Source organism: Eleutherodactylus coqui, chromosome 7, assembly GCF_035609145.1.
Source record: "Eleutherodactylus coqui strain aEleCoq1 chromosome 7, aEleCoq1.hap1, whole genome shotgun sequence".
Lineage (NCBI taxonomy): Eukaryota > Metazoa > Chordata > Amphibia > Anura > Eleutherodactylidae > Eleutherodactylus > Eleutherodactylus coqui.
Window position 1 is genome coordinate 89449147 of NC_089843.1, and position 144179 is coordinate 89593325.

Here is a 144179-nt window from a genome sequence, read left to right on the forward strand (position 1 = left end):
CTGTCGGGTCGGGAGCATGAGGCTCTTAAATCCTATATTTCAGAGGCTTTACCCAAGGAACATATCAGACCATCAAAGTCACCAGCTGGAGCAGGCCTATTTTTTGTTGAAAAGAAAGATGGGTCTTTGCGGCCTTGTGTTGACTATCGGGCTTTAAACAAGATCACCGTAAAAAATTAGTGTTCGCTCCCTCTGATCCCTGATCTGTTGAATCAGGTGGTGGGAGCACACTGCTTCTCTAAGCTTGACCTTCGGGGGGGCTTATAATCTTATACGTATTAAGTCAGGTGATGAGTGGAAGACCGCATTCAACACTCCGTTGGGGCACTTGGAGTGTCTGGTTATGCCCTTCGGGGTATGCAACGCCCCTGTGGTTTTTCAGGGTTATCTATTTGGACGACATTTTGGTGTACTCATCGGATTGGGACACGCATGTCAGACATCTCTATTTAGTGCTAGAGCAGCTACAGGAGTACCAATTGTATGTTAAATTGGAGAAGTGCTCATTTGGGGTCAAATGCGTGTCATTCCTTGGGTATATCGTTACTCCAACGGATGTATGTATGGAGTCAGACAAGGTTGCGGCAATCGCACAATGGGCTAAACCAGATAATTCTTCAGCGCTTTCTTGGGTTTGCCAACTTTTACAGAAAATGTATGAAAAATTTTTCAGTGATTGCACAACCACTGACTGATCTCATGAAAAAAGGAGCGGACATGACGTTGTGGTCTTCGGAAGCTTCAGAGGCGTTTGAGCAACTTAAGAGGGCTTTTTCGCCACACCAGTACTTGCTCAGCCAGACCCTCAGAAGCCCTTTTTCATGGAGGTAGACGCTTCGGAGGTTGGGGTGGGGGCAGTCCTCTCCCAGGAATTGGTTGGCCATTCAGTGTATAGTCCGTGTGCCTTCTTTTCCCATAAATTCAGTAGTGCCGAGCACAACTACGATATTGGGAACAGGCAATTGTTGGCAATAAAATGGGCATTTGAGGAATGGCATCATCTTCTGGAGAGGGCTCGACACCAGGTGACAGTCTTCATCGATTACAAGAACTTAGTGTATCTTGAGAGTGCTAAGCGTCTCAATGCGCGGCAAGCCAGGTGGGGCGCTTTTCTTCTCGAGATTCAATTTTACAGTCACGTACCTGCCGGGAGATAAAAATGTGAAAGCTGATGCCCTATCCCTCAGTTTCTGGACTCCAGAGGTTAATAACTCTTCTCCGGAAGGCATCCTCCCAACCGGTGTCGTGGTGGCAGCCCTGACACGGAACCTTCCAGCTCCGCTTCAGGAATATCAACAAGAGCTTCGGAGGCGGTTCCGGGAGGGAAGTTATTTGTCCTGATGTCTCTGCGGTTGTTGGTTCTGGAAGAGTCTCATTCCTCCATTTTTACAGGGCATTCGGGGGTCCAGGGGACTCTTGAGCTATGTTTCCGATTCTACTGGTGGCCTGGCATGGCACGGGAGGCTCGGGAGTTCGTTAATCGGCGTCTGGCTGGTGCACGTGGTAAGAGTCACAGTAAGAGCCCTGGGACCTGTTTCCAGTACCTGGTAGGCCATGGTCGCACGTGTCCATGGATTTTGTCACTGACCTGCCTCTGTCACAAGGTTGTTCCACCATTTTGATAGTTGTTGACAGCTTCTCGAAAATGGCCCTTTTTGTTGCTTTGGAAAAATTACCATCTGTCGCTGAATTAGTGCAGATTTTCACTAGAGAGATTATAAGATTGCACAGAATACCGGTCAATATAGTTTCGGATCAGGGGGTGCAATTCGTGACCCAATTTTGGAGGGCCTTCTGTAAAAACCTGGAACATCTCTGTCTTTCTCATCAGCGTTTCATCCGCAGATGAATGGGCAAATGGAAAGTAAAAATCAAGACCTAGTACAACACTTGTGTCTTTTTGTGCGCAAGAGGGTCAGTCGGTGGGTAGAGTTCTTACCTTTGTCCGAATTTGCCATAAATAATCGTATCAGTTCTGCGACGGGGGTGTCACCTTTCTTCTGTGTGTTCGGTCGGCATCCCCGGTTCCTGACTTCTATTCCTGTACCTACAGCTTGTCCTGCTGCTGATGTTGTTACTAGTGAGGGAGGTCTGGAATGGTGTGCACAAGAATCTGGAGGAAGCAAGTGGTCGTATGCAACTACGTAATTGTAAAAGATCCACTGTGTCAGAGCCACTTGAGGTCGGTCAGAAGGTCTATCTGTCCACGAAGAATTTAAAATTGAAGCTCCCCTCGGTAAAGCTTGCGCCGCGTTTTATCGGTCCTTGAGCCATAATGCGAGTCATTAATCCTCTTGCTTATGAGTTGGATTTACTGAGTTCTTGGAGGATGCATAGGTTGTTTCATAAATCCCTTTTGAAGTTGTTTATCCCTCCATAGTTAGGGTAAAGTTTGGTATCATAACAGTTTATTTGTGTTCATACTGTTTTCTAAAATGCATAACAATGTTTCTGTGCAGTTCGTTAGTTGTAATAAAAGATTCCATTTTTATAACTCTCTTATTTGCCTCGTATACTAGAGTGTTGCACAACATCACCTGTGACAGGCATATTCTATGGGCAACATATGCCAACATATACCCCTGCACTCCATGCTAGTGTTGCTCCTGATTGGATTCAAATCCAAGATCCCAATGGTGGAAGGTGACAGTAGTTACCACTGAGCCACCGTACTGTCTGCCCCCGTTATTTTCTCTTGTACTTTAAGTGAGATAAAATATGAATACCACAACAGTTTTATTAGTTTATCATAGTTTATTAGGTTACAGTTGATAAATCAATTTCTTTTTGTAGTTTGAGATGCATGAACAGAACAACATGTGTAAAATCTGGAATGAACGGCCTGCGATTTGTTTTTATTTCAATCTGATGAACGTAGTTTTATGATGATTGACAAACAATCAAGCAGATAGAAAATACAATATTGTCAGTAATCCAAATGATTCCAGTTAGGCCGCCCGCAGACGGCCGGGTCAGATCCAGCAGCGAGAATTCTCGCCGCGGGACCCGACCCGAGCGCCTGCAGAGAGCAGCGCGTACTCACCCGCGCCCCCGGCTGTTTCATGTGCGGGCTGCCGGGCAGCCGGCGCATGCACAGACCGGAGCCGGCGGCGGGTGAGTGACATTTCTGTGCGGGGCTCGAATAGAGCATGCCGCGGTTTGTTTGTTTACTATTTATGATAGTGTCAAAAGTACTACAAATTGAAAGCTTACAAATTCAAAAATTGACTTGCAGTCGGTCCCTTCTGTTATCCATTGTAATATTATATAGTTACCTAAAAAAAATTATAATTTCCGCATCTTTATTTTAAACCTCCGGAAGGGAAAAACTATCACTTATCATTTTTTTTTGGCATAATTCTGTTATTGATCCACTCAACATAGTTAGATACTTTTGTATATACTCCGGGCTTGTTGAGCCGGCCGCATCCTTCACCCCAGCTGATAATCCCATACAGGTAAGAGATCTTATCCTTCTGACAAGCCAGCGGCCCTCCTGAGTCACCCTAAAATACAGATACAGAGTTTCTCAAAATTCAATGCAAAATTGTATTATTAGTAGATAGCATACAACTTCAATGAACTGCTTAGTTTAGAAATGTCATTTCAATCTAACCTATTAGGGTATTCTGAGTTAATAGAGGGAGGGTCCTGTGTTCAGGAGGTTCATCTTTTGTCCTGAGCGGAGAGTATTTATAAAGAGTGTCTCTTGCTCTGAAGGACCTGTCCTGCATAAGGGCCCTTTACACAGACCGACAATCGGACATATCCGTTCATATACCCGTGTGTCTGCTCCGCCTGGTGGGCCAGGTAAGGCTGCACCCGATCAGCTAATAAATGTATTCATCTAATTCTGTGCAGAAATTTTTCACTCCGAGTGATAAAGAATTTTTAAAAATGGAACAATGCCTCTACAGCGCCACCCATTAGAAGGTATCATTCCTGCAAGTCAATGCCTTACCTTCTAACAAGCCATGTAACAATGACTGGGAACATAGGCCAAAGCCAGAATCTTCTCCAGAGGGAAAACATAACCATGTACAGGCAGCTGTTTCGGAGCTTTTGCTCCTCATCGGTGTACAGTAGGTTTCTGATTTTGGCTTATATTTCCAGTCTTCTTACAAAGCCTGTTAAAAGGTTAGACATTGTACGAAAGCTACCTAGGTGGCGCTGTAGAGGCATTCTCCTATCTAACCATTTGTATATAAATTTCCCAGAGAACTATGCAGGACCTTATAAGTCTCTTCACACCTTTAAGTACTCTCCCTAAGGAGAAACTTTACCCCTCCTGATGGACGCTGTGTAATGCTTCAATGTCTCTGTGGTAGAGCTGCAGCAAAATTAATACTTAATGCCAAGTTTCCCCACAGATTACAGCTGATTGATTGAGAGGTCACAACAGATAGAAACTTGTGATTGGATTATTTTGCTAAAATAGGATTTGAGATCCCCTTTAGGAAGCAAGATTTCTTTGTGTTGTCCTATTTGTCAATGCACTGTGCAGCTAGAACATATAAGTAGCTCCACCCCTTTAATGGCAGATTACTATTGAAGGGACATTTTTTCAGCCCACCACCCAAAGTAAGCCCTAATTCCAGCTAAGGACAGGAAATACACTACAATAAAATGTTAAATTTTGTTTTTCGTATTGCAATGACGATGTAGGTTAAAGAGGTTCACCAGAATTAAAAGTAAATTGATGGCCTACCCCCAGAATAAGTTGTCAATGTTTAATTAATAAGTCAGCGATTCAGCATCATGATGGGGCCACAGCAAACAATCATGGGTATGTCAAATGTCCCCTTTTTCCCCAACAAAAGTTTATGACCTCACCTGACAGGCATCGATGTCACAGTCAAAATAGCCGGCACAAAACATGTTTTCGCTGAGGTCAGCTCCATAAACTTCAGGACTGCTGCATTTATTGTAGGACGCTATCGGCACAATGGCTTCTTGTAGAACAGTTGCATACTTATTGTCATCTAAAAGAATTAAATTCTGTAAATGAGACTTAGGTTGGGTTAAAAGAAAGTCTGCAACCAAATGTATTGAAGGGTTGCATTACAGAGCTAGGTAAGATAATGAAAATTGAAAATGATTACTTATGAGCAGGTTAGATGTTGTGATGGCACAGCTGTGGATAGATGGAGCTGACACAAATCTATGCAGCAAATTTAAAAAAAAACAACTTTACTGTACTCGTATATCCTCTCGCTCCATAGAAGGGCACTAACACTTTAAAGCATTGCAAAACACATTACATTACAGTGCCAAATATTAACCCTCACTAGCATGTGGGCATTACGCCCAACACATGGACAGTCACTTATAACATGGACTTTCTGCCTAAAAAGATACATTATGTCTCTGTCCTAGTCCCAAGGGAGACCTCCCCGATACAGGGGCGATGGTCTCCCGATCATTTCTGGTTTGCAATGGTGGTGGTGACCATTCAGGTTTTCTCTTATCCAACTACGGTAGCTTAGGAGGGTACGGATACTTAAACTTTGAGCAATAACTTGTCATAAAACCACGTATTTACCTTTGCAGTGGCGAGTTTCACTTGATGATGGAAGCATACATTTTCTCCCACCTTCTCCTAGTTGGCCGCAGCATAGCACATGTCTCATTGGCCTTCAATGGTGAAAACCAGGCGGCTAGCAGAGACGGTCTGGCATGCTCACTGGACCGCTCTGCTTCATTTACATTCGGCCCGGGGAATTGTCAAAGTGCTTTTATCCAGGTAAACTTTGATCCACAGTTATTACAAAAGCAGTGTGGAAAAGACAGATAATTCATAATTGTTGTGCTTCTATTCGTTTCATTGCTAAATACTGGTGACAGGTTCTCTTTAAAAAAAAAAAATCATGCTCCCCATGTATTAAATTCTAATCGTATACTCATCTCTCCTGGCTCCACTGCAGCTCCAGCACTGCATTCTCAGGTTTCCACTATAGTAACATAGTAACATAGTTCATTAGGCCGAATGAAGACAAGTCCATCTAGTCCAGCCTGTCTATCCTCCTGTGTTGATCCAGAGGAAGGCAAAAAACCCCAAGAGCAGAAGCCAATTAGCCCTTTTGGGGAAACAATTCCTTTCCGACTCCCTAATGGCAATCAGACTGTCCCCTGGATCAACCCCTAATAGATCCTACCTGCTGTATACCCGGATTAACAATTAGCCTAAGATTTATAACCTATAATATCCTTGCTCTCCAGAAAGACATCTAGTTCCCTCTTAAACTCCTCTATGGATTTTGCCATCACCACATCCTCAGGCAGAGAGTTCCACAGTTTAACTGCTCTTACAGTAAAGAACCCCTTTCTATGTTGGTGATGAAACCTGCTTTCCTCTAAACGTAACGGATGCCCTCTTGTTACCGTCGTAGTCCTGGGTATAAACAGATCCTGGGAGAGATCCTTGTATTGTCCCCTCATGTATTTATACATAGTTATTTGATCACCCCTTAGCCTTCTTTTTTCTAGAGTAAGTAATCCCAATTTGGATAGCCTCTCTGGGTATTCCAGTCCCGTAATTCCATGTATTAGTTTAGTTGCTCTTCTTTGAACCGCCTCCAGTACTGTAACATCTTTCCTGAGCACCGGTGACCAGAACTAGTGCCTTATGATGCTCTTATTGACAGACTGCAGCAGCCTGTGTGCGGAATGCCACAGGCTGCTGCAGCCAATCATGGATCGGAGTTTTCAAATGCTGACAACTGTGACAACTGTGATTGGCTGCTGCAACCTGTGACGTCTCATAAATAGGCTGACTGTAAACTGTCAACATAGACCCCGTGTAGAAAATGGAGCTACAACGCTGGATCTTTTTATACATGGACAGTGGGAATTGAAAGGTTTGTCCAAGTTATTTTTTTAAGGGGCACAAAGGGATCACTGTTGCACTGTGAGTATTGAGGGGTATTTTTACTTGTCTGGGGCACAAAGTTTGCATTATTACTTTGTAGGGGTACAGATAGGAACTATTTCTATGTGTGGACACAAAGCAGGCACTATGTTTTGTGTTGATGGTGTGTGAGCAGCATTACTTTGTTGGACACTTTTAGTGTGGGAGACACCGTGAGAGGCATTGGAGACAGAAGCAAGATGGTAAGAGTCTCAGAAACAAGTTGCAGCTTTACGAACTCTTTATGGCCAGATAGACATGAAAAGAGAAAGTGGACAACACAGTCAAAGAAGATGTCACCTGTGATCATTGGAGGTAACTGCACTGTGATCACTATCACTGTGTAGAACTGGTATCTAACTATTGTATGGCGACTGCATTATATAGAGGGTAATAGAGCTGATCCGCTGTATTTAAGCTGTCACATTCTGAAGGTTTTCTTATATATATGATGTCTGAGTATATATAATGTGTTTATGTATATTTTGGAATGAATCATAGCCAGTAGCCATGCAAAGTTGCTGTGTGTTGGGTGGGAGGGTGTGCAGGGGGGGGGGGGTGGAAGGGTGTGCAGGGGAGGGGGGGCCCCAAGCTAAACTTTTGCACCCTGACCCATGAGTATGTAGCCACATCCATGCTCGCAGTCCTGCTATCTGGCAGTGATATAATCTGTGGACAGAGTCAAATGTCCTTTCAGTCCACAGCCACAAAATCACATGGAATAAAATCATGTGACTTCTCTCTGAAGGCCCTCAAACATACACAAGTCCACCCATGTACAAACATGCACATCAAAGAGGTCCAACCCCTACATGCCAAGTTACAAGGCTTTCACTTACCTGTAGGAGGTCCTTGATGGGGAAAGTCATCTGAAGCCATTCGCTCTGAAACTTTTATTGAACAATTTCTAGCAACCAGTGTAATGAAAAATCTCTAACCCGCAGGAAAGGCAGGTACCGCTCAGGTGTCAGCTGTGTGGCTCTGATTTGAACTCTGAAAATTGTGAACTCAGTCTCACACTCAGCACTGTTTCACAGGGGTTTTCACTAACTGGGCACTTCGTGTGGTGCTCGCCTGGTTTGATAGAGTACGCTTACGGACCTACGTGCCCACATTCTTCCCTTGTGACTGTTTAAAGCAAATAAACATTAAATAACCATGAACAGTATAATAGGACTATGCAATTACAGTACTTGGACACAGTGTCCGGCGCACATTATAAAACCAAATAGTTGCATCGAACCCATTAACATTTGACGATGTACGGGAACCATGGGGGTAGCCCACTACAGGTCATCTGTGGCCAACATCTGCTACCGACTGCAGTCTCCCATAGGGTGACCCCGGACACATGTTATATGCTGAGGAGCTGGGAGGGCAACATGCTGGCTTGTCATAGCGGCTCTTACCATGCTCCCTCCCAGAGGGACGCAGGCAGCCAAGGCTAGGGCAGCGCTGGGCCTCTTACGGACACCCCTAGGATAGGGATGCCCAATAGATGGTAGAACAGGGATTGCGGTTGTTACAGGTGATGCCACCGTTCCACTATCCACCGGCATGAACATAATCAGAGAATAAATGAGCCGCACACAGGAATAGAGTACCTCAGGTCCCTGGGAACGGTCAGGGCCTGGAATAACTTTACTAGGTAACAACTCCAGCAATACAAGGCAAAAATAGACACTACTCCAAGTGCAGGTAGAATTATAGATATATACAGACAGACTTGAAGATGAGTACCTCCACACAGCAATCCTAGACTTCAGGACGCCTATGTGTGTGACAATTGAAGACAGAAAGAGTACCTCTGCACTGGGACTTGAGTAAGAAAACTTTGGACTCGCTCACGCTCTCTCTGGGGTGGGCTCACTCACTGCTCATGCTTATCCTTGCGCTCGGGAAATCTATCCTCCTTTTCCCATCTTCAACACATGAGGGGTGAAGGTGCCTCTGTGCTTTACTTTCTCTCAGCTCCGGATGATGGAAGATCCGGACCCCTTTCCCTCTTTCAGTCACTCACATTTATAGCCTCTCTCATACCACGTGACAAGACATAAATTGATACATTTACAGACAGTCAGCTCACACTTTGCAGACATTAACCTCTCATTTGCTGCAGCTGTGAAATACACATAACAGAATGACAAGACAGTTTTGCACAGGGCATCTGCATAAGACATACATGAATGACATTATGGAGGGGGCCAGGAAAACATGTACTGGGCCACTACACCGACCTTCAATTGTGCAACAACCACTGCACACGCTTTTTGCATCTGGCCTTGATAGTTTTTATTGGGTCAACTCAGCAGGCCTTTACATAGGGACCCACACTCATTAGGCAGTTTCTACTCGGCTTGAAGGCATTGATCCATTCTCTCTTCTTAGGTCCCCCTATTTGGCAGACAGATGAGTCCGATTCACACTTCCAGCAGTTGATGCTGCTTCACATGTGGCACACGCCACACTTCTCCTAAGAATAGCCTCCACCACTTCTCTCTGTGATTTTAGCTAACTCAGGCTAATTTTACACAGGCAAGTGCAATGCGATGCGGGACAAAAACGCTCATGTGTATGACCCTATTCAACAGAATGGGGTTAATATTCGTGCGAATCTCTGCCGAGTGAAACAGCCCTGACTGACCATGCGGTGCTCTCAGCTTCCTGTTTTATATGGTCTTTCACAACTAGTGACTTTTAGGAAGTTAGCTTAGTAATGTGATCCAGGCCTTGGAGACACAGCACAACACTGTACAATATAGCAGTGAAGTTTGGTCACTAGGTGGCAGCAAAGCACTTAAAGTATTTTGGCAGTCATCATTACTAAAGGCTATGGACACTTTTGCCCCGAAAGCTTTTTTTTTTAACTTACAGTTAATGCATGTATTTTGTGTTGACAATCATCTATTATAAAAAATCCTACAGTCTTTTTCTTGCACCACACATTGACCGCTTTGTGTTACCTTTGATCGATGGTTTTGGTATCATTAGATTTTTTACATCCTCCCCACCGCCGTAACATCATACAATGTGAGTTTGATACATTGAGTGACTGTCAGGCAAGGTCAAAGTCCCTATGTTAAGTCTAGCGGCGCTGTTGTGCTTCAGCCAGCAGCGCCACTAGGGAGAGTCAAGCGTAGCTGAGTGACGTTCATATCAAGTGCTGACCAATTTGATGGTTGCCATGTCCCAAAAACGTGAAGGCCAAGCCATGGACGGCGAACAGTTCAAGCCAAATCCTCAGCTCGACAGTTCTTAAAGCATTTACAACTATATTTCCAACAATTTTATGTTCGCGTAGCGAGCAGCGGGCCAATCTAGTTATTGAAATAGGGCATCATTTAAAGTTTTACACCAGTCTGTAGCTTCTACGTATCACTGTGTATACTGTAGAAACTGCACCCTAAGGGCTTGTTCACATGAGCACATTTGCGCAGTGAATAGATCCCACTAATTTGAGTGGGTTTTGTCACGTGTGTTTTTGCATGTGCATTTCGGTCATAAAAAAAATGGCAGCATGCCCTATTTTGGTCCGTATTATGCACCAATTAGCCCATAATAAACCTAACTGGCCACTGAAATTAAAGGGAGCATGCTTGCGTGCTCTTATGCGCTCGGAAATACGCAGGGTGTGTGCAAAAAATACTATAAAATATTCACAGATGTGAGCAAAAATGTAACGCCCTTCCTGCAAATACGCAACGCAAATACGTGTGTAAATATATTTATGCCCTCGTGAAAAAAAAACACCAGAAAAATTGTGTATTTTTTATGACATCTGTTTTTTTCCCAAGCATCGTTTCTTTCTCTGTGTATTTGTTTGACCCAGGTCACAATAAGACATCTGTCAGTGTAGTGGACCAAAGATTTAATGTGGTTTACATTTCTCTGAATGTGTAAAAGGACCAATGATTGGCCGAAACAAACGAGCATACACTTGTTCGTCAGTTGATCATTCAATTTTAGCAAACATAAAAAAATGCACTCTGATCGGCGGTATATCTCCCTAGGCAGGCAATGGGGACAAATAATCGTAGTATTGACCATTCATCCACGTAAGACATTTCTCGGCCCTTATAAAAGCAAAGGACACAAGCCCGATCAACATGCATGTAAAAAGGACCATGAAATCACAGGTGGAATTATTTAGGGACTGTTTCCTACCAAGAGGGTTCCTCAATGGGGAAAATTGTTCTTGTATTGTATCAGCCCAATCAATGGCTGAATTCAATGAATGGGTGAGTGCTGCCTCTGATTGGCTGAGCACAGGGACCAATCAGAGGCAGCTCTCAGCTGTCATTCAATAGCTGAGAGCTTCTCTGATTGGTCACAGTGCTCAGCCAATCAGAGGCAGCCCTTTTAGCTGGCGGGGAAATCCCCGCCGGCTGAAAGCACTTCAGAGCAGTGCAGGAGAAGACCCGGCTGGATGAGCCTGAGCCCCGGCAGCTGCGGAGAGATGAGTATATATATATTCTTTGTTTTTACACATTTTAGGGATGATTTTCAGGGAAGGGCTTATATTTAAAGTACTTCCCCGAAAATTACTGCAGGGATTGCCGTAGCGCCGACTTCATTGAATTCAATAGGAGAATATTGCGCTCCTCTGCCACAGCTGTGACATCTTCACTGTATGTTCTCAATGAGGTCTGTGCTGCTGTCACCAGCCCCATTGAGCACAAGATGAAACCCCTGAATGCGACAGCATCCAGGGGTTTCACATTCAATAAAAATTCTGATGCCACAGCTAGCCGCGTTTTAGAAACCGATGTCCTATAATTTTCGCCACAGATGTTTTTGCGCATGTAAAATTTGTACATGTGACCGTTGCCAGTGGAAAGCATTGGTTCTATATAGTGCAATCTTTTTTAACACGCGAATAATCGGACGTTAAAACACCCGTATGACTGAGCCCACATACAGAACTCCTGAGCTATAGTTCAGTAGCTGATCAGTGGATTACAAATATTTTACAGTTGTTTTAGCCAGATCAATGAATCAGACTTCCCCCTACAGCATTCTTCTCATTCCATCTATAAAGTCTTGTAACCATGAAAGAAAATACATGTAACATTCATGCTGTGCAAGAAAAAAGTCAACTCTCTAGCTACTGGCAGTTAGAAACCAAGCATGTCTAATGAGAAATCTTCACACTGGTTGAGACTTCTAGTGTAAATCCTTATATACCGTCTCATTATCAAATATGCAATACTTGGAAAATGCCTCTTCAGTGGAGCACTGAAGATCACGGAGTGTTTCGTACTCGCATGCACCTAGCGAGCAGTGCAGTTCTTTGCCAGCCCCATTGAAATCAATGGACGATGAGAGGGCATGCCCAAAGATAGGACATGTTGCAATTTTTTCCCGCATCACACCGCAATGCAGGAAAAGAAGTCACTCATGCGTATAACCCCATGCAAAAGAATGGGGTCCATATTCGTGCGTTTCGCAACGCATAGATCTTGCGCAAGATCCTCGGCCGTGTGAAACCAGCCGTAGTCTACTGTTTTTTTTGATTGCTCCTACTAGCCAGAAGCCGCTATATTTGCCATTCTGCTTAACAGGAAAGCAGGCCTAACCCCATGCTGTGCTGGCTTTACATACGTTTATTCAGCTGCAAACGCTAGACGTTCAATGTGGCTCAGAAAACGTACAAAAGGGTGGGGAGCTATGCTCTATGTGCTCTCAAGATATAACATGGTAGGAACTCGCTACAGTAGAGGATACTCAGAGTAATGTACCTTCCTTCATACGACCCCATCCAGATAGATCACACCGGTATCCTTCCTCAAATGTAATACCATCTTGCGGTAAACAGATCGGCTGGACAAATTGAGTCCTCTTTGCACAATGGTTATTTATTCTTTTCAGTTTGATTAGCACTAGAAAAAAATGGAAGCCAAGAGGAACATAAAATGAGCCATTGAACATTTTAGAAGCATAATCACAAAATACACAGATTCAGGGCTCAGTCACACGGGCGCCGATCCACCCGTGTTTCTGCAGGATAAGACGGCCACACCTCATTCTCTGCATGACCGGCTCCATTGCCGGCCATGTGTTCTTTCTGCCGGCCGGTGCGGAGAGTCATCCGCACCCGCAGTGCAGCGGTCTTATCCTGTAGAAACACAGGCAGATCGGCGCCCGTGTGACTGAGCCCTCAAAGCATCCCTCAAGTCAAAAAGTGAAACTCAACTGTGTCCGAAGTGTGTGCCAAAGAGAAATACCATTCAAAATACTGACTACAACTATATATAAGGGCAGTTTATGCCAACATACAAGGTTATTGTGCAAAGTATATAAAGATGGTCACTAATAGTGTACCGAGCCTGGATCGAGGTAGGGTGGCAGGGGGGATGTCACAATCAGGGCATTTGAATCATGGAGCTGTACTGGGCCCAGGAGATACAAAACCGATTGACCCGGTCAAAAGTCCAATTGCAGGAATTTCATATATATGGCACATACAGGGGTGAAGTTATGTTCTGCGACCATATTCTCACCCAGTCCATTAAAGATGCTTCAACGTTTTAACAAATAATTGGATTGTAACACAGAATGTAACACAGTGTTTCTCTCAGATTGTCCTCTATGTGTTCAGCATCTTTCCACTGAGGCTGGACTCATAGGAGGGAACCGGATTCCATATGGGGGAATCCTGCAGCGTACCTTATTTTCTTGTATTGTGTTTTTTGTTTTGACTGTTTGTATTTCTTGCGCCGTCGCTTAGTGATCAGGTGGGTACCCACGGCTCATATGCAATGTTAATTACGTATGGGCTGCGGGTTGGACGGCCTGCATCGTCTTCAATGGAGGCTGTCCAAACATAATCGGCGACAAAACAGAGCGTGCTGCAATTATTCCTCCGTTCTCAGAATACGCAATTCATGCTAGTGAATGTGAGTGAAAAAGTGATTTTATATGCTTTTATATGTTTTGCCGTGGATTCCGCAATTGGAATCCGTCCGTGTGAGCCCGGCCTGAGTGTTGCTCCCTCGTATAAGGTCCGATTTCCCGTGTATGCATGCGAGACTCCAAGATCTGATTCTGCGGGCCGAAGACCGGTGTGAATTATCTGCAGTGTGAACTGAAGAGACTTGCTTCTTTCAGCTCGTATCTTAACAGTTTCCTCTCCGTCACATACTACCTCACAGGCCATAGGCTAACTTCTTTTTTTTTCTCCTCTAGACTCTACTCTCAGAAAAGAAACACTCAAATCTCCAACGCACATTTTTCTCTTAAAGGAACAGCACAACTTCCTGTTTTACACAGACAAGGAAATAAACAGGGCACTCAAAAAGTCCTGCAGGGAATAGAGATGCAGGGGTACCCTTCTAGTAGTACACACTAGAGATGAGCGAGCGTACTCGCTAAGGCAAACTACTCGAGCAAGTAGTGCCTTATGCGAGTACCTGTCCACTCGTCTCAAAAGATTCGGGTGTTAGCGGGAGGCGGGGAGGAACAGGGGGAGAGCGGGGAGGAACGGGGGGGGGTAGATCTCTCTCTCTCACTCTCTCCCCCCTGCTCGCTCCCGCAACTCACCGCTCTCCCCTGCCGGCACCCGAATCTTTTGGGACGAGCAGGCACGTACTCGCATAAGGCACTACTTGCTCGAGTAGTTTGCCTTAGCGAGTACGCGCGCTCATCTCTAGTACACACCAAAAAATTTGTACAAAATCTTTGACCAACATGGTCCCTTCCATTTTCTGCTGGAAGGATCTCGGCATACTCTGCATATCTTCGGGGAAGAAGCTAAAGCTTCTATGATCATTGGTCTTTGTGAGTAAATCACATCCTTCCTAACATTCGACTTCTTCTAGGCAGTAAATTCTCACATTTCTACTTGATATAACCTAATGTAGAAATAGAGGCATAATATGATGTTCTTGGGCCCCAATGCAAAAAGGGCCCCAATCGATCATTTGCCATTCATAATACCAGTGTCTTATATAGCACAAGGGCCTTTGGGTCCCCATAAGCACCGGGGCCCAAGTGTAACTGCTACCTCTACTGCCATAACAAAAAGTGTTACCTTGGTTAGTTATGTACGATATTGGTACTCACCAATGTCATGTTCATTAGGTTTGAACACTGAATATTCAGGATGAAAAATATATCTGTCAATTTCAAACGTCTGAGTGACATCCGTTGTTTGGTTGAAGAGTTGCTGCCCCAGAACCACTCTGATGCTGGATATCTTGGGGCTGAAAATTAAACATAAAGGCCTTGGAAAATTTTCTTAGAAGGAAATGAATGTCTACCTAGCAGGCTTAGATTTTGGTTATACAGATGATTAATATAGACACCCAAGATTTTGTGAGGAAGGGGGGAACAAATTACTTCATTATTACTCATAACAACCATATGAGTTTTGGATATCCCTTTATATTCAGGCATTTCTCAAAGACATGCTAGAATGTAGCTAAAAATATATATTCCCTTTAAAGTATTGTCACTGGTGATGGATCACAACACAGGTTACAGAATACGATGCAGACAATGGAGTTACAAAAAACATTTTTTTTAAAACAAGTACTGTATATACTCAAGTATTGGCCAACCCGAGTATAAGCCGAGACAATACGTTTCACCACAAAAAAATGGAAAAACTTATTGACTCGAGTATAAGCCGTGCTATACTCGAGTATATACTAGGTTAAAAAAACCTTCATACTCACCATCCAGCCGGTGTGTGTGTCTGTGCAACAAGCTGCTGTTATCCCCCGCCGTCCTCTCTGCTTGGCTCTGTCAGTGCTGTGTAAGTACGCACTGTGATTGGATTGAGCGCCAGCCAATTACAGCTGGCGCTCGATCCAATCACAGCGCTTACTTACACAGCACTGACGGCAGGGGATTTGAAAGCTGAGCAGGGAGATGACAGTGGGGAAAATTCTAAAGCAGCTTGATTGGCTGTGAATGATCGAGCACCGACTGTGATTGGCTGATGCTTGATCCAATCACATCTCTTACTTACACAGCGCTGATGGGGGGGTGACAGAACCTAGCAAAGAGTACGGCGGGGGATGACAGCAGAGAGAATTCAAGCAGCCTGCCGCACCGCCGCCGGAGACACAGACGCTGGCTGGGAGGTGAGTATGGAGGGTTTTTTTTTAAAGCATTTACTGACTCGAGTATAAGTCGAGGGGGGCTTTTTCAGCACAAAAAATGTGCAGAAAAACTAGGCTTATACTCAAGTATATATAGTAACTAAAAAACCCAATATGATGCAGTTCAGGAAACAAATAACTGTCATGGAACCGTCATGTATTCCTGTCTACAACTAACTAAGGCCTACAATTCATATGCTATGCATATATGGAAGTTACAGTATTTCACAGTTTGTGTGAGAAAATTATAATATTTATAACACACGATAGATAATATAAATTGAACTTTAACACAGAATATAGCAACAATAACAGCAGCTTACAGTGTACAGTTAGGCCGGCTTCACACGGCCGTGACAGGCTCAGCCGCGGAATTCCGTGGCAGAGCCCATCACGGCGCCCCCCTAGAGACCCCGATACCTACCTCCGGATCCGGCGTCCTACGTCCCGCATGTTGCTTTGGCGCGCATGCACAATAGAGCGCGTGACGCGCCGGCTGTGTCATATGACACGCCTACAGCATCACATGACGCGGCTGATGGTAGGCGGGGAAGCGGTTTCACGCTATCTTCCGCTGTGCTACAGCGGAAGATTGCGTGACGGACGGCTTCCATTGACTGCAATGGAAGCTGTCCGCGCGTACACCCGCGACAAATAGAGCATGTCGCGGGTGAGGACGGGTGATTTTACGGTGCGGAATTCCACGGTGGAATTCCGCACCGTAAGCATTGTGCTATTAAGTTCAATAGAACCTAATAGCTGCGGGCAACGCAGTGGATTTCCGCCGCGTATTATGCGGCGGAAATCCGTCCGTGGGAAGGAGCCCTTAGGCTGAGTGTCCACAAGCGGGACGGAATTTAGTGTCCACTAAATAATAGTGCCCAGCTGTGGTTGATAATAGTTATAGCGCCCTCACTGTGGTCGCTCTAAGTAATAGTGTTTCAGCTCTGGCCACAGTTTATAAAAGGACACCCCTGTAGCCCCTGTTAGTAATAGGACTCCCTTATGTGGCTACTTCCACTTTGAATAGGACCCCCTCTGTGGCCCCAGGCCATGCACATAGGACCCCCTCTCTGACTCAGGAACTGCAGCCAATGAGAGGCTGCAGCATCACCGCTTGTTCTCCTGGTATTGGCGCTCAAATCTTGAGCACCATGATGCTGGGAGTTCAAGAACATGGCGCTGTAGCATCCGATTGGCTACAGCACTCACCTGAGTTCCTATGATGTCACCTATCACAAACATCGGGACCACATTGGGGCAGCAGGACTGGATCCAGGCGGCCGCGGAAGGGTAAATCTGTTTTAGTTTATTATTTCAACTCATAGAGCCTTAATGAAGCAGGGTTGTTTGGTAATAATACAATAAGTAATATGATGTGATGATGTTATAATATGATGTGATGTAACAGGAAATGGAACTTGCAGTCTTGGAAGTTTTACTAGTAGATTATCCTAGATGCAAATAAACCGCATTATCTGCCAGTTTATTGAGGAAATGGCTTTTTCTGGAGTCTGAATCAGTGCAGATAACAAAGACATTACCCATTCCAGCTCTACTCATTCCTGTTGCAGTTTTATCTACACAGCTGGTCTCGCACAGTCACTTTCAATTATGTTAAAAACTATAAAGAGCTGAGTACCAGGCAGTATTATAGCAAGAAAAAGGGGCAAAGTTACCGGGGTTATTTAGTCCATTGGTTAATGTTACAGCGACTCCGTAAAGTAGAACAGTGACCCCATGTACTCATCAGAGCTGCCAGCCTATTAGAGCATTTTACAAAAAATATATAACGGCCATCAGCATTTTATACAGAATGTTAACTGAAGCCAGTGTGTAGAGCAAGTGATCATCAGATTTGTGTCCAAATACAAGGAACTTTCTATGTTCCATGTTCCTATAAAGGCAACTGTATCATACAGGGAACAATAGCCGTCATTTGAGAGCCACATGAAGGAAACTCATTCTTAAGGCTCATTCACACAAGTGTAAAAGCTCAGTGAATAGAACCCATAGTTTTCAATGGGTTTGTTCACTGGAGTGTATTTGTTTAACGCGATGTGCAATTGCGTAATAAAATACACAGCATGTCCTATCTTGATGCATAGTACGCACCAAAGAAGCCCATTGAAATCAATAGGTGTGCATAAATACACACAAAATACTCATACCCATGTGAATGCATCCTATATTTCTTCTCTATATGGCCAGTTTCAGAGAAGCGTATACGTGGCACATTTTACAGATGAGTGTTCCAAAATATCGGTGGTCAACTGACTCGAACTCACAGCATGATAGGAATCTATGAAGTGAGTGAAGCAGGGTGTACGAAGAACTCATAGTACCCCATAGCAAAACATAGAATTTTGTCTCTCCCACCCCGAAAAATAAGAATTATATAGATATACAACTTTTATAACGTGGCAGACTTAGGCTCAACAGTTCACCTCTAGTGTAACTTTCAATATTACAGTTATCAAATACTGTGCTTAAATGCCCACTCTACACAGTGATAGTGATTACAGTTCAGTTACCTCCAGTGATCATAGATGATGTCCTCTCTGTTTGGAGTTGTCTGTATTTGTTTTTTCTCTCTTTAGGTCCAGACTACCAATGAGTTTTCTTCCAGCCATAATTCACTTTTGCACACTCTCCCCATCCTGCCGCTGCAACCTCTAACAAACTGCTAAGTGCACTTATCGTAATAATGTGCTTGCTGTGGTCCCACTATGTAATAATGCACCTGCTGCCTTTTAAAACACTTTAAAAAAAATACATAACGGCCAGTTTTCATCAGGATTTTAATGGGAACACCCTGGTAGACAAGGGGCATAGGTATAGGGAAGAAGGGTATTAGTGTATCTTGACGCCACCAGGAAGCTAGGGGTTTGAGAGGACTTGGATGCAGGCAAGCCCCTGTCATACCCCTAGCTCCCGATCGGCTAGTTCTCAAAGGTCCTAGCAGCACAGTGTTTAATACATGCTAGGCGTACAAGATACAGTAATACCTACATCCAACGCCGCTGTTCATCCATTATGTTAAAACTGGAGCCAGCAGGGACAGTTCCACGGGCCCCGGTAAGGGGAGGGCAGCGGTCAGTGCAGCGGTGCTGCAGGGAGCCACGGTGCCGACGTAGGGGACAGTCACAGCGGGAAGAGTGACAGGGAAGTAGTCAGAGGAAGAAGCCGCCGGGGGTAAGCCAGCGACACTGCCAGTGCAGTGCTGCTGGGTGGAGGCCGCTGCCGCCTACAGTCACAGTGGGGTCAGCAGCACATGCGGTATACTCACTTGAGAAGACCGCTGTGCATTTCTGACTTCCAGGACCTGCTGTGAGGGTGACTAATAACAGCCTATCAGGAACAGGGGGCGTCAACCCCCTGTTAAGCAGCTAGTATCTTGACACCACCCACACTTCAGGTGGCGTCAAGATACACTAATACCGGGAAGAAGTATGTGCCCCACTGCTGGGTGCCCTGGAAAGTGCCAACAAACCACTCTACAGCCACTCTTCCTGGCTGCAGGAAAGCCTGGCTGTGACACTAGGTAGACTTTTGCACAAACAATTGGGTTATTCTTAAGTCAGTCAATCAGTTCACAAGACCTGCAGAAGAAGACAAAATGTTACAATGTACCTTTCAGCAAAGCAGTGGGCAGCGGAGACAACCCAGCAGGACATTATGAGGCTGCCAGCACAGAATCCATTTCCGATGTATATTGCTGCCAACCAGGGGTGAGAACCTGGAAGAGCTGACAGACCACCCAGGATTCGTCCTCTTGCGATAACACGCTTCTCATGTTTCTTTCCACATTTTGGTCTTGAGACAGCGAATAAGACAGCATCCTCAGGCACTGTGACAGGATCCTCGTTTGCATTTACTATCCTTCTGCTTTTGTCAGCTATAAAGTACAAAGCAATAAAGTTTTTAGTTTTTTTTCCTAGACTGATATCCATACCTTCTATGAAACCGAATGTTTAACCATTACATTATTAGATCCAATATTCTATTTTGATATAATTCATTAAATATCTTTGAGATACATTTTTCTAATGAAGAAATGCAAATGCCTAGTCATTAGTGATGAGCGAGCATACTCGCTAAGGGCAATTGCTCGAGCGAGCATTGCCCTTAGCGAGTACCTGCCCCCTCAAGCGAAAAGGTTTGGTTGCCGGCGGAGGGCAGGGAGCTGCGGGGGAGAGCTGGGAGGAAAGGAGGGGAGATCTTTCTCTCCCTTTCTCCCCCCTCCCCCCCCCCCCCCCCCGCTCCACCTGCTCACTGCCGCAACTCACCTGTCACCCGCACCGGCAGCCGAACCTTTTCTCTCGAGCGGGCAGGTACTCGCTCGAGCAATTGCCCTTAGCGACTATGCTCGCTCATCACTACTAGTCATACAACTGAAATGATCAAATTCTGTCTGCCTGCAGCCACCTCTAGAGGGAGCTACTGCATACAATGGGAGCTATATGCAGTGAACTTTATATCTGTATTAACGCAATTAAGGGATTTGGAGCTATGAAGCATAAAAATGGTATTCTGGGCCTATGTGGTTTCCTAGCAATAACTTAATTGCCTTTTATATGGAGCTGCGAGACTAAATCTGTCTTGCAATCAAACGCTAATTTATTATTTGATTGCATCTTATGCTGCCATAAAAATTATCCTCTGTTGGTGGAACATTCCCATATTTATACGAGGGGTATACCGCTGACAGAAATGTAAATTGGTTCAAACTCAACAATACATGAAAACGTTCAGCGTGCAAATAGAAAATCTAATGAGCGCTGGACGTCTTGTTATATCGGCAATCATCGCTCAATATATGCAATAATCTGCCTGTGTAAGGCCTCATGTCCACGGGGAAAATCAGATGCGCTGCAGATTCTCCATGGAGAATCTGCAGCGGGTCCCTCCTGCCCCGCGGACATGAGGGCTGAAAATAAGAATAAATCAGAATAAACTGACCTCCCGCACGCTCCCGATTCTTCCTTCGCTGCAGCGTCATCTTCTCTGCGTCGCGGCCGGATCTTCTTTCTTCGGCTCGGCGGATGCGCAGGATGACGTCGGTGACGTGCCCCGTGCATGCGCGGCCCGAAGCAAAATGATCCGGCCGTGACTGAGAGAAGATGGCGCCGCGGCGAAGAGAAGAAACGGAGCGGGTGAGTAAAATCTGATTTTTGTCTCCCGCGGATCCGGACGGCTTCCATAGGCTTCAATAGAAGCCCGCGGGAGCCGTCCCCGCGGGAGACTCGCACGAAAATGGAGCATGGTCCAGATTTTTTCATGCTCCATTTTTTTTTTATTCACTTTTATTGACCATCCGCGGGTATTTATCTACCTGCGGGTGGTCAATGCATCCCTATGGGGCGCGGAGTTAAAATCTGCTGCGGATTTTAATTCTTATTTTGCCCGTGGACATGAGCCCTAAAAGGACATTTAGGGGGTTACCACCCTTCGAGTACATGTATCCACATGTCCAAAATTGGTCACATGAAATTCTCTTTACTGTATATATTATCCATGAATGCTAGACAGGCTTATTGTTAGCCGGTTCCCCCACTTGGCCAACTGGAGGTTTAATATGTAGCATGCAAAGGATGGGGACTGCAGGAACAAGAACAAATTGCAAGGTTGCAATTAATAAATAAGCAAGTATTAAATAAGTACTGGTCAAATGGCTTTCAATGGGGTTAATGAGTTGAGTAAGGCCATGAGAACCCAGTCTTAGGGTGCACACGACTGTATATCGGCTGGGTTTTCACGCCGAGCCGATATACGTTGTCCTCGTGTGCAGGGGGGGAGGATGGAAGAGCCAGGAGCAGGAACTGTGCTCTTGCCCCCTCTCTGCCTCCTCTCCGCCCCTCTGCACTATTTGCAATGGGGAGAGGCGGGGTGGGGCTAATTTGCGGCACTTAGCCCCGCCCCTGCCTCACCTCCTTTCATTGCAAATAGTGCAGAGGGGTGGAGAGGAGAGGAGGCAGAGAGGGGGCGGGAACTCAGTTCCTGCTCCTAGCTCTTCCATCCCCCCCTCCCCTGCACATGAGGACGACGTATATCGGCTCGGCGTGAAAACTGAGTTCGTGGGAATCCAGCCTTAACTCCGGCCTTGTAGTGAGATACCAGTGAGAAACTAATGCCATAACTGATCCCATAGATTTCTATCGGATAGTTTATGGTACCTGGCACATCAGCTTTGAAGATGGATGGCTAACTGTGCTGGACAGAAACCGTTGTATCTAGTGTATTTCCTGTCCGGCTATGGGCATCAGAGCATTGCATAAAGAGCACCAAAATGGCATCAATTGTGCCAAGCTCTGGTATGAAACCACTGGCAAGATACACGTGATAGATGGGACCCTGCCTAATAGGGTGGTCTCAGTGGAAACAATCTAACAGGCCAAATCTAATTAGCAGCTCACCTGTTTTAACCCATTAGTGACGAAGCCCGTTTGCGCCTTAATGACCAAATAATTTTTCAGATATTTTCATGGTTGCATTATAGGAACCATAACTTGTTAATTTTTCTGTCGACATAGCCATATGGGGGCTTATTTTTTAATCGTATTTTCTAGTGGCAGTTTTGAGTACATATAATGTATTGTATACATTTTTTCAGAGGGATAGGGGGGAAAAAAAGAAATTTCGCCATTTGTTTTTTGAATTTCATTTTTACGGCAGTCAGTGCGCAAAATAAATCATGTGATAACATTATTCTCTGGGTCAGCACGATTTTGGCCATACCACGTTTATAAATTTTTTAGTAATGTTTTGCTATTTTTGTAGATAAAACACTTATTTTTTTTTAAGATTTCTTTTTGTGTCGCAGCATTCCTAGAGCCAGAACATTTTTATTTTTCCTTTGACGGAGCTCTATGGGGGCTTGTTTTTTTGTGGGAGGAACTCTTGTCTTCATTTATCCAATTTTGGGGAACATATAACATTTTGATTGCTTTTATTCCATTTTTTCTAGAGGAAAGATTAACAAAACTGTAATTCTGGCATGTTTTTTATTGTTATTTTAACGGTGTTCACAGTGCAGTATAAATTATATGTTAAATTAATTTTGCAGGCCAGTGCAATTATGTCAATACCCAATTTATATAGGTTTTCTTTTTTTGCAACCTTTTGACCTTTTTTTTTTGTTTATCGCAGTATTCAAAGACCCCTAACATTTATCCTTTTTTTGTCAACGGTGTTATGTGAGGTTTGATTTTTGCAGGATAAGTAGCACTTTTTAAATAGCGCCATTTGCTGATCCATGCAACATATTGTTCATTTTTTATTCTGTTTTTTGTAAGGCGAGATAGGCAAAACTAGCTATTTTCGCCATGTTTTTTTTTTTTCATGGCATGCACTGTGAGGGTTAAATAATGTGAACATTTATTTTCTCTGGGTTATTATGAACGCAGCAATACTCACTTGGATATCACCATATTTTATCATTCTTCTAATACACTACTATACTTCAGTATAGTAGTGCATTAGAAAGCCCATGAGGTCAGCCGGAGGCTGAGCCTCATAGGTCACTGTAGCTGGCAAACCCGGAGGCTATTTTCAAGCCTCCAAGTGTCATAGCAACCCATCGGGACCTCACGATCACATTGCAGGGGTCTGATAGGTGACAGAGGGAGCCCCCTCCCTCTGTCAGCCCTTTACATGCTGTCGTCAAAAGACATACGGGCGGTTATTAAGGGGTTAAGCATGTCCCAGACTATCCCCAAAGTCTGCTTTCAGCGGACACCAAAGGATTTTATACATTAGGATTTGCCAGGCAGGGTCTGATTGTTCATGACTTACTGCATACGGATACGGCACAGTCCTCCCACGACACATGGTTCTGCTTCATAACATAACACCATGGAGCAGCGTCATTATCTGGGCTCCTAGAAATAGTAATATATCAGTTATTAATATAAAACCTTTTACTGCTAGCGATGTGTAAGGAGCGGTCTGACTTGAACACCTGACAGGTATAACAGCCTGTGTGGATACTTATTTGTGGAATGACAGTTCCTCCAGACTGAGTCACAGTTCTCTTGCAGAATGCAGCAGGTTTTCCTCCAGATTTTCCCAATGTTCAGTTTAGGGCTCCTTTGGGGCTTATCCAGAGACCGAATTTGCGCAGGCATTTCCAAACGTTAAAAAGTTGTACATAAAACACAACCGTGCAATGCATTGGATTTCGATGGCTTCATTCAGACGAACGTTTTTCCACGCAAAATATTCCTGCGTGACAAAATAGGACCTGCTCTATCTTTCTTGGTCGTATATCTTATACGGGGCGTGAAGAGATAGGTCTAGCCCTATCTTTTGCCGTATTAGCTCCCATTAACTTCTATGCCAACAGAAGAAAAGCGAGGGGGAGGGAGTTACTCTGCGTGCAACGATCGGAAAAAAGACAGCTGGCCATAATTAGGCAATTTATTGCCATTCCGAGGGTTTATTCCGATCGTTGCTTGCCATCGCTTCAGTGTGTGTTTTTATATCCGCACTGCAGCGCCCGGTGGGAATGACTTTAAAAATGCCAATTACATTCGGGAATCAGGCTTCTTAAAAATCCATTCATGCGAATATACGTTGCGTATGGGTGAACGTATATATGCATACATTCGTGTGAAGGAGCCCTCAGACGGAAGTGCTTCAATATATACACGTGCAATACACAGGACAGAACCTGTTGTTGTCAATGGATTCTGTCACATGAAGGATTTTTCGTGCACATTGTAATCGCGCCCAAAAAGTAGGACCTGCTCTATTTCCCTGCATATTTGCGCACCAAGGGTCCCCATAAAAGTCTATGGGAGGCGTGCAAATGTGCACGCAATACACAAGGGATGCATGAAACACTGCACTGGACCTCATTAGGCTAAATAGCCTTTTAAGTCAGGGGAGGCGTCACAAATGTATATGAACATGGCCTGCGTGCACTAAAACATACAGTACTATGCGCCGACACGTACGCAAATTACCCTAGTTCAGTGCACTGAGGCGAGCGTATTTGTGCATAGGCTCATTAAAGACGCCCTTTCTCTCTACCTTCAGAAAAGCCTGCAACCAGCAATAAACCTGCTGCAACCACTATGTGAGCAGCTTCTACCCGTACCTACTGTTTCTTAAATCATCCCCTTGTAGATTGTAAGCCTGTACAAGCAGGGGTGTAACTATAGGGGATGCAGAGGATGCGGTTGCACTCAGGCCCAGGAGACTTAGGAGCCTATAAGGCCTCTCTTCTCCATATAGGGAGCCCAGTACTATGAATAAAGCATTATAGTTGGAGGCCCTGTTGCAGATTTTGCATGGGGGCCCAGAAGCTTCAAGTTATGCCTCTGCGCACGAGCAGTGCCCCCTCTCTCTGCACCAGTCTGTCACTCATTTACTGTAGTTCATGTTTACTGTACTCATATTTTGGTTTATGTATCATTTTTGCATATATATCCTGAAATGAATGCCACTCTAAAATAAACAAGAACATTATATTATCATTGTTGTTTTTAAGCAATTTTTGAGTCATATTTTCCATTTTTACTGATTGACCTAATTGTACTCTGACATTCATTGACTTTTACACCCATTGCCTGACTGATACTTTTCTTGCATGCATGCCATGACTGTACCTTTTGCAATAACTTTGTAATAACTGGTTTGAAGTTGTCACTCTCTTTCAGATACAGACGTATTGATGCTACTATCAGAAATATATCGAAGCTATATCTTAGTTTCTGGCCTCAATGGAACACAAGCACTTTATTAGAAACTAAGTAATGAGCATTAGAAAACAAAAGCATGCATTCCAAAATATAGTTTATGTATTACAGTCTGTGCACTAATTAAAACAAACTTAAGCACGTGATTATCTAGTTTCCATAAAATCCTGGCATAAAAGCTTCTGAAGAAACCTTTGACACTTTTGTTCACTGGCTCACGGGGTAACACTATGGGGAAGACCTGCAATGCTTAAATTAACATTATTAACAGCGGACTGAATTAATTCATGCAAATAATTATGTAGCAACCATGCCCTGTATGAAGGATTTACATGTCATATTTAATATGCCTGCAAGCCTTGCAAAAGTTATAACTTATGTGGATTGCATCATACTGCCACCTTCTGGCCACTTCTAGAAAGCTGTAACAAGGAAAGACAGCAATTCAAATGTAGTAGTAAGCAAACCATATCAGACCCTCCTCAAAAAGGAGTTCACTGTCTTGACAGCCAAGGTTTTAACAAAAAAATCAGTTTATTAGCGATGACGACAATATACAATTATGTTTAGCTTCCTTATTAGTACAGTTCCTCATAGATTTAGAAAATGTCGTTTCCAAAGAGAAGCTGCAGAAAGCTACCCTAAGTAAAGCCTAGTGCAACCATAAAAAGTGTATGCCTGGGACTGAGACTCACACATTTTTGTGGCATTAAACACCACATTATTGAACATTGTAGCACTGAATTGTCTATGGTCAGGAACATAGACATGGTTCAGCTGCGTTTGGCAGTGTAGTAGAGTATCATGTTCTTCCCTGTACTGTCTCAATGGGAGAATCTCTTTGTTTCTATGTCATACAATATATGTACAGCATAATAATTAATCCATTCCATTCATTAAAAGTCACAGAGTGCAATGTGCAACAAAATCTGTAGTTAACACATGCACAATTCGTTGCAGACTTTAAGTGTACCTATCTTCTCACATCAGTTTTCAGAATAAGCTGCCGTGTATGTGTATATAAGGAATAAGACTATTTCTGGCTGTAACATAACTTATATATAGTATTTTCCCCCTTTGCAGGGTGTATCATTGATTCTCAATCCTCTCAGGGCTGGTGGGTGAAGCCTGGCTACTGTGCTGTGTTCTGTAAAATATTCTGCTAAATATTACGTACACAGAGAGATATAGCATTATCATGTAAGTATGTACAACATTACTGAGCAGTATAGATGTGAATAAACAGCTACATATAGCTTTCTATTTTGTTTCTGCAGAGCATATCTGTGTGTGTGCTTCTCCTTCTTCCCCTCTGCTCTCTATGCAGTTCAAAGAGCACAATGACACATGGATGGTGTCCTGGATTTTCTATGATTTAGCAGCTCAGTTCAGATAAATTAAAGAATGTCAAACAAAGTGCTATCAAGATTATTGGCAGTATAGACTACAGAAAGCAGGGGTCAGTGTTGTGGCAGTGGAAGGGATAAATACAATTGAACAATGCAGGAGAATCTACCCAATTCTAACATGGTGATTAGACATCTATTGGATTAGCCAATTGATATTTGCATGCCAGGGAAGGGAGATCACTATGACATCCCTCTCATGTCCCCGAGAATCACAAAATCATAGTGTGATATGCATATTGTTTTACAGGTGCCTAAGGGAGCCAAAAAGCCTTTCTGCCACATAAAAAACACATAATAGGTGGAGAGACCTTGTTACATATTTTGCAGGCCTCCCAACCTTCCTGGATTCTGCGGGACAGTCCCAGTTTTGGGATGCTGTCCCGCAGTCCTGGGCAGCCAGAAGCATGTCACATTCCCCTCCCCACATACTCAGTGCAGTTAACAGGATACAGTGAATGAAGGCCCTGCTATGATATCACTGTCACATGATCATCGCAGGTCCTTCATCATGTGACTCACCATCAGTCTGCAGTGGAGGTAAAAGAGGAGACTCCAACAGTCTGAGGCAAGTGAAGGTGGGTAAGGCCAATGGAGAAGGGATTATTAGGGCATAATATGGTGCTGCTGGTTGGGGAGTTCAATCTACTACAACTCCCAGCATACCATTGGTCTGAAACTGTCAGGTCATGCTGGGAGTTGTAGTTCTACCAAACTGTAAGCCCTCCATCTGTTGATATTTTAATAGAACTACAACTCTCAATTGAAGACATGCTGGGAGTTGTTGTTTCACCATAATCTTGTGAGACGATAAGGTCAGTGACCTACAGTCAGCTCAGAACGCACTTCCGTATTATGGGCACAAGACCACACTGTACAGCTGGTTCATGCGGCCAAGCCATACCCACCTCTGCAACCATTTACTGGCAAAATCATGTGGCTTTTGGCCACTGTGGTGGCTGTGGGTCGAGTTGTAGTTTCCGTTTGTACCATTTTAGGCTACATGTGACTTTTTGATCACCTTTACTGCAATTTTGGGAGGTGGATGAATAGCAATTCTAGCATTTTTTTACAGACATTTTTATAGTGCTGGTCTTTATAGATGTGGGGTTACCTAATATGTTGTATTTTTTTTAGAGATGAGCGAGCACCAAAATGCTCGGGTGCTCGTTACTCGAGACGAAATTATCGCGATGCTCGAGGGTTCGTTTCGAGTAACGAACCCCATTGAAGTCAATGGGCGACTCGAGCATTTTTGCATATTGCCGATGCTCGCTAAGGTTTCCATTTGTAAAAATCTGGGCAATTCAAGAAAGTGATGGGAACGACACAGCAACGGATAGGGCAGGCGAGGGGCTACATGTTGGGCTGCATCTCAAGTTCCCAGGTCCCACTATTAAGCCACAATAGCGGCAAGAGTGCCCCCCCCCCCAACAACTTTTACTTCTGAAAAGCCCTCATTAGCAATGCATACCTTAGCTAATCACCACACTACCTCCAACAAAGCACAATCACTGCCTGCATGACACTCCGCTGCCACTTCTCCTGGGTTGCATGCTGCCCAACCCCCCCCCCGCACGACCCAGTGTCCAAAGCGCACACCAAAGTGTCCCTGCGCAGCCTTCAGCTGCACTCATGCCACACCACCCTCATGTCTATTTATAAGTGCGTCTGCCATGAGGAGGAACCGCAGGCACACACTGCAGAGGGTTGGCACGGCTAGGCAGCGACCCTCTTTAAAAGCCCACAATGCTGTACAGAAGCAATGAGAAATATAATCCTGTGCCACCACGATCAGGAGCTGCACACGTGGGCATAGCAATGGGGAACCTATGTGCCACACACTATTCATTCTGTCAAGGTGTCTGCATGCCCCAGTCAGACCGCGGTTTTTTATAAATAGTCACAGGCAGGTACAACTCCGCAATGGGAATTCCGTGTGCACCCACAGCATGGGTGGCTCCCTGGAACCCACCGGCTGTACATTAATGTATCCCATTGCAGTGCCCATCACAGCTGAGGTAACGTCCGATTAAATGCAGGTGGGCTTCGGCCCACACTGCATGCCCCAACCTGACCAGGGTTTTTAATTCATAGACACAGGCAGGTACAACTCCCTATTGTGAAGTCCGTGTGGACCCACAGCATGGGTAGGTGCCAGGAAGCCACCGGCGGTACATAAATGTATCCCATTGCAGTGCCCATCACAGCTGAGGTAACGTCCAATTAAATGCAGGTGGGCTTCGGCCCACACTGCATGCCCCAGTCAGACTGGAGTTCTTTAGAAGTGGACACATTCAGTTACAACTCCCTGTAGACCCACAGCATGGGTGGCTCCCTGGAACCCACCGCCGGTACATAAATATATCCCATTGCAGTGCCCAGCGCAGCTGATGTAACGTCAGTTTTAATGCAGGTGGGCAAAAAATTAATTGGATTACACTGTAGGCGAGGGCCCACAAAAAATTGGTGTACCAACAGTACTAATGTACCGCAGAAAAATTGCCCATGCCCAACCAAGAGGGCAGGTAAAACCCATTAATCGCTTTGGTTAATGTGGCTTAATTTGTAACTAGGCCTGGAGGCAGCCCAGTTAAAATAAAAATTGGTTCAGGTGAAAGTTTCAACGCTTTAATGAGCATTGAAACGTATAAAAATTGTTTACAAAAATTATATGACTGAGCCTTGTGGGCCTAAGAAAAATTGCCCGTTCGGCGTGATTACGTCAGGTTTCAGGAGGAGGAGCAGGAGGAGGAGGAGGAATATTATACACAGATTGATGAAGCTAAAAGGTCCACGTTTTTGATGGTGATAGAGAACAATGCTTCCATCCGCGGGTGCAGCCTATGTATTGTTTAGGTATCGCTGCTGTCCGCTGGTGGAGAAGAGAAGTCTGGGGAAATCCAGGCTTTGTTCATCTTGATGAGTGTAAGCCTGTCGGCACTGTCGGTTGACAGGCAGGTACGCTTATCTGTGATGATTCCCCCAGCCGCACTAAACACCCTCTCTGACAAGGCGCTAGCCGCAGGACAAGCAAGTACCTCCAGGGCATACAGCGCGAGTTCAGGCCACGTGTCCAGCTTCGACACCCAGTAGTTGTAGGGGCAGAGGCGTCACGGAGGATGGTCATGCGATCGGCTACGTACTCCCTCACCATCCTTTTACAGTGCTCCCGCCGACTCAGCCTTGACTGGGGAGCGGTGACACAGTCTTGCTGGGGAGCCAGAAAGCTGTCAAAGGCCTTAGAGAGTGTTCCCCTGCCTGTGCTGTACATGCTGCCTGATCTCTGCGCCTCCCCTGCTACCTGGCCCTCGGAACTGCGCCTTTGGCCACTAGCGCTGTCGGATGGGAATTTTACCATCAGTTTGTCCGCCAGGGTCCTGTGGTATAGCATCACTCTCGAACCCCTTTCCTCTTCGGGTATGAGAGTGGAAAGGTTCTCCTTATACCGTGGGTCGAGCAATGTGTACACCTAGTAATCCGTAGTGGCCAGAATGCGTGTAACGCGAGGGTCACGAGAAAGGCATCCTAACATGAAGTCAGCCATGTGTGTCAGGGTACCTGTACGCAACACATGGCTGTCCTCACTAGGAAGATCACTTTCAGGATCCTCCTCCTCCTCCTCAGGCCATACACGCTGAAAGGCTGACAGGCAAGCAGCATGGGTACCCTCAGCAGTGGGCCAAGCTGTCTCTTCCCCCTCCTCCTCATCCTCCTCATGCTCCTCCTCCTCCTCCTCCTCCTCAACGCGCTGAGATATAGACAGGAGGGTGCTCTGACTATCCAGCGACATACTGTCTTCCCCCGCCTCCGTTTCCGAGCGCAAAGCGTCTGCCTTTATGCTTTGCAGGGAACTTCTCAAGAGGCATAGCAGAGGAATGGTGACGCTAATGATTGCAGCATCGCCGCTCACCATCTGGGTAGACTCCTCAAAGTTTCCAAGGACCTGGCAGATGTCTGCCAACCAGGCCCACTCTTCTGTAAAGAATTGAGGAGGCTGACTCCCACTGCGCCGCCCATGTTGGAGTTGGTATTCCACTATAGCTCTACGCTGCTTATAGAGCCTGGCCAACATGTGGAGCGTAGAGTTCCACCGTGTAGGCACGTCGCACAGCAGTCGGTGCACTGGCAGATGAAACCGATGTTGCAGGGTGCGCAGGGTGGCAGCGTCCGTGTGGGACTTGCGGAAATGTGCGCAGAGCCGGCGCACCTTTCCGAGCAGGTCTGACAAGCGTGGGTAGCTTTTCAGAAAGCGCTGAACCACCAAATTAAAGACGTGGGCCAGGCATGGCATGTGCGTGAGGCTGCCGAGCTGCCGAGCCGCCACCAGGTTACGGCCGTTGTCAAACACGACCATGCCCGGTTGGAGGCTCAGTGGCGCAAGCCAGCGGTCGGTCTGCTCTGTCAGACCCTGCAGCAGTTCGTGGGCCGTGTGCCTCTTCTCTCCTAAGCTGAGTAGTTTCAGCACGGCCTGCTGACGCTTGCCCACCGCTGTGCTGCCACGCCGCGCGACACCGACTGCTGGCGACGTGCTGCTGCTGACACATCTTGATTGCGAGACAGAGGTTGCGTAGGAGGAGGAGGGTGGTTTAGTGGAGGAAGCATACACCGCCGCAGATACCACCACCGAGCTGGGGCCCGCAATTCTGGGGGTGGGTAGGACGTGAGCGGTCCCAGGCTCTGACTCTGTCCCAGCCTCCAATAAATTCACCCAATGTGCCGTCAGGGAGATATAGTGGCCCTGCCCGCCTGTGCTTGTCCACGTGTCCATTGTTAAGTGGACCTTGGCAGTAACCGCGTTGGTGAGGGCGCGTACAATGTTGCGGGAGACGTGGTCGTGCAGGGCTGGGACGGCACATCGGGAAAAGTAGTGGCGACTGGGAACTGAGTAGCGCGGGGCCGCCGCCGCCATCATACCTTTGAAAGCCTCCGTTTCCACAACCCTATACGGCAGCATCTCCAGGCTGATAAATTTGGCTATGTGCACGTTTAACACTTGAGCGTGCGGGTGCGTGGCGGCGTACTTGCGCTTGCGCTCCAACACTTGCGCTAGCGACGGCTGGACGGTGCGCTGAGAGACATTGGTGGGTGGGGCCGAGCACAGCGGAGCTGAGGGTGTGGGTGCAGGCCAGGAGACGGTAGTGCCTGTGTCCTGAGAGGGCGGTTGGATCTCAGTGGCAGGTTGGGGCACAGGGGGAGAGGCAGCGGTGCAAACCGGAGGCGGTGAACGGCCTTCGTCCCACCTTGAGGGTGCTTGGCTATCATATGTCTGCACATGCTGGTGGTGGTGAGGCTGGTGGTGGTGGCTCCCCGGGTGATCTTGGCGCGACACAGGTTACACACCACTGTTCGTCGGTCATCTGCACTCTCAGTGAAAAACTGCCAGACCTTTGAGCACCTCGGCCTCTGCAGGGTGGCATGGCGCGAGGGGGCGCTTTGGGAAACAGTTGGTGGATTATTCGGTCTGGCCCTGCCTCTACCCCTGGCCACCACACTGCCTCTTCCAACCTACCCTGCTGCTGCCCTTGCCTCCCCCTCTGAAGACCTGTCCTCAGTAGGCGTAGCAAACCAGGTGGGGTCAGTCACCTCATCGTCCTGCTGCTCTTCCTCCGAATCCTCTGTGCGCTCCTCCCGCGTACTTACTCCAATTACTACTACCTGAGTGATAGACAACTGTGTCTCATCGTCATCGTCCTCCTCACCCACTGAAAGCTCTTGAGACAGTTGCCGGAAGTCCCCAGCCTCATCCCCCGGACCCCGGGAACTTTCCAAAGGTTGGGCATCGGTCGCGACAAACTCCTCCAGTGGGAGAGGATTCGGAACCATTGCTGCCCATTCTGGGCAGGGGCCCGAGAACAGTTCCTGGGAGTCTGCCTGCTCCTCAGAATGTGTCATTGTAATGGAGTGAGGAGGCTGGGAGGAAGGAGGAGCAGCAGCCAGAGGATTCAGAGTTGCAGCAGTGGACGGCGTAGAACTCTGGGTGGTCGATAGATTGCTGGATGCACTTTCTGCCATCCACGACAGGACCTGCTCACACTGCTCATTTTCTAATAAAGGTCTACCGCGTGGACCTATTAATTGTGAGATGAATGTGGGGACGCCAGAAACGTGCCTCTCTCCTAATCCCGCAGCAGTCGGCTGCGATACACCTGGATCAGGAGCTCGGCCTGTGCCCACACCCTGACTTGGGCCTCCGCGTCCTCACCCGTGTCCACGTCTTCTAGGCCTACCCCTACCCCTCAGCATGCTGTATTACCAGTAGTGCAGAAACAGAACGCTGTAATTAAATGTGCCGCTTATTGGCCTGTGCTTGGAGGCTGACTTCCCCTATGGAACACACAGCAGAGCCAGGAAACAATTTTGCGCACGCCTGTAGTGAGACGTAGGTGCGTATGACTGAGCTAGTGGAATTCACAGCGCAGAAGCAGTTTAGTGGCCAAAGGCCAGTAGTAGGCCTTAAGTATTTTGCTTCTATTTTTTTTAAATGCTGAGCTGATACAGCAGACAGATACTGTAGGCAGCGTATAATATTAAGTATACTGTTTCCCTCTGGCAGGATGACGGCGATCATATAACAGAGACAGCAGATCCAGGAAACAATTTTGCGCAAGCCTGCTGTAACGCTTAGCTGCGTATTAATTACGACTACTACCCCCAGCAGATAGATACTGTAGGCAGCGTATAATATTATGTATACTCTTTCCCTCTGGCGGGATGACGGCGATCATGTAACAGAGACAGCAGATCCAGGAAACAATTTTGCGCAAGCCTGCTGTAACGCTTAGCTGCATATTAATTAGGACTACTACCACCAGCAGACACGCAGTAAACTGAAGATGGTCACAGGCAGCCCAAATATAGTATTTTTCCCCAATTTTTTGGAAAAAGCCCACTGCCTATATAGCCTGAATATCTCTTTCCCTGCCTCACCAGTACTGGCGCTATACTCTGTACAATGACTGCAGACTGCGGACGCAATGCTCTGCACGGCCGATATACAAAAAAAAAAATTGTGTAACACTGCTAAAAGCAGCCTCAACAGTACTGCACACGGTCAGATGTGGCCCTAAGAAGGACCGTTGGGGTTCTTGAAGCCTAAAATCACTCCTAACGCTCTCCCTATAGCAGCTCCGGCACCAGCAGCACTTTCCCTGATCTCTGTCAGAATGCATCTGTGGCGAGCCGCGGGAGGGGCCGATTTATATACTCGGGTGACACCTGATCTCGCCAGCCACTCACTGCACGGGGGTGGTATAGGGCTTGAACGTCGCAGGGGGAAGTTGTAATGCCTTCCCTGTCTTTCTATTGGCCAGAAAAGTGCGCTAACGTCTCAGAGATGAAAGTGAAAGTAACTCGAACATCGCGTGGTACTCGCCTCTAGTAACGAGCATCTCGAACACGCTAATACTCGAACGAGTATCAAGCTCGGACGAGTACGTTCGCTCATCTCTAATTTTTTTTCTTTTATTTAACCTTATTTTCCTTTTTTCCTTGTCCTTTGAAAGGACTTGAAGATGCAATAATTCAATTGCTAGTATGCTGCATAGCACTACTTATGCACTTGTCCCAACCATCCCAGATTTGGCAGGACAGTCCCAGATTCGGTCACCATTACTGTGAGAGGGGTCACTGAAGGGCAGTATTACACGATACAGAAGGTGTGGCTTAGTATAAATGGGCGTGGCCTGTCCGCTATAGGTGTCCCTCTGTTCATTGCTCTAAAATTGGCAGATATAGATTTTGCACTGGGGTCAAGGAGTTTTAATCTACTCCCACGAGCCACTACATATGCTCCAGTGCTGAAGACCTTGTGGTTGCAGCAATAGAATACCAAATAAAGCTATGATTTTAAAACCTAGTCATTAATATTTAGCACTCAGAGCAGTCAGATTACATGCATGATGTGGGCAATTTAATTCTTACCTACAGTATGAATGAGATCCCAGACCTTTGAGGACATAGTCTTCCTGGGTGCCGATATTAATCTCTTGATAAAGTAAATCCGAATCCCACCTCAGACAGCTGTGGCCCGACCGACTTTTCTTCTCAACACCTCGATAGACTGTTGCATTACCATGATTGTAACAACGCTGTTTTGGATCTGCAGCACAGAACAGGGAATGATTTCAAAATAGTGGGGCAGATTTACTAATATTCTGTAATAATTAGACAGTGCAAACTTAGACCAGAACTGCAAGAAAAATACAAAAGCGCTACCATAGTGCAGGTATTACTGAGATAGTACCCGGAAGAAGTAAGGCGGAAGCAACACAGTTCTTTAGCTTTACTCACTGTTTCTCCGAACTTGGAGCAGACACTCTTAAAATGTGCCAGTGTATGGCAGTGGCACGATATTTACATGGGCGATATAAGTTATGCCCGAGATTCTCAAGTGCACAGCACACGGACACTGCATCAGTGTTATGTCCTATTTGAGGAGCAGCGCATATTACACATCTTATTCTCATGCGAAACTAGTGTGCATGAACCCACTCAAATGAATGCGTTCTTTTCCTGTGCTTGATCCATCCATAACACAATTGGACGGAACTCACGTTGGGATATTGCCTGTATACACCCTAAGAAAGCTAACAAATCTTTAGACTGTCTGGACTAACTTTATACCACCTATTACTTGGTTTAGTTTATGCCAATGTTTGAGACAAAATCGTGCACTTTTTCGGCACACAATGCCACAGTTTGGTTATGCTCCCATTCACAAAGCCATTCTTACGCCTGTCAGCTCATAGTTAATTTTGCCAGCACACCTTGTTCTGTCCAGACAGCCCAGGGTTAACAGCTCCTGTGCCTTTCAGTCAGGTTAAATACCCTACTAATTGTCTGAGAAGTGTGCTGGTGATGGACAGGTCTATCTACCTATCGGCTCCTCCCGCCTCCCTATAAGATCCAGCTCATGCTGCCTGGGAGTGGCCAATTATTGTTCAGTTTCAGTGTCAGCTTAGTAGCTCTGCTGCTCTGACCTGCTGAGTGTCGGTCCTGGTACTTGGTGCCATTCCCTCAGTCTGCTAGCTTGTCTTCCTTGTTTTGTATCCTGCTTCTGTCACCATGTCCGCTAGACTTCGCTCTTATCAGCCAGGGTTTTCCAGTCTGCCTCTGTTCTGTTTGTATTGTTCGTGTTGGTTTTGTCATCTGCCTTTCCTGTCGGTGCTAGTGGGTAGTAGTCTCTTGCATAGGTACGGCTGTCCCTGCCTGTCCTCCCCTAAGAAGCGTAGGGTCAGAGTTGGCGGCCTGGACGTGTCCACCATCAGGGCTATCTCCAGGCAGGGACAGTGGTGTGGGTGAAGATCAGGGAACCCCATGCCGTGCGTACCTAGGCACCCCACTAGTACCGTAACAGCCATGTCCCCTTTTGACAGGCAGCCAAAAAAAATTTATTTAAAGCACATCATAAATGTACTGCAAACTATGTAAGACAGCTTTCTGGTGGAATTTAAGCCAGAAAAACAGTAAATTTTCAGTAGTAAATCTGCTCCAGCTATTTTAACCTTATGCTGACCAAGTGTAGTACATATACAGCGCTTGGTCCAGGGCTTTAAACCCACACCATTGTAAATGTATGGCATGAGTTTAAAGCTTCTGCTCCCGCAATCTACTAGGAGCCAGTTGGATGCCAAGCTGTTTGTTATAACCGCTTTTGCCTTCACTTTGCCAGCCTACATAGCGCTCAATGCACTCTATGTGGTGAACAGAGGAAGAGGCCGTGTGGTTTCCTCTATTGGACTCAACGATCATGTGCTTTCCATCAACCGCCGGCATGGCAGAGTTACTGGGTTCTAGCAGGCTCAGCTCATCTCTACCAGTGACTTGTCACTCTCAGGGGTTATTTTCCTCTGTTACTGGGGTTTCTATGAATGCTGCTTCTAAGGAAGGTATGCCACCTCAAGAGACTCAACAGTCTGGATCCTAAAAACTAGGAAGCTGCCTTAGGTTTCTACGGTACCAAACACTAGTGTTGGAGAGCGTATCTGAAAAATAGGGATCAGTGGGAGGTGCACCTTTATTGTCACCTCTCACTGAATATCCATCCATTTTTTAAGGTAGCACCCCCTTCCCATACGCAGTGTTTAAATCCGCAATGGTGAAATTGGTTCAGGCTGGCAGCACCGAGGAGACTGACCCAAAAATAACCTGGCGATCCTGAACTCCAAAAATTAAAACCGGTAACGCAAATCTAGGGTAGTGCAAATAGATAGGAAAATTAGCGCTAAAACTAACTAGCGCCCAGACACATCGCGTTTCTGATAGACATGTATCTGTCTCATCCTCAGGAGCCTAAAGAAAGCCACAGGATGTTTGCGAGCAAAACATTAAACCAGATGATCGGTGCCGTTCCACCCAGATGGTAGGTGGAAAATCTTAATGAAAATTTTGTTCCCATCCATAGTTCTATATAATTATATATCTGCTCTTGTTTTAAATTAGACACGCAAGTAAAAGTTAAGTTTTAGATCCTCTCTGTGAATCCTAGTCTTTTAGGATGTGTAAGCCCCCTGCGAATTCTGCTTGTAAGGATGCCCCAATTAGTTGAAAACTGTGAAATAAGGTAAAAAAACAACAACATTGTGAATGTCCTCCAGAGGTCTTATATCATGTTGTGGGAGACATAGATGGTAAAAAATACATACAATAATAAGTGATTTAGCAATAACTTATATATCCATACACTGACCTATCACTGCATTGGGAACAGCTTCACATCACATTTTGCAATCAGTAAAGCCCATTTACACTAATAGATGATCGCTCAAAAGTCACTCAGACAGTAGCTACTATAGAGCTATTCAGGCAGAGTGGAAAACCGCCGCTATCTCTTGGTAAACAATACAGCTGTTTTGCATAAGCAAACAGCTGTATTGTTCTCCGTGCTTGCTGCTACTGTCCCCGCTGTGAATTGACAGCGGGACACAGGCAAAGAGAATCTTATCAGCGCAGCCTGCTGTGATAACAGCCTGCTCTGCTGATAACACCTGATCACTCACTTCTAGCAAACTAAAAGTTATCAATCAATGACTCGTGCACGAAAACAGCATGATGTCTCTTCATTTAGACAGAACGGTTATCACTCAAAAGATTCTTTTGAGCGATAATCGTTGTCTAAATGGGCCTTAACGCGGTAGCACGTTATGGGCACATCGTAATCTACTTTCAAATAACGTGCCGACTTCTCCTCGCTAAACAGAAGACAATGCTTGGCAGTCATGGGTAGTGCCTTTAATGACTTTGACAGGTTGTTGGTGCCCGAAGGTGCAGTGCCAGTATTTCTGGAACAGTTGCACTTTTTAGCTGTTCCCACACCACAGTATCATGAGTCTTCTAAGACTGATTAAACCGTGGACAGACATCTTACAGATCCCACAGCAACAGGCCACGTGTGGTTGATTCTAGAAGCGAGTATTGGGTGGCACATTTGGTACCTTAGCAACGACATGCCACAATGGACAAACTGACCCAGCAATGCAGTATAATGGGGAAGTTAGACAAATTTTCACAATGTCCATGCAGCATACATAGTGGGTTCAGTATTCAAAGACCGATAGGAGTGCACCTGATGATCCCGTGTCATCACCAACAACTCCTTGCCTAAGCCCAGGAAAGACTTCAATAGACCTTGGACACATTGCAGAAGCTCATCTGGAGTGATGAATGCAATTTCTTGTTGAACCATTCAGGTGGCCGGGTCTGCATCTGGAGTAAACAGCATGAAGCTGTATCTTATGGGTGCACCATTAGGGTTCAGCAGGACGGTGGTGGCGGTGTCATGGTCTGGGGAGCAATTCCCTAGTGTGGCCTAGGACGGTTGGTCGTCATAATACAATCCTTGAATGGCAAACTCTACAGGGACCTGTTAGCTGACCATCTGCACCCATATCATCAGAAAGTCTTCCCCGACCATAGTGCCATTTCTCATCAGTACAACGCTCCATGTCATCAAGCTCAGATCACTAGGGAATGGTTGGAGGAACACAACAACTAATTCCCCACACTGTCTTGGTCCTCAAACTCACTGGACTATAATCCCATTGAATGTGTGTTTGGGATATGCTGGAAAGGGCTGTGAGATCTGGTTCCACTTATCCGCCAATTGTGTACCAGCTGATGGAGCTGCTGCTGCGGACATGGGTCAAGTTGAGTATGGAGAATATTCACTATTTTGAGGTATCTGTTTCCCAATGTCTTAAAGCCGTTATTGCCCAAAAAAGGTAGATAAACCCATTATTGATTAAGGTGTTCCTAATGCAGTGATCATTCAGTTTATATACAGACTTATTGAGATACACAAGCAAATTAATCTCTGCTACATCTATGTGCACAACATTAGTCTACATATAACTGAGAGAAAACGCCTGCAAGGAACTGGTAAAAGTACTCCCGCAGACATATTCTGTTACTACATTAGACCGCAGAGTGTTGTTAACAGCATTATCCTTCATGCAAATAATCTGCCATAGAAAACGTTACAGTCAGGCCATAAATGAAATGATTTTAATTCCTTGAAATGTCCACTGTAGTTGAAACAATATATGCTGAGACACCAAGGCAAATTGAAGATTCATAGTAATGCAGAGGATGAATAATACCTGACACATTCAGTTCAGCTAATTGGGCTTCAAATATAGAAGAACATTAGACAATTTGGGTAGAAAAAGTGCAGAACGGTGAGAGCTTGTCATGCCCTGATGCGTGATTTCACCATTTGTACATATTATTTTGGAGAATTTGTTACAATGTTTCAGTATTTTCTTATTATGTGACATTTATCTGGGGGAGTGAGTTATATAATTGGAAAGAAGGTGACACATAGTACCTATGATGTTTGTGGAATGAGACCATCTCCACCTCCAGGTGTAGAGATACTGATCAGAAATTCTCATGAACCTGGGTGCTGGGGTCCCACAGTACCTAGAATGAAGAGCTTAGTTCTCTCGGCTTCTCTATGCCTTATTTGAAAGGGACATATAAGAATAATTCCACAGACAGTACACATCCCCATTAGAGCCTATGGGCATTTTTACCAAGGACTGATGGTCCACGTAAAAAACCTCATGTTATGCCCTATAACTATTTATATCCTATTTCTTGCCTATGAAATGAATAGTTAATATGTGCCTAGCCTTATGGTGAAGAAGACTAAAAGAAACCAAAACTCTGGCTTTCTCAAATAGTTTGACGTACACTGCCCTCTTAAAACCGAAGATTTTTAACTTACTTACAACATACAGTATATTGTAGCTGTAGATGCTTATCTTTAGCCTACTTTCATAGATATGGGTGGTGGTTGCTACATAATGGCTTACAAACTTCTTTGCACCGACCTTGTCGAGGCCCCATTCATTATATACAGTATCTACATCTTAATACAAGGCTGGAGCATAGAACAGAGATCTATACTTCAGTTCATTGTTTTCATTGCATGCCTTGACTAATTGAAGGATGAATATAGAATGCTGAATTGAGAAACGTTTAAAGTTACTGGCACCATATGTATCACTTACTCTCCTAATGGTATCATATTAAATACATTTTTCCTGAAGGTGAGGAAATATATTCTTCATTGATTTGTCTTACCAATATTACAATATTTGCCAACAAACTTTCCTCTGCAGCTGCAGACTGGATTACCGGTAGCAATCATCAAACGACAAGCTCCATTGTTAAGACATGGATTCACTGTGCAAGCTGAAAATGCAAATATGTCAGTTCCACTTATTGTACATGTAATTTTAATTATGTTATCCATTATGGGGTCAATTAAAGGGGTTGCACAGGACTAGTTAAAAATGGCTGATTTCTTCCAGTAGCAGTGCCCCACCTGTCTACAGGTTTTATCTGGTGTTGCAACTCAGTTCTATTAAAGTGAATGAGATTTGACAATAAGTGACACAACCTATGGACAGGTATGGTGCTGTTTCTGGAAGAAAGCAGCCATGTTTTACTACTCCTGTGCAAACCCTTTAAGGCAAGAAGAAATCAATAAATGTAATGAGGATAGCTGATGTTTCTGTAGTATACTGTCTTCCTTATATGTCTATGATTTATCTCATATTTTGTAATTTGCTCATAAAAGATGGACAAGGACATACAATACCTGTGAATCTCTCTCCAGTGTGGCACTCGATCTTGCCATCTTTACATGTACATTGTTCCACCTCCCCTTGGTGGATCCTTGTCCATGACGCTCCATCGTCATAATGCACGTAATGAGCTTCATCAAAACACTTTGCTGGAGAACAAATAAAGCCACTGACATGAGAAGACAACGTCTTAGGTTTTCAGTCTTCAGGTAAAGCTGTGACAAGGGGTGGGCAACACAACCCTGAAATAAGACCCAATACATCGCAATTTTCAGTTCCATAAACACTTACCATTTTCACAGTCGTGGCCGTAGAACTCCACCGGGCACATACAGTGATATGTGTTGAAGAATGGTACATTAGTGCAAGTGCCACCATTCTGGCAGGGGTTTTCTGCACAATAATCCCGAAATACTATGAAAAAGATTGCAAAGTTATATTGATACTATATATCTACACAAGATAAAACTGATAGTCTGGAGAGAAAAGTGCCATCTTTCCAGTGTACAGAAAGGTCTAAAGTGGGTGGACTACCTTCAGGATGTCCATATTCCCGAATAAGGCATATGGACAGGGGTTGTCTTGAGGCGACACCCTTTTAACACATTCAGGCCTACTACATTTGTACCTTGCATCAAAGGGAAAAAATGGACGGGAGAAATGCAAAAGGTAAAAAGAGGGGCAGTGCGCACCTCATATAGAATGAAGGAATCCCACTGCAGAATGGACTCCAACTTGAAACTATCCACCTCCTAAGGTCCATAGAGTACAAGTGGTGATCAGGCCAGCAGTTAGGAATTGTTCTATCCTCTTAATAAAGTTGAGGCAATCCACAAACAACCCTATTATAGAGAATTATCCAATCAGTATAAGACTTAACCACTCTTTGAACAAAGGAATGTGTGTCAGATTAAGGCTGATGAATCCCACCGGGTAATATTTTGCAGGCAGATCTATTACACCCCATATAGGACAGGTGGTCTCACATGCTCACGACCCCCTCCGCGGAGGTCTTTGCCAAACCAACAACTGACTTAGACTTCAAGAAAAGGGAGGTACAAAGATGAGTGTTCATCTTTCCACCTCTCATCGACCAGACAGGATTACCAGCCAGTCACCAGGGTGCCACCATTTTCCTGAATGCTGGGGGTCTAATAAAAAATTCTAAAGGTGTAACTAGAATTGGTGGGTGGTGGAAGCTACCTAGATCCTTAAAGTGGCCCTCCACTCCTGGGCAAACAAAGATGGTTGGACCCTGTGCATTAGTATGCATCCTGCCAACCTACCCTTTTGCAGTGGCCGGCGCTTGTAGCTGCAGGCATAGCTCTCATTGATTTCAGTGAGAGCCGTGCCTGCAGTTACAAGGGCTGGCCACTACGCAGAGGTCGACGCAGAGCTTTCCACTCTGACCTCTGTATAATTGCAGCGCTGACAGCATGTGCCTGTACAGCTGATTGGTCGGGGTACTGAGCGACGGAAAGGTGATTAATAGTATTTCCCTGGAAAACCTCTCTAGTTGTTTGTTCTTCATGCATATTTTGTACCCTATTAGCTAGTTAGGCAACAGGGAAATAGTTGTTCTGTGATTGGAGGATGACCCCTCCTCACGGATTGGTTGAGAGACTTTGGTGAGAACAGAGAAAGTGGAAGTTGAGAAGGAGTGAGAAAAAAAACAAGTGAAGAGAGCAGAAGCAAAGACCAGAGCTAAAGAGTGATACAGTGTGTTGAGTACAAAAGAAAGTTTGCATTGAAATGACAGAGAGAAAACAGGATAGATAGTATATATAGATAAGAAAGAAAGTTTATATAGAAAGAAAAGGAGAGGAGAACCAGTTTATTCATTGATCCAGGAGGAAAGAAACAGTTTGTGTAACAGTAGCAAGAGAAGAAAGAGAGTTTGTATGCATAAAGAAATATAGTGAAGAGAGGAAATAATAGCCAGGAGATGAAATATATAGAAGAAGTATAGAGCAAAGAAAGAGAGAAACAGGAGTAACAGCCTAGGGTACAAAAGAGTTTCCTGTACTTGAACTTGTGAAAAAGACCAAGTGTACAGATGTGGCTTCTGGACTTATTTGTCTGAGCATGCAGAAGTGATTACTATGCTTGTATGAATTTGTCCTTCTCAGGAAATAGAGCGATGCCCATTGTATAACGTGTTTGCTATTGAAGATTCACCTCCGTAAATAAAGCAGTTATTGTTTTATGGGGTACTAGTGCAGTATGTCTGCACCGGAAGTATGGGTGGAGACATGGGTTGGCCAGGCTGAGTTACAGGGAATGCCTATGTCATGCCCACAGCTGCCGATTGGCTTCTGCACATCCCTCTCAAACACACATGTATCGGCCATCCCTCTGACTGCTCACACATCTCCCCGGCGACCTCCCATCTTTGTTTCCATCCCTCACCAGCCCTGCTGTTACCATCCATGCCGCCCCTCCGAGCCATGCTCGCATTTCCACTCCAGTCCCATCCCCCGCCGGGTCACAGACAGCTGGGGCCGCTGCCTTCAAATTTGGCTGTTCAAGGAGGAGGATGATGCATAGATGGATGCTGTTCACCCCTGTGTCAGCACCACCACTATTCAGATTTGGCCGCTCAACCAGGAAGGAGGAGGATGAAGGCTGTACACCGCCGGGAAGGTAGCCAATCACCAGCTGTGGGCGTGACCTGGACATTCACTGTAACTCAGCCTGGCCAGCCCATGTTTCCACCCATACTTCCATTGGAGACATACTGCACTAGTACTGTTTTATGGTTCATCCTGACTCCTGGAGTCCATTCTCACTACATCACCATCTGCACTCAGGTGCCACAATAAAGCAGAATCAAACAGGTGGGAACTTGAAGTGCCGTGAATAAAAAGGTGCCACAATACTCTCCAGGCAGAAGGACTACCACCCCCTTTTTATTTTAATTTAACCATTCTTGCTTATCATTTAACCAGGAGCAGGTTTCGACCTGTATGTAGGCTGGCATCATGAATTGGACATTGACTCCATTTTAACTACTTCGTCAGTTACCACTGTGGACAGGAGGAGAGAAGTGGAACCACCACTACTGCCATTACAGGTACCAACTCCTCCACAGTTGGGCACCACAGTTCTCAGTAACAGAAACCAAGTAATCTTGTATATATGATGCCTTTTAATGCCTAACAAAAATACATGATGTTATATTAAGGCCAGGGACGTAACTCTAGGGGATGCAATGGATGCAGTTGATCAGGAGCCTTGGGGGGCCCATAAGGCTTCTGTTTTCCATATAGGGAGCCCAGTACTATGGATAAAGCATTGTTACTGGGGGCCCTGTTACAGGTTTTGCATTGGGGCCCAGAAGCTTCAGGTTACGCCTCTGATAAGACACTACACGTTGCTCTGATTCGCAAGTGCTGCTCACATCGGCAGTACTAACCAATCAAAGTGTGCATCAGGTAGTCAGAGAAGTGGTGTGGCCATGTTTGTTTAGCCAGGACCAGAGGGACACTTTAAATTAGAAGAGGCTCTTCTCTCTTATGCCCTCCCTTTAATTCAGCCCTGGCCCACACAGCAGCTTCTGTAATATGCCAGCTAATACACTACAAATTCCATCAGGACACATTTGTTAAATTGTTTAATGTCATGATGATCAATAAATGTTTATCAATATATTCAGTTTCAGGAAGAAGTATTATTACACTTTGATGTTGGACAGTAGTGAAAAACCACTTATGGCCAAAAATGTTTGAGGGCGAGTTCTGAGTCTTTCCTTGGAAGTCCAGAATAGTTGGCAGCTACGGGTCTGTGTGTCTACACAGTGATGCATGGACATATAAAAATAAAACCCTAGTGACACAGTAAATGTTTTAGCAAGCTGATGAAACTCTGTGAAATGAATCACAGGCCGATTCCCATGGACCATATGTCCAAACTGCAGGCGGTCATTATTAATGGCCCCCAATATAGACAAGGAGAAAATCCTGTGGAAAGTAACACTGTAATATCAAATGCAGTTGAATCATTTGGCTGAGCTGGCAGTTTGGTCAATGCTTTTACAGTTATTGTATTTGACAGTGGTGTATGAGAAAAAGTAAAACAGGAATCTTCTACCACTAAAGAAATCTCCTACTAGTCAGCAGTACATACCGGTAGTTATATTTACAGTGGCTATATAAGACTAGAAAGACATGGCTGCTTTCTTCAAGAAATGGCACCATTCTGGTCCATAGGTTGTGTTTTGTTTTGCATTTCGGCCTCATTTAAGTGAATGTAATACCAGACACAGCCTATAAACAGGAGTGGCGCTATTTCTGGAACAAAGCAGTCATGCTTTTATGATTTTATGAAATCACTTTAATTTAGTCTATTCTTTGTAGGCAATATAACTTTACACATATACACTTTTATTGTTTAACCCCTTAAGGAGCAGGCTGTTTTGATCCAAAAAGGATCAAACACTTTTTAGGGATTTTACCCATGTGGTGGTTTTACTGCCCTATTTTTTTTTCTTCAGCTACCAAAATTATTTTTGTTGTGTTTTTTTCTGTGACATATAGGGCTATTTTTATATCTTATTTCAGTCACTTTTTTTCCATTTTTTAGTTTTATTAGGGGTAAAATATAGTTTAATTTATAGTTTATTTTTAAAATTAGTATATTTATGCTAAAGTAAAGTACAGGGATGGGTTCCTCATTTTAATCTGGTGTTTTGATATATAATTTGTATAGTCTAGGATTACAGGGCACATTTTGGTTGGCGTTGGGTCACTTTTTTTATGCATATATTTTTATTTAATTCGGTAATTTTTTAAAACTGATTTTTGTACCTATTTTTTTTACCATCTATGTTCACCATGATGTCATATAAGACCTCTGGGGGTCATTCACATTGTCTTTTTTTTTCATACTTTTTCACTGTAGCTGGGGCATTCATAGGAGCCCAAGTTACAGGGAAAAACATCGCCCTGTAGTGACAACAGCCACTAACAGAGCTGATCAGAGTCTACTACAACCCTGCAGCTCTGCTGTAGCAAGGGCACCTGGTGGTCACATGATTGACGGGTCGCATAGCAGACCAAACACTTCCGCATTCACTTTTTAGTACATAACACTCATTGAGTGCTATGTAGCCTGATAAGGAGAAGGTAAAAGTAAGTGGTTAAAAACTGCTTCTGTCTTCTCCTCTGCGTCCTCCGCTGAGTCTAACAGCCAAGAACCCCACTTGTTCCTGCTTGATTGCAGTAGAGGTTTTAATCCTGCACTGTGCTTCTACTATCGGCTGGGATTAAAGTCCAGGACCAAGCGCTGTATATTTACCGCGCTTGGTCCTTAAGCGGATACCATACTGTGTTACAGCAATGTAGACTCACAATTGGTGCTGTTGCAGAGGTATTGTTCTATCTCCCTTATTTGCATATATTTTGCAGAGGAGCATGGATGGCCTTATAAGTCTCCTCACTCACCTATTTGGTGCTCTCCTTAAGGAGTGATGTTACCCCTCCCGACTCACATCATAGGCCTCTCACTAGCCAAGCCAGGATCCTACTGCACACTGATGAGGGGCAAACACCCCGAAATAGCTGTCTGTGTATGGATTCCGGCTTGGTTTTTAATTCCCAATCATTTGCTCTAAAAGACTTGTCTAAAGGGTCAGGCATTGACTTGAAGGAATGCTGCCATCCAATAGGTGGCGCTGCAGAGGTATTGTTCCATCTCCCTTATTTTGCATCACTGGCACAATCTATATAGTGTGACTATGCCAAAAATGATGGGACTATTCCTTTGAAGCACATGTCCACCTTTTATATTCTACATTATAACCCGAGTATCTGCATAAAATTCATGACGCTACTCATCTTACTAGTCCTAAGTTACAGACTATATTAGACCTCAGGGCTGGATTCAAGTGGTTGTCAAGCTCCCATTGAGTCCGCAGAGAATGCTGAAGAATTTCAGTTCTGAAGTCTGCATAATTATGAATGCAGGTCTGAAACGCAATACAATCTGTAACTTAGGATCAGCACAAGAAATCAATGGACCATTATGTAATGCATAGTAAAGCCAGGTCCAGAGAGCTGCTCTTTGTTGGCTAGTGGAGGTGGTGTGTGATAAACTATGATAGTCCAAGATACAAATACCACTTTAATAATATTATCTGTTATGCTTCAGGGTGGTTGCAATCTAATTTTTACATATAATTTAATTTTATTTGATCTAAATAGTTCTAGGATTCTGAGTAAGATAATCAGGCTCTTATGCTAATTTACAACGTCAGCCTCGGGAATTGTAAGTAGTCTATTTTAGTACAGTCAATAGGAGAAGAATTAATAAGTATCACAAAGTTCTTCAACAAAGTGTCACAGTAAAAAATATGTGGGTGATTAATCAGTGAACGTAAAGCAGAGTATTATGTGGGTTTTTATGGTGGTTTATGACACATAGAGGGAAAGGTATTACTCATCTGGCGCAGAATACCACATCCTATACTCAGGAAAGCCCCACATCATACACTGTATTTACAGATCATTTTAGCCACTTTCTATAGTAGCACTTGTTAGCCAACCAGGAAATTCCAGTCTGAGCTTCATCCCTGCTAGCAATGGACAAGCTCCAAAATAAACTGATAGCCAAAAATGCCAGCACATTCCCTGTATAGAGAAGTCCCAGTTTATAGAAATCACACCAGAGGTGTATAGGCGACACCAAAAGTAGAAAAATAACTAGTAACGAAATAGAATTAAAACTATTAACTGAAGTGAACTGAGCCCATATAGAATTTTTACTTCTAAGAAAATATTTGATCATGAGATACATTAATTTTGCTGATTAGCCGAAAATCTACAGATTTGGGAGACATTGATTCTCAATTAAAAAAATCCCTACAAGTGGTATGGAGGCATATTTTTTAGGCAATACTGCATAGCAAAAAGGTATACAAATTAGCCTTCCCCCAAATGGAAGAAAACTTTCTCATGCCTGCAAACCAGGGACTTCTCTAAAAGGACGAGACACCCATCTGTAGACAGTACTATTTCAGATTTGTGCAGCATATCAGCGCAGAGCAGGGTGTTGGATGTAATAGATGCAGCTTTGGGGGAATACTAGTTGTTATTGGGGAGATCTAGGTGGTATGGAAACTTATTTTTCAGTCAATGGTCCATGGGAAAATATATGCAAATTAGCCTTTCTCCATACTAGAATCCAATAGTGTCAGGTAGACCTGATCCTCTGTAAATTCAGGTACTCACTTACATTGGTGTCAGCTCTACATCACATGAGCCTGCAAACAATCTTGGCTGCGGTTGTGTTCATAGAATGGTAGAGTTGGAAGGGACCTCCAGGGTCATTGGGTCCAACCCCCTGCTCAATGCAAGATTCACTAAATCATCCCAGACAGATATTTGTCCAGCCTTTGTTTGAACACTTCCATTGAAGGAGAACTCACCACCTCCTGTGGTAACCTGTTCCACTCATTGATCACCCTCACTGTCTAATATCTAATCTGTGTCTCCTCCCTTTCAGTTTCATCCCATTGCTTCTAGTCTTTCCTTGTGCAGATGAGAATAGGGCTGTTCCCTCTGCACTGTGACAGCCCTTCAGATATTTGTAGACCGCTATTAAGTCACCTCTCAGCTTTCTTTTTGTAAGTTAAACATTCTCAGATCCTTTAACTATTATTCATAGGACAGGATTGTGGGACATACCAGCATCACATACCATCACCAATGTGGCCAGGGATTTGCTCTGGTGAATGATTGGCACTATGTGAGCACAGAATGGCACATTTAATGCAGCAGTAATGTAAGGTGCTGTGCATACTGTATATAACATATGTGAAAAACAGATGGTGGTTGGTGATGCAGTTCGTATTTGTTAGTGGTAACATGGTGGAGGGGAAGAAACTGTCTGTGTGCCATGCTAGAGTAGGTAGATAGAGAAGTGTAATAATTAAGCTGGAATAATGCAATGGCTCTCTGGACAAAGTATTATATATCTAGGCAGTAATAATAAATACTGACTAAATGTATGCAGTAAATAAGTGCGGCTTGGCAGGGACTCTGGAAGCTGTGTGTTGTGCACTATTTAAAGAGGGGCTGTATAGCATCATGGCAATATATTCATATATAAATATGGACACTAATATGGCAAAGCGAAATTAAGGTAAATAAAAAGGGTTTACTCCTTTGAGATTAATTGGAACTCCTACAAATCTAGTCTGGTCACCCAACATCAATGTCTTACCTCATTAGAACTCCCATTCTGATTAGACATGAATCCTAATAGCTGTGCTCCAAAATCTAGTGGAAAAATTACTTGATTCACCTTCCCAAAAGAATAAAAGTATCTCTGGCACCAAAGGGGGTCCTAGTGTTATATTATAGTCTTGTGTCGCACTGTGCATGCGCTGTGATTCTTACCCAGTTGGACTGGCATCACCAATATACGGCGAATCGTGCAGAGCTGGAGACATCATGAAGCTTGAAATGGGCACTGTTTGTAAACTCTGGGCAGTGAAAGAGCCAGACCGCAAGAACAGTCCAGCGCTCATTTGTATACAAAAGCTTTGCACTTCACCAACCATACCTGAACAGTGGAGACGCAGAAACCAATATGTTCCTCATATCGTCTGACATCTGCCAGTATATTCATTGTGAGCCCAAAAAGTAGTGACAGACTTCCTTTAATACCTAATGAGAAGCTCAGCGAGCAGATGTGATCAATATGTTAAATGTATATTAACTGCAGAATTATATCAGTTATATGTGGAAAGCTATAACCTTCACAATAATTTCAGTGTTGCTTAATTCAAAGGAAGCATAAAGTTGAAGTATTTTCTCAGCATATGACCTGCAAGACACGCCTCATACCTCACAAGTATCAGGAATGATATAGGGAGTCATGATAACTAGGAGGAAAGATTTGGCTTTCTAGACCATGGAGTGAATTACCTATATGATGGACTGCTTACTAGAGATAGGTTGCACCTTACAAAGACAAGAAAGCATATATTTGGTGGGCGCCTTGCTTCACTCATTAGCAAAGCTTTTAACTGGAACAATATGGGAAGGGAAGTGAAAGACCAGGTCAAAATATACAGCTAATTAATACATTTGAGAACCTTGCAATTAGAAGTAGAAAGAAAGAAAGAACGAAGACAAAAAATTCTGAAAGAAAGTAGAGGAGCAAGAGACACTGATCACAAACTAAAATGTTTTTACACAAATGCACAGAGTATGGGAAACAAGGAGAATTGGAGCTCCTGACACAGGAAGAGAAATGTAATGTCAAAGGCATCATGGAAACTTGGTGGGATGATACACATGATTGGAATACAAGGCTTGAAGGATACAACTTATTTATAAGAAACAGACCAAAAAAAGGGAGGAGTCATTGCATTGTATATTAGGAAAACATTAATCTCCACCGAGATTCAAGATTCAGAGCATGGGAGTTCTGTAGAAACTGTTTGGGTAAGAATACAAGGAGAGAACAGCAGAAAGGGCACCATTGTAGGCATTTACTGTGGAAGGAAGAATGGGAAGCATTTAAAGAGACCAGGATGGATGAACACAGAACTTGCGCACATGTTAAAAATGAACAAAAATATGCTCATCACATGGAAAGAGGGGGAAGATCTAAAGAAGAATATAATGCAGTCTGCAGAAACTGTAGGGCAAGTGTCAGAAAAGCTAAAGCTAATCATGAATTGAGGCTTGCAACAGAGACCAAAAGCAATAAAAAAGGATTTTGGGGGTATGTAAAAAGGAAACGAAAAGTCAAAGTTGCTATTGGATGCTTACAAGATGAAAATTGTGAATTGGTTAAGAATGATGTTAAGAAGGCCGAACTTTTAAATTCCTATTTTGTATATGTTTCCTCTCAGAAAGTAGATTGAACATCAACTAATCTTTCTTGTGCTATTGGGGGAATAAAATAATGCAGGCTATCTGAAAGCAGAGAAATGGTGAGGGAACACTTAGCTAACTTAAATGAATTCAAGTCTCAAGGTCCAGATGAATTACATCTTAGGATACTAAAGGAAGCAGCGAAGGTAATTGCTGAACCACTCGCCATAATCTTTGGAAATTCCTGGAGAACAGGAGATGTCCCAGAAGATTGGAAAAGGGCAAATGTTGTCCCCATCTTCAAAAAAAGGGAAGAAGGTGGATCCAGGAAACTACAGACCTGTGAGCCTGACTTCTATACCAGGAAAGATCTTTGAACAAATTATTAAACAGCATGTATACAAGTACTTGGATAAACATGTAGTAATTAACCAGAGCCAGCATGGGTTTGTAATAAACAAGTCATGCCAGACTAATCTAATTTCCTTCCATGACAGAATCACAGACTGGGCTGACCAGGACAATGCGGTGAATATAGTATATCTTGACTTTAGTAAATCATTTGACAACTATCTCATACCATACCTATTGAAAAAATGACCAAATATGGGATTGACAAGGCAACTGTTAGGTGGATTCACAACTGGTTTAGTGATCGTACTCAAAGACTGGTCATAAATGGCTGCATATCCAAGTGGAAGAATGTACCAAGTGGGGTACCACAAGGCTCTGTCCTAGGCCCAGTGCTGTTCAACATTTTTATAAATGATCTGGAGGAGGGAATTGAGGGGAAACCGATCAAATTTGCAGACAACACAAAGCTAGGAGGGATAGCTAACACTAGGAAAGAGAGAGTATTCGAAAAGATCTAGAAAAGCTTGAACAGTGGGTGGCGACTAACAGAATAGTATTTAACAAGGAGAAATGCAAAGTCCTACATCTGGGCAAAAAATAAATGAAAAAAGCACATACAGAATGAGAGGAATTGAGATAAGCAGCAGCACATGTGAAAAAGACTTGAGTATACTAATAAATCATAGACTGAACATGAGTCAGCAATGTGTTGCAGCAGCCAAAAAGGCAAACACAATTCTGGAATATATTAAGAGAAGCATAGAGTCTAAATCACGTGATGTAATTATCCCCCTCTGTGTCCAGTTCTGGGCACCCCGCTTTAAAAAAGACATAAACAAACTGGAGTATGTTACGAGAAGAGTTACCAAGATGGTGAGCGGTGTGCAAATCATGTCCTATGAGGAATGGTTTAAAGATCTGGGAATGTTTAGCTTGCAAAACAGAAGGCTGAGAGGAGACTTAATAGCCCTTCAGATATTTGTAGACAGCTATCACAGAGGGATCAGCCCTATTCTCATTTGCACAAGGAAAGACTAGAAACAATGGGATGAAACTGAAAGAGAGCAGACACAGATTAGATATTAGAAAAAAACTTTCTGACAGTGAGGGTGATCAATGAGTGGAACAGGTTACCATGGGAGGTGGTGAGTTCTCAGTCAATGGAAGTGTTCAAACAAAGGCTGGACAAATATCTATCTGGGATGATTTAGTGATCCTGCATTGAGCAGGGGGTTGGACCCGATGACCCTGGAGGTCCCTTCCAACTCTATGATTCTATGATTCTATGACATTCAGCCTCAGCAAACTTATTCAGTGCATTTGCCCCAGAAAATTATGGCAATTGCATAGATAAGTATGCTCTATTGTTTCGTGCTGTGGAATCTGTGAACAGTTTTTAAATAGCAGGAGGTTAGAATTGTAAAATATATAGCCTTACCAATTTCTCTGATTGCATCTATGACACAGCTTCCCCTCTCTGCATCTCTGTCATAGTTAAGCGTTGTCGCACACCTGATACAATTACAGAGAGCATACAATGTCAAATGCTTCCTAATTAAATACAATACAATGCATACATACACCCCATCATACAATGTTATTTGAGTATGGTCAAGGTCATTGAATAATAAGTCTCCAGCAAGCACTCTGCTAAAGCTATGGTGCCCTTGTTCAAAGTAGTAACACCAAGACAAACCAAAAGAAAGGACCGAACTGATTCAACCTAATTTTCAGCTCCAATAGAAGGAGGATAAGATTCAGTGTCTTGGAATTAATCTTATCCCCTCTGTCTCCACACTTTTTAGAGCTAACCTTATTGTTTTGAAGTACAAATTGGAAGAGGACTAAAGCCCCATTTACATGCAATGATTATCGCTCAAAATTCTCTAAAACGATGTATTTTGAGCAATAATCGTTGTGTGTAAATGCTATCATTGTTTGCTTTTTGTCCAAACGATGATTTTTAGTTGAGTTTAAAATCCATCAGTCAGAGGGAAAGCTGATAGCAGGGACCACACGATGTGATTCTCCATGGGAGCGCTGATAACAGTGTATTCAGCTGCAGTCCCATGGCAGAACAAAGGGGCTGTATGCAGATAACAGACCACCTGCTGTCCTCTGCATACAGCTCAGGGAGGCTCATTTAAATGCAAATAAAGGTAATAAGCTGCTAATGGGCATTAGTGCCCATTAGCAGCTTATGCAAAATAATCACTCAAACTGTCATTTTCCCTATCTTTTGAATGAATTTTGAGCGATCATCTTTGCGTGTAAATGGGGATTTAGCTTATTGTGCTACCTTGGGTTTGTCATGGTTGGGCTGTATTGCAGCTGTCTAGATGACCGTGCTTACTAAGAATTTCCAGACAATTCCAAGTGATGTCCGTCTTATTTATCTAAAACAGTTACAGTTAAAGGGGTTGTCCCGCGCCGAAACGGGTTTTTTTTTTCTCAACAGCCCCCCCGTTCGGCGCGAGACAAACCCGATGCAGGGACTTAAAAAAAAAAACGCACAGCGCTTACCTGAATCCCAGCGCTCCGGTGACTTCTTACTTACCGGTTGAAGATGGCCGCCGGGATCTTCTCCCTCGGTGGACCGCAGGGCTTCTGTGCGGTCCATTGCCGATTCCAGCCTCCTGATTGGCTGGAATCGGCACGTGACGGGGCGGAGCTACAAGGAGCCGCTCTCCGGCACGAGCGGCCCCATTCAGAAAAGAAGAAGACCCGGACTGCGCAAGCGCGTCTAATCTGGCGATTAGACGCTGAAAATTAGACGGCTCCATGGAGACGAGGACGCCAGCAACGGAACAGGTAAGTGAATAACTTTTGATAACTTCTGTATGGCTCATAATTAATGCACAATGTACATTACAAAGTGCATTAATATGGCCATACAGAAGTGTATAGACCCACTTGCTTTCGCGGGACAACCCCTTTAAGCCCCATTTACATGGGACGAATGTCGGGCAAATGATTCCCGACACTCGTCCTTTGTGTGTGCTCGCTTTTGTGCTATTACACAGGAGCTAGTATTGCAGAGCAGTCAGCAGGGGGGCAGCTGGAGGAGATTTCTCTCCTCGCTGCCCCCCCCCCCCCTCTCCATTTACTTTACACAGCAGCCATTCAGTACTGAACGGCCACCGTGTTAAGTGAATGGAGAGGAGCAGGGGAGACCAAGGAGTGAAACTACTCCTGCCGCCCTAGCCCCCTGCTGGCTGCTCTGTCAGAGAGCCAGCGATACTCGCTACTGCGTGACAGCAAGGGAGCAAGTACATGTGGGGATGAGTATCGAGCATTCGTCCCGTGTAGACGGGGCTTTAGTTGTTAATGTCTGTTCCTTTATGGGTGAATATTGAACAAGCAGCCACACCTTTTCTCAATTAATCTACTGCCTTGGTTGAAATCTAGAGCATGTCCAGCAATCATGTGCCCACTCTTTTCTTCTTTATTAGGTCTTTAGGATAAATTTAAAGGGGTCTGTAAACTTATTTTGCCTTATACTCCTTGTATGCAGCTTGTTTGTTTCAGAACCCTGGATTAGCAGGCCTTCAATTGGTGGTTAGATGAAAACCTATATCATAAGGGTGAAGTCACACGAACGTATATCGGCTCGGTTTTTACGCCAATCCGATATACGTTGTCCTCGTGTGCAGGGGGGGGAGGATGGAAGAGCCAGGAGCAGGAACTGAGCTCCCGGCCCCCTCTCCGCCTCCTCTCCGCCCCTCTGCACTATTTGTAATGGGAAGAGGTGGGGCAGGGGCGGGGCTAAGTTCCTCGAATTAGCCCCGCCCCGTTCCACCTCTCCCCATTGCAAATAGTGCAGAGGGGCGGAGAGGAGGCGGAGAGGGGGGCGGGAGCTCAGTTCCTGCTCCTGGCTCTTTCATCCTCCCCCCCTGCACACGAGGACAACGTATATCGGCTCGGCGTAAAAACCGAGCCGATATACGTTCGTGTGACTTCACCCTAATGGTGATTTTATAGATAGACTTCTTTCACTCAAGTTTGGTGAGTTTTATGAAATGCCTGAAAGTGAAAGATTTAGATTTCAACAAATTAACAATCTCTTGTGGCTTTTAACAGTTGATCTTCGCTGACTTTAATTTGCACACATCTTCTGAGGGCCTGAGTTCACATTCCTCTAGAGGCCATCATTTTCTTCTAAGTATGCGCTACATTACTTACATCGGTGCATGAGAGAGGGATATCTTTAAATTCTTTTCTTCATATGAATGGCAAGGTATGGCTATTAGAACCTCCTAAGAATTCTATTAATGTTTAGTGGTTGAGGCCAACTACAGTATAAGGTCTTCCTTCGATGATGGTACTTGATCCCAACCAGATGATCTAAAACATTCTCTTTCGACGGTTTCACACCTGCTTTCTTGCCCTGTTCGGGAAGCAGAAAAGGGGAATCCCCATGACTGAACGGTTCCATCTCTTGACGGAACCGAACAGCACCAAGCAGACCCGTTGACTATAATGGGGTCCGCCTGTTTTCTGCTCAGCTACCCGGCTTTTGGATGGAAGAAAAAGCACTTTTTCTTGTGGTATTCGTAGCTGGATCTGTGACTGAACCACCGGCCAGAGGTTACAATGCAGATGTGAAACTAGCCTTTCTCTTAAGCTACATGCTTTAGAAATTGATAATCCAATTGTTTTCCTATCCACATCAAGTGGGAATGTCCTAAGGGTATACAGTATGTTTTACACCATTACTCTGGTTAATATTAGATTATTCCCCGTCTCAAGCTTTATTGAATGAAAAAATACCATGTACAGTGATCCCTCGCTACATCTCGGTTCAATGATTGCGGCTTCAGTGCATTGCAGATTTTAGATTTAGACTATATATAATTCGGTTTTTGCTGAGTTTTTCACTATATCGCAGAATTTTGTGGTACATACAGGAAATACAGTAGGCCACTAGTGCTTGCAAATGCGAGATTGTACACGGCACACAATTGGCTGATGGAATGTGTTCTGTATCCTGGGCACTGATTGGCTCACTAATTGTAGCAGCAGTCTGTTTGTTCACTTTTGCGATTGTTTGGCAGTTCACCTGACAGATTCATTTGTGCAAATATAACGCCACTACGGATTTGTACGTATCGCGGGGCTCTCTAGAGCGTAAACCCCCACGATAGACGAGGGAGCACTGTACATAGATTTATTTCCGGTTTTTAGTGGCATAATTCCAAATGCTATTTTATGGGAAAAAAAGCAACTATTCTGATAAAATTTGTGAAATCTGAATAAAATTGGAAAATAGGTAATGAACAATGACAAGGGTGAGCTTTTTTGCAATGTATGGTAGCCTTGGTTAGATTGTTGTATGAAAATATCATGATTTCTTCTGTTTGCTGTACTGATTTATATTGTATCCCTTTACCTCCCTTCCCTTTTTTTATTTTCTTTTTTGCTCTCCTCTTTCTCTTTCCTTTCTCTTCCCTTTGTTCTATTATCTCCCTTATTGGGACTTTTCCTGTTTTTGTTGTTGATAAATAACTTGCAGCCCTTTTAAATGCAAAGATAATCTTTCAAAGGACTGAAAGATTAAAAGATTTAGCAATCTATTTGCCTAAAGTGTTAATGGCCATTAACATTTTATCATCTTCATTTGCATGTAAAAGGACCTCTAGGACTTGTTTGCAGAGCCCAGCCTGTGTTTAAACACATACCTAGCTGTGCATAAAAGCTGCCACACATTGCCTTTTTTTCTCCCTGCTCGTGTAAACATGCCGTGGAGAGAACAGTGTGTGGTTAATTGAAGGATAAATGTGTTTGCTTTATCTTCCAGTGGCTGAACGACGGATTTTAAGTTAACCTTAAAATCATCGTTCAAACGAAAAGTGCGCGATGTCTGTGTTTACACGTAACAATTATCGCTTATTTTTGCCTGTTTGGATAAATTTCGAGCAATAATCATTGTGTGTAAAAGGGCCTTAATACAATAATTTGACAGATTACTGAAACATATGTAGCGCTGATTCCTTTGTGTTTGTCCTTCATGTCAGCTAGATTAGTAGAGCTTTTTTGGAATTACAAAATTGTCATGAATGCAATACCGGTGACTAGAAAAGTAGGACATGGGTCCCCCATACTAGCATTTGGTTGAGGTCCTAGTTGTGGGGTCCGGCAATCTGACACTAGGCGGTAAATGTTAGTGGGAGAACCCTTTTAAAAGATGTTGTATTGATGTGATTTACATACCACTTTTTGCTTTTACTGTTCTGCCAAGGTAAGCAGGAGAATCGCAAATGTCCACCGCGCAGAAATGGAATCTGGCACTGTTTACCATCTTCAGTGACAGCTGGAAAAAAAAGTGGAAACAGCCCTGTGAACACTACAGTAAAACAGTTACTGATGTACAGAAGGAGCACAGGATGGTTATACACAACCAGATACAGTATGTGCAGTAGTATAGTAACAGGGAAAACCGAGTCTGCAGTCAACAGAGGCCAAATATCGCTCTACTAATGCTTTATTGTAAAACGCTCCGGATTTCACCACAGATTTCACCCCTCTACATTAAAAGGGGTGAGATCCATGGTGAAAACTGACATGCTAAAACTTGAAATATCTGCATCGGGCCACAGGTCACTGTCCAAGCAGAGAAAAATTCACAGCATTGGGATGAGATTTAATAAGGACATGTTAAATCTTCTGCCATGTTAGTTTTAGCAAATCAGCCATGAAATATCCCCCTTAAAGGGGTTGTCCCGCGAAAGCAAGTGGGGGTATACACTTCTGTATGGCCATATTAATGCACATTGTGCATTAAATATGAGCCAAACAGAAGTTATTCACTTACCTGTTCCGTTGCTAGCGTCCTCGTCTCCATGGTGCCGTCTAATTTTAGCGTCTAATCTCCCGATTAGACGCGCTTGCGCAGTCCGGTCTTCTCCCTTCTGAATGGGGCCGCTCGTGCTGGAGAGCTGCTCCTCGTAGCTCCGCCCCGTCACGTGTGCCGATTCCAGCCAATCAGGAGGCTGGAATCGGCAATGGAACGCACAGAGCCCACGGTGCACCATGGGAGAAGACCTGCGGTCCACCGTGGGTGAAGATCCCGGCGGCCATCTTCGCAAGGTAAGTAAGAAGTCACCGGAGCGCGGGGATTCGGGTAAGTACTATCCGTTGTTTTTTTTTAAACCCCTGCATCGGGTTTGTCTCGCGCCGAACAGGGGGGCTATTGAAAAAAAAAAAACCCGTTTCGGCGCGGGACAACCCCTTTAAATAACAATTTTGGAGTATCTTTTCGAAGAACTCAACTTTTTTTGTTGTTCTTTTATTCCTTCCGGAAGATGTCAATTGGGTATGTTCCTACAGACTCTTTAATTCTTCCTTTAGGCAAGCTTCATACGAGCAAGTGCAATATCAAGCTGTGAGTTACAGGCTGATATCGCCAACATGTGAATTCCCTGTGTATGCGAGGCATTTTTATGTCAAAACTGCTTTGCATTACTCCAGGGAAGAAGTGATTCTCTGCTGTGGCTGACAGCTGTGGCGAAGGATTGCAGCGTTTCACCCATTGTTTTCAATGGGAAACCTTGCATCGCATGCACCAAGCTCATGGTGCGATGCTAACGCCGGCCCCATTGAAAACAATGGAAGATGTGAAGCGAGAGCACGCATAAACATAGAACATGCCGCGATTTGTTGAAACATCGCTCATGTGTACAACCCCATTCAAAAGAATAGGATTCATATTTGTGCAAAATTTGCGAGTCCCGCAATGCACAAAACATGCGCGATTTTCTCACCCGTGTGAAGCCAACCTTAGAGAAAATTTTTTGCTTTATTTTAGTTTTTAAAAAAGGTGTAAAAGTCAAATATTTTTTTTGTGATGCCTGCATTTTTTAAAGACGTCATTCATTTTTTTTCCTATAGAGAAAAAAAGCCACTACAAAAACAGTGTTTGTAGGGAATTTCAAACTTTGCTATTGACTAAAACCATTTAGACATGGTGGGTTTTTGTTTGAATAAACATGCAGAAAAAAGTCCATTTGGAAAACACAAAAAAGTCATTAAAAAAGACTGTGTGACATCAGCCTAAGGCCAACCATATGGCATTGACTGTATTTTTGGGCCATGCGCTGTCAATGTATTTCATGGATAACAAACAGTCCCATTATAGCCTATGAGGTTATTCACATGCATAATTCTTCATGAGGACCGATAGTCTGTATGAGAAAAATCATGTCATGTCTTATTCCTGCCCTTTTTCATAGTTTAGAACAGGTCCGTGTCAAGCGGACAGCCCATGGACTCACGCCTGTGGCCTAACTCAGCACAATTTAGACCAAAGTGATGGTTGAACACTCTTTTTACACACTCTGATACTGTCTAATCAGTTCTAACAAAGCAGCGATACATCCGATTCACTTCGGTCAACATGTGCACAGATGTGGCGATCTTTGCGAAAGAAAGAGGCCATGTTTTTGCAATCCTGTAAACCCCCTTTACGGGGTTAAAATAAACCAATATAAGCTTTGCGCACTTGAAATTTTGCATTTCGTCCTGGATTGCTAAGCTTTTATATAAAGTCATGTAAAAATAGGCTTACTCGGTCTATAAATAATAATCCGTGCTGCTGTAAATACAATGGAAAAGATCATCATGCACTCACATACCATTGTAATAACCATAGAAACACTATATTACACAACGCACAAGGACATTTAATTATAGAAGTTCACCATAAAACATCTGAATGTTTACTGAATGTACAGGCTCACCTTCCATTAACCTACACTTATAAGTAGCACATGAACACCATTTCACTAATACATATCTATTATGGGAATTGCTTCATTTATAAGCAGGAACAATCCGATAAGTGAGTCGTGGGAGAAGAAAAAACATTGCTTTTGTGGCACAAAATGCCCTCCTTATTAAGTTTTCTTTCGACAATGAAAAATATACTTCAGCTAATTGATGGTTTTAGTTCTTTGGTTGTGTTTGTTAAAACAAAACCAATAGGAAACTATTCGGAGTAGCACGAGTTGCACCAAAGTAATGTGCTCGAATTAAGCCGATTGCACAATGTGAATGTTGCCGTTGCTGCGAGTCATCCAAATGAACAACCATATTGGACAACTATTATAGGTTACCATTTTGTCACTCTAGTTTCTGAATGTAATAACTGTTGGAAGTTTCTTAGCCTAAATGCTTAATCATGAAGGGGGATATAGCAATAGTGGGTGCAGAGATACTGGTTGCTACCCTGGACTCTGGAGCCTGAGGGGGCACAAAGTCCCATTGCTACATAACAAGACACCGGTATTTAAATGGGTATTCTGAGCTTTTAGTATTGATGACCTACCCTCTGGATAGTTCATCAAGAGTTGATCATTGGGGTCAGCTGCTCAGGATCCCCACCAATCAGCTGATCCTCTGGTCCACTGTCAGGGCAGCAGGGCTGTAAGTCGTCAACAGTGGTCAGGTCCAGAAGAGTAATAGATGGCTTCACTCCTATTGAAATCAAAGGGAGCAATGCCTCCTTCCACACTTCTGGCTCCTTACTGCGGTCAGAGAGTAGTTTATCAATAGTAAAAGCCTGAAGTACCCCTTTAAATGGCAAATGGTTGGCGGGAGCCCTGTACAAATTTTGCTTTGGGCCCCTCTGATCTTGTAGCAAGGCGTTACAGACCAACACTTTTGGCAACCATGAAAAAAAAAATCACTAAAAGTGATTTTCCAAGACTTTCAATCGATGGACTATGCAAAGGGTAGGTCCTAAATATATGGTCATAGTGTTTGACCCTCTGGGGCAGGAGTCGTTGGTGGAGTTATCTGACCTCAGTGTGATATTATTTGAGCACCATACGCTAGTAAGATATGGGCTCTGCATGACAGTCTTCTTTAAGCACTGTCGTGTTGGCAATAGTTTGGCACTTGGTGGTATAATTGAAGCACCGTGTAACAGTATTAGTTGGGCACTGGGCACACTTATAATAGTGACTGTAGTGTTACGTTTGTCATCTTCTATGGCATTTGCAAATATCATAGGCTCAGATATACTGGCTCAGCATCGCAATGTCCTTGAAAATTTCCTGGCTTCCGTCTGTCCAACACATTTTTTTACTACCCTATAGGTAAGTTCACAGGTAGTGGCTACAGCCTGGCCAAAGTGCAGCAACAATGTGGACAAAACCATGCCATCATAGCACAATATTTTAATTAATTGTTTATAGTCGCACAGTTTTGCAGGTTAACAGCTGTTTTTTGTTTTTTGACATTGTAGTCAAAACTGCTTTTCAAGTCTTAAGGAAGAGATTCTTGATGATCAGTTATAAGAACTGAAGTCTAGCGGAAAACACTGTGAATGTGAGAGATTATCTCCAAGTAAGCTGATTCTTTGGAAGGGAAGAGAAAAAAAGAACTGCTAACATCTGGAATACTGTCAAACTATTAGTGTGAGCCAAAAAGTCTAATTACAGAAAATAGAAGTTGATTTAGTTTATTCTGGATGGGTTTAGTGAGGCATGCTCTGAGAACCACACAGCTAAAACGGTTTTACCACAAATGTATAACAAGAAAAATCTGAACTCGGACAACCCCTTTAAGTTGCAGCCAGGCACTCCCATAGTTTCAGCTGAGTGACTTCAATTAATTCTCGTAGTCTGAAAGAACATAAGTGGATATGTATGATAATTGTGCAGTAATGCACAGATACTGTATAATATATCACTAATATGCAGTATCCTACCAAGAGTAATAAAAGTAGTATTTCCATATGTTAATACTCAGGACCTTGGTCCTAATGACATTGGATACTCTCCATGGCATACTTTCTACTAATGTCTGGTACACTTCAGCCGGTACTTCTCTCCATTCGTCCTGCAAACAAATCTCAAAGAAGATGCATCATCATTGGACAGTTAAGTAATGGAAGAATGTTCTATGAAGTGATGAGTCAGGTTACTCTATCTTCAAATCAGATGGATATATCTGGCTGTGACGGATGCCTGGGGAACGCCTTTTACCTGAGTGTGTTGTGTCAACAGTGACGTACAGCAAAAGTTCCATTATGGTCTGGGGATGTTTTACTTGGCATGGTTTCGGTCCATTGGTTGTAGTGACAAGAACTATGAACACATTGGTGTACCTTGACATTCTAGATAATAATGTGCTGCTGACAATTTGACAATACTCTGGAAATGGTCAGCCATACTTCCAACAAGACAACGTGCCTTGTCACAAATCCAATGCTATATTACGTTGCTTTGAGGATATGGATGTTCCACGAATGGACTGGCTGCATAAAGTTCTGACCTGAACCCTTCCTCCTCAATGCTGAGCTCTATAGCAAGTACCTTACCTGCTATGGTAGTAGGTACAGTTTGCCCCAAATGCCTAAAAGTCATCATTTATTCCAAGCAACAATGGATTCTGGCTCATTAAAGGTGATGGTTTAGAAGGATACCCCATCTACACAGTACGTGTACTCAAGGTTCTAGGTCTTCTTGTCCAATACAGGTCAAGTCTGTTGTGGGCAGGATAGCATTCATACCCCCCTCCCCTTCCTTCCCTAACAAGGCTTCATGTCTAATAGAGTGTTTGTGATCATCCTATAAGACATAGACCCTCATTACAATTGAATGGCTTCAAAGCCACCTCCAAATGGAGTTGTATTCTGCTAGTCCATGGAGGATAGTTATTACAAAAGAGCCTATTCTGACCCTGGATTCAAGTCTGCAACAAAAGTCGCCTGCTACAACTAATTTAGGTGATTTACAGGCTTTCATTTGAACATTGTGGGAGTCTTACCAAAAGATTTCCATGGAATTCACTTCTACGCTAGATGCAAACTAGAGATATATGTTGTTTTCTACTGTATGCCTGTATTGTGCAAATGATATTTCTCTTAACTGTACGACATTTACTGCATTTATTCATCACAGCGTCTCTGTGGATCTGACTAACCGCATCACACTATTTCCTTTCTTTCTATACGTCAGCGTGGGCCTACAAGAAGCAGGAGTTCTAGGGAATCAAAGCCGGGCTGACAATAACAGCGAGGGACCTATTACCTTGTACTTTCGTCCCACCACTGAGCCGTCTCTTGCTATTACAGGAAACGTGTATTCCCAGAGATATGTGTCTGAAATGCAGTCTAATTCACTCAGGTCTTTACATTCAAGCACTGCTTTCATCATCTGCCGTTCTTCACACTTTTTGACCTTTCCTGTTTTGATACAATTTTTCATTTGAGGAACAAAGAAAACAGGGTTTACATTGTTATCAGCAGAGCTATTGTGAAGGCCAGCTCTACCACCATCATGGAATCCTTGGTGAATGTTCATTCCACATTCGGAAAAGATGGGAGATAAAGCATTTCTGGGCTGGGACCCTCTTTTCCTTTTTTGCTATTACTTTTTACAGAAAATCTACTCCAGAATCCTCACATTACAGATTTTAACGTGGACTTTAGCGTTAGAATTGAAGGGTGAAATCTGCTGCTGATCCATGTCAAATTCTGCATCTAAATCCTCACCCTATGCTGCAGATTTTGTTGCAAATTTTTGTGCAAATCTGCCAAAATATATACCGCGTGTGGATACACCCTCGGGTAATGCTTACACAGGGCGGAATTGGCTGCAGAGTGTCCATAGTGCAAATTCCATGTCAAAATCCGTACCATTTTGATGTGGATTTCGACGCGGATATTAGTGCGGAATGACCTGTTAATTAGAAGGTGTGACATCTTCGTAAAAATCCACACGGCATGTCAATTTCCGCACAAAATTTTTGCAGGATTTTTCTGCAATGTATAGTCAAATGCACACAGGTGGAAATTCCGCGGCGGGATTTCCCACAGAATCTCCGCCCGTGCCCACTGCCATAGGATTACATTAGATAATGCAGACAGCTGTGATTTGACCACGTGAAAACTCACGCGGTAAACAAGTTGCGGCACGTCTTTTTTCTGTGCAGGTCTTGCAGAGGCTTGCGCAGAAACGTCACTGTTGACGCTCCAACTCTGGTCTGCACATGCACGGCTGTGTGACAGCCGGCGCAGAGCAGAGTGAGACGCCAGGAGGGGGTGAGTGCCGGGTCACTGCAGGGGCACGTCTCGCATCCCGCTGCGTGAATTCTCACAGCGGCATCCGACGCGGCCGTCTGCAGGATGCCTTCGGACGAGATTTTGGAAATCTCATCCACTTTGCTGCTACTGTAAATGTGTAAATGTGTAGGTTCCACATAGAAAATCCACAGTACAACAGCCCTGTGTAAACATAGCTTAAGGGCTCATTCACACAACTGTAATTTCGGCGTGTATTACGCGTGCGATGCACAGCCGCATGATATGCAGTGACTGAAGTCAATGAAGGTACATGGACTTTTGTTGATCCATTCACATTAACATGTAAACACTGCGTGTGGATACGTGCGTGTAAAAGATTGCAGCGTGCTGTATTTGACGCAGCGAGAGCCCTATTTTTTTCTTTGGGCAGCGTATGCAACGCTGTCCGTACGCAATACATTGCGTATGGGTGATGATACATACACAAGACCACTATGAAACAGAGGGGGGAATTAAAAGGAAAGAAACCAGTCACACTGTGCATGACCGCATGCGTGAGATACACTGTATCATGAGCCCTCACACAGACTAGTAAAACGCTGTGTGACCCACACCGTGTCTTATGCATACAGTCGTGTGAATGAGCCCTAAAGGGTATTTCCACTGACATGGTGGAACTGCCTCAGATTTTTCAGCTGTGGAAAATCCACACCAAAACCACCGTGTGTGTGAAAATACGCTGATATGCGCGCAAAAAAAAGCATTGTTTAGTGCGCAAAAACATTGTACTGAGCCGCATGCAATTGTGTATATAGTTGTGTGAAGCCGGCCTAAGGCTGAGATGGCTCACGGGGAAATGATTTTGACTGAGCAAATCGTGCAGGATTTGTGCGTTTTTAACACAAACGCCCCGCATTCGCGGGGACATCACACATTCCCGAGTGCGGCATTGGGCCAAGTTTTATGGCCCGATATCGCGCTCGGCCAAGTGAAATTAGCTTAAAGGGTCACTGAATTTAATGAACGTGTGGATAGATATGAGATAGACAGGTCCTTATGTCCCCAAGGTGGTGGATGCCCTAGGGCCCATGCCCCTTGTGCGCTCCCTATAATCTGGCCTTAATCTGACCTGTTTTGCTACTGGATGGCAAGAACCTTCTTTAGATTAGTTGTGTAGTTTCAAATCAAAAATCTTTACCAGCTGGGCATAGGTTAAAATAAAAAATAAAGTACACTGTCTTCGGCTCTCCAGGTCACCGCTAACCGATTTCCACTGCTCCGTTACTGTCCTCTGCCACCAGATGTCAGGTGACCGCTGCAGCCAATAAGAGGCCGCAGCGTCGTCTTACCAAACTTCTGCCATCATGGTATCAAGGATGTAAGCCCTGATGTGAACCTAATGTGTGACTTTCCAATTGTTACTGTAGTGGCCCAGAACTAGTGGGGCTCCTACATAATGTTATATGTCTGTCTCATGCAATTGTCTTGTCAGCGTCTTATTTGTAGTATGCATTTGGTATGTGTATTGCACCTCTGTGGCACTCAATGAGCTAATGTCTGCGTTATATCTGAGAAATGTATCATGTTGTAGGTCATGTGATTATGTCATATATAGGTATTTGTAAGAATGCTAGGTAGGCAGTCCAAGCTAGGCTAGTTTATGCAAGAGAGTCTGAGAGTGGTCAAAAAAGAGTCTAGGAGTGCAAATGCAAGACGTTCTGCTCTCAAGTCTGTGAGTGACCCCTGCAGACATTTATCGGTCTGTGTTGGAGAATGTAGGAAGCTGAGCGATTCCCTTTTGCTTGGCCTGGGCCTATTCTACCCAGGATGTACCAGTGCTACCACTAAGCACTGAGAGAGAGAAAGAGAGTTGACGGGAGCTGGATTACACAGATAACTAGGACTGTGGCTTGTCCGGATTACCCCAAGAGTACTCCCTGTCACACCAACTTCTATGCATGTAATTGTGCCAAAGTTACAGTAAACGGACATTACCAACTGTTCTCGTTTTGTCCAGAAAATTTCCCTGTTTTTGGACTCAGTTATTTATTTTATCATGATTTACCGTAAAGAACTTTAGGGTAACTCCTGGTTATTTTTCCCTGTGACCTCCTGGGATTTTTTCCCTGTGACCTACCCCCAGGGAAGAAGATGGTAAAGCCACCGTGACATAGTTATTCTCATCTACCTCGCCATCTGCTCAGCTGTGGGCCCACTCCTCAGATACTGCATTACAAAGCTATGACACCTGGAAAACTACAAGTTGTGAAAAACTTGCTTAGAGTCACATTTCACATATAAGTCTAGATTTATTTAGAATGATGATTTTTTCTTACCTTCTATCCTTCTTGTAATGTTCAGAATTTGTCTAAAAGAAGAGAAGATCCCCAGTTGACGGTGGCCATCATACCGAGGTTTGTGCTAAAATACAATAACATGTACAGGTAAGTATACACCACAACTTGTCTAAAATACAAGAAGTAGCAGTAAAAGTAGTATCCAACCTAAGTGCCCATCACAGCAATACTATGGAAGAATAATAAAGGGAGTCGCTTCATGAAGATAACCTTCTCTAAAAACTAGTGTTGCTTGTCATAATCGGACAGGTGGTAAAAATCGCCCCAATTTTTGTCAAATCGGATTGGCAAGTCTGGCATGATTGTTAGTAATAAAATTGATAGAAAATCCAATTTACCAAAATGCCTGGTGCAGAGTGCAGGCAATCAACAGCCCGAGTGCCTTGATGATGTCACTAAATGTGTCTTCCATGCTGCATATGGGCAGCAGTTTCATTGAACGCCTGCATCACATGACCTAGCCATATACAGCATTGTCAGTGTACTAACAGTGACCATTTCAGATCGGAGCATAGGATAATTGAAGCTGCATCACATTTATATGCCTATACAAAACGTGGTCTGCACTTAGGGAGAGAAATTCTGCAGAGGATATGTTGGCTGGTACATCATTGGCCGTTCTGATGTACAGAAGCTACAAAGAGTATCGAAAATACATTCGCCATCTTTTACTTCGCATGCTAAGGTCACAGCGTCTACATCGAGGATTTATCTTTGGGCGCCAACGGATTTCGCTACTTCTTCTGACTAAAGATTCGTGATAGTGAACGCTTCAAATGTCAATTCACAAAACTCCTTGTTTTCTATTTACTCAAACCGACCACCTACTGATTCTTTCACAATGCCAATTCAGAGAACGCCTAAACCCAACACCCAGAGATTCCTTCAAATGTCAATTTACAAAGCCCCCTGTTTTTTTGCACACAAGCTATGCGCTCCCACCTAATTTCAAAGGCCAATCCACACTTGCACAATAACAATGTTTTTTTTCATCGCTAATGCACACTCCCTTTACATGTAAACGCTACCAAGTGACCCACCGAACGACTGTTCAAACGCCATGTCCATTTCTTGTGTTAATCGTTAGGTTTAAACGCTCATCTTTAACAACAAAACCGTCGCTCATTTTCATCCGTTTGAACAAATTTTAAGAGATAATTGTTGCATGTAAAAGGGCCTTTAGAAGTGGTTCTGCCAATGTGTTACATGTACTGTACACAGAATAGGTCGTAGAGCAGGTGACACTGCATGCCTTAAGTACCTCCCACCACGACCTCCACTTCCTCCCAGTCGCAGGCACACAGCAGTCAGTCTGCACCAATCAACCATGTGCATCCCCCTCTAATTCACATTGTGCCAAATCCCCTGCACCCTCTGAAGCAGTCCACATGGATCAGTCTGATCAGCTCTTTGATCATTCAGTGTCATGGATGTTGATAGGACAACCAGAGGGAGAAGACCAAGACATTGAATGCACTGATGCCCAGCCATTTTTTTTCCTCCCAAGATGAAGATGAGGGTGGGTCAGTGAGTGCGGTCAGCCCTCCACAAGCAGTGTTTACTCAGGGAGACTCCAGCACCTGGTGCGCACTGTGACATAGTCAACTCAGGAGGAGAAGGACGACAAAGAGGAAGTGGAGTTGGAAGAGGTACTTAACACAATATGGAGAGGCAGGAAGAGTCATCATAGCAGCTCACAGGGGGAGGAGGAAGAGGTGGACGTTGTGGGGCAGCACTCTGTTAAGACAAGGAGTAGGGTGTCACAGAAAAGCATAAGGGCCGTACCAACACCATCATCCTGCTCCCTCTTCTGCTGTTGTAGATTCATCTTCCTCCATCTCCCTCCCTGTTCATGCAGTAGCCTTTCTGCACAGAAAGGTAGTTTTGTGTAGGGCCAGTAGTGCACTTACGTCAGGCCTCTCCTCTGCAATTGATGACCCGAGGTGCAGCCTTCAAAGTCAGGAATGGGAAACGGAGAGCACCACCAGCTTCACTTACATTGACATCCACCACATATTGCAACGAGTCCCGGGTCAGCAGCCAGCCATTACCATGTAAAAAAAAATGCCACCCAAAGCGCCCCTGAGCACAGAGGCTGAACGCAAGCATGCTGCTGGTGATGGAAATGCTGCTCGTCAGGCTAGTGAACACAAACCCCTTCTCCATGCAAACTCACAGTGCCAGATGCTCAGCCACCATTACTTTGCCTAAAAAGCCATCCCCACCCTGCACCGTCATGTGAGTGATAATGTGTGCCTGGCGTTGCAGAATGCTGTCAGTGGCAGTATCAAGGACATGTGGTCCAACAAACATGGCCAGAGGCATTACATATCCTTAACAGAACACTGGGTCAATGTCCTGATGATGGGGCATAAAGTTGGACGGGGTCCACCACTTTTTATCGTACCCGCAGGACTAGCAGGACATTCAACTGTCACCTTCTCACTCCCCTCTTCCTTCTTCTCTTCCTCCACCTCTTTGTACCAATTTTTCACACTGTCCACATTGGCACAGATATTTGGCTGACATGTGGTTGACCTTACACAATTTGAAGCCAGGCAAGGTGGTGTGTGACAATGGGGCCAACCTGCTAGCAGCCCTTCGCCTTGGAAATGTCACACATGTACTTTACCTGGCCTATGTGATGAACCTGGTAGTGCAGCTAGGGCTGGATTTAGAAACCATGAGGCCCTGGGCAAAGGTTTTAGTGGTGGACCTTGTTCTCCCCCGCAGAAGCCCCTAATAATTAAAATTACCAAAAATGTAAAATTGAATGTGGTTTAATTAATAGTGAAATATATTTTTTGTTGTAGTAATTTGAATATTTTGTTTTTTTGCAAAAAAAATTTTTTCATAAATTAAATAAATATTTAATTAAAATTAGTACATAATAATATGCTAACTTAAGTTATTATACTATACACACTTTACAGAGGGGAATGATTTTCAGTTTTTTATTTAACAAAGACTTCAAAATTGCAAAATCTCAAATGATTTCCAAAAAGTCTATCTGACACAAAATATCCGATGACAGTGACATCACTGTAAGAAAGTTCAGTTTAACTTTGGTCGTTGATGTTCTTAATCTGTTCTGATGAGTTTCATCTTTCAGAAGGATCGCTCTGCAGTGCAATTTGCAACCATCATGGAAAGGTAGATTCTCAGGGCAATTTTCACGTTGACAAAGGTATCCTTTACATTTCTATCATGTAATAGTTTGTAGAGGAATAATTTGTAACAGGTGTTAGAGTCATAGACAGTCTAAAGAAGAAAACTTTCACAAACTCGGCAACGTGAATCAGCTCATCTTCCAAGTAATTCTCGAGATTGTCGGGATAGTCAGAGTGAATCTCTTCAGGAGTAAAGCTGTCTAGTTTGCCAAGAAAATCGAATCGGGAGCAAATTAAATCATAAGCGGAAAGTCGACGTTCAAGCGAAACTGAGAACTGATCGAGGACTTGTAGGAAGAAGATTATGTGGAAATTATCAAAAGCGGAAAGTCCAACCCCCAGAAGCACTGCCACAATCCAGGGGTCATAAACGAATGTTTACTTTACGCTGGCGTGGTTGCCGGTACTCATTTGTACCGGACATCTGGACACCCAGACATTCATAGTCAGCCAAGGAGTTTTGCTCTGATTGCACAACGGATTGCAAAGAATGTGGAGCAGCAATGGCAATCTTCAAATCCAGGTGTGGGTTTTGTAGGCACAAATTTGTTTTGTTGGAAGCTTGAAGAATGTCGTCCAGAACGTGGCATATATTCCAGTCTCCAACATAGACATCTGTTCATACAGACCTCTCGCGGTGTAACGGACTTCAGCTTTTTCATCAGGATTTTTAGCAATGCTTTTCAGAGAATCTGCAATAGCTGCGTAACCGTGCACAAGAGCTTTTTGTGGCATCAGTACAGAAGACCATCGCATTGTGGAAATTCTTTGAGGTAGAGAAAACTGATTTCCCTTCCCTTCACATTTCATGGCCAACTTAAGCGCCATTGTTAATATTTTTTTAAACCAATGATTTGAAGCAATGAAGAAAATGTAGAGCTCCTCAAGAAAGCAGAAAAATCGGACAGCTGCTTGACAGCACTCAGCTGCTTCTTTTCCCACAAAAGTTAAGCTGTAGGTGGCACAAGATACCCAGATTGCCTTGGGATTTTTCGCTGCAATCATGGCTTGAAGATCAGTGAATTTCCCACTCATGTCTGCTGCATTGTTATATGACTGACCTCGACAGTCTTTAATATCCAGTCCATGTTCGTTAAGAAATGTTGTCAATCTTTGTAGCATTTCCTCTACCGAGTGACTTTGATTTGGCAGAAATTGTACAAATCGTTCTTCTGGCACCCCGTTCTCCATGCATCAAAATACCAATGATAGCTGGTTGATGCGCCCTTCATTGGATGATGAATCAAGCGATATAGAGTAATACTTTGAATGTTTGATGTACAAAAGTATTTCCTGCAATACCCTATCTCCCATAATTTCAATGAGTTTGTCACAGATAGTTGGCGATAAATACTTGCTGTGTCGGGATCCTCTATTCTCGTGCTTCTGGTAGTGTGAATGTAAAATTTCATCATATTAAGCTCTAATATTCCTAGATATTTTCCATTTTAAGGGGATCCGGCTTTTTCATCTCTGCCCCAGAGTACCAAACTACTTTCGCATAGAAATGTAATGACAGAGACTATGCATTTTAGAATTTCCTTCCAATAGCTAGCCATTCCTCTAACTTTCTTGGCATGTTCTACGTCAACACAGCCTCTTTCCATTGATCTTCATGCGAATGCCACAATAGATTCCACGTGTGCCTTCGACTGTTTATGTTCGTTCACACAAACAGCTTGTCTCATGCCTCCAATTGCAGAATCTATCACCATTAAGCTGCATTATATTTGGATTTATCAGTTTGCACACAACCAGTTGCCGGTGAAAAACACAACCATTCCCGTCTTACAACTTCTCCGCTTTAGTTTTCTCTGTTAAATATGTTCATTGTGCATCTTCTGGTAGAATTAATATTTTCTACACAAATAACTTAGATTTTTGGAATCAGATATTTCAAAGGGAATTTCCCTTTTTTTCATTTCACTTGGTGGGGGCTCCTGGATGCCCACCCATGTTGCCCTTGCCTAAATCCAGGCCTGAGTGCAGCACTTCCTAAACAATTACCCACGTTTTCATCCACTGCTGGAAAAAAACTAGGAATCTGTGCAACATTCACATCCAGCTGCTTCTTGTCTTGCGGAGGTGCAGCGACAGTTTGGGCTACAACACAACCACCTCATCTGTGGTGTGCCCACATGGTTGAATTCCACAATGCATATGTTGCAGAGGCTAAGCAAGCAGCGGAGAGCAATCAGAAATTTTATCTTTTTTTTTTTAAACTCGTTTTATTGAAAATTAAATAGCATAGAGAAACTTACAAACACAGGAAGGTGCAGCACGTAGATAATACACATCACTGTATAATTAGGTTGGTATAAAAGTTCAGTCAATGCAGTACAACATAGATAACACATTAATTCTGTAAAACCTGATCAGGTACACAGAAGCCAAATCTCCGAGGCCACAGGTCCCGCTCCAGAACATGTATCCACTATGGGGCACGTCTGAGGTCCAGAATAGATGAAGCCATTAATTGTGGTGAATATAACGTGAGGGGGGAATCGCACCACAGACCCCACACTTTATCAAATTTCTCAGGACACTTGCGTCCCTTGTAGACTATATAATTATATGGCACCACCGAATTGACCAGCTTCCTCCACATTGAGAGTGAGGGGTTCTTACGATCCATCCACCGCAATGCAATCGTTTTTCTAGCAAGGAACAAAGATTCCCTCAGAAAAATCTTTTTATGGTGTTGCCAGCTTTCTTCATCTAGTATTCCAAATAAGCAAATCTCTGGGCTCGGTGGAACAGGGACTTCCACAAGTTCAGAGAGGAAACCTGTGACCTCCCCCCAGAAACTTTCAATAACAGGACACTCCCACATCATGTGCCAAAAATCTGAATATTCGCAGGAACACCTAATGCAGTTTGTAGACTGTATTCTGCCCATTTTGTACAATCTCGCTGGAGTGAGATAGCACTGATACACTATATACAGCTGGATCATTTTATTATTGGCTGCTGGGGATACATATAGAGGAGATTCCAGGAGCTCTTGGAACGTATCGTCTGTTAGTGTCGGTATCAGTGTCCTCCATTTTGTTAGGGCAGAGGGTATATCCTGAGAGGCTCGTATTGAGATGAGGTGGGAGTATAGTGCCGATATGAGGCCCCGGGGGCCTTGGGAGCGAAGGATGCCTATTAAGGGGTAATGAGAAATAGCAGGTCTGGGTGGCGGGAACTGCGCCTCTAAAGCGTGTCTGACCTGGAGAAATCTATAAAAATGGGAACGGGGCAGATCATATTTATTTTGTAGCTGCTCAAATGAGGACAGGGTGTTCTGTGGATAGAGGTCTGCCAGGGTCCGGATGCCATATTGTTCCCAAATGTGGACGTCCTCCAGTTGGAGTAATTCTGGGAGCCCATGATTACGCCAAAGGGGAGTGTCAGCTATTATGTCCATAAAATTGCCAATTGACTTGGCCTGCCGCCAGACCTGAGAGGCCAACCTATGAATTGGTAGCATTTTGCCTGTTAGGGTAGAAGGAGATTCCAGCAGGGGCCACAATCTAGGGATTTTAAGATAATGTGCCAGATGCGCCTCAGAGTTGGGGAGAGGGTCATCACTCAGCCAGCTTCTCAAGTGAATTAGCTGGCCTGCCACATAGTAAATGAACAAATCTGGCAGGGCAGCGCCCGCGTCTTGCTTCGGCCTCTGAAGCGTAGAGATTCGTAGTTTGGGGCGGGAATTTCCCCAAATAAAGGAAGACATCAGGGACTGCATGGATTTAAAGAAGCGGGACGGGATATGCAGCGACGCATGCTGCATTATGTATAAGCATTTTGGTAATACTATTAGTTTGATAAGATTGATTCGCCCCGCTACCGAGAGCGGTAGGGAGCCCCATATTTTAAACTTAGACCTGAATAAATCTATGAGGGGGTATACATTTAGCTCTAGAGACTTTCCCACATCATTGGTTATCTGTAACCCCAAGTATTTAAACTGGTTTGAGATCCGGAGGCCGCAAAGTGAGTCAATATCGCCCAGACGACTCTCACGAGAAACAGGCATCAGGGCTGATTTAGTCCAGTTGATTTGAAGGCCCGAGAATTCACCAAAAGTATTAATAAGATTTATCACATGGGGGAGGGTTGCCTCAGGGTCCGCCAAGAAAAGCAAGAGATCATCGGCATATAAAGCCACTCGATCTTCCCTATCCCCCACTGTGACACCCCTGTATAACTGGGTTTCTCGTAGAATCATTGCCAACGGCTCAATGGCCAGGGCAAATAGTATGGGGGAGAGGGGACACCCCTGTCTAGTTCCTCTATGTAGTCGGAAGTAGGGAGAACAGGATCCATTAATGGAAATAGCTGCTAGGGGGGACTTGTACAGAAGAGTGATCCAGCGTATAAAAGTCTCGCCGAAACCAAATCTCCGTAAAACTTGGAAGAGAAAGGGCCATTCAATGGAATCGAATGCCTTTGCTGCATCTAAGGAGGCCAAGGCCCAATCCTCTTCTCTGGCCGCCCCTATCTGGGTCACCACTTGGGCCCCCCTCAAATTCTCTCTAGTGGATTTTCCGGGCATAAATCCAGTTTGATCCGGGTGGATTAAATCCAGTATTATGGTATTGAGACGATTAGCCAGCATTTTAGTTAGGAGTTTGTAATCAGTATTAAGTAGGGAAATTGGCCTGTAGGAACCACAGTCTAGGGGATCTTTATCCGGTTTTAAAATTAATACTATTGTTGCTTCGTAGAAGGATGGAGGGAGATCTCCGTTCTCATAGGCCGCATTGTATGTTGCAAGTAATGTAGGGAGCAATATGTCTTGGTATTTGGCATATACCTCAATTGGGATGCCATCAGGGCCTGGCGATCTACCGTTGGACATTCCCGAAAGCGCTTCCGTTAATTCAGTCAGGGTAAAGGGTGCATCCATAAATGCCTGTTGGTCCTGTGTGAGTGTCGGGAATGTAGGCTTATTTAGGAAATTGTTCAGGGTGTCCTGAGAATGCTGGAATTTGGTGTTGTACAACTCAGTGTAGAACTGTTGAAATCGCATCCCAATCTGATCCCCGTCAATAAGGACTTCTCCGGAATCAGATTTGATACGTAGTATAGAGGGAGACGCTGAATTCTGATGGACTAACAGAGCCAGCAAGCTGCTGGATTGATTACCTTGTTCATAATATTTTTGCTTAGCAAAGAAAGTAGACCTACGGGCCTTCTCCTGCAGATATATGAGATATTGTCTTCCCTGACTCAACCACCTTGTTCTATTGTCATCTGAGGGGTCTGCGACATAAGTCGCTTCCAATTTGGAATATTCGGATGCCATCTCCTGCTCACATCGGGAAGTATTGCGTTTAATAAATGATATAGAGGAGCGAAGGCAGCCTCTGAGAAAGGCCTTAAGGGTCTCCCAGAGTAGTGCCGGGTCAGTATCAGGGCTATTTATTTCAAGAAAGGTGGCAAGCTGGTCGGGAATACGATCGTGTGGGTCAAATAGACTTAGCCAGAAGGGATGTATTCTCCAACCATGTCTATTAGTCTTACTATTTGCTATAGCAAATTCAGCCCAAAGGGGAGAATGGTCCGACACACCCCTAGGAAGGTATTGTACTTTCGCTACTGTTGAACAAGCACGGGCGTTACCGAAAATGTAATCAATGCGTGACAGAGAGTTGCTGCCGGCTGAGTGGCACGAAAACTCCCGATCCGCTAGATGTTTAGCTCTCCAAACCTCCTGCCAGCCTACCTCCTGAGAAAATGTAGTTAGTGTTGTAGGGTGTGGGTTAATAGAAATTGGCAGAGTAGTGCTAAATTTATCTAATGTTATGTCAAGCAACATGTTAAAATCACCCAGACAGACAACAGCAGCGTTTGGGAACTGAGCCGCAAACTGGGCTGCCTGATGAAGGACAGTCAGGTTTGCCGGTGGCGGCAGGTAGACCCCAAGGATAACATATGGATTTGACTCAACCCAGGCCTGTATAAAGACATATCTCCCCTCAGGGTCTCTCAGGGTCCGACCAGGCTCCCATCTAAGTCGCTTGTGTATCAGGATGGATACTCCCCTGGAGTATGAAGTGTGGGTAGCGTGGATGGACCACTGGACCCAGGGCTTACGCAACCATGATATAGACTCTGGAGTCAGATGGGTCTCCTGGAGACATGTAATATGCGGGTTACAGCGCCTCACCTGTGAGAAAACCATAGAGCGTTTTCTGGGAGAGCCCAGCCCCCGGACATTCCAGGACAGCATAGTGAAATTAGACATTAATATTATACTTTACATGTAGTAGTAGGATAATCCCTAAGTTAAAGGAGGTGGACCCCCAGTAGTGGCCCAGGAGCATCCCAACCTCTACAAATCCCCTCCAATCACATATCCATACATTGTGCTGCACCAATCCCTGCAAAACTTGAAAAAAAACATAACTAAACGTTATAAACCAAACTTGAAGTTGCATGTGTGCCCGATTACTTAGAATGAGGAGAACATTGGTATTTAGTTCATGCAACATAGTAAATATAGGGGGAGAGAGTGCACCTTTCAGATGGCAATATATAGGGCACAATCTCACATTTCGCACCAAGCATAAAGTCCGTGGATCCCGGAAAAACATATATAACCGTTATAATGATAATTCCCTGAGGCGTGGGAGAAGAAGTCCCAAAAGGTCTCTGTCACGTAGTACTGCCCAATCCACACAGGGTAGGGGAACAGAAGGGAGTTGAAGGTGTTAAATACGAGGTAGAGAGGGCAGACTTCCGACAGGGTTACAACACTTAGGTTACCAGTTCTTGAACTCCTGGAGCTCCAGGTCAACGTCTGGGCGATCCCGGGAGTCGCTCCAACCAGGTCTCAGCCTCCGCAGGTGTAGAGAAGAAGATAGTGCGGTCGCCATGAATGACTCGCAGACGGGCAGGATACATCATGGAATACTGGATAGCAGCATCTCTCAGCCGACGCTTGACGTTGACAAAGGATGCCCTCGTTTTTTGAAGAGTGGCCGAGAAGTCGGGAAAAATGGAGACGGTGGTGTTGTTGAATTTAAGTGCCCCTTTACGTCTAGCAGCTTGTAGGGCGGCGTCTCTGTCCCTGCTACTGAGTAATCGTGCCAGCATCGGTCGCGGTGGGGCACCCGGAGGTGGGGGCCGAGATGGAACTCTATGTGCCCGTTCAATGGCGAAGGCCGAAGAAAAGGCCGCCTCTGGAAGAAGGTCTTTCAGCCACCCCTCCATAAACGCACACGGGTTTTGTCCCTCAACACGCTCCGGCAGGCCTAAGATTCGAAGATTGTTTCTTCTTAGTCTGTTTTCGAGGTCATCAGCTCGTTGAGACCATAGACCGGCCATCTTCTCCACTTCGGTCAATTTAGCTGGTATTGGAGTTAGAGTATCTTCCACCTGTGAGATGCGGGCCTCAGTCTCTCCGACTCGCTCCCTAAGATTCTGTATATCCTGTCGTAGGAGGCCCACGTCAATTTTAACTTCCTCAATTTTGCTCGTTAATGAGGTAGTAGAACCTTTAATGGCATCTAGCAGTTGGGCCGTAACTTGCCGTAGTGTAGGTTCCGAGTCAGAGGGTAGAAGCGTGCTAGAGCCTGGCGAGGGGGGTGGCCGTTTCAGTGGATCAGAGGGTGCGTGGTTAGCATCATCAGGTTGTTCGTGAGCAAATTCACGTAGCCGCTCTGCTATTGGTATATTAGATTTGCGGCTCATTTTTGAGGTTCTACGGCTCCCTCGCCGGCAGGACACCGGTGTCGATATGATTGCGGTCAGCAGGACCCACCACTAAGTCTGATGTCACCCACTCTACTGGGGTACACTAAAGGCATACACAGGTCTTTTTAGGTAGAAAGTGTCACTGGCTCCAGCTGGGTTGTGATCACCAGGAGTGGTAGTACTAGAAAAACTATCTCCAGCTGTGGTATGACCGTTTGGAGTGGTAGTAGTGGTGAAGTGACACTATTTCCAGCCGCGATGCGTCCGCTAGGAGGAGTAGTAGAGTGACTATTTCCAGCTGGGTTGTGTCCTCTAGGAGTGAAGTGTCCCCTCTCCCCAGCCGTGATGTGTTCGTTGGGGGGAGTAGTAGTAGCAGAACAGCTCTCTCTTCCACTGTGTGCGTCCGCTAGGATTAGTAGTAGAATGGCCCTGTTTCTAGTTGTAATGTGTCCGCTAGGAGTAGTAGTAGCAGCAGCAGAGTCACTCTATCTGTAGCTGTAATGCGTCCACTAGGAGTAGTAGTAGCAGAATATCTGTCTCCAGCAGTGACGTGTCCGCTAGGAGCAGTAGTAGTAGTGGCTAAGTGGCTCTATCTGCAGCAGTGACGTGTCCGCTAGGAGCAGTAGTAGTGGTGGCAGAGTGGCTCTATCTCCAGCAGTGACGTGTCCGCTAGGAGCAGTAGTAGTGGTGGCAGAGTGGCTCTATCTGCAGCAGTGACGTGTCCGCTAGGAGCAGTAGTAGTGGTGGCAGAGTGGCTCTATCTGCAGCAGTGACGTGTCCGCTAGGAGCAGTAGTAGTGGTGGCAGAGTGGCTCTATCTGCAGCAGTGACGTGTCCGCTAGGAGCAGTAGTAGTGGTGGCAGAGTGGCTCTATCTGCAGCAGTGACGTGTCCGCTAGGAGCAGTAGTAGTGGTGGCAGAGTGGCTCTATCTGCAGCAGTGACGTGTCCGCTAGGAGCAGTAGTAGTGGTGGCAGAGTGGCTCTATCTGCAGCAGTGACGTGTCCGCTGGGAGTAGCAGTAGTGGCAAAATGACTCTCTAGCTACAAGTGTCCACTGGGAGTAGTAGTAATACAGTGCCTACCTCCAGCTGATGTCTGTCCACTGGGAGTAGTAGTGCAGTAACTTGATTGCCAGCTGTGCTGTGACCTCAGGATCCTGTAAAGCCCCCCACAGAGCTGGTCTGTTTGAAGCTGGAGAGAGCCCGCCCGGGATTCTCAGTCTCCCGCTGTGTGCTGTAGCAGTTTTCTTCCCCCACGCTTCAGCTAAGCAGCAGCCGCCTGTCAGGATGGAGGAGGGGCCGTCTCCTCAGCCTCGGCACCCACTCTCAGCCTCCGCAGCAGTAAGGGACTCCCGAGGAGAATCCCAGCCCCGTCACCGTTCACCTCACAGCCTCCACGTCAGTGTTCTGCCTGCAGGACTGGTAAGTGCCCGTCAGCGTCCCCGCGCTCCCCCGCAGCCTCTCAGGCAAAGGTGGGGGAGGTGCCGCACTGCACCCGACGCTCAGCTCCTTGTCCGTATCGTGGATCTCACCTACCAGTTGCTTCAGGGATGCTCAGCAGGGAGGGAGCCGCAGCGTTATCTCTCCTGCCGCCGTGTTCCACGTGTGCCGGTCTCCCAGCGTGCGGCACGTGTAGCATGCAGGCCCAGGTCCGGACCTCCCGCCTCTCACTCAAAACAGCCCAGAAGTTGCACCAGGGACCCCGCCAGCACGACCACCGGCACCAGTGCAGTCTCCGGGCGCCAGTACTTAAGTTTAGTGCCTCAGGGAAGGAAGGATGTGACAGGATTAATGGGGTCTACACGGAGCTGCCTTTAGGTGCGACTGTTCTTCATGGCTGCTTAGCCACGCCCCCAGAAATTTTATCTTTGCTTTGTGCCATTTTATCCTGCTTTGAGTAAGTAACCAAAAGGGGTCAGTTGTGATGACTCATTAATCAGTATGTCCATCCCTGTTGTCTGTCTACTTGAACAGATGCTACAGGATCTCAGGGATAATGATGCGTTGGTATCACAGAAGAAGGAGGAAGGGATACCAATCACCCAAATGACTGGCCAGTTCGCCATTACTCAACAATGCAAGGAGGGTGGCTTTGGGTAAGAAAGGGGAGCATTTTCTCTAAGCACATTTGTCTATACATAGGAGAAGAATAGAGGAGGAAGACGAGAAGGATAACCTTTCTTTCATCCATCACTATCTCAAGCCAGAGGCCATTCTTAGGCCTGACCCCGTGGAATGTGGGTAATCACCCTTAGGAATTTTGCGGCTAGGAGTGCTTTTATGCTGCAGTGCTTCCAGAAGGACTGTTGCATAGCCCACATTAAAACATCAGATCATTATTGGGTGGTCACCCTCTTTGATCCCTGCTACAAGGCCAAAACTAACAAATCTCACTCCTGTTGCGTCCTGACCAGACGTATGGCGTACACAAACAAAAGAATAAGCACAACTGTGTGTAACACAACCAGAAAGCACAACCGTGCAACGTAAACATAATATGAAACTAAGGGAAAACCTTCCCCTGAAAACCCCTACCCCAGGAGAGACCCCTGCCTAATCGGCAGACCGACTGCTCTGATAAGCACAGGCCCAAAAGTGTACCTTAGCCACTAACAAATCCCTACTAGGGAGCCTTGAACACAACAATGAACAGTATAAGGTACAAACTGTGCTATTTAGCTGGTGCAGTAGTCTGTAGCAAGAAAATGGAGCTCCAGAGACAGGCATTACTCCTCACTAGCAATCCAGGAGAAAACTGAATTGACCCGCAGTGACGTCAAATCTAAGTTAAACTATATAGGGCAGGGCAACTAGAGACAGGTGAGAACTTACATCACTCACCTGACAACAGGCCCCTCAGCCTCAGGAAAGACAGAGATACTGCTAAAACCTGGTTCAGCCTGAAAGCAGGGCGAAGATCTCAGAACCGCTGCAACAACTCCAGTGGTTGAGAGGGACCTCAAATGCAGCAGTATCAGGATAGACTATTAAGCAGCTTGAGCAGAGCATCTCCCCATGGCTGCTGGGATGTGGCTCATGACGGATGATCAGGAAGCTGCCACCGCAGCAGCATCACCACCGGTAGCAGGGGAAATCTAATAGATGATACTAATCCAATATGATACTGCTTTTAAAATAAGCACCACATCTGCTGTCTTCTGTTGGCAACACCCCCTCAATAGTGTACTGTTACACAATGTACAAGCAACCATACTACACTATGCTTCATTTACAGCATCATATAGCATGGTGCACAAAATAACAGTGTTCTTCATTGTCCAAAAAACATGTCCATACAGTTACCCAATTAAAATGCTATACAGTGCAACCACCACCATATGCTGCTGATATAATAAACTGTACAGTGCCTAAGTGGCAGTGCTATCTACATACCCCTATACAGTGCTCAAAATAAAAAACGAATAGTGAAGCAATGACAGCTCCACACAGAACATAATCTCATAACAGTGCTATACAACGTCCTAGGGAATTTTTAACCAATCAATATTAAGATACATGGGGATCTTAAGTTATGGGTAGATCCAGAGGCGTAACTTGAAGCTCCCGGGCCCCAATGCAAAACTTGTAAAAGGTCCCCCAACTATAATGCTTTATTCATAGTACTGGGTTCCCTATATGGGGAAGAGAGGCCTTATGGGCCCCCCAAGCTCCTGGGCCCGGGTGCAACCGCATCCCCTGCATCCTCTATAGTTACGCCCATGGGTAGATCCTCTGTGACACCCCTTCAGCAGTCGCAAACCCCTAAGGGTGGGCTCACACAACCGTACGGTAAAACACTGCGTAAAAATCACAAAGTTTTACTGGTGTACAGAACTGAATATCTCTGCGTATTGTCAGGTTTTTGCCTACGCATGAACAGCATATTATTTTACACACACTGTTATGCGCTGGTTTTCAGTTTTCTCCTTTTTTTAAACTTTGTTCTCATGTTTCCTAGCAACACACCCCATACGTACGCAATGTAATTGTGTATGTATTGTGTTCCGAACATACCCATAGTAAGCAATATGGTTTTGTGTGTGTAATACATGGTAAATAGAACATACTGTATTCTTTTTCAATAAATATACGCAAGTGTAAATGGAACAATGAAAATCAATGTACTTTCATTGAAGCTATTCATTGTACATTATACACAATTCAAATATGTACATGTGAGCCCGGTCTAAGGGTGGTCCTACATGGGTTACTGGCATCAAAGAACAGAGGAAGATAGGGTAGACCAGTGCCGGTGTATGTTTAAAAAATTCTCATACGTCATCCACAGAAGTAACTTGAAGCTTCTGGGCGCCAATGCAAAATTTGCAACAGAGCCCCTATTTACCATATGCCATTTCTAATACCGGTATCTTCTTGTGAAGCAAAGAGCTTTGGGCCTCCTTAGATGCCAGGGTTTGGGTTACCTCTACAATCCCTATAGTATAGATCAGTGGTTCCCAAACTCTTTAAGCCATGGAGCTCTTTTTGAAGCAAAAATTTCTCGTGGAGCCCGAAAGCGGGACAGAGGGTGTGGTCAAAGGAGAAGTTAGGGACGTGGCTTATTACGACATTTTCAAAATCTCATCCACTTTGCTGCTACAGCTACTGTGAATTCTGCCCTGTGTAGTAATTGCAACCCCCTATATCGGTGGCCCCAGTAGTAATAGCATTCCCTATATTGGCCCCAGTAGTAATAGCGACCCCTATTGTGGCCCCAGTAGTAATAGTGTCCCCTATTTTGGCCCCAGTAGTAATGGGCTGGCCTATTGCAACCCCAGTAGTGATAGCCCCCCCCCCATTGCCACCCCCCCCCCCATTGCCACCCCGGTAGTAATAGGGTCCCGCATTGCTGCACCAGTAGAGATAGGGTCCACTATTGCTGCTATGCTCTTCAGACGCAGGGAGAGGAAGGGGTTAAATTACTTACTACACACAGCCTTCCCTGTCTCTGCTGCACCCGAGCGAGATTGCAGGCAGCAGAGATGGAAGGCTGTGAGAATAGGAAGTTGCTTAACCCATTCCTCTACCTAAAGCTGGAAGTTTAGCAGTGTGGATTACAATAGGGGTGAATGGGACAGCCGTGGGCCCCCTTGAAATCTCGAGCCTGGGACAGCTGCCCCAACCGCCCTTATTATAATCTGCCATTGGTCCTCACTCTACTCACTGCTGTAGCGGTCCGGACAAGTTATACTGAAGAAATGAAGAACCAGTGATCCACGTTGCTATGCCAACTGCAGGTCCTGGACATATATTTTCTCACTTCAACCTGTCTGGACACTGCTACAGCGGTGAGTAGAGCGGGGGACCTAGACCCTCCGTCGGAGCCCCTGATAATCACTTTGGGAAACGTTGGTATAGATAAACCCCTGATGCCTTCATCAAACATCCTTTATAGCCCAGACACACACATTGCATGTATCCATGGCGCATAGACTGTATATCATCTCAAAGATACAAAAAGCCATTCCTTTTATGCCAATTTTTGGCTAGCCCCACTTTAGGTATATTGGCTCTGTTAACTCCCCATACACAAAAATGTACACAGGTCATATGCAAGCTAAGGGAGGGAGGTGCAACTAAACTAAATAGGACCTTTGTTCTCCGGTGTAATAGGGACATCAGCTGTCATACAATATGCACATATATGGCAGCACTATACACAGAATACTCAATACTAAACTAGTGATCTCCAACCTTTGCCTCTCCAGCTATTGCAAAACTACATTTTTGCCTCTGGTTTTCCAGGCATGCTGTATATTGTAGCTCTGCAACAGCTGGAAAGCCACAGGATTGGAAACCACTGTACTAGATGAGAGATTGTAGAGCATTTTTTGCTTTCTAAACTTATTGTACTTAAAAAAAACTAACAAGAAAAATCTCCATTTTTATTCTCTGTTTTGGTCCATTGTTTTCTAGGAGGTATAAATATTCTCATCTCAGACTTTTATGGCATAAGCTATGCCATGAAAGCCAAATAGGTTCAGGCCCCTCCTCTGGAACTTGTGCTTATCTTCTACTCTGGCCCTCACTGCCCCCGACCCAACAGTATGAGATGACCATACATAGCTTCACGATGCTTTTTGCATAACTTCCATAGAAGTCAATGGGAGTTACAGAAACAGCATAGCAATGCCCCTCTTGACTGTTTCTACAATCTCGATCACCCAACCACCTTGTACAGAGCAGTGCTCCAATTGCAGCCATGTTTGCTTGAGATGGGAATACCCATTTAAATATTTTTGGGATAAATTTAAAGACAACTAACTATTCACCTTAACAATGCAAAATTTCAAAAGTTAAATCTTTGTCCTGGTCACCAAGACAATATTGTCTGCACCATAACGAAAATAAGTTTCTTCTGGACTCAGAGCCCTGCCCCAGGCAAAATGTATATGGAAAGGATATAACTTTTTGTACTTACCGCTGTAATGCAGATCTGGCCTATGTTAAGCACCAAGAGACAGAGCCAAGTGAAGTGTCCGGCAACCTCCATGCTGTATGCTTACCTCCTGCAAGTGGTAAAGTTTGCTAAGAGCTTGAGCTAAAGCAAATACGACAATGGTCAAATGGTCATCTCGTGTTTTGCAAGCAGCTGTGATTTCCTGCATTTCCCTTTGCCTCCCCGAGCAGATTACAGGCAAAAGAAAGAATTAGCATTTAATTATTAACCACTGATCTGGTGGGCGATATTGTAATCAACGCAAGAGTTTTTATGTGAATACTGCAAAAAGACTGAAACATAATAAACAACACAATAACATAAATGCACCTCCGTCATAATGTCCCTCTATTGGAAATGACCCATAGACTTACATTTGTAAACGCGTTTGCCATTGTCAGTTTAATTGATTGCATAAGTTGTTAATATAATAGCTAGGTACCTTAGTGCACATAATTATAGCGCCGCTGGGGAGGAGGCTTCAGGAAGCCACAAGCCACATGGCACGTGCCTCTGGTCAGTTTCCATAAGGAGGAGAGAGGAGCCATGACAATAAGACTGCCTCTGCTGCACATTTGGAGCCTGTTGTTTACCCGGACCGTCTTGACTCACGGAGCAAATCTATCTTGAATTACTACTGTTTCTGTCACTTGGACCTCTGAACAGATTCTATAGAAAGTCTATGTGTCATGGCTTAACAGCCACAACAGGGCCATAGTATACCAGACACAAGGCGGAAATGGACTGGCGGAACTAGGTCAGTCCGAGCCACATTATTACACTCTTGTGATTGTAGGTTTGTTATCCCCTTGGATTCCCCCGTCGTTGATAAAGGGTAATTGGGAGTCGTATGTTAAAACTCTGCTGGATGGTGGTTTCCTTAGCTGGCCTATCTATTTGAGAGGGGGTTTATATTTTTCAACCCCTGCTCTCACTAGTTGCTGATTATTCATCTCTAGTGGCGAAGTTGGTTTAGTCCACATTTCCCTTTGAGTTGTCATCCTGATTCAGTTAAGTAGCTGGTGTATTATTTCTATATTGGAGTTGCTTCTGTCATTGCCCCTGCTGCCTATAATTGTTACCACCTGTTAGATATTACCTGTTTCCACCTAGAGAAAGTGCAGATGGCCCATAGGTTCCAGTGTGGGACCGTCCCTATCAGAGCGATCGCTCCACTTTAGGCAGAGGTTTTTCCCTCTTCTGGCTGTTAGGGCTAGATTTCCCCTTTTTCTCTTTGTTTGTGCTTGGGTGGTGTTTTATGTGAGACTACCAGATGTTTATTTGTCCTGTGTGAACATTGCCTTGCGTCCGTGCTGTGTAACTGGTCCGTACGGATTTAACACCATAGAGTCCATACACCACTTGCGATAAGGAGTGCTTTTGCATCTTTTGTTTTAGCGACTGGCAGGGGTCTCGGTACCCTAACCCCCATACTGATCAAAACTTCCGACCTGTCACTATCATATGTCAAAGGTCTTTAAAACGTTAGGTTATACCTTAACTTTTCTTGTGGTTGTGCTGCAAGGAAATTGAACACTTACTGCCAAGTCTGTCTGTCTCCTGACAGATTACATAGTGTGATGTATATAAATATATAATCGTATATACCCACTTGTAAGACATGTTGCATTTATATCTCACAGACAGCAGCTCCTGGCAATAACATTTTGTGACTCTTAACCGAGAAATGCAAAAAATCCATTTAGAGCCGACATCATGTCCTATGATTGCATCCACTGCGAGTAACAGAACAACTGATTGTCTTTATAAAACACTGAGATGACACATCGTACCGAGACATCTTGTAATGGCCATTGCAGCATGTGGAAACTGCAAACAGCCTAATCAAAGGCCAATCAGATGCTACAAGCTCATTATGGGGCATGTTCCTAAAAGCAGCAGAAGGATCATTCCTACTTTGAGTGTAGTTGTTTACCAGCCACACTAACAGCCTCTAATGATGCCAATTTGCGCCAATACTGAACATCACTCTTGACCCCTGAGCTCACACATAGGAGCATGATCAAACTGTGGATATCCTGCTTTGGTTATTAGCTGTAGATTCTCGAGATGATTTCAGATTTGATGAGTACAACTCTTCTGGACTCCGTGTGCACCTTCTATAGGGAAAGCGTTTTCGTTCTTATCTCAGCTGCTAGAATCACGCAGCGCAGTACAGACACTAAGGACAATGATGAGAGTGGCCTTAGCTAGCTACTCAACAGACTAATCAGAGCTGATGGACATCCAAATGATTGTGTGGAGATAATAACAAATGTGTTATTGGAAGTCATAACAGTGGCAATAACTTGCTACAATTCTTATAATAATTCTAAGGGATTTGTAACTATTGCAATCACCGGAGAACTTCTGCGGCATCGGTGTCTTCTCATTTAACCTGTGGTTGGGTCAATTGCCAGGCAACTGTTTCCACAGCTGAACTATTGGACGGGATCCGCTGATTGCTTTAATTTGTCAACATTATTAGTGCTTTTTCACACGAGCGTATAAATGCTGGCCGATATACTCTATGATCTGAGGAGCAAAAACTCGTTTGTGCACCCATTCAGACGGCATGGGCCCCAGCACATATACGCCAAGGCCGCCGTGCCGTTGCCCCTTCCCTCCCCCTCGCCGGCTCACCTCCTCTCTCCTCTCCTCTGGCTGTTGGCAATCGGAGAGGGCAGGATGGCGGTGGAGCTAAGCTCCCCTTGTCCGCAGCCAGCAACGGAATGAGTCAGGATGGGGCAGCACTTAGCTTCGCCCCCATCCCACCACCTCCCATAGCAATCAGCCGGAGGGGAGGAGAGAAGGGGGAGGGAGTTTAGCAGTCCCTCTCCAGCCGCTGTCATTGGCTTCCATAGGAGCCCATACAGTGGCCGACATATTCCGGCACAAAAGATAGTTCCAGGACTATCTTCTGGACCCAATGTAAAAGTGCCTGGCGCTTTATTGGCCGGCCGGGCGCTTGTACGTCGTGGAAATATGGCCATGTGATCTGATGCATTGGAATCCAATGCATCAGATTGTAGCGTATATTGGCCGACCGTGAAAACGGCGGGTCAATATACACTTGTGTGAAAGAGCCCTTCGAGAGGAGTTGCGATTTGCTGACCTCCCTTTAACCTTTCAACTACTAGCTAATTTGGGGGTTTCTTTTTTTATTCAACTTCATCTTTTAAAAGTCTTGTTTTATTTATTATTCCATTTACATAGCCATAAGGCTGGGTTCACACTAGGCGTATTATCGTCGGAAATCCTGCGGTTTGGCCGCAGCCGAAACTGCGAGATTTCCGACGGGAGAACCGCCGCGGAAGAACCCCCGGCGGCTTTGAAGCAGCCCGGTCGCTCGCTCTTCCGCTGCAGCCAGCGCTCCCATAGAGGAGAGCGCGGCCGCGGCGGAAGTAAACAATAAACAGACATGCTGCATCTTTTGAAACCGCGACTGCGGTCGCCGCAGCCGCGGTTTCAGCAAGACTTACCGCAGCAGATTAGCCGCCCCGTGTGGACGAGATTTCTGAGAAATCTCGTCCACATGGCCGGCTAATCTTGAGATTAGCGGCCGCAGGCGGATTTGCCGCGGCGGAATTTCCGCGGCAAATCCGCCCTGTGTGAATGCAACCTAAAGAGGTATTGTTTACTGTGGGACGAGTGTTGTGTTTTTTAATGTATCATGTAATGTATTAAACTGGAGTAAAATGTAATGAAATTGTGCCATTTTTCTGGGCGTTTTCTTGTTTCCATAGCATTGACAGCCCGGTAAAAAGTTAGGGTGAGATAACTGTGTTCTCTGAGTTAGTATCATTACAGCAGTATCTATAGATTTTCTTATGCTGTACTACTTTTAAAACAATTAAAAACCTTTTTTTACTGCTTTTTGTCACTATATTCTAAGCTCCATGACTTTTCTTTATTTGTCCCTTGATGGGGCTATTTTAGGGCTTGCTTTTTTGTGGGGCAAACTATACTTTTTGTTGCTTTTAATTTTGGGTGCATATGACTTTCTGATCACTTTTTATTCAATCCTTTTTGGTAGACTGAGTGAGAAAAAAAACGTAACCGCCATGTTTATATATTATTGGACAGCGTTCATAGTGTGGGGTAAATAATGCAATACTTTAAAGGGGTTATCCAAGGTCTAAAGTTATGCCCTATTCACAGAATAGGAAATAGCTTTACTATTGTTGGGAGTCCTGTGTCCCCTCTCCTGCTCACTGTCAGCTTACTGCACCCCCACAGTAAGGCCTCCCTCACACAGGGCGTTTTATACAGCGTTTAGCGCTGCCTTTTCAGCCCAGCGCTAAACGCTGTACAACACTCCCATTCATTTCAATGGGGCTTCTCACACAGGGCTGAAAACGCAGCGCCTTCCAACGCTGCGCTTTGACAGCGATGCAAGTTCTATTTTGGGGCGTTTTCAGCCCTGCGTCGCCCATTGAAATGAATGGGCAGCCGTTTTAGCACTGCTGAAAACGCAGCAACACTTGGTGCCGCGTTTTTGGCAGCGTTAACCGCTCGCCGATTTTTGGGGTGAGGGCTTGCAATATAAGCCCTAACCCGAAAATCAGTCCCAGCTAGGCTAGAGGAAAGAAAGAAAGTAATACTCACCTAGCCGCTGCAGTCCGGGTCGCGGCCGCTGGTCTCTGCCGCTCATCCGGGCTTCTCCAACACTCAGAGCTTGCCGGCGCTGATTGGCTGAGACAGTCTATGAAGGGCTGTGATTGGGCATCGAGTGTGCCGACAACCAATCACAGCACTCTATTGCTGGAGGCGGGGTTCTCAAACCTGGCCTACGGTAATAGACTTGGGAGTGCAGAGGAAGCCCGGATCAGCGGCAGAGACCAGCGGCCGCGATCCGGACTGCAGCGGCTAGGTGAGTATTGCTTTTTTTTTTTTTTTTTTTTCAGCATCCTTGGCTGCGCTTTCAGCCGAGCTGAAAACGCAGCCAAAACGCAGGCATGAAGTATGCCAGCGCTGCTGAAACCAGGCTGAATTGGCAGAAAACGCTGCGTTTCTGCCAACGCCCTGTGTGAGGGAGGCCTTAGAAGGAGTATAAATAGAGAGATAGTAGCTTTCAGTAAGACTACCGGAAATAGTGGAGTACAAGTGCTCAACAATTTCCATCAGCCCCATTAAAATGAAGTGATCAGCAGCCGTGCATGTGTGGCCAGTGCTCTATTCAGTCCAACGTCACTTCAGGTGGAAGAAGCACATTCGCAGTAACAAGTAGAAGGGGACACGGTATCCCGTTCTCAGGATCTGTAGGGGTATCAATACTGAGACCTCCACGGATTATAAAGTTGTCCCCTATCCTTTGGCATAACTCCTTTAAATAGTTTGGGCTTTTATGGATTCTTCAGTACAAGTTATATTTATTTTTTATTTTTTAGATTTTTTTCCCCAGTGTCCGTAAAAAAAAAAAAAAAGGTGTCCGTGATTTTTTGGAGACTGGTGGTACTTGAGCAGGTCACTGTAATTGTCATTGCTGCCATTTCTGCAGCTCACAGTAAATGCTGGTGGTAATGAGTTTGCAGCAGTATCTGTTCTACATGCATGTATTACTTATATTCTTTACTATTCTTTGTGGTTGTCCAAGTTGCCTTTAAAAAATGTCGGATGTCCATGATTTCTAGATAAGTAGATTGTGAAAAGAAAGCTGTAGTTTGGCGACCCTGGGTGTGACTGACTATAGTCTTCATCTAACTTCTTAGTGTCAAGCATCTAGTATTGACTCTCAGTCACCTGCACATTATGTAGTTCACTGGGTGCATGCCGCAGCGCACAGCAGGGGAACGGCGAGGAAAGTTTTTCATTCATCCCCGGATTCAGCGTTTCAGTTTCTAGGAGCACATAAATTCAGTTTATGGGGCTAATAGTAGCTGACAGACTCTCTTTAAGGTCAGAATAGCAGTCGGGGCTGGCTTTGCAGACATAGCTGAGGGATAATGGTGTTGGTGTGACCTAAAGGGAATCTTTCACCTACTTTTAGCCCTGTAAGCTAGCTAAGCTCAAGACGTAAGAGCATAAGGTATAATGTCAACTAAACACTGCATGATTTTTTACAATAATTTTCATCTTCCTTATAACTCATATATCCATGATTACATTTGGCATAGAAAAGAATGTGCTACTCTTTTTCTCCAGCAGAGGTCAGCACTTCAGTAACTATCCAGAATCCAAAATCGTGTTAATTTTACTTATTGCTCTAATTAATAAACCTCCACCCCATTAACTTTTCATTGAATTTATCTGGGCTACTTTGATACTAACAGTTATCTGTATACCTTCTGTGTATATTTATTATAATAAATTTGCAAAAGTATTCACTCCCTGGCTCCTTTGACACTCAATGCTTAAAGGTCTCAATTTGTGAAAACAAATCTGCATTCTTCACAGTTATAGGCGATAAATAATGGAATGCATAGTTATTCATACCCCCTCCACCCTTTCCTATAATACACTTACTACATTAAATGGAGTCTGTCAGATCTAACAGGCTGTCCAAACTGCAGGAATCAAGTTATAGAGCAGGAGGAGCTGAGCAGACCCAACTATACCTGATTGTATTTCCTGGTACAAATAAGGCCAAGAAGACACAAAAAAAATTCTGACAACTTTTTCCTAATTAAAGTCTATCTAACGATGAATGAAATCCAAATGTCATTACCAAATAATATATGAAAATGAAGAGGGGTGAATATTTTTATACCTTTCCTATATAATATGAAGATACAGTATTGTCTACAAGGGAGTGCTGTTTTCTTCCATACCTCTATGGCCTTTGTCTGTCCATTTTCCTTTAATAGTCTCTTCTATGTCTCCGTGGAAAGCCACATGTACAAAAAGCGTGACACAATAAATGAATGGCATTGAATCAATAACTGTGCTTTGTTGACACATTGTTCTTCAGAATTATACTTTCACATGAGAGATCTGTAGAAGATGATACACAGTTGATCGATTTGCCTTTGAAATAGGTAAAATGTCCCAAGTAGTTGGTGTCACGACACAGTTTAAGGATACGATGCAGCAGAAGGAGTTACAAAACAAAACAATGTTTTTTGCTAGCAAAGAAATAAAGTGAGTAATGTTATAATAATTTTTACCATTGCTTCCCCTGTCGTTAGCTATGACTAACTGGACCATAGGATTAATACCCCATGTACAATAAGAAACAATAATGTAGTACATCGCCTCCCTCCTGTCCATACATCACCCATCCCGCGAGCTCCGCCCTGCTAACACACTCAGAATAAACACCCCTCTACTATGTTCTTCTAATGTTCACCTTATACTAGAACTCTGGCAAAAACACAAAAGGTTTTACTGATGCACTTTTTGGTGCAGTTTTAATTGCAACCGAACTGCCTCGTGTGAATGGAGCCTAATGCTGTAGCCGGATCAGTCCTGTAGAACAGACATATAAATCTCACAACATAATGCCCTGTTCTTCCATGAAAGGGTTAACACTTCACTTTCTGTCATTAATGATCAACTCAGTCTTTTAGAAAAGTTGGTTCCCATATCCAAGTACACTCTCTGGCTGCCTCCACACCATCGGGTTGGATTCCGCATGTGGGATCCTGCAGCAGTATCTGGCCCTGATCGCAGCCAGCGGCCACGCATACCTGTCTTCTCTTGTTTTCATCTGTATTGCGGATGGCCCGGATGGCTCGCCGTCAGACATGCGCAGTACCAATTTTTTTTTTTTTTAATGTTTGTTTTTCCCGCGCCGTCGCTAGGTGATTGCAGACAATTTTTTCATCCCTGGACAATCCCTTTAAAGGTAATGTCTCATCTATAGATTTCTCACTTCATTTATTACATGTAACTCTGTAGAATAGAAATAATGAGACTTGCATTACTTTTGGTGTTGGTTGTGTCTTTTTGGCGCAAATCACTATGGACAAGTTTGCCATTTGTTTGCACCAAAAAAACAGATGTTATGCCTGACCAAGTGTCTGATGCAGATGTGAACATGGCCAAATATTGATATGTATTGATGTATTGTGGATGTTCCATATTTATGAAATCCCAGTAGTACCTAAATGATATCTCCAACTTTTGTGCTTATATCAGTAGAATCATGACTGACTCCAAGGACAGTGGCAAGTTCGGGGTTTGACTGGAGCAGTACACCTGTCAATCAGATGTCTGAAGGTCACTTTAGGGAGGACAGAAACCTCCCATCGGCATTTCTATTCCCCCTGAGCTCAAGTTAGGAACATCAATCAATGGTTTGAGATCAAGTTTTAGAATTATTATCAACCTTAGGACTCCTAGTTTAGATCTAGCAGTAATGCCCCTGAGTAATGTTAACAGATCTGAAACAGTCAAACCCCGTTTCTGGCTGAACTTTCAGCCAAACCCATTGAAATAATCTCCTCAGTGGTTAACATTGTTGCCTTGCAGTGCTGTGATCCTAGCATCCTAGGTTCACATACAACCATGGATAACATCTCATTGGTCAGATTTGAACCTAGGACCCCAGTGCCGCATGGCAATATTTCTAACCACTACTCTCCTACTTTCTTCCTTCTCCAAGAAGAGACACAAAATATAAACTGAACGCAGATGTAGTCCTTGGCCAGATTTGAACCTAGGATCCCAGTGCTGCAAGGCGACAGTACTAACCATTGAGATATCATACTTCTTCTGCCTTCTTCCTCCTCATTCTCCTTCCTCCTCTGAAGGAGAAAGAGAAGAAGAAGAATGATTATAACCTTCTTTTTTTCCTCTTCTTCTCAGAGGAAAGAGGAAAAAACCAAAAGAAGCATGGTGACTCTGTTGTTTGCACTGTTGCCTTGAAGTTCTAGCGCCTTAGATCCAAATCTGACCAAGGACAACATCTGCATGGAGCTTGTATGTTGTGTTTCTTATTCTTGTCCTCCTACTCTGGAGCAGGAAGAGGAAGAAGAAGGCAGAAGAGGTATAGTGGCTCAATGGCCAGCACTGCTGTCTTGCAGTGCTGAGGTCCAAGGTTTAAATGTGACCAGGGACAACATCTGCATGGAGTTTCTATTTTGTGTTTCTCCTGAGGAGGTGAAGACAGAAGAAGCATGGTGGTTAGCACTGTTGCCTTGCATTGCTGTGTCCTAGGTTCAAATCTCACCAAGCAGATGTTGTCCTTGGTTTGATTTCAGCCTAGGAGACTTAGACCCCAGCACTGCAAGGCAAGAGTCTTAACCATTTAGCCACATTTGAAGAGGGATGGTTTTTATGGCTCTTCATGTCATGCACCGATTTTAGGGGTTTTGGTTTTGGTTGAAACTAATTCAGACTAAAGTTTTGGCTGAAATTGGGCAAGCCAACCGAACCAAATTTTTCAAATTGTCGCTCAACTCTACCCCTGAGGAACAGCCTAATCCTTGACTACCAGATTCTCCCATACTGTGTCCACTAATGACAGTCAGTACACCCCTGGATAAACCCAGAAATGGGGTCGATAGAGCAAATCCAGCAGCGATGCCTAAATGGTAATCCCAGCAGCCTAATTCTTAGCTGCCTAATTGTGTTATGCTGTGCCAACTTTTGGAAAACATGAAGCAAAATCAGAGCAGCCTACATGGGGGTTCAAAGCAAGTGGGATTTTCAAGGTGCCCTTTTAGAGTTCTGTCCGCATTAAGTGATCAAAGTACAGACTATATTACTTTGCAGATGTAGCCAATGAATTATCCTGTAGTATTAAAAGTGTGGTACCCAGCATTCATTTATCTAAAAGTCTTCCCAAGATATACCAGGCCTGAATAATCAAACTTTAATTTCCTACCAATGTTTTAACATTTTGTGTAGTCTGAGCTCTTGTTGCTAGAAGATAATGGAAACAATGGAAAGTTGGCAGCTATAGAAAATCACCAGCATGAAGGGGTTAAAAACTTTTCTGCCTTATTTGCACTTCTCTCAACCCCTTCATTATATTTTGTTGTGTTGATATGGACGCCTGCTCTCAATTCAGTAATATTTACCATCCTGAAAGGCTGTAATTGGAGCCTCGCCATCCTTGTATAGGATGATATTCCAGCACAATTGCGTCCTACCCTTCATCCGTTCTTCCCATTCATTGACCTAAACAAACTGCAGCTGGTGCGGTGACGACGCTCTATGTGGGTGTTTGTCAGACATTGTGGAGGAAGAATGTAGCACATGCATTGAAAATGTTCTGGTCCGCTCTTCTAAAAATAATGTTTTTGTAGAAGCTTGCATAACAATGTCCAGCTCCACCGTCCTGATAATTATATTTCCTTTCTGCTATCAGCAGAACTTTCCTCTCCGAGATAAAGAATATGAGGAATTTGAAAAATGTGAAAAAAAAGAGAAGAAAGTTTTATGTGTAACGAACGGTGTACATAGAATAGCAAATATCAAACTGGACCCCTTTATGGTGCCCAAGCCCTCAAAGGTGTAAAAGAAATAAACATGAAGCTGAAGTGAATTGTAGTGCCCAAGAGCTAACAGGGCCCCTCCATAAGTATGAATGAGTTTGTCTTGTGCCTATGTGTTGCCAGTGTCTTCTATGTTCCATGAATTCGATGTGTATTGCACCTTTGCAGCACTGAATGGGTCACTGTCTTGGTTATGTCTGAAAAATGTATCTTGTTGTGTGTTACGTGATCATGCTTCTGATATGTGTTTGCAAGGTGACTGCAAATTAGTTGAAGTGAGTCTTCTAGTTGGAGTTGATGAGAGATCCCAGCTAGCCTTACAAGGTGCAGAAGTTGGAGAGCGTAGATACTTTTTGGTGGTTAGGAGAAACTGCGCCTTGTCTTACAAGGAACCTCAGGATGGAAGAAGCTGAGCATATGCCTTGTGTGTGCCCTGGGCCCAATTCACCCAAGCCTTCCGCTGTTGACCTGGAGAATGGAGAGAGTGAAAGGAACTGCTATGCAGTACTGAATACTACTTCTGCCAAGTGAGCGTTGACCGGTAGAGAGCTGAAGAGAGTGTAGGAGAGTGGCCGAGAACAGAAGCACGCAGATAACTTGGACTGCAGATTCATCTGTCATCCTGTGATTCCTCCCTGTTGCACTACTGCTTCTACTTGCAGCAGTGCCCTAATGGCTATGTTTCCTGTTTGGACTGTTAAAGGGGTTGTCCCGCGCCGAAACGGGTTTTTTTTTTTTAACCCCCCCCCCCGTTCGGCGCGAGACAACCCCGATGCAGGGGTTAAAAAAACAAACCGGAGAGTGCTTACCTGAATCCCGGCAGTCCGGCGTCTTCATACTCACCTGCTGAAGATGGCCGCTGGGGTCTGCTCCCTCCGTGGACCGCAGCTCTTCTGTGCGGTCCATTGCCGATTCCAGCCTCCTGATTGGCTGGAATCGGCACGTGACGGGGCGGAGCTACACGGAGCCGGCATTCTGCACGAGCGGCCCCATTGAAGACAGCAGAAGACCCGGACTGCGCAAGCGCGGCTAATTTGGCCATCGGAGGCCGAAAATTAGTCGGCTCCATGGGAACGAGGACGCCAGCAACGGAGCAGGTAAGTATAAAACTTTTTATAACTTCTGTATGGCTCATAATTAATGCACAATGTACATTACAAAGTGCATTAATATGGCCATACAGAAATGTATAGACCCACTTGCTGCCGCGGGACAACCCCTTTAACCGTTTTTCAAGTAAACGAGCACGGATGACCATTCCTGGCTTTGCTTTAAACGTTTCCCTGTGTGTGTGGACTACTTATTTCTACCATCTGTATTCACCGCAGAGGAAGGAACAGTGGCGTCACGAGTGACAGGACTTTAAGGCAAACCGTATATTGAGTTACCTCGTGAAACTCCCCCAGTGGTAACTTGAACGGGTTCCATGCTACCCTCAGGGGAGGAGATCGTAGAGCCCAGTGACATGGCCCCAATCTACCCCACTATCTCCTTGGTTGTGGGCCCACTCCTCGGACGCTGCAGAATGAGATTAATTAAAATCCAAGCTTATTCTACAGGGCGGTGATGAAACTCACTTAATTCCCCTACATCCGAGATGGCTCATCAGATGTCAATATTTATCATTCAAAGCAGAAGCTGTAGGTGCCTGTCAGGAAAACCCAAATTTATTCCATAAGGTAGGTGTAGAAACAGATGGAATGTGTTTCAGTGCCAGGTTGCACCTTCTTTGGGCCATCGCAATATGTTTTGGTACATCAAAACACGTTGTATCTGTTTCTGTACCTACCATATGAAATAAATTTGGGCTTTCCCGACTGAAGCCTACAGCTTCAGTTTGATTGAATGAATATTGATATCTGATGAGCCATCCCAGATGCACGGGGGGGAGGGGGGGTTCAGTAAATCTCACCACTCCCAGTGAAGTAAGTTTAAATTTTTATCATTTTCATTCACTTCAGTTTTTGTGTTTATTTCTCTTACACCTTTTGAGTCTTGGATATATATGCTTTTTCCTGCACTAGCACTATAACCAAGGTCATTTAGGATCTTCCGGGAGTACACCGAGCACTCTCTCATTGTGGATGTCCATCAGTTGAACAAGGTGGGCCATAGATAGGTGTGAAGCTTTGGACATTCCAGTCACACCAGGTGAGTCTCCCATTCTCTGTCTGCTCTTTCTGGACATTGCGTTTTGTTGTCAGAGCAATGTCTTACTTTTAACTCTTGTTCTGGAGATGGGAGTCCAGTCTAGAGGGGGTCTAGCAAGCGTATTTTTCGAGCTAGGATACATGTCATAATGTACTTGTAATAACCTGTATATCTGACATTTTATTATACACACAAATAAGGGTCACTGCATTATGAGGCTGACGTCCAGGAGTTCCTTCAGGCTGCTTTTATTAAACAAAGCCCATTATAATAAAGTGCAAGTGCGACATTTCCACATGATGACTGCCTTTTTCAAGCTCGGTCATCTTGCCGAAACGTCACATTTATCGTAATGAGCTTCATTTAATAAAAGCAGCCCGAAGGAACTCCTAAATATCAGCCTCATGATGTTGTGACCCTTTTCTGTGCGCTGGATGTTTTTGGAGTTGGCACTCCGCAGTCTTGTGCGCAGCGATGAGTATACTTGGTGCTCTCCTTCATCCTCCTAGTTTACATTGTAGTTCATTAAACTACACTCCATTCCCACAGTCCAGAAGCACACTAATAGATAAACTGGCATCTTATGAAATTATCCCTAGTGTTTGGATGTCAAATACAGAAATTAGACTGCGGACAGGGACTGATGGGAATGGTAATTCTGTACAGTGCTGTGCAATATGTTGGTGCTATATAAGAAAGAGTTAATAAACTGAGAAAAAAAAAATAAGTTTTCACTTTAAGATTTAATTAGAATTTCACAAAAATTCCTCATTATCCTATATAAATAGAGTCCATATTATCCTCACCATGCTACATTATATTGTACTGGAAGGTGCGAAGCTTATCTTCACCATCTGTGCAAGTATAAATACCAGACGGTGCTCATGATACCAGTTGGCATAAATAATTACTGTGCGTACCAGGAGACTACTGTGTCGAATAACATTTACATTTGAGAAATAAAAAACATTTTTTTCCTGCAGTACAGGGTGAGGCAAAAGTCTATATACGGTGTAATAATGAAATAATTGACTTCCAATGTGTAAAAGTATTAATTTTGGGAGGAAAGCTGTATTTTTTTGGTGATGGAGACATTTTGGCAGCCATTTTGAACTCCACCATATTGAATTTAGCTCAGGTTTTTCAAATGAGAAGGGAGTCATATGATATATCAATCTTAGCTAGGATGTACTCACAAATGACAGTCGTCTATCTTTAATTAAGCCAGAATTGGGTTCAGAAAGAACGGGAAATAAAAAAGGAAAGACTTGTACTTCTCCTTTGTCTCTGCCAAAGTCGCTACATAAGCGCTAGCTGTAAAGGCAACTTCCAGTAATGTGAACAGCTGTTATTACTGAAGAATCTACAGATTGTCCATTTTTTCACATTTCCTCTTCATTTATATATGACCGCTTTGAAGACAAATATTGGGTCTCCCCTGCAATCCCTTTGTACAAATCTGATACAACAGTATCCATGGTTGCCTGCAATCTGTATATTGAAATGCAGGAAAGACAGAGGTTTTGTTTCCCCTGTACTCTTGTGACGAAAAACAGTTCCGCCTATATTTATTATATTAGGGATGGTTACACATTTGCGTCGGAACCTCTAGCCAAAGGTTCCATCACAGATGTGGCTAAAAATGCCAAAGGAAAATGTGCTGCTTGCAGCTCTTTTTTTTCATCCAAAGCCGGGCAGCTAGGCTAAGAATGGGCAAACCCCATTATAGTCAAGGGGTCCGTCCGGCACCGAACAGAGCAGGAAAGCAGAATCCCCAGCGCAGATGTGAGAGCACCCTTACTGCATCGATATGAGGTCCTAGTACTGCACATGAAATGTGTTGGGGTATCTCTAGTATACGGTACCAGCTTTGTATAGCTACTATTCAAAGAGCGCATTTCCATGCTAATGTAATGTATAATAAATACTACAGTAGATAGATAATGATGTCGCCTCTCTATATCTGGAAAGCAGCAGTCCAGTGATATAAAGAGGGAAACATTTTGGTATTGTGAGGAATTTGAAAAGGATTTGCAGGGAGATAGATCACGTTCCTCCTCCCAAATATTTTTATATTCATTATCATTCACAATAGCGTCATCAGCCCCATTACTGTCATCACGCTCATACAAAACAGCACACAGCTGCCTCACATTTTCCATTATTCCAATAAACTCTGCTCCGGATAATTGCAGACTAACAACAGTTCGCAGGTGAACTTCAAATGCAGAGATATTTATTTCTATGGGTCTTTGTCATGCAAACGTTACAACTCAAATAATCCTGTTTTCCCCACTGGTGATCACTGTGTATCTGAGATCAGATCTCAAGTAGGAATATTTTCCTTAGGGTACTTTTATATGGGCCAAAAGTCGCCCGAGTAATCGCTTAAAGAGCAATTATGGGTGACTGTTGTCCCGCGTAAGCACGGAACCCAACAAAGCAAAAATAGCTCACTTGTCGGAGTTGCTTAGTTTTCAGCTCCTAAAAACCAAATCACAGACCGAATTGATGTTCTACCAGGTATCTATCGGATTCTTATACTTATCACAGCAGCACAACCACATACCTTTCTAAAACCTAACTTTTAATAATACCAATTAAAATACCCTTCTAAGTAGTCTTGTGTGTATATATATTAATATCACTGATGCATAAACAACATTGCAGCTTTAATAAAGTGGTCACAGCGAGAGCAAAGATTCCCTGATTTACAAAATATTGTATACAGGACGATCCATATTAGATCAGTTCAATATAATACTCACGATTCTGAAGTATTTCACATAAGATGAAGAGTTCACATATGGGGGAAACATTAGAACAACTTCTGTCTCTAATTACACACTATCTCTCACTACCTAGCAAGCAGCGTAACCGCCCTGAAAAGGACTCCCCCACACACACACACACACACACTTCTCAGCAGATTACCCTAAGCTGTCCATTAAATTTGCCCTCGGTAGTAAATATTACATCACCGTTCATCTGTCCCAACGCATTTCCTCACAAGATCTATGTTCATTCAGTAGACTATCTGGTGTGATCACTACACACAATGCATCCCGCTAGTAGGTGAGACCTCATGATGACAGACAGTGTGGCTACTATGGGAGCACTGGCGAGAAGGGGTCCAGACCAGTTTGGCCGCATCCCTTATTTTAATGAGTGGTGAGAACGTCATGTCAAGAATGTCATATAAAAATATTTTTATTTTCAAATACAATTGCATTTTTTACATCATCATCCCAAACATGAGAGAAAGGCGGCTAAATTACAGCGCAGAATAATTTAAGTGACTTTTACCCCCGCTGCTGCGTGTCGTCATCATCATGAACGTCATCGACAAATGATTTTATGTTTGTGATTGAAATGCAAAAGACAATTTTCGTTAGGACAATAAAAAAAAAACAGTGACAAGACGGCAAAGTGCATTTATCATCGCTTTCAAGCATTGCATGTAGAATACAGACATTCCATTTTATACCATTATATAGCACAGATGTATAAAAATATTGAATCTCTATGGGTTTTGGAATATACATAGTCAAAATCATCCCTTAGGCCATAGTCAGATCTGGTAGTGGTAGTGCAGCACAGAGCTGCATCACCGCACCTTCAAAGATCTGATTCTGTAGAAGTTTTTACTGCAAACATTCGATATCCATTAATAGTGGGGTGAAGGCCAAAGACCGTGGATAGGAAAAGCTGCCATTTTAAATGAATGGTAGCATGTCATAATAACATCCGATTCACTATAATATGAAATCTGGCCATTGCACTAATAAGGAGAGGGAAAACACAATTTTCCCTTAGGTTACATTCAAACTGCCATAATAGCAGAAAACATTTTCCCAAAGGGTTTTGGATTTTTCTTCCACCTTTTTGTGTTGAATCTCACTCTTAACCCTTCATTTAGGTTTCAAACCACATTACTGATTTATTATTAATAGAGCGGTTTCGCCGATTCAGGACCCTCATGTATTAACCAAGGTGGGGGACAACTAAGAACAGCATCCCTTTGGAGGACCCAGCATGGATATGTACAACACAGACAGCTCATGGCATTCAATAGGAACTGTAATACTTCCTTTCACCTGTGGTAGTGCTGCAGTGGAATTGAACACATGCTGCTGGGTGAGCCCGGGTTCGTTCTGGTTAAAAAGGACAACCCATTTAACCATTTCTAGACATGGGAACACTTTTGATTTACCATGTTTTTGAGTCTTTATAATTTAATTTCCATGGTACGTAACTGTCAATGGTGGACACACTCTTCCAACGTTGATTGACAATTGGTTGTCACAACTCCCTGAATGATAGATTTTGTAATCACGAATGACCCAAGAGTGGGTGACTATTATTTTTTTCCTATGGAAATATTCAGAACAAGGCTGTATATCAGTAAAATACAATTAGAAGATATCTCATTTAAACGGGTTGTCTGACTTAAATTTTTTGTCAAGTTTTGGGCCTCTCATGCCCCAAACTATATAAAAGCAGTATAGTCACCGTGGCGCCAGAGCACCATTTTGACACCTGATAGGAGCTTTCTCCTGTGCTCACTGGCGCCCTCTACTGACTTGCAAGGAGGAGTAGAGGAATGTGAGTAACAACCATTCTGAGCTCATTTCTTGCAGAGAAAGGCAATCAGCAATTTCCAAACCCATTTAGTCTTAATAAAGTAGATATATTATTGTCACCACACCAGCACTATTATAATAGTGTCCCCCATACACAAGCACATGCATGTGAACATGGACAGTTTTCATATATGACAAAAATTACTCATTTATTAAAAGAGCCTTTCATTGTTATGTAGCAAGTGTTTTGGGGCATTACATTCACTACTTCTGGTTTAGTAATATAGACCTGTAATAAAACCAATAATATAGCCATACAGTGGGGAAACCGGTAGACCGATTGGTAACCATTGTATGTGAACAGTTGCCAAAAAAGTAGCACCCTTTTGTAAGAGTGTAGAAGTCTACTTGCTTAATGTCCAGCTATGTAACGTTTCCAAAAAACAATTGGCAAATTAAATAACAAACACAAACATCTATGGATATTGGACCATATGAAGGCTTCTCAATCAGGGGACCTCAACCGGCTCAGGAAAAGATGGATAAAAATGGTGTTCCATTTCTGTGGCGGTGTCTTTTCCAGAAGTGTTGCTTGACGCTCCCAGGCCACAATGCAGAATGTCTTACAGGACCTCTAACTACCTTGTGCCATTTGTAAAACTAATCTCTTCCTACGTGGTAGAGGGGGGCTGTGGGTCCTCTCAGGCACGGGGTCCTGGTGTGAATGCTGCCTCTGCACCTATTGCCACATGAAAGTCTCTTTACTAGATATAAGCAACCTCTGAACTTCAGATAGCTATTAGTGCCCGATCTACACAAAAGTAGCTTTATATTTTGTCTCTGAATCTTTGCTTCTCTCACTCTTAGCAGTGACCATTGATGGAAGGTCAGATGTCCTGCACACCCCTGTCCTCATTCGTCCTTTGCATGACTTCAGTTCAGAAATGTAGCCCTCAAAGCTTAGATTTCCCATGTCTTCCCCAGAGTCGTACTTTCTTGGTGTCTGTCTGACATCATCCACATCAATGACTCTACCAGCTTGTGGACGATGAACTGAACTATTGCATCTGCTGGTGGGTTTGCCCTTGAAATCTGGAGATTGATCCAAAAAACCCTCGGTGCTCCTAGACAGCTTTTTCTTTCTGTCCTTGTTACCTGAGATGGAGAAAAAAAAACTGTGATGAATAGATTCAGTGCAAATAAGTCCTTCACCGTTTACTTCAGGAAACTAATCTGATATTTGGTCCAACTAAGATATAAAACGGTCATGTAGAGACGTGTGACTATGCTTGTCACTTGTACTTTATGGCATAAATCTCTATCTGCACAAATGCCTAATGGAAAACTGCATTCATTCAATGGGCCTGTTTTAGAAGAAACCTTGAGAAGAACATACAGAAGGGTCTCCTGACAGATATGAACTCAGGAGTCCAGCACTTCAAGAGCAATGCCGAAAAAATACAAAAAATGTGTGCTTTTATGGCAGCCAATGACAGCGGCCAGAGAAGGGAGGTGGGAGGGAGTTTAGCAGCATGACTGCTAAACTCCCTCCCTCTTCTCTCCTCCCCTCTGGCTGTTTGCAATTGTAGGGGCGGTTGCTTAGCTCCACCCTCATCCCGCCCACTCCCATTGCCAAAAGCCGGAGGAAAGGAGAGAGGTGGTGAGCCGATGAGGGCAAGGGAAGGGGAGGCAACGGCATTGCAGCCTCAGCATATATACGCGTCGGGGCCCGTGCCGTCTGAACAGGCACACAGACGTTACATTTGTGCACCTGTTCATGCGTTTTTACGTGAAAGAGGCCTCAGAGAAACACAGTATGCTACAAAATCAAGGACAGGAAAACCTGTCCATAGAATCAAAGAATCATAGAATGGTAGAGTTGGAAGGGACCTCCAGGGTCATCGGGTCCAACTCTCTGCTCAATGCAGGATCACTAAATCATCCCAGACAGATGTCTGTTCAGCCTCTGTTTGAACACTTCCATTGAAGAACTCACCACCTCCTGCGGCAACCTGTTCCACTCATTGATCACCCTCACTGTCAAAGTTTTTTAAATATCTAATCTGTATCTCTTTCCTTTCAGTTTCATCCCATTGCTTCTATTCTTTCCTTGTACAAATGAGAATAGGTCTGATCCCTATGCACTATGACAGCCCTTCAGATATTTGCAGACAGCTATGAAGTCTCCTCTCAGCCTTCTTTTTTGCAAGCGAAACATTCCCAGATCCTTTAACCGTTCCTCATAGGACACGATTTGCAGACCACTCACCATCTTGGTAACTCTTCTCTGAACTTGCTCCAGTTTGTCTATGTCTTTTTTAAAGTGGGGTGCCCAGAACTGGGCACAGTATTCCAGATAAGGTCTGACTAAGGAAGAGTAGAGGTAGATAATTACCTCATGTGATCTAGACTCTATGCTTCTCTTAATACATCCCAGAATTGTGTTTGCCTTTTTGGCTACTGCATCACATTGTTGACTCATGTTCAGTCTATGCTCTATTAGTATACCCAAGTCTTTTTCACATGTGCTGCTGCTTAGCCCAATTCCTCCCACTCTGTATGTGCTTTTTTCATTTTTCTTGCCCAGCTGTAGAACTTTGCATTTCTCCTTGTTAAATACCATTCTGTTAGTCACCGCTCACTGTTCAAGCTTTTCTAGATAAACATTCTCTCTGTCTTTTCTCTAGTGTTAGCTATCCCTCCTAGCTTTGTGTCGACAGAAATTTGATCAGTTTCCCATCAATTCCCTCCTCCAGATCATTTATAAAAATGTTGACCAACACTGGGCCCAGGACAGAGCCTTGTGGTACCCCACTTGATACATTCTTCCACTTGGCTGTGCAGCCATTTATGACCACTCTTTGAGTACGATCACTCAGCCAGTTGTGAATCCACCTAACAGTTGCCTTGTCAATCCCATATTTGGTCATTTTTTCAATTAGTATGGTATTAGATACTTTGTCAAATGCTTTACTAAAGTCAAGATATACTATATCCACTGCATATACCTGATCAACCCAGTCGGTGATTCTGTCATAGAAGGAAATTAGATTTCTCTGGCATGACTTGCTTGTTACAAACCCATGCTGGCTCTGGTTAATTACTCCATTTCTATCCAGTTACTTGCATACATGCTGTTTAATAATTTGTTCTTTTGTTTTCGTGTGAGATTGTCCTACCTGACGCACACAAGAAGCATGACTGTTGGTGGAAGAATTATGGATCCCCAATGAGTTGTCCATAGATATCAGAAAGTTGTTGTCAGATCTTATCATTGGGATAACTAATGTCCATGGACACAAGCAGACCTAAGAGGCCACCAGGGTTGGACTTGCCCAACAGAGTATAAGAGCATCCTCTAGTTTGTGCACAACCAGACAGAGTAATGGGCCTAAAGGGCCCAGCAGAAGAAAGCCCTATATGAAGCAGATTAGTTTCAGCAACTAGCTTTCCCTGATGGATCCAAAGTACCCCAGTCCAACACTTCCAGTCACCATTTCCAGGAATCATTTTTGTTCTTTCCGGGAGTGGGCAGTGCTGTAGATCTCCACTCATAAGTCCTCCCTGGACACAAAATGCATATCTGATTGACTCTTTTCATAAGTTGTTTTTTTAGACTTGGACAATCCACCTTGATGCTATGCCAACACATCATTGCCTGTAGGGCTTTGCTCAAAATGAGAATTTACAAAAACGACTTGTTTTTCAAGTTGGGCCAGCTTTAGATATGACCTTTTTATTGGGGTGATTTCAGATATGTATTATGTGGCTATATCGTCATTCTTATGTTAGGGTGCAAATATTACTGCACAATTTAAGATTCAGCTAAGTCTTTCACAGAATATAAAACTCTGAACTAAGCCAAAAGCGAAATTAGCATACCAAAATATAATGAATATATTACCAAAAAAATCAATTATGTTTTCACATTCCCTTCAGTGTGCCTCCCGAGAGAAAATTTATGCAGGAAAACTATGTATTTGATTACCAAATTTACATTTTAGAAGCATCTTGGCTTCTATTCATAATGGGCAATGTGTCATGGCTGCTAGTTAAGGGGTTATTATGTATATGCAGAGATCCATGTTAAAAACCGGCAAAGCAAGGTATCTGTGGCACAACTTGGCATTCAATTCACAATCCTTTCAGCCTCCGAGAAAAGAGTGCTGGGAAAAAGTCCAGTTGACCTGCACAATACCAGTGGATTCTGTCAGCCGTAAATAGTTCACAGTTTTGAGATAAAGCTTTTTATTCAACATTTAAAGAGAACCGAACATATTTAAATCCTCATAGTTGTTCAAAAAAAGTCATTTTTCCATAGATGGCAGTATTATAGTGTCCGAGTAGTAAATATGCTCTACTTAATTTTAGAATGTGTCACCCCTTTACCTACATTCCTCTCGGCACTTCATTTTGAACTCACCAGGGAGAGAGAACACCCATGATAAAGCGGGTTATGCTCTAGAGATTGTGAATAGCTGAAAAGGCAAATTTAAGGTACCAGACATTCGTACCAGAGACAACCGTGTCAGTGCTTTACACGGGAGCGATAATCATTCAAGTGAATGAAGGCGGGGGGGGGGGGGGGGGCAGGATCGTTCTGTCCGTTTGCCTCCAATCACAGTAAACAGAAGTTAGTCAAGAATTGAGTGACTCCTGTTTACATGGGCTGACAGTCGCTTGTTTTTCAGTTCTAGCTTCAAAGTAATGTAGATACCCAGCAGCACTCACCACCACCAGTTATGGGGAGGTCTCCTATTTAATATGTTCCTGCACGCCAAACACAGGATCGAATCCAGATCAGAAGTATACGTAGGAAAACCCCATTTAAAGGAGTGTCAGTAAAGTGAATGAGGAGAGGAGCCAGCTTTGGGCGTGCAAGTTCTGAACCATAAACTGGGTCAGGGGCAGTTATGTGGGGAGGTTGTACTGCAAGCAGGATGCGGCCAAGGAGGAAACAGCTGACCTCTACGTGGCCACCAGCTGGATGCTGAACAAGCCGGAAGTGGCAGAAATAAGAGGAAAATTGTTTAATGCCAGGAGGAAACCTTGTTTCTCTGCCACCACTTTTCAACTGCATGCCAATGGCGTACATGAATTGTGGACTGCTGCGAGTACACCTGGTACCTGGGTAAACAGTAATTAAGACACTGTGGACAGGACGTAAGCCTTCTAGAGACTCATTGAATTCCAATTACAGGAGAGACAGAATTGTATGAACCAATGCCGGTCATTATTATACGAACCCTCTTTTGTTGTATGTGGTCCAAGTACAGCCATAGCAAAGAAATGTTTTGAACTGCTGATAACCTATTGCATTAAATTAGTAAAGTTTGAGCAGCATGAGTAAGCCACATTCATTTTGAAATTACAACTGGAATATCCAGTAGGTAGCCATGCCCAAAGTGCCACTGACCCAAGCTGGCTTTATCCTGGCCAGAGGCAGGTCATGATAGTTTAATGAGCCTGATACCAGTAGGTTCAGATAAAGCCATTGTGACACCAAAGGAATCAATGCCCTGCCCTTGGCATGATAGGCCTCTACCACTGTGTATCATATTCAGTGAGAAATGACGTCTTTGGAAGCCACAAGGCCATGCCTTGGGCCACCCGGGATTACGAAAAGGGAATAAGAACACCTGAAAGGGGCCATCTGAGAGAGATAGATCCACAAGGCTTGCACTAGATTCAATTTGCGAAGTGCACATTCTCTTGGATTAAATGCATTGGGTCAGAAGAAAGGCAGGGCTATGTTCTCATTAAGTTGCAAAGCCAACACCAACTTAGGTAGAAGGAAATGAGACGTAGCACTACCATGTCCCGATGTAAAAGGTGAACAGAGGTTTGGTCGACAAGGCTGCGAGCTCAGAAACCCAGCAGATGGAGGCGACCGATACCAAGAGAGCCACCTTGTAAGTCAAAAGATGCTCCAGGACTTCACTTAATGGTTCAAGGGATGGGACTGCAGTGCATCCACCACTACATTATGGTCCTAAGGCGGTACGATACAACGCTATGGAGGGGCAGCATGAGTAATTTCATGCAGAAAAATAAGGATGTCCCACTTTGAGGCTAATGGGCATTAGAAAAATATAGATAATGCGGATACTTGACTTTTCTGAGAACTAAGGCTCAAGCCCATATCCAGACCCTCCTGTAGAAAGAGCAGGAGGTCGGATAAGGAGAAACGCATAGGGTAAAAATTAAGACTTTTACATCAGATAAAGAAAGATTCCCAAATGAAATGATAAATCTGAGAGAACGACGTTTTCCTAGTCTTCAACATGGTTTGAATGACTGGCTCCGCAGGACCACAGGCTCTAAAGACCATGGCTTTAACCATGGCCGTTAAATGAAGCATGAAATACTCGGGTGGAAAAGGGGTCCCTGTAAGAGAAAATCATTTCCAAAAGTGAGGCACCATGGAGAGTTGACTAGCAGGTCAATAAGATCCATGTACGATGCTCGGCTGGACCAGTCTGGGTCTATGAAAATTACTGGGAAACTTTCTTCCTTGATCTTCTTCAGAAGTTGTGGGATTAGTGGGAAGGTAAGAAAGCCGAACGGGAACTGAGAGCCCATCCACAGAATTACGAGTGACTCCATTGCTCGAGCTAGATGGTCCCAAGATCAAACCACAAAGGTTGGTAGCTTGCGATTGATTCTGGACACTGTCAGGTTGACATCCAGACAGATTTACATTTGGCATATTGCATGAAAGACTTTGGGGTGTAGCTCCCATTCTTCCAGGTCGACTTACTCCGTGTTGAGTAAGTTGGCTATGCAGTTGTCTACTCCCAATACATGAACTGACGAACGTACTGGAAGGTGATTCTTGGCCCAGGCTAATATTTTCACCACTGTTGCCATGGCCCTCATGCTACAAGTTCGACCTTGGTGTATTATGTGACAGCCACAGAGTTGTCAGTTTGGACCCGAACTGGACAACCTGTCAGCTGGGGTGTGAAGTCATGAAGCAACAGGAGAATGGCCTGGAGTTCCACCACATTTATCAGTGATGTGGATTCTCGTGTGGCCCAAGTGTCTTGCATTGTGAGATTCTGCAGAGTACCACCCACTCAGAGAGGCTGGCATTCATGGTTAATACCTGCCATTGGATGGTCAGAAAGGAGCATCCTAGATGAACCCATGGGGAGTTCATCCACCAATGAATTGAGTTCTCCGTTTGCAGAGGTACTCAAATCTTCTGATCTAAGCAGTCCGTGGATTTGTCCCACTTCGAGAGGATGGCACACTGGAGAAGCAGAGCATGAAACTGGTCGAACAGAATCGCCTCGAAGGACCATCAGCTCCAGCACGCTCATGCAGTGGTGAATAGACAGTGGATTCTGAGTTTGTAAAGTGTGTATGTCAGGACCGGCATCTCATGGGTCCCTCGTGCCCTCACCGCTAGTCCTGTCACTCGGGCGGCTGCAGTGCAGCGCAGGGGAGCCCCGGTCCTTGTCACCGCCCCTGGCCGCTGAGCTTCTCCTCGCCGCCGCGTTGCTAGGAACACTGCAGGTATTGCCCCGCGCCGCGTCCTCGGTTCCATGGCAACCCAGCATGGGTCTCCTCCTCTGCCTCCTGCAGGGATGAGGGCGGGTTCCCCAGTGCTGCTGGGTGCACTCAGCTGCTGTCAGACTTCCTTCCCCAATCAGCTGCTGGGGCGGTAACTTTGACAGCATTGAAACCTGCTTGTGTCTGTATACCAGTGCCAGCATTAGTTTGGTCTTCCTGCTACACCAGCATACTTCTTGTTGTGACTCCTGACTTTTAACTTCCTGTTTTTGGACCGGATGTTGCCTTTGCCTGATCCTCTTGTACTGCGTACCCTCTCGTTGCCAACCCAGATAGTCTGACTCTCCTTGCTGTTGTTTGTTTCAGTGTCTGTCTGTCTGTCTGTTAGTCCCGGTATTCCCCTTCCCTGTTGTTTGTTCCAGTGTCTGTCTGTCTGTTAGTCCCGGTGTTCCCCTTCCCTAGTGAGTGTAGGGACCGTTGCCCAGTTGTCACCCTGGGATTTAGCCTAGGGGGGCAAGTAGGTAGGGACAGGGGTTGCGGGTATTTTCAGGGATCTCCAGTTTCACGGACCTCGAGTCCCGACAGTGTATCTGCTTCTGGAGGCGAAGCAGCTTTTCTGGTAGCATCTGTGCATGTGCTTGAGCTGTATTGAAGGAGAAGCCTAGAAACTCTAGACGTTGTAAGGAAAGACTTGGGATGAATAATGATCCATCCGACCCTAGACCGTGTGTCCAGAGCAATGTGAGGACTTTCCAGGGTGGCAGCCCTGGTTAGGGCCTTTATCAATATTTCCTCAAGATAGGGGATGTGCTACTATCTCCTAGGTGGAGGGCCATCACAGAGGCCAGAACCTTTGTAAATAACCAAAAGGAAGAGCCGAAAATTGATAGTGATTGGACCAGAAGGCAAATCAGAGAAAATGGTGAGGCACTCGACAAATGGGGATATGAAGGTAGACATCTCTGATGTCAAAGGACGAAAGAAACTTTTCCATCTCCATGGATGCAATTACAGAGCTCAGTGATTCCATGTGGAAATATCAGGCTTTCAAATACAGGTTCGGGTTCTTCAGGGACAGAATGGGTCTGACAGACCCATCCTGCTTGGATACCATGAATAGTTTGTAAAAGAAACCCATAAAGCTTTGAGAGGGGGGAACTTGAGTGACAACACCTTGAGAAGATAGATTGTGTATCACCCGTAGTAAGGCTCTAGCCCTTTGGGAAGACCTCAAAATCTTTAAGCTGGAGAAGCAATTGGGAGGGTGGGCAGAAAATTCTATGGTGAGCCCGAAGAAACAACCTCTGAGACGTGGGCGTGCCAGTTTCCTTGAACAGGAAAAGTTATTCCCCCACCGGATTGGGTGGAAAAATAGAAAACAAATGTGTGGGGGCTGCCCGTCATATGAACGATTTAGTGGAGAATGCTGTGGACATGGATGGTAGGACAGTCTTTGTTTAAAGGAGGGCCTCCACTTCTGATCTTGCGATGCCCATTTATTATCCAAGGTCTGGGTACTGAAGAGGCGAAAGTAACAAAATTGAGATCTTTTTCTCTGAGTAGTGCTCACACGCGAGTCTGTTCTGTGGTAGGTAGGAACCGTCTCGTCCTGTCTGGTGGTGAAAAGATTTGCAATAACGAAAGGCAGGTTTGTTAAAGACCTTTCAGAGGAGACATCTGCCTCCCAGGACTTTAGCGACAATGTGCGGCATGTGGCGACCGAAGCTGCCAATACAGGAGCTATGAGATTGGCTGCATCCAGGAAAGCATCACAGATAGGCCAGGCGGGGAAGTTTATCTGATGCGCAATATCTGCAAATTTTTCTGACGAAGAACCAGAGAGGATGCATCTGCAAAGTTGTTTGGCCCATTCAGCAGTGGCCTTGCTGACCAAGGCAGAGGTGAAAACTGGCCTGAAAGCTAAATCCCTCCCTGAAATAAGCTTTTGGCTAGGGATTCAATCTTCCTGTCACGCACGTCTTCAAAAGACAAAGCATCCGCCATAGGAAGTGTGGTATGTTTCACTAAACAGAACACTACTTGTGAAGCTGATAATTTTTTCACCAACTCCTCTAGAAAAGGATACATAAGGTCGCATCACCGCACCAAAAGGAAGCTGCACGGGCATATACCCACGAAGGGTATCGTGAAGAGGGGCGATTGGGCAGGGCCCACTGCCATGCAGCAACCCAAGCCCCCAGACCCCGAAAGCCCAAGGAGTGCAGTGCCCTGAGAAAGGCAAGGACAATGGGTTCCTAAAGCAGGGACATCATTTTTCACCCCAACTCACCACTCAGTCTACCTACACCTGCTAATGGGGATGAAAGTAGAGAAAAGGGGACAGAGATTAACACTGGATCTGGGATACTTACCTTCGTGATCCGTGAGCGAAAACACTCACCTATCGCAATGAACCCAGGCATCCACCGGCAGTGTGCTCCATGATTCCAGCAGTATTCCCCCACAACGCTCGCCTGCCTTGGGATGAAAGGGAGTGCTCCGGTGGAAGGAAAGGCTGGTGGTGGGGGGACAATATCGTCTTTGTAAATACATCCTTACAATGTAGTATTTTCATTGGCTGCCATAACACACCTGACTCTTAGTTTCTGTATTACGGCTACAAATCGCATCCTGACCATAAGTCTAATGATCTGGAGTTAACAGCATCACTAGTCCCTTTTCCCCAACATAAGAACAGCTGCCTATGTCATTAGAAGTGGTGAAAAACATGTCTCCATCCTATTCCTCAGTGAGGTATGTCTTATGTTTTCTAAATAAGGAAGATGGAACAATACCTCTGTAGTGCCACCTATTGGAAGGCAGAATACCTGCAAATCAATGTCAGACCCTTTATACAAGTCTTTAAAACAATAATTGTGAATTGAAAACCAAGAGCCAGAATCCATACACAGACAGCTGTTTTGGGGGTTTTGCCCCTCATTATTATGCAGTAGGTTACTGGCTTGGCTAGTGTGTAGTCCATGACGCGGGAAGGGTATAATTGCATAGGCCTCTCACTAGCCAAGCCAGAAACCTACTGCACACTGATGAGGGGCAAAACCCCAGAAACAGCTGTATGTGTATGGTTTTCTGGCTTTTGATCAATTTCCAAATCATTGTTATAAAGACCTGTACAAAAGGGCCTGACATTGATTTGCAGATATGCTGCCTTCCAATAGGTGGCGCTGCAGAGGTATTGTTCCATCTTCCTTATTTTCTTATTTGCTAGAGAAGCAAAGATGCCCTTATAAGCCTCCTCACCTTTTAAGTGTCTACTCAGACACCTTCTAGGTGCTCTCCTTGAGGAGAGAGGATACCCTTCCCGATTATGATCACTTCACACAATAAAGTACATTGATTGGATATTCTCTCTAAGTTTAATGTTGATATTTGAATGTGCAAAAGTGGAATAATAAGGTTCCATATGGTAAGAGCTGTATGAAGGCAAGTCATTAACCTGGCCTTACTGCTAGCATATAGGAAGTAGATTGAGTCTACAATAAGCCTTTACAGCTCATTTTGATAGTTTACACCCAGTGAAATATGCATCCCATTGAGGGTCGATTGACTTTTAACACTTCAGAGATGTAACATGAACTGAGTCATACCTATACTAGAGGTAGCAGTCACATCCGGGCCCTACTGTCTGAAGAGGACACCTACAATATAAATTGCAGCTAGTGTCATTAAGAGTTAAATGGTACTAGAGTTTTAAGATAAAGCTCTAATCATAAAGAGAGATAACTCTCATGGGGCATTCACAGAATGGAAAGGAGTTGGCCAATTGACTTCTATGGTAGACTGTTCTAGGCATGCACTGTGATATGTGCAGTGGTCCCTGTGCAGGGAGGGGGAGGAGGCAAACTGTGACCATCAGCTATTGTAAATAGTCCTACATTATCTATATATAGGTATTACTTTTCATTGCAACACTATGAAATTCTCTCTACAAAACAAGAAGTATCAGTCTATTAGATTTAGAGGTTCACATGAAAACTGCAAGATATTAGAATTTGTTTTAGGGTTTAGCAGGGTATAAAGTTTTTCTTTGAGGAGAGTGCCAGTTGGTGAAGTGGAGTCTTGAATAGGCCACACAATGCTCCCTGGGAAAAAAATATAGTATGCAAATAGGAGAGGATGGAAAAGTACATCTACAGTATTACCTATTGGAAGTCACCTTCCAATAAGTCAATGTTCAACCTTTCAACATGACTAAGGATATAAGCCAAACCAGAGTCTTCTGCAGAAGGAAGACACCCAGTAAGGTCCAATATGTAGAGATGTGGAGGTACTTTTCCATCCCCCATTTGCAGGATTTTTCTTTGCTTTAAATATAGAACGTGACATCGAAGACAAGGGAAATAAACTTTAGGTACATTTAAACTGACCCTCCGATTCTGGACAAGCAAAGATGGCTGCACTGCATGCATTGGTAGTCTAAGACAGTGTTTCTCAACTCCAGTCCTCACGCCAACCAACAGGTCATGTTTTCAGGATTTCCTCAGTATTGCACAGGTGATGTAATTGTCAGTGCCTCAGACATTGCCACAGGCGTTCCTACTATAGGATATCCTGAAAACATGACCTGTTGGGGGTCCGTATGGACGGGAGTTGGGAAACAGTGGTCTAATACACTGCATGCAACTCATGTGGATAGAATTGGTCAAAGCAGCGGGTGCGGTCTTAGACTATGGATACATACTAATACACAGTGTGCATCAGGTAGTCGGGGAAGCAATGAAGCCATCCTTATTTGTTCAAGACCGCAGTTTTTTTTTTTAACCTCTTAAGGACGTGGCCTATTTTAGCCATAAGGACACAATGGTTTTTGAGGGATTTTCATCTTCACTTTTCAAAAGCCATAACTTTATTATTTTTCGGCGATATGGCAATATAATGGCTTGTTTTTTCTTGCATGTCGAACTGTAGTTTTTATTGGTTCCATTTTTGGGTTAAATATACTATATTGTAAAACTTATGAATTTTTTTTTGATAGCAGGGTGAGAAAACATTTTTTTTACTGTGTTAATCTTACAGCATAAAATGAGTGCTATGTACTAAGTGAAAGGGGAAGTGTTTCTTCCACTATGCGACCCGGCGATCACTTGACCACCGGGTCCCCCAGTTACAGCAAAGCTGCAGGGTCCCAGCAGACCCCGATCAGCTCTGCCAGTCACTATTGTCACTACAGTGGGATGTCTTGCCCTGTAACTGTGGCTCCTATGGATGTCCCAGCTACAGTAAAAAGTGTGCAATTAAAAAAAAAAAAAAAGACCATGTGAATGACCCCCAGAAGTTTTATATGACGTCATGAAGGTCATAGATTGTAAAAAATAAAAAAAAAGTTGCATAAATAAGTTTTAAAAAATTGCAGAATAGAATACAAAAAAGATATACATAAAAAAGAAAATGACTCAAAAGCAGACGCCAACCAAAACTATTTCTGTATGCTCCCTGTACTCCAAAACCATACATATTTATCAAAACGTCCAAAACAAAATGAAAACAACAATTCTATACTTTATTTTATCCTAGATATATGAATTTAAAAAAACAAAAACTATAAAAACATTACATTTTTACCCCGCAATAAAACTAAAAGGACTACACAAAAAAGGCAGTAAAAAAGGTAGCCCTATGTGTCATGGAAAAAAATGCAGCAAAAATAAGTAGCTGAATAAAAAAATAAAATAAAATAGGGCAGTAAAACCACCACGTGGGTAAAATCCCTAAAAAGTATCTGGTCCTTAAGTTACAAAACAGCTTGGTCCTTAGGGGGTTGCAAAAAATGTTTGGGGATCCAGTCCCTTTAAGATAAAAGCTTGGACTTACACAATGGGTAATTTTCCGATGACACATTCCCTTTAAAAAGTGATCTTCCATTTGCTTAGGATGGATGACTCTCACTTGGCCCAAGTGGCTTTATCTCAAGGAGAATCTTCCTCTTCTTGTTTTTTTAAGACATTGGGAAAACAATCATGTTTTACTGTTTACTTCCCCTAATCTATCACTCATAGCACAAGATAAACTCCCAACCGCTGACAACCAGATACAGTTCATCTGAGCCCGGCTCCATGTAGCTCATTTTATCACACAAATTGTCATCTCCATCCTGCTCTCATTTGTCATATGGGAAGCTTCCTCAGAAGTAGATTCTATTCTAACCGTAAAGCTCCTTGGAAGTAGGATTTGTTCTTGTTTGGTCTCTTACCATCTAGAGGTCTTACTTTTAGACATTAAACTTCTTCAAACTTCTTTACTCTGTGAAATGTTGAATTGTTGTGAAGTTTAGTCTTTGGCGATAAGTGAAGTCTGTGCAAGAAAAATAAAGCCTGATTGTCATTCGCCAAAAAAGTATGCCACCCTTGTCCATGGAGGGCAGTTCAGGCCCATTCAAGTACATTGGGCTGAGATACAATGCCACAGACAGGCCATAGACAAGGGTGGCATAGTTTCTGGAAAAGAAACAAAAAAAACATGTCATTTGGCTTAGCAAGGGGAATTTTATAGCGTTGTTTAAACTTTAAACACAGCTATAAAAACTGCTTTAACCCTTTGCAATCCAATTTTGGATTCAAGGTTTCCTAGGGGGCTTTCTCTTTCTGCCATTATACAATGGCGCCATCTGCTGGCTAGAGCCAGTACTGCGGTATGTGACATGCTGAAGAGGCCCCCCCCCCCCCCCCCCGACAACAGTAAGAATACCCTGCAGGATGTCTTCCGACATCGGAGCTGTACAGCTTTCAATCAGAAGGTCTTTAAACGTCAGACAGTGGATTGGAAAGGGTTAATAAATGTATCTGGTGATGATGGATGAAAACTGCAGATCTGTAATGCAGGGTCTAGAGGAGAATCCAAGACAGAAGCCAGCATTTTCCATTGTAATTATTAATTACAGAGCTCAGTGGGTAATGCCGGCAGTGTTCCAGCTCTACAGTAGTAGTCAAAGGCTGATAACATGGACTGATACAGTATGTGCAAGCATGAAGTTCCAGAGGAAGATGGTCACACTGGTTGTAGATCCCCCTGGAGGAGTTCACTGAGTCTTAGTAGGTATGTTCAACATTCACATTGCTACAATGTTACAATATTTAAAGAGCTTGTTCAGGACATGTCTGCTTTCTTTTAAGGCTGGGTTCACACAGGGCGGATTTACCGCAGTTTTGCCGCGCGGAATTTCGCTGCGGCAAATCCGCCCGAGGCCGCTAATCTCGGGATTAGCCAGCCATGTGGACGAGATTTCTCAGAAATCTCGCCCACACGGGACGACCAATCCGCTGTGGTAAGTCAGGCTGGAACCGCAGCCGCGGTTTCAGAATATGCAGCATGTCTGTTTATCTTTTCTTTCCGTCGCGGCCGCACTCTCCTCTATGGGAGCGCCGGCCGCAACGGCAAAGCGAGCGGCTGGGCCGCTTCAAAGCCACCGCGTGTTTTTCCGCGGCGGTTCTCCCGGCGGGAATCTCGCGGTTTTTGCTGCGGCCAAACCGCCGGATTTCCGGCGGGAATACGCCCCGTGTGAACCCAGCCTAAAAACTACACCAGGCCTGTCCATTAGTATGGTATTGCTATAGACTTCAGGTCGATATTATAGCCATGTCACGTCGGTTGCTGGAATGGGCAACTAACTTTTAGGAGCAAGAATTGTGCTCTCAGCCGTTGTCCCCTCCTGTTCCCCGCTAATCTTGGCTGGTCAGAAAGTTTACAGCTTAGCAGGGGACATTTAGGAGTGCTGGAGAAAAGCTCCTCGCAGTGTGCAGAGACTGAAATTCTATACTCCAACCTCAGGCAAAATGGGAGTATTGAGCAAAAACTATTTTACTAGCTTTATCATGTAATATAGGAATATTTACTGCATATATATATAGACAGTAAAATCGATTGCAACTAGAAATGCTTTAAAATGGGTTGTCCAGTTGTAAACTATGGATGACCTATGCTTAGGATAAGAGATCAAATAGTATAACGTCGGAGGTCCTCTGCACAGGACACCAGCTGATCAGTGGATTGCTGGGCTGGTGTATTTATGCACAGAGACGATTTCTGTAGGAAGCAGACAGCTCCGTTCCACTGCAGTGGCTAGGCGTGGTATTACAGGCAGAGTTTACATTGGCCCCTTTTTCTGCAATACCAAGCCTGTCCACTACAGCACAAACAGAGTTGTAGGCTTCCTGGAGAAATCTACCCCGTGCACAACCACATCAGCTTTAGGAACAATTGAGCAGCAGGGATCTCAGGCGGTAGACCTCTGGTCTACTATTGAAGGCCTTTCCTTAGGAAAGGTCAACATGACTTTACACCTGGACAACCCCTTAAAAAAAAGTCTCTAATTGCATATGAAGCCCCTGAAGCAGCTCCAGCAATAGATGGGTACTAAAGAGAGAGAAGTATGATACCACCTTATATTTACCTGATAATGCTACATTCATGGAGAAATTACTCTTTCGCCATACCACATGCTGTATGCCAACGAGCTGCCAACCATCCAGTAGGCAGCCTTGATGCTCACACTGATCCTGGTTTTCTCCTCTGTAAATATCAATTATTAGGCAAGGGAAGGGGCTAGAGAGGAATCAAACGGGAGGGGACTGAGGTGTGAGCTAGGACCAGTATGCACCGCAAGACCGTCCATTGCACAGTTTGCAACGTGTTCGCCGACAACAGGCAGCAAACAAGTGAATTCTCTGTGAAGGCCACACTATCAGATAAATAGAAGGTATCATCGCACTTCTGCTTGGTGCCCATCTATTGCTGGGCTGCTTTAAGGGCTTCATATACAATGACAGATTGGCTTTACATTGACTCCTGTTATGTAAATAGGTGTATATGATATGATGCGCAGCAGCACAGTACATGGGGAGGGGTGAATTTGTTAGATCCAAACTTTCTAAAAAAAAACAATTTGACAGCAGAAGGACAAATGAGAAGAAGAGAGAAATACAGAATGGAGACGGAGTTTATTATTTTTTGAGAGAATTGATACAAAATGCACACAAAATCTCTACAATCAAGTTATCTACAAAGCAGGAGGAGAAGAGCACGAGCTACAGATCACACAATATTGGGATTACATGCAATATACAAGATCATTTCAGGCTTTTTAAAGTGCAAACATGTTGATTGCCCTTAAAGGAATTCTACAGTTTGGGGTCCTATGCAGGTCGCTGACCGTTGTGCACCCTACACCTATGTACAGCAAAGGCCGGCATGGTATAACCTGGATTATTGTGCTATCCTAGAGATGGACTCACCATTGGTACTACCAAGTAAATTAGGTGGCCACACTTGCCCAGTTTCACACGAGCGTATTGAGCATCCCAAATTAACCGAAAACGGTGAACATCTGGGGACTTGAGTCTGCTGTATGGTAGGACAGCTATGGTACAAAAGAGCACCAGCTAGGCCATTGCTGCTCCTTACGGAAGACACTTTATGACTAGGTCCACCGAGTCTCAGGTGACAATGGTGTCTTCCAGAGGTGCTCAGAAAAATATTGCATAGGGACAAGATCTATTATCACGCTTGTTTTCCTCTACTTTGCTGTTAGTGCAGTGCAAAACCTGAGACAGACTGGTTGCTATGGAGTTACTACCTAACAACTATAGTTTTTTATGGAGGGCTGTCAGGCAGTGTGTCCCTGGTAACCAGTTGCTTAGATTATTCTCAGCAGAAAGCAGAACTGCTCTCCTACATTGCTGCCTTGTTTACAAAGCAGAATATCTTAAGGGAACAGGTTTGCTGTACTATTTGCCCAAAACCACAAAAAAATTATTGGGGGAAACTTCCAATGAGGGTCTTATTAGGTGTATGGTGTGCCGGAGCATCAACGTCACAAAACTTTTGCACAAGTGGAACTTGTACCACAGTTTGCAACTTTTCTATGCCACTTATACTGGTGAATTAAATGCCCCCAATTGCACCATCCATCTAACAGTGCCTAATACAAAATACAGCAAACTTCATGTGGTGCGTATCTGCATTGGTCCTTAAAATTTAAAGGTCCAGAACCCAAGTCCTGCTTAAATTGAAGGAAAAGAATAGGAAAACCACGACAGTAGGTCACTATCAATTACTGTCTTAAAACGGGTTTTCCGGGACGTTAGGCATTTTTACTATTGACGACCTATTCTTAGGATAGGTCTTCAACAGATGATCAGTAGGGTCTGGCACTTGGAATCCCCGTCGATTAGTTGATTTCTGTCACTGCTCTCAGTATGGACAGTGCAGGAATCTGATCCCGAATGGCAGATTGCCAGTGTTGAGCTATCTTGAGGATATACAAAAAATCCAGAACCCCCCCCCCCTTAAATTTTTAGAATTTTTGTTTTAATGAATAAAATTAAGAGGTATACCCCCCTATATCTACTAAAATGGTGCCATCAAATTGCATTAATTCAGTGACAGAATTAGAGAAATGTATTTTTTTTGCCAAATATTCAGATTAAACAATTGAATTCATTAACTGATTTGTCTTCAGCCCTGATCGGAGAATATTTTAGCAGAAATGGCTGCCTATTAGTACCAGTAAACATTAGGATGAGTGGTTCCATCGCAAGTTTAAGGAATGTAGAATGCCTTTAAGGAAAGTTAGGAAAGTACAATGTGTTATGTAAAATCATGGACAGAGCACAGCAGAAAATAAGAAGGAACACACAGACCATGCTTCATGAAGGCACACTTTATAGTAAGGTTCAATCGAGGAATCAAAGAGGAGGATCAATAAAAACTGTACAGATATCTACACACCATGAGAGTCTTCGAGGAACATGCAGGGCATAAGAGATTTCCATTGTATATTTACAGAAAATTCTGAGAAATACAGGAAGGTCCAAATGTAAAAACTCAAAATTAAAAAAAAAATTACATTTTTGTGAAAACACTAAAATTGAAAAATTAAATAAAAAAATATATATACATATTTCTTAAATGATGATCATTTTTCTCAGATAAAAACAGTCATAGAACAATGTGAAACTTAATTGTAGGCTAATTACTTACTAACATAAAATCGGACCAGCACATAAATTGACTCCTCCTACCACTTAAAATGCAATTCTGCAGGGAGGCATTAAGTCAGTGCATTAAAGGGGTACTCTTCAGCAAGTTAGCTTCTGTCCACAGGATAGGGGGAAACTTGCTGATAGTTGAGGTAGGAGGTTCAACTGCTGTTAATCCCATGAATACAGAGAGGTCATTCCCAGCACGTTACCATAACTTTGACCACTCCATCCACTTCAATGGGAAGTGCCAGAGATAGCAGTTTTAAAGTGCTCAGCAGTCTCAGACTGCCCCCACTAAAATGAGAGGAGCAACGGCGTGCATGCATGGCCACGTTACTAAAGCTTTCAAATGCGATGGGGATTAGATCTCTGAATTGGTGGGAGTCCAGTGGTCAGACCCCTCCGATCAGCAAGTTATTCCTTATCCTGTAGGTGAGAGATAACTGGCTGAGATGGGAATGCTCATTTAATTACAGTTTGTCAATTCACAGTAATTCAGAACACAGTAGTAATGGTCGTAGATTAAAAATTACAAAAACTTCGGCAGGAATTTTGCATTCTGAAATGCGCCAATAGCTTTGGTGGGGTTTGGATCCACCACGGATATTAGGACGAAGGGGTTTTCCTATCATATCAGTGTCCATTATGATCATTTCCCGTAAGCACTCGGGAGGTCCGTCACCCACCATTCGTTCTAAGCATTGTGGGTCTGTGGACTGGGACTCCCATTAATAAACAATACTTTCCGAAATATCTCAATGACATGTCACAAGATTAATTGAAGTGGAATTCCCCCTTTATGCCATAGGGTGCCCACGTACGTCAAAGTGACTTAATTTCTGTAAGGTCAACTTAGTAATGATGAATATCAGTAGATAAATAGTAGGATATAGTGAAAGAAATTCACAGAACCCATGTTCCATAATATTTACATCCCCAATCATAAGTTCGTCATTGTACAATTCGGACATAAATACAAGATAGAGTCTTGGCACGTGAACAGTAAACAGACCCCGGAACCCTATTCCACACTGTGGAACAGAGCTCTAAACAGAAACATGCAGTCAAACACGAAACCAGAAAATAAAAAATTTGTGCAATTCCGCAATGTTTAAAAGTGCAAAGAATACAAATAAAATAAAAAGGTAAAAATTAGAGATGAGCGAGCGTACTCGGAAAAGCACTACTCGCTCGAGTAATTTGCTTTATCCGAGTATCGCTGTGCTCGTCCCGGAAGATTCGGGTGCCGCTGCGGCTGACAGGTGAGTCGCAGCGGGGAGCAAGGGAGAGAGGGAGAGAAAGATCTTACCTCCGTTCCTCCCCGCTCTTCCCTGCAGCTCCCCGCTCCGTGCCGGCACCCGAATCTTCAGGGACGAGCACAGCGATACTCGGATAAAGCAAATTACTCGAGCGAGTAGTGCTTTTCCGAGTACGCTCGCTCATCTCTAGTAAAAATGTTACATTAAAGGGTGGGCGGGGGGGGGGGGTCGTAGTTTGGAATTTAAAAAAAATATAGAAACAGATCATCACTAAAATCTAGAAATACCTGATTTCTGATATCCTGAATTATCTTGACTGCCCGAGCATGGAGGTGGGGGTGGAAAGTTGACTTCAGAGAGTTTACTGACATCACCAGGTGGTGATGGGGGTAATGGTAGTAAAGTGCTATTGGGACTGCTAATGTCTCCTTCAGCCACTAGGGTGAGATCGGCAACATTGTCGTCTTCTATAGTCTGGATATTTCCAGTGGACAGGTCTCTTGATAGTCTCTCTCGGTTGGGGGCATTTCTCTCTTGAACATGTGGAATTGGAGACAACGGCGCATTAAATGGAACGTATGGTTTCCTTCCAGTAGGTGGCACAATGTCATGTTTGTCCCTTTTGTCCAGCACACTGTACTTGCTGGATTTGTCTCCACCATTCTGGGTACCTGATAACACACTGGATGAGCCATTATGGCCTTTGTCAAAACTACTACTCTTTTCAGGCCTTCTTTTCGTAGGGTTTCCTGAAGTTAGGCCGGACGAAGTTGTGTCAAGCGGAGACAACCGTAGAAAATCTGGAAGTACCAAATCTTCTTTCCGGAGAAGTCCTCTCTGGTCTTCTGCCCGATTGCTCTGAGCCTTAGAAATCAGTTCAAAGAAGGCTACAAAGAAGAAGAAAAAAAAAACTCAATATTTCATCATGACCAGATCACACGTAGACAAAATTATTTTGTTAATTGTAGTAGAGCACAGTTTGTTATTTGGTCTGAAGTGATATCACACTATGCCATTTGTGGTTTCACCGAAATTTTTTTTTTTTTTTTGGAAAGCTACAGTTTTTGTCTGTCAAAAGAAGAATAAAATGTCCAAAATAGAAATAAAAAAAACAACACTTAGCAAACATCATAAAAATTTTGGTGCTAGAACTTAATTTATAATTTTTTTTTGTAAGTCAGCACCTCTGAGTACCTTGTTACTTATATTCTTCATTTTAGTTGATATCCTTTAGGACAGAGCTGTTATTAGTGACTAGAGTTTATCTACAAGGAGCCCAAGGTAGTCTTAGCCACACCTCTTGTCTCATCATTCGTTTAGGCTGCTGCAAGACCTCCCCCTGAAGCTCTACCTCTACTGATTGGCTGCTATGTATAAACACAAGCCCGTCATCACAAAATCAACAGGAAGGTCAGTGTAAGGAGAGATCATTCAGTTTTTCTGCTTAGTACAAGGGAAAAAAGGAATTCTGCATTTCCTGCATTTACCTTCGGCTTCATCCAGGTTAATTTTATGTTGCTTCTTTCTTCCCATCCTCATAACCGCTTCATCTTTTCTCATCAGTCGAACATCTCTGCTGCTTCCTTTGCCATACTCTCCCTTCAGGCGAATGGACGAGGATTTCACAAGAGGACGATCTTCACCCTAAGTCAATGTCAGGAACATCAATAACTCACCTCCTCTAAATTTACAATTACTAAAACCTTATGACAGAAGCTCAGTTAGAATCCACTTTGATTTCTTAGATTCATATCCCTAATAAAGACAAGAAGAGGATTTGCCGACGGCTTCTCTTCACAAAAAAGAATGTCTAGAAAAACTATGAAGAGGCCAATGCAGTAAGAGCGCTCAAAGTTGCCCCATTAACTGCCAAGGGTGTACTTACCATAAAGACAGGCAACTTCAGCTGGTATGGGACACTAGAGAGAGTGGTCCACACCCAGGTTGGTCTCATCTTTCATTTAAACAGGTGGCGACAACTTATGTAGGGATCACCTCTCCATAGGGCAGACAATGTTATTGAACAAGGGTATGGGGAAATTAACTGCCGAACACAGAATGGGTGTACTAGAGGGGGTTGTCAACAACTACCAATCCCTTCTGTATCAGGTGAGATGTGATGGTGTCAAACTTTTTTATGCATACTATAAAGGCAAACCATATGGCTGCTATTGGGCTTATAAAAGGGGGGGGGGGGGGCGGTGAGTACAGCCATGTTGGTCCCATCTCATGTGATACTTGGTGTTAAGAAGTTGTGCAGGGCTCAGCAATCAAGGAAAGCTACATTGATGGTAAGCAAAGGGGTACAGAACAGGCATAAAAGTTAAAAGTGGAGAAACAAGAACCATTAACCTCTACTCTTGTTGTCAGACCCACTACCAGAATATGAGACTATGATGTCCACTCTGTTCTAGATAAGCCAATACTACATAATAACTAACTATTAGGTGTCCATTAAGCATTTTGTACTTTTGCGAGGTCTTCCTCTAGTCACATCCAAAAATCCTGTTAAAAAATTCTGCTGGTTGTCCACAGACAGACAATGGAGATATGGTGATCAACAGCTTTGGTTTGAAACTCATTTGAACTCCCACAATGCACTGCATCCTGGTAACCAGCAGAATTCTCAATTTAGCTTTGGATGAGAATGGAGGGAAAAAAAATAAAAAATTGGTACTTGTGGGTTATCGATCACCACTTTTAAAATATAGAATATTATAAATATTTATGTTTTGGAGAAATAAAGGTGTTAAAAAATAAATACTTTTTTACGCATATGTATTGGTGCAACATTTGTGAAATGTATTTTTAAAAAGTGGTGACAGATAACCCACAAGCATCCAAAAATCTTAAAAACCATACAATATAAGAAAAGCGGAGTATTTGCATTCTAACTAGATTTACACTGTAACAACTACTACAAGTGGTAAAGAACACATTTTTTTAATGCAAATTAGCAATATTGAGATCCCTTAAATGTAAACTCAATACGGAGATCAATGGCGTAATTACCACAGAGTTATTACTCCTGGAGCTCGTCAGCGCAGGAGTCGATTTCATCATTGGGCTCTTGGACTTGTCTGCAATGAAATAACGATACAATCTGTAAGCTTTAAAATAGAATTCAGCTCCGTAAAACATAAAGCGACTATTCATAGCAGAGGCCAAAAAGGGCAGGATTTATAAATGACACGGAGGTGTGGAAATGTGGTTTAAGAGCATCGGATTTTCACTGAAATTATTCTTGTATCAGTCTCCAGAATGGGAGAAAACCAAACACAGCAGCCAATTTCATCAAATTTATATAAATATTATGTTAAGCACCTGACAGAAAATAAAGAAAGTTCTAATTTTGGCGGCTCTGCCTCATTTGTTAGTGAAGAGAAAAAAAAAACAGTAAATCAGCATTTTTTCCTAAAATTACCAGGGACTCACCCTTGGTTCTGGCGGTCTCCTTCTCTTCCAACACAACCCTCTGCCCATCCAAGGTGGAAATTGGGACACCCAGATCTAAAAGTTCTTGTTCTCCACTCTGCAAGCAAAAGGGCTAAATGAATTTACAAGACCACAAAAAATGTAAATGGGTCGTGCCAAGTTATAAAGTTTAATCCTCATCTACAGGGGATAACTTTATGATTGTTGTAGGTCCCACTGCTGGGATCCCAACAATGGGGGGCTAGTCGGTCCCTAAATGAATGGAGTGGTGCTCGCACAGGCACACCGACGTTCCATTGATTTCAAGGACAGCGTTGGAGATTGCAGAGTTGAAGTGATTCGGCAATCTCCGGCAGGTCATTGAAATGAATGGCGCGGCAGTGCAGCTACATGACCTCCGCTTCTTTCACTTAGTAACAGACTGGTTTCCCCGTTCTAAGGATTGGTGGGGGTCTGACTGCTGGGATCTGTGAGTAGGGAATAACTTTATAACTTGGTACTACCCCTTTAAGCTGCAAAATTGTGAATTCTATATGTCAAAATGTAAGCAACAATAAACACATTTACCAAGTACAACTGATAAAAGTAAGGCTCTGATCATATCTGCAAATGGAGTTTTCCATTCTTCTGTTCCATCATACAGAAAAACTTTTCTGTTTAATTACCCCTTAATTTCAATGAGGTCTTCGGGGCTCAGTTAGTTTCAGTTGATGTCTATTCCATCAGACTTGAGCGCGTTTTTTCCATAGTAAAATAGCTTTGCCTGCTGTGCCATTTTTTCGTAAAAAAAAATAATAAATCTGATGGAAAATAGCATTTTTTAACATGGTTGCCAATAGAATATGGATGCAAATGGAAAGCATTCTCGACACAATCGAAGAGATTTCACCCAGTTAACAGAGTTTGAGGGGCCTGGGGCGGGGAAACGCATTATTGAAATTCAAGAATCTGGATGGTCGTATCAACGAATTGCTGGACACTTGGGCCATTCTGACAAGTCTTTTAGGAGGAATTGGGACAGGTGGATGCGTGAGAGCACACACACAAGGCAACCGGGCTCAGGACACCCTCAACAGAACACCAGTAGAGAGGATCATCTGACGTTCGACAAGTATAAGCAGCGCCAATAGTTTTGTTGTTCACTATCCAGAGGCAGGAGGCAACATCATTACAGCCCTGTGTCTGTCGGAACCATTTCCAGGATCTCGGCTGAAGTACATTTGGTCTCATGGCACCCATTACATGTACTGCCTTTAACATCCGTCCACCATTGCCTCAGTTTGCAGGGATGTCATGAACAACGAAACTGAACTGCTACAGAGTGGAACAGAGTCATCTTTAGTGATAAATCCAAGTTTAGTTTGAGCACTGACGACAGCCTTTATTGTGGAGCGGCACACTACCACCACTGCTGGTGTGATGGTCTGGGGGGCATCGCATATGACAGTCTGTCACCCCTAGTACCAGTACAAAGGACAATGACAGCTCAGCGATATGTTCAGGGCATCCTGCAGCCACATGTGTTCCTCTCATGGCAGGACTTCCAAGAGGCATTTTCCAGCAGGGTATCACAGGAATATCCCCCCAACATTGTCACACTTCCCTGGCCTTCCTGGTCCCCAGATTTATCACCAATGGAAAATGTATGGGACCATCTGGGATGCCAACTTTGATAGCCTACGAGTCTGCATGAACTAGTGGCTCAGTTACAGGAGATATGCAGCATGATACCATACGAAATCTGTATGTCTCCATACACACCCATATCACATCTTGTATCCAAGCTACAGGTGGTACAACAGGGTACTAGAGTCTCCATTCCAGTCCATATTACATCTTCTATCCAAGCTACAGATGGTACAACAGGGTACTAGAGTCTTCATGCCCGCCCGTATCACATCTTCTATCCAAGCTACAGATGGTACAACAGGGTACTAGAGCCTTCATGCCCACCCATATCACACCTTGTATCCAAGTTAGAGGCAGCACAACAGGGTACTAGAGCCTCCATGCCCACCCGTACCACATCTTGTATTCAAGCTAGAGGCAGTACAACAGGGTACTAGAGCCTTCATGCCCACCCATATCACACCTTGTATCCAAGCTAGAGGCGGTACAACAGGGTACTAGAGCCTCCATGCCCACCCGTACCACATCTTGTATTCAAGCTACAGGCAGTACAACAGGGTACTAGAGCCTTCATGCACACCCATATCACATCTTGTATTCAAGCTAGAGGCGGTACAACAGGGTACTAGAGCCTCCATGCACACCCGTATCACATCTTGTATCCAAGCTAGAGGTGGTATTACAGGGTACTAGAGCCTCCATGCCCTCCCATATCACATCTTGTATCCAAGCTAGAGGCAGTACAACAGGGTACTAGAGCCTTCATGCCCACCTGTATCACATCTTGTATCCAAGCTACAGGCAGTACAACAGGGTACTAGAGCCTTCATGCACACCCATATCACATCTTGTATCCAAGCTAGAGGCAGTACAACAGGGTACTAGAACCTCCATGCCCACCCATATCACATCTTGTATCCAAGCTAGAGGCGGTACAACAGGGTACTAGAGCCTCCATGCCCACCTGTATCACATCTTGTATCCAAGCTACAGGCAGTACAACAGGGTACTAGAGCCTTCATGCACACCCATATCACATCTTGTATCCAAGCTAGAGGCAGCACAACGGGGTACTAGAACCTCCCTTCAAGTGTTCAGTTTTCCGCAATAAATTATCCCTTTGCTCTGACATTTTAATCACTTATTTATACAGTGGATATAAGAAGTCTACATACTCCTGTTAAAATGCTATGTTCTTCTCATGTTAAAAATCTGACAAAGATGAATCGTTTCAGATTTATTTCCACTATTAATGTGACCCATCATCTGTACAATTCCACTAAAAACAAAATGAAATCTTTAAAAAAAAACAAAATAAAACCAAAAACCAAAACGTGGGAAAATAAAAAGAACTAAAATAAAATAAGTCTGAACACCCTATTATATTTGGGGATGTGGTCGTCGTCAGAATGTCAACTCATGAGAAAAAGTAGTCAGTACTCTGCTGCCATTATGTAAAGTGATTCTGATATATACTCCATATAAAGTTCAGCTCTTCTAGAAAGATTTTCCTACTATTTTCTTAGTCATATTTTTTAGCAAAAACCATGGGCCGTAAAGAGCTTACAGCACATGATTGTTGCAAGGTACGAGTCAAAGGAAGGGGACCAAAATACTTCCAAGACATTACATATACCATGGAACACAGTGAAGACGTCATCAAGAAGTGGATTAAATGTAGTACAGCAGTGACACTACCAAGAACTGGACAATCCTCAAAAATGTATGAAAAGACCAGAAGAAAATTGGTGCGGTAGGCTGCCAAAAGGCAGACAGCAACATTAAAGGAGCTGCAGGAATTTCTGGTAAGTACTGGTTGTGTATTGCCTGCGACAACCATATCCCGCAGTCTTCAAATCTCTGGACTGTGAGGTGGGTTGGCAAGACGTAAGTCTTTTCGAACCATGAAAAACATCCAAGCCTGCATACGTTGTGCCAAATCCCTACATCAAGTCTGCCAAAAGTATGCAGGAGAACATATTAGGGTCTGATGAGGCCAAGGTTGAACCTTTTGGCCATAATTCCAAAAGATATGTTTGGCACAAAGCCAACATTGCCCATCACCAAAAGAACACCATACCCACAGTGAAGCTGGTATAGGCAGCTTTATGGTTTGGGCCTGCTGCTGGAACTGGGGCTTCAGTCAAGGTGGAGGGAATTATGAACAGTTCCAATTATCAGTCCATTTTGGCACAAAACCTTCAGGTCTCTGCTAAAAAGCTGAAGGTGAAAAAGAATTTCACTTCTCAGCACGATGACCCAAAGCATTCCTCCAAATGACCTAAAGAATGGCTTCGCCAGAAGATGATCAAAGTTTTGGAATGGCCAAGCCAAAGCTCAGACCTGAATACCTCTGAAGATCTGTGGGTTGACCTGAAGAGAGCGCTACACAGAAAATGCTCTTGCAATCTGACAGTTTTGGTGTGCTTTTGCAAGAAAGAGAGAGCAAATATTGCCAAGAGGTACATCAACAAAGTATGTCTTATGGAGTATATAGTTATGCAACCACATTAGTTTTTTTTTATTTTTTCCACCCTAAAAAATTTCAGTTTTTAAATGGAATTGTACAGATAAGGGGTCACATTGAAGGTGAAAATAAATCTGAAGGGATTCATCTTTGTCGTATTTCTTAACATGACATAAACATGGCACTTTAACAGGGATGTGTAGACTTACTAGATCCACTGTAAAGTTTCATTCGATTCCAATAACTTCTAGGTGCTTGATTTTTTTTAGACAAGGAGTGTATATTATATATAATTTATAGTAAAAAGCAACACATTTTTAAAAAATGTACCTTATTTTTTAGGATTATAAGACCCCCCCCCCCCCCCCCCCCCCCAGGTTAAGAAAACAGGAAAAAATATTTCAAGCCAATTTAAACGTCTCTGGGGATCTAACAAAGTGATGGGGCTGCCGTCATTAACTGTAGTGTTCTACTGTAGGAAAAAGGGGTTAACAGTGAACAGTCCGCTCCAATTAAACCTAATGTGTCCATTCTAACAATTGCGCGCATGCACTGTGTCCATTCTAACAATTGCGCGCATGCACTGTGTCCATTCTAACAATTGCGCGCATGCACATACACCCTGGCAGCTAGCATGTTAAACAATGATTTTATTAACACCAAATCCCGACATGGTTATGATCTCCAGTGTTATCTGTTGGAGGAGACTGACCGGGCAAAAAAAGGGAGGACTGTAGGCCACAGAGTTCTCCCAATGATCGGGCAAAGCACTGGCAGATCACTAAGGCAGTGGTCAGGGGTCTCTGGTTCTGTCAGACCCCCTTACCTGCTGAAAAGTGTATTTTATAGGTCAGAAAAATACGGTGTTTAAAAAGAAAAAAAAAAAGGAAACAGAAAAAAGATACTTACAAGTCTTGCCACCAACTCGCTAAGATTCAACCCGTATTTTGCAACAACTGGACGCAGGACCTCAGTCACAGGCTTTGTTGGTTTGGCTTTTAGCCCCACTGATCTGTTAATCGGTACAAGATCCAATCTAATAAAAAAAAACAAAAAATAATTAAAATGTTACTCATTAAGTCATACATTGTTCTCAGATACCAGAAAACCTCCATTTTATTGAGCCATAGAGATATATCTTAAAGACCCCATAGATAAAGTATTGCTTTTTTCACTCTTTCCCCTTTTAGCCTGTCCTCCCGTAATTACATACACTACAGTGCAATCTGCAACACTTTTTTATCTGGGTGAAAAATATGGATTCTGAGCTCGTAAATCATGATTAAAAATTCTGAAGCGTCAGTTAAGACTGACAAACATCCAAGAAGTAGAGAGAAAGAAGGTTACATACAACACGTATGTTAATGCGGGATCTATATATAGAAGGCTAGATAACAATGGGTAAAATACTAGTAGCAATTAGTTATCCCTGCCACTTGGGTAACTAAATAATCCCAAATTAGATGAAAAATGAAAAGTTGTGTGTTTTTTTTGTTTTAAAATAGACATTAACAATTTTAGGTTTTTTTTTTCTCTTTTTTAATTATTTTTATTATGTGTTAGTGCTCCCTCCATAATCCTATATATACAGAACACGCTGAATGATACATTGTAGCAATAATCCCAGGGAGATTGTTAGTCTGGAAGCTGAAGACCACAGACCTTCAGGATCTAGGAGTATACATTTTATTACAAAAACGGTAGAGGAAGCGCTGCTGCCAGGAGGGTCTGAGTGGAAAAACTTCTGCGCAGCCCAGATTTACATTTGTTAGATTCATTTTGTTTCTCTTACCGAAATAAAGTCCGCTTCTCTATTCTTAGATCCCGGGACTCCAGAATGCTGCTGTCTTGGCTGAGCACGAGAGGCTTCATTACATGCGGAGACAAAATAAACAGAACCCTACAATAAATTACACATTGAGGAGGGCAGGCACAGCCCCGGCTGCAGCTGATACTTGTGGAGAGCTCTGCAACAAGGACCAAAGATAATTAACTCCTTCCCGGCTCTACAAGCTGGCATTGGCCACAAATGGAGCAGGTCTGAAGGCTGAGGACTTGGGAGAGAGTATAGAAACTACAGGCTATACATTAATGTATTTATCAGCTGGACAGACGAGAAGCCTACACCACTCCTTCCCAGAAATTATGATTTTTAGATTACCATATACTAAAGACCTACCGGTAAGATTTTATCTTTTGTAAACCTAAACTGGTCGTACACTTTAGATAGCATCGCCAACAGCGATATTGCCAACTCTTCCAAATACATGCATGTTCAGACTAGTCAAGCAAGCATAGTTAGGCTGGGGTCACACGGGACGGAATTCCAGCAGAATGGCCACACCGAAAAACCGCGAGAATTCAGCTGGAATAGCGCAACTTCAAAACCCGTGGCCTTTATCCGCGGGTTTTGGAGTAGTTTCGTCGTTGGCATTTGTCTCCCCATAGAGAGGCCGCTGCGGAAATGAGAAAAGAATTGACATGCTGCGGAATTTAATTGTGCGCCGCGTGTCAATTTTCGTGCAGCTTGGCCGCAGCGTGTGGATGAGATTTTTGCAATTAGGGATTAGGAGCCGCGGGCAAAATTGCCACGTGGAAATTCCGCCCCGTGTGAACACAGCCTTATTGTCCCAGGCAGCAGAGGCTATGCAGTTACTAGACACACCACTCATCTACTGCCTAAACAAAAGGATGATGGTCTTTATACACATGCAAAGACCTCGGCTCGATGTTAAAAGAAAGAGTGTGATCGACATACAGCGATCCATTTTCTTTTCAGCAAGCAGGACGAGAAATTGGCTTATGGGGACTAATCTGGCTGCACTTCTCCCTGTTCGATGTTTTTGCAGTGTAGCGAGCAATTTTATGCTCGCACAAACAAGCCGGTCAGCTGACAAACGAAGAACGCTGGGGCCTGATAATTGGCCCATGTAGAAGGACCATTAGAAACTGGGAATGCCAGGATAAAGCTTGTAGCAATTGCAGACAGCAGATGTCAAAGCACAGGGATATTCCCTAGTTAGATTGTCATTGGAATCTATTAAAATTTAAGGGATCCTTTAAAATAATGCCATAGCTCTACGTTATGAGAATAGCTGTGCTCATATATATTAGAGACAGGCTGGCCAAACCTGCAAATTTCAGCAGGACCAGTCAACTATTTTTATGCACAGGACGGTGCCAACTGACAGATGTTGGAGAAAAGGAAGGATCGAGCATGTTGGATTTCAATATGCCTGATCTTTTATTCCCACAGGAAATAAGTGACTGCAAGAGGTGTCTGGCAGCAGCTTATTCTCTGCCCACCAAATTGTAAACACATCCAAGCTTGGCAGATGTGTATCGAAGGATAGGTGCAACCAATCTGTGCACTACTAAGTTGACTGTTATTGACACCAAATGGGCAGCCAAGTCGCATCCGACTAGTTAAACCCTGTTCCTCTATAACAAACTAGCAAAATCAAGACGACAATCAAGGTGTGAAAGACCTTCACTACTCTGGAAGAAGGGGCAGGCAGAAGTTCCTGCAGGATGACAACTAAGACAGGGTTTGCTTTTTCCGTTTAATCTTTGACCTCATGCTTTCTAAGCTTAAGAACTCTTTAGATGGGACGAGAATCATCTAAACCAGTGTTTCCAAACTCCAGTCCTCAGGGACCCCCAACAGGTCATGTTTTCAGGATATCCTATAGTAAGAACACCTGTGGCATTGTCTGAGGCACTGATGAAAATTACATCACCTGTGCAATACTGAGGAAATCCAGATAACATGACCTGTTGGGGTCCCTGAGGACTGGAGTTGGGAAATTCTGGTCGAAGCAACTACAGGAGCGATGATGTCACCGCTAGGGTCGTTAGTGACTATGCAAAGCGTTTAGACAGGCAGCTGGATCGGGGGCTTCTCGCTTAGCACTTCACCTTCTAAGTGAAGCGCTAAGTGGGGATCACTGGATCACACTGAGCGAGAATCCCGCAATCCAGCAAGGTTTTTTATGCTGAAAGTCAGCGAAAACAGAAGTGAGCGAAAAATAAATTAATTTTGAGCGATAATCGTCCCGTGTAAATGGCCCTTTAGTCTTCCTTTAATTCTGCCAGTTTATATGGAGACCCCTTCATTGTTCTGATCAGCAAGAGTCCCAGGGGTCAGATAAATCCCCCAAAAGAATCATGTTTTATATGATAAATTATATATTTCTTAGTTAATCTGGCTTTAAAGGCTTCTGATATTGTACTATCAAAATATTACACTGCCTGCCTAAAAGGCCCATTTACACAAAGCGATGAACGCTCAAAAGCGATCGTTTGAGCAATAATCGTTGCGTCTAAACTTGCGACCATTGTGCACTGCTAGTTGATCGTTAAATTCAAGCCAGCCTAAAAATCATTGTGCGGTCTTATCAGGATTGCACGCTGAGTTCTCCTCGGGTAGTACTGATAGCATTGTTTCCCGTCAGAGAACAAAGGAACTGAAAGCAGATAAGAGCCCTCCAGCTATTAACTGCATTCAGCTAAAAAGCTTCATTTGCACGCTAATAAGTTATTAAGTAGCTGAGTAGCTTCATAATAGTTTATGCAAAGTGATCGCTCAAAGCTGTCACTCAAACTGTCATTTGAGCGATTTTTGAGCGATCATCGCTCTGTGTAAATGGGCCTTAATTCTAACGCTCCGGCTGATTTCTTTTAAAAGTACAATACCTTGTTGCCGCCGACTAAGAACAGATCCACTGCAGCGATGTTAAAGCCGTACTTCTCGCACAGACTGCTTAAGATTTCTTTAATGGAGAAGCCGCTTTTCACAACCATGGCACAGGAGGAGCCATCTGGCAGGGTAATGTAGCAGTGCTTGGGGGATTTCTCGGAAGATGACACTCTTGACGATTCAAACTACGGAAGAAAGAAAAAAAGTGACAGATAATAAAAGAACAGACAGCAGAACCGCAGCATCAGGCCATACGGCTCATTTACTAGTTCGGGTGAGGTTACCTACGCAGTGCAACTTGTAAACCTTGTGATGGTGTCATTTATATTGAATGTCTAAAAGCAATATTAGCATATACATTTACTGAACATGTAGAAAAATGTATAGAAATTGGCAATAGAAGCTTTTTTTTACTAGGATTCCCAACAATTTAGCCACTTAGTGTTAGAGGAAATAGCTTGAAATTGAAAACAGACCAGAACCACTTAACTGTTAAAGTTGCACTTCAATGTAATTAAAGGAGTCACTCCAAAATGTAAAAAAGTTAACTCCTAACCATCTGCAGGACAGAAAATACCTTTATTACCCATGGGACTCTCACCACTGAAACCCTCAATGATCCCGCGATTGGGGGTCCCATGTTCCTTCTTCCTCTTCACTATGGGTTCGCTGCATCGCCTCTACGCCCTCAGTGAGGAGGAGACTGATCAGAGTGGTGGATGCACATGGACTGTGCAGTTCGATTCACTTTCAATGGGACTGTGGGAGATAGCCAAGTGCAAGCACTCAGCAAGTGTCAGCGCATGTGTGGCCAGCACTCCATTCAGTGTGACGTCACTGCGGGTGTGAGAAGTGAGTCATCCCCTACCCATGGGATGATCCGTGGGGAGAACTTTAGATTTTGGGATAACACCTATAAGGCATTCTCGCATGAAAAGACAAAAAAAAAAAACGCAGGCATGTACAGAGGGTGGACAAAAATACGGAAACACTGTACAAAATGCATGCCTTTAGTTACATGGGATTATAAATGATATTTGAATAAGACATGTAGAGACCACTTTTAAAGTGGAGATAATATGATGCTGCCGGGCAGAAGCGACCATCTGCTTGAGCAACAAAGTTCCATTGCTCAGGAGTTTGAGCCACTCAGTTGCAGTTACCAGCTGGCTCCTATAACCACCCAGAGCAGGGCAGGAGGTGAAGTAAAACACAAATTTGGCGGGAAAGCATTCACAGCCAAGCAGCGGTCAAAAAGGCAGCTCAGTGCTAGTGATTAAAATCCCATGCATTTCGTATAGAGTTTCCATATTTTGTCCATCCGCTGTATAAATCAATGCCAGGCTGCTGCTGGTAACTTTGCCATTCTTAAGCATTTACGACAAACAAAAGAACATCAGGTTTTCATTTTATGGATTTATCTTCAGCTCCATGTAAAAGGGTAGTGTGCAGGAAAAGAACATCTTCAGATTAGCTGAAGAATGTTCATGATGGCAGCAGCAGAGTGTGCTGATTTTGAAGGAGGCTGCAGTGACCGGTGAAAGGTTATGAGTGTTAAGTGAAGAGGGGAACGGAGAGGAGAGACCAAAAAGTCAATATTCAGAAAAGTTTCTCCTCTGAATCGAATCCCACAGACTTCTACAGTTAAAAGGTTATTATTTAGAATGGGACCCTTGCACAAGGCTGTTTAGAATAAAACTTGCAATATCTAACGACCCTTTACATGTGAATATAAAGTTGTACAAATGGGCCGATCAACAGTATAGTGAGCTTTAGCATTTGAAAGACATGTATTTATATGTAACAATGCGGTTTCGTAATCTCGATCACTTTTGAGTCCGCTGGTCTTTCCTCCTGTCTCTTCTGCTAACGACTAGCATGCTTGCATTGGACAATAACTGGGAACATTTGCTCTTAAAATGAAACCAGCCAGCTATGTAGAGTTTACACTTCTTCAGGGGGGACATGTATACCAGTCGTTGCCAAACCCTGCATAATCAGTAATGCAAGATTATAAAGCAGAGCCCGATGTCAAGACAACTGATAAGAATTTCTCTCTTGTAAAACAATTACAACTCTAATGTGCTCCTTACCTCCAGCGCATTGCCATTACTGCCACAATTAATCATCTCAAGACTTGCTGAAGAGGATACAGAACCTTGCGACTCTCGCCTCCTGCTGGGAGCCCCGTTGATAATGGAGGATTCTGCCAGAAAAAAAAAGGTTGTAAAAAAAGTGAATTGACAGGTAAAAGGAAAAGCAATTTCCCCTGTGTGTCCAGAGCTCGAAATCTGTTCAGTAAGACCAAGGGCCAAGGACGTGTATTAGAAGGCACACATCCTCACATACATAATATGTTGTTTTAGGATTCTCTTTCCTAAATCTGCCTTATGTTTGTGTCATTTCATCAGGTTCAAAATACACGCTACCCAAATCTGTAGAGCACGTTGCCCAGGTATATCCAATGGCCAGCCATGGATGATGAGTGTTTAGGAAATATCAAGCCAGGACCTTTAATAGTCTAGTATGTTATTTTTACAAATCTTAGAAGGAATCTGGAAAGTGAATAAAGCTGCTCTTTCTGTCTCTCCCCAAGCAGGAATTCCCAGCACAATCTCATGCATTAAATAGCAACTGAATTACATTAAGCCAATCAGCCATAGCTGGTGATCTTTAGGGTCCTTTTACACGGAATGATTATTGTTCAGATTACCGCTGGATGGTGCAAATCTGAATGATTATATCATTCAGTGTAAATGCTGCCAGTGACTTTAACGACAAACGTTAAACATAGGAATGGGTTCCAAAAAGGATGGAAAAGAATTAGGGCTTTTTTTTTTTTTTAAACAGGAGCTGATGTCAGCGTTAAAAGGAGTGCCGATCATTGAGACCAGAGCTTGTTTACCGTTCATACAATTGTTCGACCCCCCCATTCACTTCGGGAGTTAAATCAGCAGTTTTGACAGTGCAAAACCGAGATTGTGGTATAGCTTACCGTAAAATCTTTTTCCTCCTGTTCATTGGGGGACACAGCTTTGACCTAGGGCAGTGGTGGCAAAGCTATGGCACGCGTGCCAGAGACGGCACGCAGAGCCGTCCCTGCTGGCACGCGTCACCATCGGCCACTCACCACTAGTGAATGCCTGCAGGGGCCGCGGCTCCCCTGCAGGCATTCATTCATCAGCGCTGCTATCTGCGTTGATCCCAGCTACACTGTGACGTAAGTGTGCAGCCGGGATTCTCCTCCCCAGTTGTCTCCTACTTGGTTCCGCAAGAGCAGGGGGAGGAGGCATCCGGCAGCACACTGACATCAGTGTGCACCAGCGATCGAGCAGAAGAGGCGCGGCACTTCCACGAAGAGGAGAGGTAAGTATGTGGGTCTCGGGGAGAGGGGCATTATTACTGCTGGGGGAGTATTATAACTGTGGGGGGACCGTTGGAGGAAGGGGAGTATTATCACTACTGGGGACCGCTGGGGAAGGGGGGGAATCATCACTGCCAGGGGACCGCTGGGGGGCATTATCACTGCTGGGGGTCTGCTGGGGGGGGGGGGGGCATTATCACTGCTGAGGGACCGCTAGGGCGCATTATCACTGCTGGGGGCATTATTACTGCTGGGGGACGGCCATTATTACTGCTGGGGGGGATCGCTGGGGGGGCATTATCACTGCTGCGGGGGATCGCTAGGGGGGCATTATTACAGGTGGATCGCTGGGAGGGGGACTTTATTACTGGTGGGGAAAACGCTGGGGGGCGTTATTACTGGTGGGGGATTGCTGGGGGGGGGATTTTTACTGCTGGGGGACCGCTGTAATCATAGTGTCACCCCCGTAGCAGTAATAATAGTGACACCCCCCCAAGCGACCCCCAGCTGTAATAATAGTGACACCCACCAGCAGTAATAATAGTGTCACTATTATTACTGCTGGGGGGGCTGCTGGGGGGGGGGGGGTGTCACTTATTACTGCTGTGGGTCGCTGGGGGGGTGTCACTACTATTACTGCTGCGGGGGTGTCATTATTATTACTGCTGGGGGGCCACTGGGGGGGGGGGGTCACTTTTACTACTGCTGGGGGTACGCTGGGGGGGTGTCACTATTATTACTGCTGGGGGGACGCTCTGGGGATGTCACTATTATTACTGCTGGGGGCCGCTGGGGGGGGGCACTTATTACTGCTGGGGGGGACGCTCTGGGGGGTGTCACTATTATTACTGCTGGGGGGCCGCTCTGGGGGGGTGTCACTTATTACTGCTGGGGGGGGGGGCACTATTATACTGGGGGCCGCTGTGGGATGTCAATATTATTGCTGGGGTGTCACTATTATCGCTGTGGGGTGTCGCTATTATGGCTGGAGTATGCTTACATGTGGTGGAAATTAGCAGGGCTGTTTCAAAATAGACAGGCTGCAGATTTTGACTGCTTTTTGGATGTGTAAAATGCTGCAGTATTTCCGCATCCAAAAAGCAGTTAAAATATGCACCCTGTTTATTGTGAAGCGGCCGTGTCCTCTTTAGAATGACGGGGGCAAAATCATATGTCGTGATAAGCCCCACCCCGACATGTTGGCACTCTGCGGTAAATAAGTGGGTTTTGGGTTGCAGTTTGGGCACTCGGTCTCTAAAAGGTTCGCCATCACTGACCTATGGTATAGCTACTGCCACTAGTAGGCGACACCAAGCATAAAAAGTGTTGACTCCTCCCACTAGATAGATCCCTCCTGCAGGCATCCAACTAATTCCGTTTGTATGCAAGCAGTAGGAGTAGCGAGTAGGATACGAGAATAGTCAATACACAACAGCAATGCTCAAAAACTGTAACTCATTGGCTATGTGTGACTGCACTGAGCGCACCCCAACCAACAGCATATACGTTACAGTCCTAATACCAGACTGAGTGGGTGCCATGTCCCCCCAATTAACAGGACGAGAAAAGAGATTTTACAGTAAGTTATACCAAAATCTTGCTTTCTCGTCTATCATTGGGGGACACAGCTTTGACCTTGGGACGTTCCAGAGCAGAACCCGAGGGGGTGGGAAAATATAAGAAGCCGCAGGTGTAAAGAAGCGTAATCAGCTCTCTAACCGCGACTAGCGTTAACGGATGCGTAGGCATGCAGCATGCTCAGAGACGGAGCACAAAGGGACCCGAATAACAGCCCTCGCTACCCACCGTGACAAAGCTCCAGACAAGGAGGTTCCCACGAGACACCCGCTATCCGAGTAATTGGTGTCAAAACACAACCTGAAAAACATGATGTCCCTTGCACAGTAACCCCGTCCTGCCATGAAGTGGAGCCAATGGGAGGATCCCACTTGGAAAACCAAGGACGGGACTTGTGTTGTCGGGAGTACCAGCAGAGATCTGTGATCGAAGTCTCCATTGACGCGAGGTCATAATACCACGTGTAGAGAGGAAATCTGCAGCCGATCTCTTGATTACAGAGAAACTCCGCCCACTAGCGCCTCCTGCTTAGAAGAGAGACGAGTAGCCATGGCAAGCAGGGAATGACGACAGTACCATCCGCAATGGGTTAGTAGGAAGCATCCCAGGCAATGCGTTGGGACCACAGCTACCTGCCAGGAACAGGCGCTGTAGGTGCATGGCTTAAAAATACAATCAATATCAGCCTCTAAGCCTGTGACATGGCCGAGGCATCCACCTTTGCAGAAAGTCTGTGGCCTTTTTGATGAAGTCTAGGCTTGGAAATGGAGTTCCTCTTGGATATTCACCAAGGCAGCTCCTCACCAATATGTCATCGCAACAGCTAAGCCAGGCACCAGAAAAATGGATCTTGCCGGTCTTCGGGAAAACATCCGGGCCGGGAGGAGCGAGCGCTAAGAATTGGAATCAGTATCCGTGTCAACTGTTTCACGGTCTCCTGGACGCCATCATGCAGGAAGAACATGCTCCGGAGGATCACAGCGTGCTCTGGATCCACCTGAATAAAACGCCTTGTTTCCCGGATGGCACCCTAGAAGACCAAACACTGACTCAGACATTTTTTTGGAAAAAACAAAAAAAAACTCACTACCAGCGACTTTCAGCCAAACTAGTTTTAGAGTGCCTGTGTAAACGAGGATGACACTGAAAAGAAAATGGCACCTGCGTCATTACTGAGAAACCCAAGCCGATGCTCCATGGACACCAAGCCCCGTTTAAAAGGATGCGTCGGCCATACCGCAAATTGACTCACGTCAAAACGAGGCCCTGGAAGACGTAGGACACCCTGACTCTTCGGTCTAGCGAGGCCGCTGTCGGACAAGCTTCAGGTTGGACCAGACCCTTATGCACATTATCTGTGGATAAAGGATCCACGAAGAAACATTCTAGTGGTGCTGAGGCACTTCTTTCCTTCCTGTCACATACAGGACCTCTGGCACATCCAAAAACCTTTGGAATTGTGTCACCACCAGGCATCCTGCAGGGTGTAATCCAGCGAAACTGATGAAGGGTCTCGTCCCCGAAACGCGCATTCACTTGCTGTTTTTTTTAATTTTGTTAAATAAAAAGAAGTGCTTTCACTATTGCATATTGGACCTTAATCTTCTAGTAGCTCAGAGTGTTGCGCCATCACACCAGTATTTTTCCGCACTCTTCTCGATATACTCACACCCAGCTTGGTGGAGCGTCATCTTTTTGGCAGCACCTCCATCATTTAAAACACTTTACTCCAGAACTATTTCATCACTCTCACTGGGTCTTGCTCCACCATCCTCTTTCACCTTGTAACTCTCATACGGTAGTGGGAGCGCACATAGCACATGACCCCCGCCTGTCCTCCTGGAAATGGACAGTGCACGAAGACTGTCTGCAGAGACTGCAAGTGGGAAACTCTCGGAGAGCCCCTAGGCAAGGCTCAACCTGGACCGGAGCAGTCATGAGGAGCAATGAATCTGGTGAATGCTTGTGCAAGTACTCTTTCCATGGAAGGTACCACAGGTCTCAGCAACATCGGAGACATACAGACACTTAGAACATTGTTGTTTGTAAGACGAGATCTTCTCTACTGGATGTAATATCATACTGTAGCGAGAGTGCACATAGTATATGGCTCTGGCCACCCCCGTCCGCGTGTCATTCTGGCCCCTGACACTGCAGTACGGCTGGCTGCAGGAGGGGCAACAGGGGAGCTACCGACAGGCAAAGGTCAAACCGTTCCGGAGCAAACATGAGGGGCGATGAGTCCAGAGACTCCCTGTGCCAGTACGCCTTCTCTATGGAAGGTACTACCGGAGTCAGCAACCCCGGAGTAATGTTGACCACTGTTGTCCGTAAGAAGGGACGTTCTCTGCTGGATGTACATCTTGGAGCGTATGTACCTGGTACGCGGCTCTGGCCGCTCTTATCCGTGTGTCATCCCAGATACTGACACTGCGGCAAGCTGACTGCAGGGAAATGCGGGATGGGCAACAGGGTAGCTACTGACAGCCAAGGCTCAATCCGGTCTGCAGCAGACATGAAGAGCGATGATTCCATAGGAGTCAGCAAGCCAAGAGTTATGCCACACTTAGTATGTGGCTCTGGCACACCCCAAACACAGATCCTGCACAAAGGCTGCCTGCGGGGTACTGCCGGAGGGGCAAGAGGGGAGCTACTTGCTAGGCAAGACTTCAACCCAAGCCAGGCACCACGCTGAGGTTGATTGGGCAGGGAAACAGGCAGGACTATGGCTCCTCGAAATAGTGCATATTGCTATTGTGGAAGTGGGGAGCCCCTTCATTCACAGCCCCTGTCCCACAGGACCCTCTGCACACAAAAGACTAGCCGCCCTAGCGCCGCGGATGGATTACACAATCAGTCCGGCCGGCGGCCACACATATTGACCAGTGCTATTTAGCGTTGAAAGAGCGCTGCGTGGTGGCAATGTACATTGCAAAATGCGCGGCAGCAGTAACCACATGCCGCCTGGCTACATAAACCAGGCCGTATGTGCACCCGCCTCACAGCAGCTAGCAATAATGCCGCACCGCGGCCATCTTCATGCCGCACCGCGGCCTACCACCCGTACTGCAGCCAAGCATAAGACCGAACGGCAGCTAACAATAATGCCGCATAGCGTAGCGGCCAAGCATAATATAAACCAGTGCAGCGGCCAGCTGCCCCACAAAAAAAAAAAAAAAAAAAAGGGAAATGGCTCCTTGCAAACATGCGGCAACAGGTGCGTCGGCCACGGAGTAGGAAGAGTGTGCCGCCATCAGATTCCAGCCCAGGACACCGTACAGAGACCGGCGCGCCGTCAGCCCCGAGGATACTTACCTTCTGCCGTAGATACTTACCTTCCTCAACTCCAGCAGAGCTCTCCCCCACCATCGCCTCACCTTGCACGGGGAGGGAATGGCGACCGCCCAGAAGAAGAAAGGGGGTAGGTCTATGGCTGGCGGGCCACATGCAGGTATATCTGGATGTTCCTCCTTTTCTTCTGAGGGGACCGGACAGAAAACAGAAGGTTGGTCTCATTCTGTTCGCCCTCCTTGGTTGGGTTAATAGGGAGAGTCCTGCCTCCCTATTAGCCCTGGTCCATCCGGAAAAATCAGCCCTTACAGCTAAGGCCATCCACCTGCTATGGACACCAAGCCAAAACTGAATTAGCTGGATGTCTGCAGGAGGGATATACCTAGTTGAAGGAGTTAACACTTTTTACACTTAGTGTCGCCTCCTTGTGACAGTAGCTATACCCAAGGTGAAAGCGGTGTTTCCCAATGATACAGACGAGAAACTGCTGACAACTCCATGTAGGGGGATTGCTTCTAAATGTACTCAACCAAGAGACCACTATAGCTGTCATTGAAAGCTATGCAGAAGCTCAATGGTGAATGCCAAGGGCACGGCACAGAGGAGGTCTGTGGCGCTGGCCACTATACAGGGGTTGGAGCAGCGCCTTCTGCTCAGACCACAATGTAGCCTGGCACTGACAGCCAGTGCTGCCTAGAAAACCCCTTTAAGCCCCTCTACCTAAATTATAGACAGTAACATTTGGCAGGTCTCAGAAACATATTGCGGTTACCATTAGCGATCTCTCCATTCTCTCTCTTCTTCTGAGACTTCCCTATGCTTTTACTCCTTGACCAAGAAAAGAATGTCCCCTTCTTTTTCTTCTCATTCTCATCCTCCCCGCCAGACTCCTCATTTAGAGATCTTCCCGACTTGGTTTTCTTGCTGGGTTGCTGAGCGTGCAGAAGAAACAAAAGTCAGGCCAAAGACTTCAATAACAAAAGCACAGGCTTCAAGAGATGACATTTTTTATCTGGTTCTACTAGTAAGTGGTTAAGAGGTTATTCTGCTTATCAGGTGGCATGGACAAACGCTCTACACTGTTGAATGATACTTGTCAAACATGGGGCTAGGCTGGACATCCATAAACCAAGGGCCACAGCCAAGTGCCCTTATCCACTAGACTATCACAATCCTGGAGACATCTACAGCATCCAACCAGAAATCCTATTGTAACTACATTGTCATGATCACAAAATCCGGTATCTACAGGGATCAAAGAGTTCAGCTCACAGGTAATCAATTACAACGCCTTACACAATTCTGCTCACATTAGGGCTCATTTACACGACTGTATCCGTAAAATGCTGCGGAGGTCCTGCAAAGTTTTACTGGTCTGTGTGAGCCGGCAGAGACTGCATATGGCAGCGGTTGCACTGTACATGACCGCGTATCTCACGCATATAGTCGCGTGTGGGGTTTACACGCTAATGTGAACGGATCAATGAAAGTCCATTTACTTTCACTGACTTCATTCACCGTATGTCACATGGCCGTAATATGTGCTGAAATCACGGTTGTGTGAATGAGCCCATAGCATTTCGGAATTGCGTAATCCACGTTTGCAAAATATAATGCAGAGTGTTCTATTATGCCATGTATATACGCAATTACATGGGGTATACGCCTCATCGCTAAGCAATGGCGCGGGAGATCTAAACTGGAAAAAAAAAAAAAAAGAAGAGGTGTACTGCACGACTGCATACGTGAGTACACGGTCACGCGCAGTACAATTTCGCCGTAATACGCAGGATCACCGCTGCTCCACAGCTGTAAAACGCTGCAGGACCCCCGCTGCGTCTTCTGCTTACAGCCGTAGGAGCCCGCCGCTACTATGGAGAAGCTGCGCAGAGTACAAGCAGCATTGCTACCAGAGCTGTGCTCAGACAACCGTATGTACTGCTCTTCCTGCTCACAATAATCAGTAGGAGAGTTAACGGCTTCCTAAACCATACCTTCTTAGGAGTAGAGATATTGGAGCGGTCAGAGCTGACACTATGTTTTGAGGTGGGACTGCTTGGTATCTCTTGGGGGTCTGGGAGGGATCTCCCCTCTACTTCTGCAAGCATACATTCCTGGTAGAGGTGAGACTTCAGGAAGCGAGTGTAGCTGTCAAACTTCATGAGGTTAAAAATCTGAAAATCAAACGGAAAAAGAAAAAGATAATGGATGGTATTGTTGTCAACTACTTTCACGTCAAAATACTGATCACATCATCAAAAATACAATCATACAGTTTTGTGGCCAGAACAGGTGCCAGTTCTCTTCGACCACTTCTTTTGGCAAGCCATAAAAAGTGCACAAATCCCCAGGGAGTGACAGAGCACAGGAGAATAATTCCCACTGGATGATAAAACACATAATATTATATATGGGCATAGGTTAATATGTACGTACCTGTAGTTGCTGTTCTTTAAACATATCCGGGTGCGGAGCATTCAGTATGTCATCGGCCAGTTGAGCCTGGCTGTCAATGTTTACTGGTGTGGTTGCTTTACTGCTCAAGAACTTATTAAATATCTCCCGAGCACGGTAGGAGAGCTGTAAGAAAAGAAAAAAAGGTTAGCCAAGTCTAAAAAGACACAATAACTATCAACAGAGCCATTGGAAAATAACATAGTACCCATGCCGCTGATATATCACACATCCACCAAATTAGACACCTTCTTTTATCCCCACGTACTCTTATAGGCTCTCTGTGGTGAGACATTGGGTTAA

The 144179-nt window shown here is 44.3% G+C and overlaps 2 protein-coding genes across 5 annotated transcripts in view; both read right to left on the minus strand.

Annotated features, from left to right (window-relative positions):
• Nucleotides 1–3124: 3124 nt before the first annotated feature.
• Nucleotides 3125–71134, minus strand: HGFAC (HGF activator). The gene is made up of 15 exons (XM_066574800.1): nt 70573–71134; nt 70055–70230; nt 66753–66837; nt 57600–57699; nt 52828–52901; nt 41503–41625; nt 41226–41360; nt 40706–40816; nt 35042–35219; nt 23806–23891; nt 19645–19909; nt 14969–15108; nt 12646–12786; nt 4834–4982; nt 3125–3506 (listed from the first exon to the last, which is right to left on the minus strand). Exons 1-15 carry the CDS (start codon nt 71132–71134, stop codon nt 3333–3335), a joined length of 2499 nt encoding a protein of 832 aa, XP_066430897.1. The 3' UTR covers nt 3125–3332.
• Nucleotides 71135–99796: 28662 nt separating this feature from the next.
• The window catches only part of RGS12 (regulator of G protein signaling 12), a 182972-nt gene continuing 138589 nt past the window's right edge, over nt 99797–144179 (minus strand). For all 4 annotated transcript variants that reach the window (XM_066573347.1, XM_066573350.1, XM_066573349.1 and 1 more), the window contains 12 exons: nt 143859–144002; nt 143417–143596; nt 142195–142354; nt 135283–135395; nt 133186–133374; nt 130283–130356; nt 129400–129526; nt 124395–124491; nt 123972–124039; nt 122447–122603; nt 121247–121846; nt 99797–102340 (listed from right to left, as the gene is read on the minus strand). In XM_066573347.1, the coding sequence (XP_066429444.1) occupies nt 101997–102340; nt 121247–121846; nt 122447–122603; nt 123972–124039; nt 124395–124491; nt 129400–129526; nt 130283–130356; nt 133186–133374; nt 135283–135395; nt 142195–142354; nt 143417–143596; nt 143859–144002 (2253 nt within the window). In that variant the 3' untranslated portion in view covers nt 99797–101996. The remainder of the gene's footprint in view (nt 102341–121246; nt 121847–122446; nt 122604–123971; nt 124040–124394; nt 124492–129399; nt 129527–130282; nt 130357–133185; nt 133375–135282; nt 135396–142194; nt 142355–143416; nt 143597–143858; nt 144003–144179) is intronic.

Bases quoted from the DNA above. Each gene is read 5' to 3' on its own strand.
- HGFAC (XM_066574800.1), bottom strand. From the start codon at position 71,134: ATGGAGAACGGGGTGCCAGAAGAACGATTTGTACAATTTCTGCCAAAT. The intron at 66,838-70,054 runs GTGAAAGTTTTC...ATTGTATTTTAG, and splicing joins TGATTCACGTTGCCGAGTTT to CACAAACCTCGGTATGATGG. The intron at 52,902-57,599 runs GTATGTAAATCA...TAATTGTATCAG, and splicing joins AACAGTAAAAGCAAAAAGTG to GTGTGCGACAACGCTTAACT.